This window comes from Xiphophorus couchianus, chromosome 7 (assembly GCF_001444195.1).
Source record: "Xiphophorus couchianus chromosome 7, X_couchianus-1.0, whole genome shotgun sequence".
NCBI lineage: Eukaryota > Metazoa > Chordata > Actinopteri > Cyprinodontiformes > Poeciliidae > Xiphophorus > Xiphophorus couchianus.
In genome coordinates, this window is record NC_040234.1 from 1,490,682 (window position 1) to 1,634,860 (window position 144,179).

The following is a 144,179-nucleotide window of genomic DNA, read 5'->3' on the forward strand; positions in this document are numbered from 1 at the left end:
CATTTAGCTCCTCTTCATTATTTCATGCCAATCTCATGTGAAAGATCAACACAAAATACTGCACTGTTCTCGGAGGTTTGTTAGCAAACAATAATCAACAGACCAAGAAACCCAACAGAGACACCATTGTGACTTTTTCCTTCCAATTTAGTTCTATATTAATGAGCTTATTTAATCAAGCTTGTTGCGTAAACTCAAGTAAAACACATTCCTTGTTGCTTCAAACAAAACAAGCCAAACAGTCCTAATCCCAGGCCTCCATCTGAAAGCATCCTTAGTTCACTGTTGCCTTTGTCTTCCTAACCAATAATGTTGACTTAGTGCTTCCAGTGCAGTTCCAGCTCTGGAGTTACAGCTTCATTCTATAAGTAATTTTCCACTGCCTGCTCTCACAACTGATAAGACCTCAGCGGTGCATTATAGCGGACAGCACAGCGAGGCAAACACTCCTCTCCAGAGTTCATGTTCTCCACCCTCCATTAGTTCAGTGTGACTGCTCCGGGCTGCTGTGCTGTCAGTTATTCCCTCTGCTTTTGTCTGAGTGGCCTGATGTTCAGCCACAGGGCAGCAAGTAAACAAGCTGCTCTCAGCCACAGCCGGCAGTCTGCTGACCACGGGGGTCAAAACACTCGTCATTTCTTTCTCTACCACTTCTCTACTAGGATAACTAATTCTTTGGTTCTGTTTGCCCATGTGTCCTGAAAGGTACATTAACCAGATGCAAGCTGCTCATCCCCCTTAAGGAGAGGCTGCTTATCTATTGGCATTTAGTAATTTAATCCAGTGGTTCTCAAACTTTTTTCAGTGATGTACCCCCTTAAAAATATATTTTTAGTCAAGTACCCCCTGACACAGGCAAAACATTTTTGGAATAAAAAAGAGGTACAGTGCTGTAAAATCACTGTCTGGTTTATTAAAGCCAAACAACTTATATCAGTGAACCTGACAAATACATCCATATTGCAAACATTGCATGGTTAAACAAAAAAGAAAAACAGAAGACGGTGACCACCAGGAAGGTATAAAACCAGTCAAAACTGAAATATGCAAAACGCTGCTAATTTATATTGGTCTCTGTCATGGTACAAAATTAAATATATACATAAATAACTAAAATGTGTTCACAGAAATAAATCTATAACTTAATTATAAATAAATTATATTTTGTTTACAAAATAAATTAACTTAATAAATAAAGATTTGCTCACAGGAAAAAATAAACGTTACCTCTTTTAGGATAAAAAAAAAGAAGATTGCACTTTAATCACTTTGCATTGAACATTTGATTTGATTTGAACAGTATGTAACAGGCAGTGATTTATGAACAGGAAAAAATTACTTAGTACATTTTAGTGAGAAATATGGGCTTGCACCTCACTGAGGATCTTTGTCATTCTTGGTGGCAGGGAGGCAACTGCAGTGATCAAGCTCTTCTCCAGGCACAGTCTGTTTCTTTGCTTTGTTTTGATCAGCATCATTGCTGAGAAGGAGGCCTCACATAAATATGTGGATGCAAAGGGTAGCAGCTGCTCCAACACAGTAAAAACTGCTGGGTTGAAAATAACCCAATACGTAACCCAGCGCTGGGTCATATATGGACCGACCCAACGCTGGGTTGTTTTAACTCAACTGGGTTGGGTTGAGGGTTTGACCCAGCACATTGGGTCATAGCTGCAACCTAAAGCTTGGGTTAAATTGACCACTGCCCAAAGTTAAAATGACTCAATATTGGGTTGAAATTTATTACCCATTAAAAGGGTCATTTTACCACCATATTTTTATTTTTAATTTTTTTTTCCTTTTCTACTTTAAAATTCACTATAAAAATTTAACTAAAAACATTCAGATTAGCTCAAAATAACTTTTATTTGCAAATGTTATACATTCCAACATACATGAAATTTTTAATACAGACATGTAAAAGTTACATATAAACAATTGATTAAATCTGCACCCTTTTTTACTTTATTGGTGTACACAACAAAATATTTTCATCAGTTTGAAGGAAATGTAAAAAACAATAGTAACATAGTAACAAAGAAGGTTTTTCAATCAGAACATTTAAAACTTATTTAAGGGTTATTGAAGAATTGCATTTATTCTTCCATGGCCTCCAACTGTGCCCTCATTAATTTTATCGGGGGTGACTCGTTTCCTGGGATTTCATATATCACAGTTTGGAGAAAATCCCAAATCTGGATACACGACTTCGGATAACTCACATCAAAAACGAAGAATGATTTGAAACAGCCGTCAACGGCCCCCAAAAGAGATGGATATTCCAAAGCAGTTCCATTTATGACAACAAATGCTTGGGAACAACAATACCTGTCCCCAAGCATGAGAACACGTGAATGCTCTGTTGCTGTACTTCCAAGATATTCCACCATATTTGTCCCAATCTGGTGTGTGGAAAAAGCAGAAAGGAAGCCATTAGTCATTTAAAGGTAAGGAGGAACATTCCCCACTAATAATTTTTGACTAATTCTTATATGATTTTTGTTTGATACATTATCAAAAGACCCTTGCGTTTGAAGTTTACATATACTATATAAAAAGACATATTTTTGGTCAACGCTGTCTCATGTTATATGACGTTAAAATTCTTATTTCACGTCAATTAGGACTTGGTAAATTCCAGATTAATGACAGGGAGAACAGTGAGGGAAAAAAAGCATATTTGTTTTAAACTTCTGGTTTCAACTACATTTAAACAGCAAAAAACTCATTCTGACATGAACTTACTGGCTGGACATCAATGAAGGCTTGCTGGACTTCTAGGTTGCTGGGTCTGACCACCTTTCGCCCAACTCTGTAGGGAACAGCAGGGAGGAGTTTTGGCAGCAGATGCAGTGCCACGTCACCTTGTTTGTCTGTCAACGAAAAACTCAGATTAAAATGCTACACAATCAAAAAAGAGCCACAGGAGAAAAAAATTAGTTCAGAAAATGTTCCTTTTGAGCTTCAATACCTTGTGGAAGCAACTCAATCTCAGGCAGAAGACCGCTCTCCTCCTTCTTCCCCATGCGAATGACCTTTGATGAGAACAAGGTGTTCCAGTTCTCTGTCAGTTTTCCACAAGACTGTGGATATAAAACGGCAAAGTCCTGCAAAATCTAACAATCAGAAAAGACAAAAATACAAATCAAATGTAAAAGTGAAATGAACTATTACATTCAACCTTTCATGGGTGCTACAAATGTATGTTCTGGGTAGTTTGACATTTTGAGTTTGATTGTAATTGTACATTTTCACATGGTATTGCAGTTTATTGTTTAACATTTAACTGATCTCAATATGAGGTATAACCTCACCATCCCTGGTGTGTCCAACAAACGTGGGAACTCTGCAAAAATCTGCTGCATTGGGATTGTCCCACTTGAGCGGATCCATCCTGTGCGATATACTGCAGTTTCCCGCATGTATTGGACAACCTGGTCTGCGGGCCAGAAGTTATTTTTTAGCCATTCTGTCATCTGGATGGCACGCTCAGCACTGATGGTTGGTTCTGTGGGGAAAAAAATATTACAGGAATTAAAAGAATAAAAATGTGAGGTAATTCACAGCAATAAGAGCTTAGATTGCTGCTCAAAACAATAGGGCTTGGAAAAAGTCTATGTGCTAGTACCAGGCAAACTTGATCTTTTTGGTGGAGCTTCTGGGGCTGAAAGCATCTTCTTCCTTGGTTGATGCCTTTTCCTTACATTACGGAAACGCTCCTCCAGAAAGCCAGTTGCTGGCCTGTGTTGTCTTCCGCGGGTAAACCAGGCGTCCTGAACATTTTTAACAAAAGAAATATAAAAGTTAAATGTTAGCCTTTCTGTTTTAATGTCCAAATTTTTTATTAAACCTACAACTCAAAGCTCAAACACCATAGTTACAATGATATTTAATGCTAACCATTGTGCAAGTTGTTGAAGTACTTGTGTGCTAGTTCTCTGAAGTGTGAAAACTTACATATCCTGTGCCATGGCTGTCTCTTAAACATGGAAACTGGTCCACAATCGAAGATGCCAAAATTGCTTTAGTGTCTGAAGATGGGCTGGAAACAAAAAAAATTACACTCAGTAAGACAGGCAAGTAAAATATTTTATTTTAATTAGTTATTGTAAGATGAAAACATAGAGCAGAAACCTTAAAACACAAACAATTTCCAAAAAATCCAGTTTTTATTAGCCCAACATATACTTTAAGACTTCTTACTGGAGAAATTTTACTTAGGTGAGCACTGCACAATGCCGTTAATGTTCTCACCAAGAGCAAAATGTCACAAAAACAACCTAATTGATCCAGTTTTTACAAGAAATACTCACTTTTCTCCATATTGATCCATCAGGTGTGGATGTATGCTGATTTCCATCAAGACTGATAACCACAGGTCTACCTTCAGGGGAGGCACTGAGGATCTCACGGATGTTCTACAGATAAATAGTGAAAAATAAAATAGCTGTTATTTAGCTGCAGTTTAATATTCTTAGAAATTTAAGAAAAGATGAGATGTGTCATTTTTCATTTTAATTAGTAAGAATGGATGTCAATATGTTATGTAGGAAAGGTTGATTGTGCAGCTTAACTTACAAATGCTGCTCTTCCAACAGAAGAAACTCCACTCTCTAATTCAGCATGTGGTGTAGGATCAGCATCTTCAGTTGTTTTAGGGCTAGATGTCCAGACATATCTTGAAGTTGAATATGTGTTATGAATTACTCTTAGGTGAGAAAAAAAATTCCTTATGTTATGTCCTAAAGACATCCCACATTTAAAACACACATATCCCATTTTGTCTTGTCCTATGACTCAAAGCATACCTCAAGAAATTTTGCAAAATGACGTTGAAATTTCAGACGAGGACCAAGGTGAGGAATCAGGGATGTCAGGCAGTTAGCATCCAAAAGAAAGAAGCTTTCTTCATCAATGTTTTCAGCTGAAATATATTAGAAATTACATATTAATATTTTCAATCCAAAGAATTCCTGCCAGTGCATGCTTTTAAGTACACACACACACACGCACGCACGCACACACACACACACGTGTATATACTTAACCTACCTTCAAAAGCAGGGATTAGGTCAGAAAGTTTCCATTCAGTCAGCTTCTGTTTTACAAACTCATCCATCTTTCAGATCTTTCAGGGAAAAAAGTGATACAATTTGAGTCATTTTTTTCCTATGTGGAAAATAACCTGTACAATGTGTGCAAAAATATTTTATTTAGGACAATCACCAAATATTTCACAGCAAATAAGAAAAAATAATAGGACATTGACTATATGTTTAGCAGCTAATAACCCTGAACAAATGTAAAACATCACTTTTTGGGACACCAGGAGAGATCACACTGTTCAGTCTTGTTTTCACCAGCGCAACCTGATACCTGACAACATGAAGCAGATCTGTGTAAACCCAAACGTTAATCCAGCTGTTTTCACTAATAACTGTATGTTTTTAATTCCACCTTGGTGGCTAATAATGTCCAGAATAACATACGTGCGCATTATCTAATTTCTGCGTCATGATGATGTTGCTGCTTACATAAAATCATATGGTAATGACAGATACAGTATAGCCGTCAGTTTGTGTTAAGCATATGCCATCGCAGAGTTGCTGATCTGACAGAACACCGGTGGGGACGACTCCAAACATGTCGGAGCACTTTTAAATTAAGAGATATTTCAATAAATCGAGCAGATATTTTATTGTTATATAGTTAAATCTTCACTAGAAATCTGTAAAAGTTACTTTTATTCGACAGAAAGCATCCAACTTTAGCTTCCCCTCCTCTGCCATTGCTGGTGCATACTTTTTTTTTTCTTCTCCACTGCCTCAATCGGTTTCACCCAGGTTAACCGTATAATAGCATAGCATAGTGTGTTCAGTAAGAAATAAAAGGCTTAATGAAAATGGCATTTAACAGTTATATTACTGATATATTACTAAGAATACCTGTATAGCCTGTATCGCTTCGGACACCGCTACTGCAAAGCCTCCAGTCCCTACTTGTCGCTATAGATCCGTTATTAGCATTCTAGCTAAGCTACCACCTTTTGCGCGCGCTAGTGAACGAGGCCCGCGAAAACCAGGGGGGGGGGGCAAAGCGCTATCTCTCCCTCCCACACCCTCACCTTTTTTTAAACCAAATTGGATAAATTATCTTTGAATTAAATGAATTATTTCAAAAACATTACACTATCAACGAAGATGATAGGTTAAATCAAATAATTAAATTAAAGTTACATAAATTTAATTTAAAAAGTCTGTAGTATTTGAAGAATACAATAACCCTATAAACTTTAAAAATATTATGCCATGATATTGTAACTTACCATGTTTTATTTGAATTGAGAAATCCAGTGTTGTCTGATCAGGTCACAGTCCAGTTGAAAATGGAGGTTTGTGAAGAGGGCAATGGATTTTTACCCAATTGGTTGGGTCAAACTGTATTTGACCCAACCAATTGGGTAAAGTGTTGAGTCAACTGAACCTGAAACCTAACAGAATCAGTTAAGTGGAGTTCATTAAAACAAAAAAAAAAAGTCAACCCAACCGCTGGGTCACTACTTTTGAACCAATATTGGGTCAAAGTAACCCAACATATGACCCAGCATCTCTTACCCAGAAGTTGGGTTATGAAAATAACCCAGCATTTTTTACTGTGAAGACTTATTATGAGGAGCCTACTGATTTTTTAAAGATATTTTGAAAAGCTTCACGTACCCCCTGCAGTACCTCCACGTACCCCCAGGGGTACGCGTACCCCCATTTGAGAACCACTGATTTAATGGATCTAACTGTTTTCAACTGTACTCTGTGGATGTAATTGGGCTGAATGTAAACCTGACCACAACAGACTGAATACCAATGAGCTGACACTGAGTTAGTCATGCATTTAGATTTGAACTTGATGTGTGTGTGTTTTATGTGATAGCCCCCTTCCTTTCCCTTAAATTTAGTTTCTATGTAAAAATTAAATAAGCCAGACTGAAGGGGAGTGAATTAAATTAACTGAATTAAATCAAAATGGACAGTGCTTTGATTCAGAGTACAGGCAGAGCACGTGTTCTACAGCAGAGGAGGGTCCAAAGCGGGCTGGAGGCTTACTGTCATAATTAAGTGCTGCTCACTCACATGTCAGTGCATTGACGTTAATCACCAGTTTTCAATTTTAAAAGTCCGTGAATGCCCTTTGAATCCCTAAAGCCTGTAATCAAAACTAGCTGATCCCTATTACCACATGCTGACACTTCATTTATGCTGAGATAATATTTAAAAATGTGAACTGGAGTTCAGAGGGGGAGCAGCGGCCAACAGGTTTTAGGGGAAAATATCAGTGTAAGCAGAAAGCAAAGAGATGCACCAAACGCACGCTCTTTTCTCCTTCCCATCATCAGGATAAAAGGATGGAATGATTGGAGCTTTTCCACTCCCTCAAGCAAGAGGAAATCTGGAGTTTAATCCATGCAAAATGTCCTTAGCTTTGTTCCTATGGGCCTCCGTCATCAGGATAGATCATAGCTGGCCTTTGAAAGGCTGGCAAAGCCATACACTTGAGCATGGAGAGGTTTAGAAGTAGCGATCTGCTCTGGAAGACTGTCTCACACTAACAGAACATCTGTAGGACAGCTGCCCTCAGAATCTGTTTGTGCAGCTCAAGTAAAAGTAATTGTTATAATTCCACTTCTGGCTCCCAGTGCTGTTCAAACCTATCAGGATCAGCAGTATAGCAGGGGGCTGTGGGTTCTTGAAATGGTAACTAATAATAAGGATGTCTGAAAATCACACATACTCACATAGCTCCACAATATGTCAAACACTTATGGATGGATCTGTGGATTTAATCCCTAAATCCACAGATCTACTCATGATGTTCAATATGATTTTTCTGTTCCTTGTCTTATTCCAGCAGCAGCCACAGGAATGCATCCAGCAAACAGATTCTGTTAGTTTTCGGTCTTTGTGTTTGTCAGTTGATGCCAGCTCCTTCTTTCAATTTTAATCAATCAATCAATCAATCAAATTTTATTTGTATAGCACATTTCAGCAGCAAGACATTTCAAAGTGCTTTACATCATTACAAACACAGAAACACAATGCAATATAGAATCAATCATCAAAACAAAGCATTAAGTCAAGTTCCATCCATAAATTTGTAATTGATTACATTTCAAATACAATTCTAAACAGGTGGGTTTTTAGTTGAGATTTAAAAGAAGTCAGTGTTTCAGCTGTTTTACAGTTTTCTGGAAGTTTGTTCCAAATTTGTGGTGCATGGATGCTGAAAGCTGCTTCTCCTCGTTTGGTTCTGGTTCTGGGGATGCAGAGCAGACCTTGAAATAGAGCAGACCTTTTAACACTTGAAATAGTTAAAAGCTACTCAATCTCTTGTTGAAATAATGCAGAGTTAAACTAATACCAACTCTGTAAAGGATCAGAGTCAGTGCAGTGTTGCTTTAACTCTGCCGCATTTGGCCACAGATTGGCTAGGACAGGTGTTTCCAAAGCCTCCAGGGCCTGCATCCTGCGTGGTTTAGTTCTGTCCCTGGTTCAACACCACACCTGGATCAAATGATGGCTCATTTACAGGCTTCTGCAGAACATTGGACACCACTGAGCTAGTGTGTGGAGACACTGATTGTGTCACAAAAGCAATTCTCTTTCAATAATCTGACCGACCGTTTGAAAAAACACAACAGCGACAAAGTCCAACAAAAAGTCACAGACCGATCAAAAGTTTCAACATGGCTTCCATGTTCTCCGTTCTACGTTGTGTTTGTGACATGTACAGATCACATTTCTGTCTCTCTGGCTGCCCACCAACTGTCACTAAACAACGAACAAACCACCTGAACTATGTAGAGAGGTCAAAACCCCTCTGCAGATCCCACACATCCTGGACACACCGTGCTTAGACTTTTACATTGAGGTCGGTGCTATGGAGCACTACTTGCAAAAACAGTTTCTTCCTTCAGGTTATCATTCTGATGAACACTTGCAGTAACAGACAGATCCATACCATGCATATTTGTGCTAATTTAACCCCATCTTCCACCTTAGTAAAAACACTTTATACTTATATTTACATGAAAGAAAACAATTTCATTTTCTGAAGTGCTAAAGTCTCCAACCATTGATTCCTTTTCTATAGTGTTCCCACCATGTGTAATGTCTTGTAATCTTTTCAATTGTTCCTGCAACATTTGCTCATTTTTGATGCAGCCCTTGTGCATTTCCAGTGGATTGTTGTAGGGGTGTTTGTGTGTGTGTGTGTGTTCTTAAAAACAAAAACTACTCATACCAAAAGAACATTCATGAATAAAACTGACACCAGAGGAAGCAGACAGATGGGACACCATGAGATGGAGAGAGTTGAGGAAGGGGAGGGTGTGAGACATACCACAGTGTTAGACTGAAAGCAACCTCTAACTCACTGGAATAAAAACAGAAAAACATGACTGGACCATTTGGGGAAAAAAAATTATTTTAGCAGCAGATCCAGTTGAAACTAAAATGTCGTGCATAAACTGTATAGAAAAAACATGTTTTTTGTTGTTTTTTCTGCCTGACATTAAAGCTGTTCAAACTTTTTATGTTTTAGATCAGTTAGCATTGCCAATAATGTTTGTATTTGCTGAACACCAGAATTTCTTTCTAAATAACTTTCTTTATGTTCGTCAGCACTACACTCATTTCAGGGCAGTCCAGATGATTGTAAGGATGCAGAACATACATCTAGTGGACCTTGAGTTCACCAGATGACTGAAGGTGGAATATGCATCTATTCACACAGTTATGTACAAGTATGAACATCACGGGAATGTCCAGGCATCAGTGTTCCGGAAGGAGTAACTGGGTTATGTGTCCCAGATATGAATGTGTTTTGGTCTGAAATGTGTAAATAAACCCAAGAACAAAAACTAAACCTCTCAATGTGAAGAAAATGACTATTGTGTTCCTCATCATTCCTTGCATTTAGGAACTAAAAATAATGGTGGTAATTCCAGTTAGTCTAACACAGGAAATGTTATTGTTAGACAATAAAAAAAATATGTTATGTACTTTTCTTTAAACTAACCTTTACTACATTAATATGTCGGATCGGTCTGTCTGAATGATTGGTTTGAATGAACTTTTTCTGGAATTTCAAGTCACAAAGTGTCTGTGATTTCTACTGTTTCAGAGCATCAGACTCTTCAGTTCCAAATTGTAATGCTTCTCCTGCTTCCGTCTCTAAAAATTACAAATCACAAACACTTCTAAAACTCTGTGGTGCTAATTGTTGCCACCAGAAAGCTATGTCCCCTTTAATTTCTCTGAAATTACCTGAAAATGTTCTCACCTTAATGTGACAGATGCATTTGTGTTCCGAGGCAGGGCCTTAATGTTTTCTGACATCTTCCCTTTGCAGATTAACCCAAACTGACAGGGTTCTTATCTTGCTCACCTTAAACACCTGATCAGCCTTATGCTAAAATCTCCAAATGATTTTATGCCTCATGCTGTGTTCAGGTCAGAGATACGATATCTTGTCATTACCAAATGTCTCTGCAATGCCATAAAAGTTGTTTAAAGATGTTCCCACTTTTTGATTATTTGTACTCAATCAAGATTTGTGTAGCACATTTCAGCGACAATGCAGTTCAAATTGCAATACATCTTAAAACTCACACAAATATACAGTCTTAGAAAACACCACAGTCAATTGAGAAAACGAGTAAACATTTTACATTTTGTCTAGTGCCATCATTAAACATCAAACATGTTGGTCATTTATTATGGCTCCAAAGCAACTCTAAACATGTGGGTTTAGCCTTGATTTAATGGAACTCAGTTTTTCAGCTGTTTTGCAGTTTTCTTGAAGCTTGTTCCAGACTTGTGGTGCATAGCTGAATGCTGCTTGTACTGTATATATGTGTATGTACAGTATATGTGCACATATACATAATTTCTCTGAGAGTAACACTGAGTTATGAAGCACACATTCATTTCTCATTAATGCTAATATAAATGTTTGTCAGCAGCAGTTTCCTGCATGTGAGGACATTTTCAGGTCATGTAATGATGGGAGCATCATGCAGTCTTTGTCACATAAAGAATTACTTTAATCACACCTGTCCACTAATTAGCCTGACTTCATCTACACTAACATAAATTTATATTCATATTCGGTACAATTTCAGGAAAGTTCTCATGCTTTCTGAAGCCTACAGAACTACAGAATAAAACAAACTAGAAAATTTCGGAAGAAATTTAGCCGGGGCCTGCCAAGGCGTGCCCGTCAGTTTGGGCCCGGCGTTGTCACGCTACAAATTAGCATCGATGCTAAAGAACGCTGCAACGTAATCAATAGCATGTGGAGAATCACAAGAACGTTAAGTAAGGTGGACGTGCACCATTCAGTAAGATTTAAAATTTTCTCAAGGCTTTTATTTTGGAAGTTTTGTTAAACTTCATTTGAAAGGGCCAAACTAATCCCATGCGTAATAGTCATTGGGTTAAAATAGTTATATAATGCTGAAAACACAAGTAGTTGATGTAAAAATATTAAAGGCTTTTATTTTGAAATGTTTGTTAAGCTTCATTTCAAAGCGCCAAACTAATCCCATGTTTATCAGTGCTTTGGATAAAAAAATCACATAATGCAAAAGAGCAAATACCTGATGTAAAATTGTCAAGGCTTTTAATTTGAAATTTTCAGTATGCTTCATTTCAAAGGGCCAAACTAATACCATGTGTAACAGTGCTTTGGATGAAAAAGTCAAATAAAGCCAAAAAGAGCAATTACATGATGTAAAAATATTCAAGGCTTTTATTTTGAAATTTTCATTAAGCTTAATTTTTATTGCCCCAATAAACCCATGTCTAATAGTCATTGGGTAAATCAGTTATATAATGCTCAAAACACAAGTAGTTGATTTAAAAATATTAAAGGCTTTTATTTTGAAATTTTTGTTAAGCTTCATTTCAAAGGGCCAAACTAATCCCATGTGTAATAGTCATTAGGTTAAATCAGTTATATAATGCTGAAATTATTTGTAGTCCTAATCAGCAGCCAATAGGCTCTTGAGTTCCGTTGCTATGGTAAATAAGTTTCTCACCAAGGTGTGAACTGTTAGTGAGAGAGCCTGAGAGCCTCAGAAAATCCTGTCGCATGACTTTGCTCTGAAGCACCGTGACAGAAAACCGTACGGTCTAGATAAATTTCGAAAACATTTTACCGGAGCAGACATGCGTATCAATGTCAGGACCGATTTTGATACCAATCGTGCGATATTTGTGGGCGTGATGGCGATTTCAAAATTATTTTGGGGTGAAAAAGTTCTCTTGATTTCTCACTCTAATCAGTGAGAGACGCACTCGAATTTTAGGAAAAATGAGAAACTTTGGGTCGCTTAGAGACAAATTGTGGACAAACCGTAATTGGTATCGACAAGCCGTCTTCACTTTCGAAGAGATCACAGACGTATCTACAAAATGAAATTTGAATGGCATTTCTACGTGAATTCGTGACGACACAGAAAATCCTCAAAAATAGGGTATTTGAAGGATTTTTCCCATTGACTTATAATGGGGTTTTTTTCGTAGTTTTTTGCGAATTATGTCGCCATGTTAACCCCGAATCCCACCAAAAGTAATAGCTCCAATGGCGTGAATTTTCTGCACATTTTGATACCTCATTTGTAGGTGTGCACGCAGCGGTATGAGCCGCATTAACGGTTACGGATGAAAAATAAAGAATTGGGAGAATAGTAATAGGTTCCTGCCATTGCTTTGCATGGCAGGCCCCAATCATTCAAATCAACAGACGCCTACTGTTGTCACCACTTGGTGGCACTATTGTGATCTTCTCAAAATGAGTAAAAGAGATGAAAATACTGTCACAAAAACTATGACAAAAAAGTGTGTAAACAGATCAACAACAGGGATCTGAGACCTTCTGCTCATCTCCTGATGGGGCAGTGGCTAACCTCACATGGAAGGAAATAAACTGTAGGGTTTGGTCAGTGATGGAATGACATTGTGTAGTTTTTTGTGCCAAGGTGAGGGCATACATTAATCTAAATGTGAGTGTGTGTGTATTATTGAAGCTGAATGCTGACAGACCTGCTTCACACTGGGAGTTTATAGTAAAAGAAAAAAATTATTGAACACACTTTAGTTTTAATATTTCTTTAATACATAGTTTTTCCTCAGACTGTACAACATTACTGAGTTCAGATCAGATCAGTCAAAATCAAAGATGAAAGAAAAGAAAATTCACTTGAGCCAGATGTACTTGTCTCCAACATCTGCATTGTAGCCACGAGCATAATTCTTCCCAGGCAGCTGCAACAACAAGACAGAGCAGCATTCATTTACAGCCACGTCTCACTGTTATGGACATTTTCCTATTCAAACATGAGACACAATTTCAACTAACAACCCAGAATCAATCATTTTGACATAAGATGTATTTTGTTACTGCATTTTTATTCAAGAAGCTGAAGCAGTATCCTGAAAACTCAGAGAGGACGAGAGCCAGAAAAAAAGAGTACCGGTTCGGACCAGTTTCAGCTGGTTTCATATACCGTACTCTTTACCTATTAGTAGACACAGTATCTTTTTCCTACACAAATCAAAGCACAAAGTTTTCACACCTTAAACTTTAAATGTCAAGTCGTCTTACCTCAATATTACCAAGGCATCTTCAGGGAAAGAGCTGATTTTTAACCAAATCAGAAACCACATAAACATAAATGAGGACATCCTGATTTGACAATAAATTGTTTATGCAAGTATAACTGCACTGAGTTTACATCTTACATAAATCCAACTTTAAGTTGTTTCACAGAAACACCCCAGAGGTGAACTTCAAGAAAATTGAGTTTCTCTACATCATTACTCTAGCTTCTGTTTATTTCAGCCAACAGAACAAGGAGATCAGTAAAACACTTTTTGCCAAATTCCAGTTGGAATCCAGAGACAGACGCTCAGGGTTTCACAGGAAGTTCTAACAGTTGGGAATATGTGGGCCACTGGCTGTGCTCTGCTGGCTGAAATGTGCTGAGGGAGCCATTCTGCTGCTGTGTCGTCGTCCTCATTCCCTCCTCTGAGATTCTGACTCGAAGTGAAATGTCAGGTCACGGCCTGCTGTTGCATTACTTGGCCCGACTCGTGCAGCAGGGGGAGACAAAAACGGCTCCAGTCAATAAACAGGAAAGGTCAGACCTGAATGTTTCCCCACAAGACCGATGATACAAACAGCCGGCTGGAATATTCCACATGTGACATTTGTAACTACGAGGGGTTCGATATTTCGGCACAGGAAAATGACTTTCATCAGGCTGACTTGGTGGCCCAGGGAAGAAAAGAAAAATAAGAAGAGTCAATAAAAAAGGAACAAAGCAGACATTAGAAAGAAAAGGTTCCTCATTATGGATTTTCAGAATTTTACAAAGCTCTGCATCAGATAAAAAAGCCAACTGAATCAAAGAGCTCTGTTGAACTAAAACACCTCAGCTGGCAAACACAACAAATCAGAGCCTAATGTCTTAATTCATCCTTCAACCTGGTGGAGGGGCTATGAACACATCAGTTTATCAGAGCTGTCAGCACTGCTCCTCATTCACATCTCAAAGCATCTCCATGTTTGTTTTACTGCTGGAATTAAACAGATAAAGTGTTTGTGGTGAAGTTCCACTGTGATGCTTAAAGCAGCTTCACCCAGGTGCAGAGAACGCTTAGAAGAAAATAGTGGGTGTAAAAAGATGTCTGGGGACAGATGCATCCTCAAACCTGATTGGATTGTGAAGCAAAGCCATGTTTGTGGAAGATTCACAAGGTAAGAAACTGAACTCAAAGCTGCAAGAGCTACCACACACACACCCACGCCCACACACCCCCACATCTAAAGGGTGTGAGCTGACAGCATCCCATTCTCCATGTCAAGCCACTCTTGAATCAGAGGCCACATCTGAGGCGTCTCACCTGGGCTAAGCACTAAACAACTGGACTGTAGTTCACTGGTTCAAAGTCCTGGTCTCACAGGACAGTAAATACTGCATTTCATTGGAAATCAAGGTCTCAAGTTCTGGACGAAAAGTGAAGAGGCACAGAATCCATGTTGCTTCAAGTTATAGTGTGAAGCTTCCACAGTCAGTGATGGTTTAGGGTTCCATGTCATCTGCTGGTTCTGGTTATTGATAAATGATTCTGTCATCTGCTTACATGCACACTGCTGCTTCTGCTTACATGATCATAACATTTAAGACTGCAGACAGTCTTCTGGGTTACACATAACAAAAACTGATTCAGCAATACCCTTGGTAAGGGTGCAGAATGAGAAGATAAATGCAGAACTCGTGCTACAATCTTGGTGTCACACCTAAAGTGAGCTGAGTGGAGCCCAGCGATGGAAAGTGAATGTCACTCTGTATCTGTTCCATTTGTATGACTTGTAACATATGATAATTTTCAGCATTAAAGTCTGTTTTATACTTAACCAAATCTCATTATTTCTCACGGTGAGGACACTGAGAGGTTTTGGTCAGATTCTGGAACTGGTCAACAGTCGAGGGTGTTGTACAGAAGGAAAAATGGGTGAAATACAACATTCTGCTCCACTGGGTTTTCTGAAGCCATCTACCTGGATATGCTCGAGCATTCCATGCTTCTTTCTGCTGACAATCTGGATGGAGATCAGGGCTCAAACTACTCTCCAGACATTCCACATTCAAACTTCATGTTTTTTTTCTAGGGATTTTTGTAATATTCTGGACATTAAAGTGCAAAATGAACTACTTGAACAATACTTATCCTTAAAACAACATATTGCTGGATTCTTAGCACCTAATTTCTGGTGTGGGTCCAATTTTCTGCTTTTTCTTGGCAATTGAGGTATATTTAGACCGAATCCAATTCATAAACTACAACTAAGTCACATAAGAACACTAGATGCTGACTTATAAAAGCACAAATTGTGAACATTGGTATATTTACTGCTTTTGCAAAAAATAAAACTCAAAAGAACAGTTTTTGAGGTTTGTTTGGCATTTTAAGCAGTCAGTTTAAACCTGAATTTAAAGAAGTCTAAAGTCCAAACATGTAGTCAAACAATCTTCTTATGCTTCAGTCAGTGAGTGAAAAACCTAATAAATACTGATAGATGAAATGGTAAAAATCAATGTATGACATCTCAAATGAGATAATAACCAATGACTGTTATTACACATCATTTGGATTTTGTCCTTTAAAACATAGAAAAAATTTTTTAAAAATATCCATCCTCAATATTATGCTTTTGGAAAATAATGAAGGGACTGGCTTCAATGACCATGGTGCGACTGTGATTGAGCTGCAGCTGTATCAGAACCGGTTCCAGCCCAAGCATGTGCCAACTCACCGCTCTGTAAGCGTAGTACTTCTGGTCGTAGTCGTGGGCACCGATGGTGATCTCCGGCAGGAACACAGGTATGTGGGTGAGCGAGCCGATCCTCTGTTTGTCCTGCACTCTGAAACACAGAAGAGAGGAACTTGCAGACTGAGGAGCTGGTTTGGGAGCATGCTCAGAGAAAAGAGGTGGAGTAACTCACAGTTTTCTCATGTAGTGGTAGCTAATGTCGTCCTGCTCCAGCCACGGCCCCTTATCAAACTTCAGGTACTCTATGTCCTCCACCACCTGGGACAGCATGGAGGTGAACATGTCTTCATCAGATCATGATATTCATATTCTGCTAATGTCTAAGAAACACAATTTTGCAATTGCAATGTTTCCATTAATTAAGAAATCAAATTTAAATAACGAGTGAATAGGGTTCTTCACACGATAAGTCATTAAAAATCATGACAGTGACGGATGTAAACAATCACATGAGCTGATTTTACAGAAGAGTTATGGATTCAACCTGTTGGAATGACACACAGGTTTTATGAAGTGTGTGTTGCTGTGAGAGCTCTGGTGGAGTCAGCTGCACATTGTCCAAAAAAACCCTAAAACGACTACAAATTGAAGAACACTTCCTGTTCTCTTTCTCATGATTTTTCCCAGTAATAACATCTGGCTGGTGATCATATGACTTGTGATGCAAAAAAAAAGAAAAAAAAAGTGGTTACTGGTAATTGGAGATGGTGTCTTACCCTCTCAACGTCCTGAGTTTGGGTCGTATCATAGACCAGCAGTTCAGAGGTTTCTCTGAGGATGACACGGTGTGAGGGTTAATGATCAACAGAGACAGAGACATGTCCAACGCTCTCTGGTCACATACCGGATGCTAGGGAGGAAAGTCTTCTTGTAGGAATCCTCTATGCTCTTCAGATACTGCAGGGAAACGTTCTGCAGGTGGGGCTGAAGGAAAACATTACAGAGTACCATCAGACAGCTGTCACCAAGCTGGTTACCGTCTCACGGATGAGACTGCGAGTAATAACCAGACAGCCCAGTTAGTAACAGATAACTAGGCTAGTAACAGCTTCAACTAGCAGTACCTGGTCTTCATCTGCAGGAACAGAGAGGAGAGAAGATGGTGGCTCCTACCCAACTGTCTCACTTAAGAAGTTGGGCTGAAGATCAGATTTTTGGGGATGTAGAGGATGGTTATTATGGGATGTATGAATGTTCTGATTCTCAAGTTTAATGAAACTGAAATCCTCATCCCTGGCAAAGCATCCTAAATACTCCCTGCTTTATATGATATTCTGAGACATTTGGGTTTCTAAGATTATCCAGAGACATCATCATCATTATTATTATCATCTGTGGAAGAAATGACAGTGAGAAAACAAGAAAGCTAGAAACTATCTGCTGATGTTTACCGTGATGGTTACGTTTCCTGTTTGAACTATTGGTTCCAGAGAGCATCAGTAATTAGTAACATTAGTTCATTTAACTGAACGGGTTTATTATGTGCCCTTAAGCTGCCCTGTGTAACGTGTTGTGAATGATCAGTGTGACATCCATGCACATCCAACACACCTAGGTTTATCTCAGCTCACTGACATCACTGTACAGGAGCACTGTCAGTACAAACAACAGAGGACACAGAATCTCTAGACTAGTACCAGTAAACTGTCTCCTGTCCTAACCAGTCTGTTATAGAACCCATCTGGAGGTGTTGTTGCTGGGCTTTGACTGGTCCCTCAGCAGACTCCATATGGACTCAGCCCCTCCAAGCACAAACTGACCTGTTTACCATCCATGCCGACTGCTCCTATCCAGCAGCTGAACCTGAACAGATGCTTCCATTGTCTTTATGGAACAGTTAACCTTTTGTTATTCAGACATACTAGTTTTATGATTGTTTGCTTTTAATTAAATGTCTTCATAATCTTAATATGTGTTCATACACATTCCATTATCCCACTAGGTTAATCCTCAATCCCATAATAAAGGAAAACATACCAGTAAATAAACTTGAGGTTAGAATTGGAAATGTTAAAGTCAGTGGAGTAGCGCTCCACTGACTTTAAGCTAGCAGCGCTAGTAGAATCTCTAGATTAGTACCTTCCCGCTCTGCTTGAGCTTCTTCTGCACCTCCTCTGCTGGTTGGTCGATGTACAACACAAGGTGAGGAGGGAGGAACTCACAGATGCTGATGGTTTTGATCTCATTGTAGTGATTCACACCTGCAGGTTACACACTGATGAATATATAGTTGGCAGATGAGGTTTTTGTGTGACAAAGGTGCCAAATCCTGTCATGTACATGGAAACAAAAGCTATAAATGGCTGAGCAAAATCAGATTTCATCTATTAAATTGACTAAAGATGAATACATAAACTGGAGGATACACATTTTTATTAGTGTCTTTGTAAGCCTATTGCTTTATTATTAAATTGAATATAATTTATAATTTTTGTCCAGGTTAACTTAGAAAGTGAGCTACTATTGTCACATGTTAATTTTCTAACTAATTTGTACATCTCTAAATGTCAGGGAAGCACAAATATGAAAATGTGGGCCAATTTTGATATCCAATATTAATACTGCTGTTAGGGCAGTATTTACCAATATTTTACTTGATCAAATGTTTTATTCAATTAATCGTCAGAATAACTGACAGTTTACTCAAATACTAAAGCAATTTTTACAACAGCCCTACTGGGCTCAAATAAAACCTTGGTTGAAAAGCCAATGTCTACTCTTCTTTGTTGCCAGATACTTACATTCCTTCCTGATGTAGCCCTGGTTAAACATGGCATCCAGGAAGACCATGTCGCTGAATGGAGAGCGCTCCAGGATTACTCCTTGGCCTTAAAGAACAGCACATCAGGACTGAGGTGATTGGTTTTCTTCATCACCTCTGTCTAGGAGAAGTGTGAGTGTATGGGTGGTACCTGTGGCGAGCAGGTGCTCGATGGCATCCGAGTACTGCAGCAGCCTCATGGTGTACATCCACAGCTGCAGCCTGTAGCTGTTGCCATCAGCAGCTTTAGGGTCTGCGTAGAACTTCTCCAGGCTGCACATGCCATTAAAGTCACGAGGGAGAGGCTCCTTCTCACCAGTCATCCTGTCCACGTAGAAGGTGTCAGCCTCTGGCATGTACAGCATCCCTGTGGATACATTCACCAGAACCAATCAGCTTTCTCCTCCCAGAGGTCAGAACCCGCACCAGTTAGTGTGTGGGGTTTATTACCCAGTTTGTCAGCCAGCTTCTGGGCCAGCGCTCCTTTCCCTGAGGCTAGGTTGCCATCAATTGTGATAATTTTGCTGTACTGCTTGAACCGCGGTGTGGTCCTCTCTCCCAGAATGTATGCCCACCAGCCATACTCCAGGCTCCGCCCTGGGCTCGAATGGATACCTGCCTGCAAAACACACCATCACACTCCATTTCCACACATTTTAACTCATATTCAGGCTACTGGTTAAAGGTTTGTTCGCTTTTACTCACAGTTCAGTCATCTTTAGTTAATTTTCCAACACAGACTTCACTACAAGTTTGTGTAAATTCATAAAGAAATGCTTTCTTTAGCATCAGATCTGACAGACAGTTTCCAGCAAAACCCACATAAGTGTCAAAGAGACACTTGCTTAACCAATAAATAATCATTTATATCACATTCGACAGATTCTAGAGATTTCAAAATAACTTAACTAATAGGTGCAATAACACTGCATTTTCTTAAAAGTTTTGTGCTTTTCTATCACACAATGACAACTATTTCAAAAGAATCTTTCTCCAAAGCCTTCCTAAAAACCCGCTAAATATTGTGATGAAGCAAATTCATGACTTTGTAACATCATAAATTTATGATGAACAATTTTCTGTTGTTACAAAATCATCATAAATTTGCTTCATCACAACAATGGTGGGCTTTTAGAAAGGTTTAAGAGAAACACTCTTTCAAAATAGTTGTCATTGTGTGGCAATTGTTTCAGATAATGGTCATAACAAGGTTTGTAAAGAAGTTCCCACACTTCTACTTTACATGGAAGATATAAATTGAATTCTGATCCATGTGTATTTTGTTTCTCTGAAATAGAAACAATTGTTCATCTATTCTACAGTTACCAACATGTTAATGTTTTCAGGTTTGATATTCCTAGATAAATCCCGATTAAAAGCTCTAATAATATCTTCAGTTCTTTCAAATCTGGGGATGTTCTGTGTTTCATGGACAGTTTGAACTCTGAAGCTTCTGATGTCAATCTTGTAATCATTTTGCGTAAATACTTTTAAATATACATGTAATTGCCAACTATCACTCTACTGTTTAGTGCCTTTCAGAACTGCTTTGTTGAATATTCTAAGTCACTTAAATATGTCTCAAATATAAGAAAACGACCCGAGCTTGTTGAAACATTGCTAAGTCCTTGCTATTTAAAATATGTCACATATGTTTTTGTTAGTTTTTCCACTTTTATTTTTGCTTTGAAAAGTTACTCATTTCAAGATTTCTGTTCTGATAACAGTTATACTGTCAGATTTACTTCCCTGACTTGTTTTGTACATAGCTTTTCTAATAAAGAATAAGTGAAAAAAGAAGGCAGGGTTTACGCAGCTGTGTTTCTCCAGCATGACCTAATGTAAAACAAGCGAACCTGGAGCCTTTAACTCATCAGTATCCAACATTCTGTTTGCTACTTTCTGCTAAAAGAGGTAAACAAGCCTCTGTACGGTGACAACGGCGTGTGAAACTACTTGGTAAGAAGCTAACAGTGTTAGCTTGTCCTTGTGAAACAGAATTGCTGCGAAAATCTGTTCCCCCTGTGTCGGGAGCGCGCATTACAGCCGGAGAGGCGGATCTGACCATTTTCACGGCGCTTCTGATCGATTTCTCGGTAAAAACAACTCAGTTAATCATGTCAAGCTTGTAACATTTAGTTTAATCGGCAGCTATTGTTTACAAAATTGTAAAAATAATTAAATAAACGAGGTCTTTTTACGCTGTTTTGTGTTATTTTAAACGCCAAGAGAATCGGTCTTTTTCTAACTTTTGTCACTTACGCCTGACAGAAATAAAAGTCAGTCAACACTTAGTGTGTATTTATAATTTTTCATTGCTGATATAAGACGATTGCTGAAAGCATGGCATAATTATTAAGACTTCCTGAAAAGACGAAAGCGTGGACTTTCTGGTAAATCCCGTTCTAATGTAAAATATGACAGATTACTGTAGTAAGGGCATTTCTAGTATACTGCAGGCTATCACACATAACAATTTTTGAGAATTTGGCAACAGTTGCCCTTTATTCCCAAACGTTATGGGGGGAGGAGAGTAGAGAATGAATATTTCAGCTGCCTGAAATAATCTGTTCCCCTCCATAACATGGGAACAAATTAATTCACCAACAAGGCCTTAACTCTGTTTATTCCTCTTATCATCAACAATAAATCCTGTGAATTTGGTAACATTTGCTCTTTATTTGACAAAGTTATGAGGGGGGAACCATATATTTCAGCTGCCTGAAATAATCTGTTCCCCTCCATAACATGGGAACAAATTAATTCACCAACAAGGCCTTAACTCTGTTTATTCCTCTTATCATCAACAATAAATCCTGTGAATTTGGTAACATTTGCTCTTTATTTGACAAAGTTATGAGGGGGGAACCATATATTTCAGCTGCCTGAAATAATCTGTTCCCCTCCATAACATGGGAACAAATTAATTCACCAACAAGGCCTTAACTCTGTTTATTCCTCTTATCATCAACAATAAATCCTGTGAATTTGGTAACATTTGCTCTTTATTTGACAAAGTTATGAGGGGCCTTGGGATTTAAACTTTTTTCCATAGCTGCCTTATATCAAAGTCTTGTAAGTATAAATATCAAACAGTTTTCAAAATGTAATTTATTAACCTTTAAACAACATACATAAACAAGCACACCACAGCAATCTCAGGAACAAAGGCAACTAAGGCAAACACGCAAAGCAGTGATATGTTTTTTCAGTTGGTGGGCTTCCCACACATGCATGATGGAACCACCTCAGACACACGTCACACTGGATCTAGGAAAGAAACCAAAAATATCAGGTTTTTTTTAGAAAAATATGTCTTTACAATTACAATATATAATCAATCATTTTAGATTCCTTTATATTCCAACTGTTGGAGGATCATATCATAGCTTGTTTACGCAAGATAAGATTAGATAAAACTTGTCCTCTTCATTTAGTTTACTAACACTAAGTCTTTGAATAATTCTAAAAACTTTCCTACCCAGTTCACATCCGTGTCACTTTCCATCTCTCCACAGAAGTGACACAAGTCTTTTAGGTCCTCTGTTAACAACAAAAGTATAAAAACACACACACACGATTATACATGTACAATCGTGACCGTATATATGTGTGTTTGTGTGTGTATAAAACTATTACACAGGATGTGCTAAGCACCAACACAGTCATTTATGAAAAAAATATAGAAGATGAAATGATTGTACTTATTAATTTGTAGACAAACAATTTCCTTAAATAAATGTTTTCAGAGTCCATGTTAATGTATTAAGTTTTGCTAAGTACAGATGTTTTAGCCAAACATACAAATAATAGTAATCATGATAACAATTGTCATAAACACTCAAAATAAGAATATTAATGTTATCCTCACCACTGTTAAGGATTAGAAATATATGGTTCCCCCCTCATAACTTTGTCAAATAAAGAGCAAATGTTACCAAATTCACAGGATTTATTGTTGATGATAAGAGGAATAAACAGAGTTAAGGCCTTGTTGGTGAATTAATTTGTTCCCATGTTATGGAGGGGAACAGATTATTTCAGGCAGCTGAAATATATGGTTCCCCCCTCATAACTTTGTCAAATAAAGAGCAAATGTTACCAAATTCACAGGATTTATTGTTGATGATAAGAGGAATAAACAGAGTTAAGGCCTTGTTGGTGAATTAATTTGTTCCCATGTTATGGAGGGGAACAGATTATTTCAGGCAGCTGAAATATATGGTTCCCCCCTCATAACTTTGTCAAATAAAGAGCAAATGTTACCAAATTCACAGGATTTATTGTTGATGATAAGAGGAATAAACAGAGTTAAGGCCTTGTTGGTGAATTAATTTGTTCCCATGTTATGGAGGGGAACAGATTATTTCAGGCAGCTGAAATATATGGTTCCCCCCTCATAACTTTGTCAAATAAAGAGCAAATGTTACCAAATTCACAGGATTTATTGTTGATGATAAGAGGAATAAACAGAGTTAAGGCCTTGTTGGTGAATTAATTTGTTCCCATGTTATGGAGGGGAACAGATTATTTCAGGCAGCTGAAATATATGGTTCCCCCCTCATAACTTTGTCAAATAAAGAGCAAATGTTACCAAATTCACAGGATTTATTGTTGATGATAAGAGGAATAAACAGAGTTAAGGCCTTGTTGGTGAATTAATTTGTTCCCATGTTATGGAGGGGAACAGGTTATTTCAGGCAGCTGAAATATTCATTCTCTACTCTCCTCCCCCCATAACGTTTGGGAATAAAGGGCAACTGTTGCCAAATTCTCAAAAATTGTTATGTGTGATAGCCTGCAGTATACTAGAAATGCCCTTACTACAGTAATCTGTCATATTTTACATTAGAACGGGATTTACCAGAAAGTCCACGCTTTCGTCTTTTCAGGAAGTCTTAATAATTATGCCATGCTTTCAGCAATCGTCTTATATCAGCAATGAAAAATTATAAATACACACTAAGTGTTGACTGACTTTTATTTCTGTCAGGCGTAAGTGACAAAAGTTAGAAAAAGACCGATTCTCTTGGCGTTTAAAATAACACAAAACAGCGTAAAAAGACCTCGTTTATTTAATTATTTTTACAATTTTGTAAACAATAGCTGCCGATTAAACTAAATGTTACAAGCTTGACATGATTAACTGAGTTGTTTTTACCGAGAAATCGATCAGAAGCGCCGTGAAAATGGTCAGATCCGCCTCTCCGGCTGTAATGCGCGCTCCCGACACAGGGGGAACAGATTTTCGCAGGGGAACCGAATAGCGCACAAGACCTCTACGGACCCAGAACAACTCAGTTCTGCTGCTCACCTTCTGAACAACGCTCCCCGCTCTGACAGCAGTTGTTCTCGCTGGGAAGAGGAACCGGACCACCGTCAGAGCCATCTTAGCTGTCCTCCAAACAGTGACCCGAAAGCTACTGCTACCGGGCGACTCAAATACACGTCATATACTAAAGAGAGCCTGCACTCGATTTTTTTAATCTTTATTGAGACACAGAATACAGAACAGTACGATAAAATACCGTGTGATATAATGGTAACCGCCAGGGGGTGACAAACATCAAGACAATGCTTCAAGATAACATTACATAAATACATTGAAGAGGGGTACAAGTTTTAATGACTATAGAATTGGTGGAATTTCTAATAGTTTTGATATACTGTTTGACCTTGTTTTCAAAAATTGAAACAAGTGGTTTTTGATTAGTGTAACGGCATTTGTGAATATGCCACTTGGCTTAGTATTTAATAATATTAATAATATAGAATTGTTTTTGTTTTTTTTGTTTGTCTGTTTTTTAGTTATTGTCCTCCAATAACTAGTCAATGACAAGGCATGTTCATAGCAAAGGGAGACATCCAGTTCCATAAAAGTGGAAATCAAAGTACAAATACTGCCTGAATGGAACAGAGAAGGGACAAGACCAAAATAAATTAAATACATCTTCTGGGTTTCCTTCACAGAAAGAGCAAATTATATTTTTATTATTGTTAGAACGTTGTAGAAGGATTTTGGATGGGCAAAATTTGTGAATAATCCCTCTTTACTTTATTAGCACCTATTAGGACTTTTGTTGGTAAAGTCCAAATCCTTTTCCAGTTAAGGTTATCAATAAAGGTGTTCCAATAAGATAGCACATATGGAGCTGACACAACATCTTTCTGAAATAATGAACGTATACAACGATTGCTATTATGACATGAGGAGAAACAAATCTGACCAATTTCATGTTTGGTTGGATCAAAAGGAAATACTGTTAGGATCTGACCTGTTGTACTTTTGAATAAAATATTACAATATCAAATTTGTTAGTAGGATTTAGAGTTGGGTTAGAGTTAGAGCTAGGGTTAGTCAGCAGCTGCAGGAGACAGCAAATGAACTGCGATTACAGCAGGTAGTATTTCATACTTTTAGAAATGTAAATGACAAACTAATTGAAGCATCATATCATGTGGCACTACGCATAGCTAAAGCAGACAGTGAAACTTTTATGAATAGAACCCTAACCCTATAGTGACAGCAAAAAGCTTGCAGCAGAAATCATAGCAATAATCGGGGAAAAAGGCACATTGCCCACACTTTAGGGCATTAAGGTGCCCTAAGGTGCACCTTAGGGCACCTTATAAAGCAACTTCAAATATGCTTTGGATTCAGATCTGAAAAGACATATGTAAAAAAATAGATGATCTTAAATGGGCTTCGTTATTAGGTATATTTCAAGGTGTTTTAATATACTTGAAGTCTAAACTTTAACAACATCATTGCAACACTGACTTTATAATTCTGGTGTTGAACTGCCTTTGGAATCACTGATAGCTGCCTATGGAAAAAACAATGTCCATGGCATTTTATATACTAACTGAGGCCTGCAATTTCTAAGATGGAGTTCTTAGAGTTTTGCAGTTACTCAGATCATAGTGTAACTTTGGGGTGAATTTTCAGAATTGGTTTCCTGTCAAGGAAGACAGGAACTAAGTGCTGTCTTATGGTATGGACAGCAGCAACCAACTCTGCAAATCAGTTGTTAAAACTAAAAATAGTTTTAAGAGCAACTGATGGGAGCATCTTACTAAAACTTGTGCTTTCATAGAAATGGTCACAGTGATAATGATGATCGGTTAATTAAATGCATTTAATTAGCCGGGTTGCTACATTTTCTCTTTATATTGAAACTTTTTCATGGCTGTAATGACAATCATGGAAACTGAAAACAAAGAAGACAAAAGCTCTTTTTAATGTCAAAGCTCATAGCTTCCTCATAAAGTGAACACTGAGGCAGTTTGGTTACCACTGGAATAGTGTGGTGGAGATGTTGCAGATCAGTGCAGATGTTCTGCTTCAAATTGCTGTCACAAGGCTCATCATGATTTGTTTAGGTAATCTCTGTCAAAATTCTGAGCAGAACACATACAAATTCATTACACCTGAACTGTCCAAACTTTACATAACGCCTCACAGCTGTCAGTGTCCTTGTATGATTCATAGGCTGTTTCCTCTGTAGCTACGGTAACCACTAATATAAACACAGCTACAGTCTGCTGCAGAACTTCAGTTTTGAGTATCAATAAACTGGAACATGATGCATTAACAGTATTTTGCTTGTGACTGCGATGTCTGTTTATTGGTGTTTAAACAGCAATAACACATTACTTAGTGCAGCACAAATTTATGCATTTACGCAGCAGCATCAAATGATGGTAATCTCAGAGCTCACTGAGATAACCTTTACATTTTACTTTTTTCTAATCATGAAACATTTTATTCCAAACACAGCTCCTTTCTCACACCAGAATTCCCACAAAATGTGTCCCAGCAATAAGAGTTTCACTAATTCTGAAAAAGTTGACGTCAGATTTAGTGTAAGAAGTTAGAGTGGGTACAGAGTAACGTTTTTGTCACAGCAGGCTTTCTCTACTCAGCCAAAAGCATCCACAGGAAAAAGAAAAGAGCAAGCTAGAGCCAAACAGTCATTGAAGGCAAATGCACTTTATTACTTTAAAGTCTGCTTTTCTAAAGTAGAAAAGATACACCTGGAGGTAATAAAATATTTTTTGAATAACATCAATGCAGTGTTTTGATGTAGTTGAATTTTCCAAGATTTCAGGCCTGATTTCTGCTTATTCTAAGTTACCGATGGTAAAATCTAACTGAACCATTTATTTTACTGTTGACACTTTTGCCAAAATAAAAGAGGGAAGAAAGACTCATTAATAGTGATATTTGCAGTAAATCCCAATTAGCATTTTCTCACCCAAGGATTCTTGACAGATAGACAATGTCTCTCACAACAGGGAACACAAGCACATGTTTTCCATAATAACTTTGCCAGATTAGACTGGTCTGTCTGTAAGTCTCCACTGACCACCCTCTGCTTTATACAGAATTTTATAACTGAAGATAACATAGTTACTTGACTGTGCTATAAAATGGCACTATGTGCCTGGAAAATACATAACACCTCCTGTTTAAATGCAATATTGGAGCGTCAGATTGTGTAGGAGCATGAAAGCACAGGTGGCTATGTGAGGATGTTGCTGTGGATATCTCTACATGCTGCTCACTGGGTGTTTCAACAGGACAACACTGCAGTCCACAAGATGTCTCTTAAAAAATATTTCCTCCTGGAGAACAACAGCAGTTCTACACAGGCTTCTGTCTTGAAGCTATCATCACATGCAGCAAAGTTTCTACCACTCCCTGGAAACAAGACCATCAAGCCTGTCTAATAAGATAAAGCAGGTTGATGGCCTACTCTTCTCAGAGTGGGTGGTTTGGGCTCAGAAGTTCAGCCTCTGATCAGTTGAATGGAGTTTCATACTTGATCTTGTGCTCTTGTTCAAATTTAAAACACTTCCATAAGTGGATCTTTTGGATGTCCTCCTTCAGTCTTTCCTTTCTTCCAGCTGCAGTTTTAGGAGTGAGACATCCTTCATTGTTTGGAACAGACAGATTTCACAGAGACAGCAGCAGTTAGGAGACAATGAGGTACAAATGAATGGAATTATGCTGATTGTTAATAATACCTGAAGCTAAGATTTGTGTTTAAAATTATGACCTGACTGAGAGAATGATTTCTTTGTATGCCTGACTTTTTTCTTGTAAGGGAATTTTCATAGCAGCCATATGAGGCCAGCTAAAGGGTTTGGTGAATTTAACTCTGCCAAATTTCTGCTGGTTTTATAGCAGGCTGTATTTCTCTCCTCTGTATCGAGGCCTGAGCCAACAGGGAGGAGGTTTACTGTTCGTCATTAAAACAGCATGGCAACCAAAATAGTAGCCGACATTTTTCTGCTTTACCTCATACCTGCCTTAAACACACACCCTTCTATTACTGGCACAGAAATTAAAACACTAATGTCCTTCAGTTTGTTATCTGATCCAGGAACAGATCAAAATCTGAAGTACGTTTTCCTTTTAAATGAAATTAATCATTACCTTAACATTCCTGAATCTCCAAACTTGTATTTTGTGCTGTATAGGTGTGTATTTTTCACTTTTTATGATGACACATTGATTTTATTTGACTCTAAGTGAGATGGAACCTGGAAATCCTAAATTAAAATGCAAAGAAAAACTGGAATTAGGATGTTTACTATGAGCCAGATTCAATAGAATAAAAGGTCTAGAATTGTTTCATCCCAACAAAGTAAAAATATGTGAAATTAAAAAGATAACATCCAGACAGAAAAACATGGTTAAGTAACAATAAGTAAATAAATAGCAAAACTGCACAGGAAGGTTAACCAAGGTCAAGATGGGTCTGCTGAATAACCTTAACGCAACTAAAAATGAGAGCCAGATGTATGTATTAATGACTAGAGCTCCATGATCTATTTAAGATGCTAGACAGGAAGCTTCTATGATGACCTTATTATTATTTTAAAATGAGAGATACTGGATGATCCTCTATGCTATGAAACAAACAGGTTCATTCCACAGCACATTCTTACAGTCAATGTAAGACAATGTACAGTCTTACAGTATGTACATTGTAAGACTGTACAACATACTAGGCTACCTGTTGAATGTTTTGGAACCTGTGTGGTTTCAGTGCTGCACACCCCACTGGAAGGACTTTAGCACAGGGAGATGTGTTCTATCCTCCCGGTTTTAGTGAGAACGTTCTGGATCAACTAGTCAATAACTTAACATTTCTCTAGCTCTCTGAGAGGATATATTGGTGGGTGCAGATCTGTTTAAGCAATTTGTCTATCTAATGATTTAAGTGACCTGAGCATAGTTACATTTGAGACAGACAGCAAAAGTGTGTAACTACTGCTTTATACTTCCTGTGAAAAGGACAGCCTCACAATTATATAACTTTATGCTGTATCTGTGTGAGGTGTGGTCCTAAGTTTCCTGTTAAACACCCAGTAGTAACTTCTATACCCCGGTAATAAGTCAGCTCCAGCTGTCTGACCACGCAAGAGAAAATTAGCAGAAACAATTAAACAATCACTTTATATACTCTCAATGTTCATTTTAATAGACCTGTGGTGGAGGGTGTAGTAAAACCTAGCTTGATGTTGCTGTGTTAAAACCGGCCATCCTGTTCTTCACACGCAACTCTTCCTCCTCCCAGAGGGCAGAGGTCCTGCTTCTTGTCAAGCTGATGCCTGTTTAAAAAGCAATGCTGAGAGCCAACAGAATATCCCAGACATCGTTTCACTCCTCTCACCACCTCAAAACACAGTTATGTAAAAAAGGGGATTAAAAAAAAATTGATGCCAGAAGTATGCCATTCTAGACATGGCTTGAGTTAGTCCACTTTGACATATACCTATTTCGGCTTAGATAGTCCAACTGGCCTGAAGGATTTTATCTAGCAGGTGCTTTTGTTCAGTAAATAGGGCCATTACCTTAGACGTACCCTGGTAATGGCCTCAACGCATCTCACAGTTGCACAATTGTTCCTTAGACTTCGACTTCGACTTAGACTGACTTTGTTGTCATTTTCAATGCACAGGGTGTATACAGAACGAAATTTCGTTGCATACGGCTCAGGATAATGTTTGAGGTTCCAATGTTGTGAGTAAAATAAAATACAGTATAAAATATGAATATAAATCTAAATATAAACTATAAAGTGCAGGACTGACAGTAAAATAGAAGTTATTTAGCTCTGTACATGTGCAAGGTATAAAGTGGAGACCAGTTTTTGAGTGCAGTCCAGTTAAGAGTTCAGTAGTCTGATGGCAAGTGGGACAAAGCTGTTTCTGAACCTGGTGGACCTGCACCGGATGCTGCAGAACCTCTTTCCAGAGGGCAGCAGGGAGAACAGTCCATGGTGGGGGTGTGAGGGGTCACTGATGATGTTTCAGCCTCAGGACACGCATCCTGCATCGATGGTTGATCTGACACTTCGCCCTTTTGCCTGAGCTGGGTGTGGAAGGTTGTTGCAGAAGCAGTTTCTCCTTGTGCGCCTTCTTCTCACTCACATGAGAGTTACCCAACTCTTTTGCAAGCTCAACCAGGAAGTCCACCCGTCTCTCCTGCACCCCAATGCATGCCTGATAAAGAACATGTGCATTCAGTGCTGCCATGTCAATCATGTTTGCCAGGTTTGCTGACCAGCTGTCACATAGTGATGGAACCTTGGTCACCCCCCGCAAGATTATGACTGAAATAAATGCCATTAGTTCTTGTGAACTAAATAGGTGAAGCAGTCACCTATTTATCCTCCACAGCACAAAAGGCTGCATGCAAATTTGCATGTGCAAAGTCTCCCAGATTTCTTTTGCTTACACTTTTTGCATGATTTTTTTGAGGTGGATCAACACAATTAATTTGGTTAGTTTATTTCTAAACTGTCATGTTATACCCTCTTAGCTTTATTTCAAAGAGAAACATTACTCATTTCTTTTAGAAAAACCTTGGCATATTTTTTGAAACAGATTCTATGTTTTGCAAACTCTATGTACATTTGGCAAAATGACCTGGATAATGCAGCACAACATCATGGATCAGCTGCAAAAGGTCACATCTCTCCAAAAACACTTCATGTATGCTTCAAAACTAAACTGAAGAGCACTACCTACAGGAGAGTCTACTGTAGAGCTGCCTCCATCATAGATTGCACCCACCCCCAACATGGACTATTCACATTCCTACCTTCTGGCCTGACGGTCAACGGCCACATTTACAATTGAAGAGGGGATGCTAATTTGAGCCATCAGAGTCGTCAGGGTGGACTCCGGCCTTTTGGCCCTGTTGAGCCGATATGGGAAGGACTCGAAAACCGAGCCATCCTAGTGATATGTCATGGACAACAGTGTCAAATGCTAATCAGAATAAATGAGAAGACAGACGGAGCTTAATACAATGTGATCCTGGAAGAAAAATGTGCTGAACTGCAAAAGAATTGAAGCTAAGATGGAGGTTCAGAAAGACAAGATCAAAATTATACAGCCAGAGATACTCTACAATCTTTAAGTCAGTGGTGTTTAAACTTTCCACTCAAGTTGAAATTACTAGTAGGCCACAAAAAATTAACTTTTTCATGAATATTTCCAGAAATTCACAAGGGTTATAAAAAAATTCAATGAACAGTAGCTTTTATAAAAGAAAGCCAGAATAAAAGTATGATGAATTTAATATCTGCATAAATATAAGCATTTCACTCCCACAGTATACCAGATTTTATTCATTTGTACAGTTGTACTTTAGACACAATACAGCATGAGCATGTCTTTAATAGATTTAACACATTTTTCATTTATATAAAGGTTTGCTCACTAATCCACAGAGGTTTCATTATTTTGACATTTTTCAGATCTCAGAAAAATAAAAACCAGTGATGGAAATCACTTCTCCCACTATAGATCAGAATAAAGAATCTAAAGTTGTTGTTGGTGCCCATCACCTTAGTGTAGCCAAATACACCAACACATACACCCCCACAAGATTATACCCATGTGAACAGGATCTGCCTGTGAAACCACAAGCCAAATGCTGTCATACACAAACCCAGTTTATATGCTGTTGTTGATCTCAGTGTGGGTTGGGAGGCCTCTTGCAGCACTAACATCAGCCTGGAGGAAGAAAGTACTGATGATTTTTACTCTACTGATTCAGTTCTTTAAATGTAGACATGTTTTATTGTTCAAAACAAGATGGCAATGTTACTGTAGCTATTAGAGATAATGCACGTTAATCTGCTGTGTAGTAACAGCTTTTAATAAAATGCTATGCATTTCACACCGTATATTGACAGCTAAAGGGGCAGGATTGTGTCTTTTAACATCAACTAAATGGTATTCCACCAACTCTTAGTGTTAAAAGTCATTTTTCTTCTCAGTCTCAAATAGTGCTGCTCTAGTTTTAGTAATTCTGCTTTTTCTTTCTTATTTATTTTTTTGAAAATCTTTAAGTCCTCCTTTTCTGGCTGAATCTTTGCTTCTTTTTTTGGACGAATATTCCTCTGGTTCTGGATGCTGTACAGCTGAAACAACTTCTACTGATTCTTTTTTCTTTTTGTTTTAAATTTTGGACATTTGTTATGTGTAACCATAACAATAAAGTACCGTAGTTTTTTTATAATCCAGAGCAGCTGATTAACATCTCAAAAGCTCAAATATAGAAAGGACACCTATGCCATGACTGAGTGGATATTACAGTCAGCAAAGACGTTGTACAGGAAGATCAAGCTCCAGCAGAACAATTTCAGAAATGTGGTCAGTGATGAAGCAGATCAGGCTTCAAGCAAATGGAGAATCAGACAGATGGGAGTCTGGACAGAGAAAATGAGCTGAACCAGTATGGATCAGAGATCGGGGTGACAATCCAAGAATTGGCCACAAGGAGGTGGAGCGTTGGACAGCGGTCAGGTGAGTACTGAGACCTGAACGGCTTGGAGTTAATGCTGAGGACACCCACACCACAAGTGACTGACAGGAGGAATTCAGTCAACTTGGACCAGAGGGCAGACCTGAAACACGGAGGAGTAACAGGCAAATGACCAGACACAGGAGGTCATAGGAGAAACCACACAAAACTCACAGGACTCAAGACTACCGATGGAGGATAATCAGGCACCAAACGAATCTTCAGCAGCTTCTTATACCCAGGTAGCGGGCTTGACAAACTCGTGCTCAGCAACAAAAGATCCCAGGAGGAACAGGAGATCTCACACTCACACAAACACTTGCACAGCAGAACCCAAAGGTAGACATGCACATCAATGGTGACATATCTCAAATCTGGATTGTTTCTTTCTAATAAACACTTTCTATTTTTTGAATTGTACAACACTTTGGTAAGCATCTGTTGTTTTTATGTGCTATGCAAATAAACTGACATTGACATTTGAATCTCCTGGGTAGTGACACATTGTGTTGATTTTCAAGCAATATGTTTATATAAATCTTCTGCTCTCTTTGAGCCACAAAGCAACAGTTATTTCCCTGCCAAGTTTGGTTTGTTCACACACCTGTGGTATGGTATGTGAGTTCATACAGGGAGACACAATAAAGTAAACACATTAGTAAACTTTTGGATTTGCTGTATTTATAACAGCAGAGGGTTTGGGGGTTTTTTGCTATCAAGATATCACTAACACAATTCACATTATCTTGCTTTTTCACTTATAGAGTCCCACGGGGTTCAGTACTCGGTCTAATAGGCCACACTTTATATCTTCTTCTAATTAGTAGGATTAGAAAACAACAGGAGTTTCTTTTGCGAATAAATCTGAATTATATCTGATAAATAAACCAATAATATGTGTTTTTTGGTATTATCATTTTATTCTTACTTTAGTTCACATTCAACATGTATTTGTCTTCCAATACCAGTCTGAGGAATTTCTGACTTTTAATTGTACCTGGCCTTTACTTCTCTCGTAACAGGTTTTTCCAAAACCACTTCCATAGCGGGGAATATTCTGTTCCAATAATACTGGACGACTGTGTTACTTCTAGCTTTACTGCTGCAGTTCTTTCAGAACCAGAGCAATTTGTTAATCCAGGGGGGAATCTTGTTGCTAGTGTTCCTCACTCTAAATAAACAGAAATTATGAAAAGGAAATTTAAAATAATTTGCAAAAATGAGCATAGATGTAAAACAGTCAGACTCTGCAGTCTGCTAGTGAAATGAGTGAGGAATTTTAGCTGAATTTAAATGAATTCTGATGAGATCACAGTTTATAAAACTAAAACATCTGGAATAGGAAAATGCACCAAGTGAAAAAAATAAAACTCTATGTGATCCTGTTAAAACATAAATAATCCTGAAAAAAATAAACACCTGTAGTGTAGGTGACATTATGTGATCAGTGTGCTCATAAGAAGAAATAGTCATATTTTGATATTTGATTATATACAAATAAAAACAAATGAAGAACAATATTTCAATGCATATGATTTAGAATGGAATCATCAGTGTTTATCCATATATGTTAACATTTCTAATGCACCTAAACACTTGCTAATAACTTAAGAAACGTCATTTTTTTAAAATGACAACCTCTAGTTTAGGTGTTGGGAAGTTGCTGGGGTTTGGGTTCTTACAGTGGGTTCTTCTACAGTGTTCCACCAGAGGGAGCCAGAGAGTTGCTGCTCACCCGAGGGCGGACCTGCTGAGCAATTACACACCTGAGTCATCTGCTTCACCAGCCAGAGAGGAGCCAGTTGCCAGTCCACTGGCACCTAAGTGTTTGCCTTCTATGGTCGTCTGTGCCTCCCCATTTTTTTTATTTTTAATGTTTTCCTGAGATTTGTGATGTTCCAAGACTTACCTGTTATAATCTCCTTTTACCTATGGCTTCCTGATTCCATTTTCTGTGCCACCTTGGTTCCTCCTTGTGCCTCCAAGTCTATCTAGGAAGATTTCTGGTTTAATTTTCATGTTTGGCAAAGTTACACTCAAAGCTCCCTCTCCATACCTCGCTGTCACCTTACACTAGAACCGGGCCTTGTCCCTCTCTCTCCTTAGTAGACTCATCATCACCATCATCTGCTGTGAGATTCAAGTTCAATCCACCTTAACATTCATGTTCCCGCTGCTCATCTGCTGCCTAATCTGCTTCCAGGTTCCACGGTAAAGACGCACATTCCAAATTTGCTTGTTCAATAAACTTTATTCTTTTTTCTTTTTTTCAATCACCTCCTGAGAGTGCTCTGCATGTGGGTCACAAATGTACCTAAAACATGACATAAAGATGTTGTCCCTAGTAGAATTCAACTAATAGTGTCCCATTAATATTCATAAATACTTAATGAACAAGATTACATTAGATTAGCTTGCGTACCTTGACACATCTTCTTATGTAAATATAATGAAACCCACAGATGTTCAGCAAAAATATTCATTTTACATAATAATTTGAACGTAAAATAGTAAACATTAAACCAGCATCTTCAGAATGTTATTTCTTAAAGTATGGTGTCAAGTGTTTGATAAAAAAAATTCTTCATAACTTAATCTATTTAAATTGAGTCAATGCAAAAAGTTCAGTATGCTGTAGTGAGGATTTTGGAGCGTAAAGGGTTAAAGTCTAAATGACATCCCCAGATGTTACACAATTTCTGCTCAACCAAACATGTAAACTGAAGGGAAGGTTTTGAACATTTGTACTGATTTCAGTGTTAAAAAATCAAATATGCTCTGATCACAACATGTTTCTTTTAATGTCTGAAAGTAAAAAAAAAATAATGCTGTTGTTGGTGATGTCAGCAGAAAAAATACATTTTATAAGAATAACACTTCAGCTTGACAATTTTGTTTACCATTAAGGTTTAGACCAAATACCTTATTAGCATATCACAAGATGTCTTTGTTATCTATTTTTTGCACAGTTAAACAAAATTTATCAAGTTATTTTAGGTTTGAAATATATCATTTGCACAACATAACTTCATTTGTTTTTGTATGTTGCAATAATTGATTCTGTTGAGGCAATTATTTTATATGTGACAGTAGGGATTGGCCAGCAAGTTATCCCACAATGCTTTGGGCCAACAGCAGCAGCAATTAATTAAACCATTTTTTTATTCGCCACAAAAATTAGTTTTGAGACGTTTCAGACAAAAAAGTAGACTTAAAAACTTCATCTCTACAGTCAGTTCATGAAGAATGAGGCTACTTTCAGAGCAGTAGAGTGCTTATTGGCTAGTTTACACATTACAATTGCATGCATGAAACTGCATGAGTGAGATGTATGCACATTTACCCCACTCTGCCTGAAGGCACGTTGCATGGAGTTGTGTTTGTTTTACTGGAAAACAGTGAACTAGCGATCACTGCCTGACCTTTTTCATTTTTGAATTTAAAAAACTTCTGGGTTTGACTTTACTGTTCTTAAATTTGATATTTTAAAATACATTTTAGTGGGTTAGATTTGTTTTATTAATCCAATGAAACATAAACACTATTAATGTTTCAGTTACTTAACTCAGCTATATCAGCTGGTTCCACTAAACTAGGTTATTTAACGTCAACATGAGAATATGAGAATATTCAAGTTAAATCCAGGCAATGAAAGCCAAGAACCTTATTACAAGTCAGTAATGTTGAATAAACTTAATTTAACTGGCATGAGTAAATTCTATTGTCATCTTGTAAATGTAAGTCACAACATTAAGTTAAATAAACTTAAGTCCAAAGTGTTGAATTTACTGAACTGAATATTTTGTCTTTACTTAAATGACTACGTTCAAAGTAAATATGTAACACTCTTCAGATTTGATTAACTAGGTTTAGTGGAACCAGTTAACATAACTTGGTTAAGTAGATTCAACATTTCATTTCTTAGAGTGTGACTACAAATCCATATCATATCTCTTTGATTTTTATCGATAAAAGCCATTGAAAGCCATACTCATTCTCCTTCCACTGCTCAGTTTTGCATAACTCAGCGTTGGTGTATCACATAACTCCTCCCCCACCATAAAATTGTAGTTGTCTATTACCGTACTTTTGTTGCTTTTTCATTTGATTTTTATGTTTTTCTATATTTAATTAATCTCAATTAGAGTATTTATGGTTGTAATAGATTTGTCCCGCTGTGTTTCATTAGAAAACGTTTGGTTTAGTAATGTGGAGTGTAGTCAAAAAAAGATAATAGGTCAAAAATCACGGCCCACCGTGAAGTTTACAAAAGCGTGTACAGAACCAGCACAAAGAATCCAGTCCACCTTAAAACACAGTTACACATTTCCTGAAAACGCCCCGTGTGTGCCGGGGTGCGTGTACGTGTGTGCGAGAAAGAGAGAAAGAACTCAAGTGACTCTGAGTTGTAATAATAAGGTGGCGTTGTTTATCCAAAGAGAAGGGGCTGGACATAGTCTGAATTCAGAGCCAAACTTTTCTTTACTTCCATTTCCTTCTCTTCACCAAACACCCAGGAGTCTAACACGAACCGCAGCGTCGAGCGAGCAAGGTCAACAGCAGTGGCAGCCCCGCGAGCTGTCAGAGGCACCGGGCCGCCGCGGAGAGAACCTATCTTGAGTTGTAGAGGGAGAGCGAACGGGCTGAACGAACGGAAAGCTGGAGGAAAGTTGAGTTGAACCGAGTGGCACCATGTTTAATAATCCGGGGACGTACGCCAACAAGAAGAGGAAGAAGCCTGTCCTCAAGCAGTAAGCACTCTCTCTTCTGTCTTCACATGTCCCGTTCTGCTACCACATTACGTGCGCTAACCGACCAAGACATTTTTTACCAGAGTTAAAAAAAACAACGCTCTTGACTAGTAATTAACTCCTGGTTTAATATGTTTGAAAGACATCTACAATTACCTTTAGTGTGCTCAATAAATTATTTCTAGCTCATTAAATCCAAATTAACTTATGAAATATTTTGCTTTGAAAATTACTGTCAGCTATCATGTGGAGTATGTGAGTTCTGGAGAAAAAAACAATACAATTGCCAGGATAACAGAAACTGACACGACTGAATTTGTGCGTATGTAGAGTTATGTGCTGGTAAGACCACCTTAACAATGTGTCTACTTGGATCTGGCATGAACATCTTGCCCTCGCGCATTAATCACAATCAAGTTTGAGAGTCGGCTGCTGCTCTCACGCGATGCTCGGAGGAGGGCGGGGGGTGGAGGCGGGGGCTCGCAGCCTGTCGCTGGCTTTTTGTAATGTGATCTGTTGTTGCGCAACACCCCCCCCCCTCCTTTCTGTCTCTACTCTCTCACTCTCGTACTTCCTCTTCTGAGAGGGGAGATGTGCTACCAGCTCTCCGTCTAACGGGTCCGTTGAGTTTCCTAAATCTACTGGGATTTACCCTGTCCAGAACTGAAGTAAACTCTGTTTAAGCTGGTTTCGAGAAACGATTCGCCTGGTTATCTGACGGCCTACATCCAGGTGTCCCACCCTTCTTCCCCCTGTGAATTAGCCAGACTGAGCAGCCTACAGCCAACTAGTTTCACAGAGCACACCTGTTAACGGTCGCTCGTTCTCTATTTTACAACGTGCATTTGTTATTGAACCAGGTAGGTTTTAGTAACTCGGGCGAGTCCCAAGGATGTTGTTTTACATATGGGCTACCAGCAACCTAAAAACATTTTCCACTTTTTCCTCTCCAGAATCAAACATCACAGCTATTTTACAACCATCAAAGAACTTTAAGGTGACTCATTAACTGAATGTCCACAACATCTTTAGATTTTCTTTATGCTAAATATTTTATTAGTAAGGCATTTTTGCAAGGGTCAGTACAGCTTAATTCAGTAGCAGAAATAATCAAATAAGTAAAATCAATCATCTAGTCTATCTTTCCCTACTGCTGACACTGAGAACTAAAAAAGGAACCTTAGAGCGAGACGGACGGAGTTTGGCGCCTCGAACCCCAGACCTGGCACGACGACGAAGAAGGTGCGGCAGCAGGAGGAGGAAGTTGATCGACGAAGGCAGGGATCTCTGTAGGTCCGATGAACTTCTTCTCCGCATGGATGGTGAGGTCACACAGGACTTGGTGCTGGCAGGAAAAAAGGCACCAGTTCTTCTTCCTTGTCTTTGTCTTCATCTTTGTCTTTGGGCTCTGAACCCAGCCGATGAGAGAAGTGCGATTCGAAGCCACAGATTGTGGGCCAGACGGGTTGGTCTCCATGTGCAGGACAGTCTCCGGCTCCGTGGCCCCGGCTCTTCTTCAGCTGCAGAGTTCTTTGTCCATCTCGATCTTGGCTCGAAGCTGCCCGGAGGATCCAACGAAAGGTTCCTCTTTTGCACCCACCTTTTATAGGGTTTATCCACCCCCCTGGTGCGCCTGCTGTCTGCTTAGACAGATGATCTCATATCCATCACTGTCTTACAGACATTTCCTGATGTCTGAGCTAATGTCTCAGGGTTGCTCAACCTCCTGTGTCCATTGCCTGCACGACATTTTCTAAATAAAGCATTGATCATCTCTGCTCTCCTGTTAGTTCCCCTTTTTCCCTTCCTTTCACCTTTCACCTACCATCTACCTCCAACATATCAGTGATGTTTAATTGCAGTTACACCTTTTTACACCATTTCAAGTTTAATGTCAAAATCACATTTATCACATTTATTTTCTTTAGCTTCTCTGATTTAGCATTCATTTATGATTTTATAACCATAACTTATTAATTATTCTTATTATAATCTTAATGTGAGTTATTACAGATGTTTTCTGAAAAGAAACCAAGAATAATCCATGATTCTAATTATTTAATACCAAAGTTACAGTTACTTGTTTTTCTTGTAAGTGTTCTCACAAATATAAGTGTAAGTATTATTACAAGTAAACCTGTATTAATATAAGTATTTTACTTTGAATCTTATCCAATTACTAATAATGTTTAGATTTCATTCTTTAAAACTTTACCTTTAAACTAAGGAATAGTCTCAGCTATTTTTATAAATCTGCAGGCTGGAAACTTCCTCTTTTTCCAGGAAACCTGCTTTTCCTGTTTAATGACTCTCTCTGACTGACTATGATTTCTTATGATTAGATAGAAAAAAGTAGAATTAAAGCGAAGTTTGCATGAGACAAAAACAACACACACAACCAGATTTATTTTATTGACACTTAAGTCTACTGTTGGGCCTTGATGTCACTTGAGTGATTCATTTTAAAGATAACTTTATTTATTATTACTGTTAAACTAACTTTATTGACACTTAAGTCTACTGTTGGGCCTTGATGTCACTTGAGTGATTCATTTTAAAGATAACTTTATTTATTATTACTGTTAAACTAACTTTATTGACACTTAAGTCTACTGTTGGGCCCTGATGTCACTTGAGTGATTCATTTTAAAGATAACTTTATTTATTATTACTGTTTAACTAAAATCTCCAGCATGGGGAAGTGGGATGAGCTCGGATTTTCTTGACAGATCCAGCCTCGCGCAGCGCGTAGGGCTTCGGGATCAGCAGCAGCAGGCTGAACGTCTCTGCTCTCCGCTTCTCATCGTGGGACTTTAGCGCTCTCACGGCCCTACAAAGCTGCTGTGGCAACCAGGCTTTTCCAGTTGAGTTTAAATATGGCTCACTGTTTATTCTCTGTACTGCCACCTGTTGACTAGGGTTGAGTCCAGAAAAATGGTCTATAACAGAGGCCATCATGCGCAGACGTTTCTAATGTGTAAAACTGATTAAAAGTCGTGAATCTGTATAGTTTTTGGCTTTGTTGACACTGTTTGTTGTGGGTTGTTCCACTGTCTGAATCAATAAAAAGATGATGATAAACCTAAACAAGTAGTGAACAAACAAGACATAAAGTAAAACAAAACTATAGTCAACAAAATTACTATTTAAATTAATGACCCATAAAATAATGTCTTCATTAACAAAAAATCGAAGGGTTTCAAGTTCATCTAGTCAGGAACCAATATGAAGCATTAAAATTATTTTCGGCTTATTTTACTTTAGTGTCAGGAAGTTATTGCTGCCATTTTTTGAGACATTACTAGACACCAGTACCGTATATTTGTTCTGAAATGTAGTACAGCAGTGTCAACATCCACTCTTTTCTAAGAGCAATTTTAGTCTGGGACTGGGTTTAAGTCTGGAGAAGCAGTGGACATTTTGTTGTTTAATTTTAAAGCCAGTTGTATTGTTGTCAACCGTGAACCATCCATAATGTTTCTTTCAGTGTGATTTCCACTTACACACTGCAGAACAGGGTTAATTGGCAAAGTTTTTCTTAGTTCACCAATTGTGGTGATAGAGAATTGTGTGTCATTTATAGAAAGTTCCCAAAGAAAAATGACCCGTTTCTGGTCATTTTGCTACATCACTGCAGTCTTATGCTGTTTTGGAGATTTATGCTAGATGTTTTTAGCATAGCATAGCATAACAATCAACATAGCATGTTGAACCTCAGATAACAATCTGTTATGCTATGGACAGATTGCATAACAGTCTGGCATATGGCACATGGTTATGCTGTGGACCATGCGCCATTTGATGTTTTGAACCAACAAACTTTAGTGAAAATAACTAACCACAGTAGCTCCTTCATAAGGAGTTTTTGTTTCATCAGGGGTTATCTCTTCTCTTATTTTATAAAGTTGACTGACCATAACAGATATAATATAATGACATATTTTATGACATGTCAGGATGCCATAAAATAAAATCATAAAATGTTCACGGATGAAATGAGGAAATATGAACTTTATTGTACAAACATACACATCGGAATCCCCTGTGTTATTATTCATTAGAGAATAACAAAGGCAAAATGGGAAAGTTGTAAGTGGAATAGTTAAATTAAGTTGCTTCTATTGGGTTTAGCAAGGACAGTAGTTGCAAGGTTCTGTTGATCATTTCATTCTTTCATTTGTGAAACGAAGGTGTTAAGGTAGTTTGCTGGTCTGGAGGAAATGAGTGGGGGGACCGGAAGGTGGGGATAGGGGGATACAACAACACAATGGAGGTAAGATGTCACCAGTCACTTTAGAGAAGCAATTGTTGCTACACATCAATCTGGGAAGGCTTAACATGACATTTCTAAACTATTTGAAATCAGACAGATTAGTTTTACTGACTGGTGCTTTAACTGTGATTATTAGTAGCTGTTCCTCACCCACTGAACTTTAACCTCAGATTCTTAGACAGAGGTTACACTCTGGAAGTGAACTAAAATCCCAAAGTCAGGCAACATTTTGGAAGGCTGTAATTATTTTTATATTTGTACCTCTGAGCATAAATATTATGTGCAGTGTTACAAAGTTTGAAAACCCTAAAATTCAGAATATTCAGCTGTCCCTTGGAAAAGTTTCTGGATTTGACCTACAGTATAAAGTCGACCATGAATGTCTCTGTAGACTGAATTATTCCTGACCCATTCACTCCTTTGCCAGTTCAAACCTGGATGAAAAACCATGTGACATGGATGACTCTCGAAATTCAGATGGAAGTCCGGAATTGGATTTCTATAGTTGAAAACAAAGCAAAATGGATCACAGCGAGTACGCTAATGCCCTAAATGGGCTGGAAGAGACGAGGTATCTTGACAATATACGCATGTATTTAGGATATGATCCATATTATCTCGGTAAAAAAGACTTCTCTTATAATCTTGAGGATTTACCTGGTGTCGAGGCGATCAACATAATTATCTGGAGCTGCAGAGTTCATACTATACGACGAGGCAGAAGAATGTTTTTAAAAGTCTGGAGCATATAATTATTTAGTATCTGGTTGGGTCAAATATTTAGGGTCAAAAGAAGCATTTAATGACTTGCTTATGCTGGGTGAGTAGTGAGTTGTGCTATTTTAAGTTATTATGATAACAATGCTATCGCTAACAACAAACTAACCCATGTTATTTCTATGAAATGAACTTGGATCTCCTGGTAAATAATTTATTTAGCTTCTGTAAATCCAAATTCATGCTGGAGTTTTATGTTAATATTGAGTCGTAGGACGCTGGATTCAGGTCCAATGTAGGTCAACTATTTGTAGCGATCTACAGATTCCCGAAGTTCATGTCACACAAATATAGTTCATGGCCAGACACGAACCATGTGGGGGAATAGTCACAGCTCACTGTCTGGGTAGGTTATATTTAATTTATTTAGCTTTTTTTTTTTTTTTTTGCATGAAAGTCCCACTGAATAAACATTATATTTTCTGTCCATGACTTGGCACTGAATTAGCTGCTAATGACATTAGCACTCTGGGGACTACAAAGCTAGGGTGTAAAAATAATATATCTTACCTTACATATGAATGCTTGTCCTTCAAAGTAACTGTCCAATAAAATATCTGGAAATACGATTTAAGCGACGGGATCATTACCTGTCAGAAAGTGGGCACTGCAAACTCTGGCATTGTTAGTTTCTGCACCTCCTGTTTTGACCAACTACCTTCCAAACATGAAAACAACGTTTATCTTTCTCTCCATTGGAACAGTTGGGACAACCATACATGACACAGACTTTAGGCATTTTGATGCTGGACCAACAGAAGGGCTGCATTTACTTCTTGCCCTACATTAGGTGACGTCGGCGCTACGTCATCTGAAACCCAGCAATACATTCATTTTGTCTTCATAAATAAACCAGTTAGCTGAAATGATTCCATATCATTTTTCCTTGTAATTAAATATTTTTATTAATTGTGGAAAAAATTTGAAATTTCATGTTTTATTAAAGTTTAATGATGTAGTATTTTAAATTTTTTATTTTACTCCAAAAACATGACTGTCAGTTTGATTGGTCTTTCTAGATTCTCCTTGGGTGTGTGTGTGTGTGGGCATGTGTGTGTGTGTGTGATTGTCTGTCTCTGTGTTGCCCTACAATGGACCGCCTGTTGACCGCTGGAGATAGGCACCAGCACCAGCTGGTGACCAAAGTTGGGATAAGCGTGTAAGATAATGGATGGATGGATGGAATTTTACTGTATTTTATTAATGGTCCTTACAAATGGGCTTACAAATTAGCTAGAAAATCTATTCACAATCTATAAAGACTTTCTGTTTGTGTCAAATAAACTTCCTCCATACAGCTGCTCTCCATTCAGTATAAGGCACCTTGTATAGGAGTTGCCTAGTTATGGAAAGACAACTAGTTGTTAAATATGTTAACATTATAGACCCTTAAATTTAATCCTCAAATCATTAAGACTTATAAATATTCTAAATATGCACAAAGCATTGGATCAGCCACTGGTTAAAAAAGGTAGATCCTCTTAAGTTTTTTAAAAAATTTTTTAGAATTATTGTAGCATCTACTGTAAGATACCAATTGTTTTTATAATCATCTTTTATTTAGCTAAACTTTTAGCACAATTTTAATACAAGGCATGCTTTAAATGTTGTTTTACTCTTCCACCATGCAACAGGAATGCTGGACAAAAGAAAAGGAATGAAAACATAGAACTCACTTCCTTCATCTGTTTTAAATGTAACAAATGCTGGAGCCTTGCTTACTTATTTTATTACATAAAGTGCTATAATTGTACATTGAATTAATATACTATGTTTCTAATATTATGTTTAGTGTGTGTAAATGTTTTTGTAATAAATGTTTTTTAGAGTAGCTGTTGTTATGGCAATGGCTAATAGGGATCCAAATAAACAAACAAACCAACAAATATGTTTTTTCCCACAATCAGACACAGATTAGAATATTGCAGGACATGTGTAACTTTAATTAGGTGTCAAGTAAGACTTTAAGACTTGAGCAGGTCAACCTGCTGATTGGAAGGTGACTCTTGTGCAGTTGAGGCCTTGTTTACACAGTACCACATGTTTTCTTCAGCACTAAGGATCATATTTCTGTATGTTATACTGTCAGTTTGTAGCTGCTTTATAAAGTATTAAAGCTCTGCTACAGATGGGTGGAGAAGATCATCTTACTAGTACAACATGGAAATATCACAGCCTGCTAATGCCTAACTTAAAACACAGTTTAACAGTCAATGTGAATTGTCCAAATAATGATGGGCAAGTAAAGCCTGGTGGCCCACCAGACTTGTATTACACTGGGGGAAGCCCTGCATGTGGTAATATTGATGAAAGTGGTGTAATGGTTCTTTCATATAGTGGGGTCTTGAAGGTCAAAGGCCTCTCAGTGGGCCTGTGTTCACAGAGATCTATTCAGTCAGCTTGTGCTCTGAAGGATCCTCCTCTTTTTCAGTTTTGCATTCAGATTCCTTACTGAGCTTATCCTGTATTCATTCACAGACTGTGCACAAAGTGGTGAACCACAAGCCCTCATTGCCTAGAAAGACTACGCCTTTGGTGGATTCTCCTTTTTTCCCCACAGGACACGGGTTTTGATGGGTTGTTTCAGTCATCAGAAGATGAAATTACTCGATCTGTTAGTTAGAGAAGTTGTCTCTGATCATTGACTACAGGTAACACGACCTGGAGGTTCTTCATACAGCAATATCTCCACTTTAAAGGCGGACATTAAAGATGTCCGCCATGTGTTTTAGTGTATAGGTAAATAGAGAACAGAAACCTGCATCCCTGGAGCTTGACGTACCAACGTCCTCTCTGGGTCCAGCATGGATACATGTGCTGTGCTCACACAGAGATCTGGACATTCCCAGGGTAAATTCCAAAGGAAAGAGGTGCCTTGTCTGTAGACGTCTGTGTTTCTGGAGATTTTGGGGCTGAGGTTTCCTGCGCAGCCAGCTGCACAAAGGCAGCATTGAGCCCAAGCATAAAATGCTGTGGTCATTCCTCTGGGGCATTCCATGGCAGAGTGGCCCATTAAGATTGCCTTTTATTACTGGGACACCTGCTATGTATCTTGCCGGTTATTTTTGCTGTTCATCATCCTTATAAACTAATTTGGTGTGGTGCAGATTCTTCTTAAATGTTAGAGCAACACTTTGTGCTTGCTTGTCCATAAAATGCTAAATCAGCTTGAAATGTTACTGTTCTAGACATAGGACCTTGGAGGGAAGTGCAGAAATAAATGGATATAAATAAATTGGGAGGAGAGAACTCTTAGGTGGTATATTGTTTTCAGAATAGTGAAAGTTGTTTTTTCTTGCTTGGTGTTTTGTATTTATTAATTAAAAGTCAAAATATGGCATGTTACCTGTCTTGATTTATACAGGTGAAGAAAGATAATTACAAGACTTGATGTATGTTCTTTGGGTCAAGTCTCTGCCAGCTTTGGACCTGTATAGACTTCTTCCGTCTGGACTCTGGATATTTGGGGCTGTTTTACTGCTGGAGGTGAACCTCCACTCCAGTCTCTCATCGTTTGTAGCCTGAATCAGGTTTTCTTTCAAGATTGTCATGGATTCACCTCCATCCACCAGGGTGTGCAGTATTAGTTTTCCACCACATATAGAGTCTTCATGACTTCTGGCAAGCTACAAACAGGACCAAATCATGGCTTCAATACATGACACATTTTAGAATTTTATTTACAATTCAATATGTACAAAAATAAAAGTCTTTTTTGTGTTTATCTGTCACATACAGTAAAATAGAGGTTTGCTGATGTGACATGATGGAAGGTAAAATACGTTTGAAAGTCAGTGGATTTGATGTAAATACACTACTGGTGGCCATCTCATTGTTCCCAACTAATTAACTGTGTGGGGCACACAGCATGACTGAAAGCTCCAAATATTCACTCTCAATCTGTCTTTGTTGCTTCTGATCTTGCTCACTGTTATGAAGCATCATCTCTCTTACTGGTTGCTGTGTCAAGTTCTCTGTTTGGCAATCTCAGTTAATTATAGTCTGCTGGCTTGATTAAAGCCTCCCATAATGTACACAGCTATTGCACGCATGTGTAAAGGTAGATGTAGATGATCATAATGTAGGCACTTCTTACCTTTAAACACACAATTACACTATTGTGCAATGATGGTCTAATTGAGGATGGAATAAAAAGCTTTGTTATGGAAGAACGGAAGGATGTACAGTAGTTTCTGTTTGGCCACTGATGCTCACGTACTTGCTGTTACCTCTCCACACAGACAGATGAAACTTCCCAGAAAAAAATAAATAAAAAAATACATAATTAACCCAAAGCTTAGCACGGCATCAAGTTTTATAAAACGGAAGAAAACCTTTCTGTACATTTTACTAAGTTGACCACAGGTGCAAGGATACAATGATTACTCAGAAAATGGAGAAGAAGATAGCAAGACAGATGGAAGAAATAAAAATGAACAACTCCTGATCATTAGCTTTTACATACAGGTCATTTTATGAGATAATTATTTTACAATTCAGTTCAACTCCAATGCATTTTTAAAAGGGACATTTTTATGTTAGTTCTATGTTAGACACAAGATATTTAGCTTTGCACATAATATCTGAATTCTTTAAAAAATGAAGGGGAAACACTTCTTTGTAAAATAATGTTCTGTTAAATTTGTAAAATGGAATAAGAATAAAAGTTGCCCTCCAGCTATTCATTTATTAATGTTTTTTGTTTCATTCACACAATGAGATGCTTTCTTGATGAATAAATATGATTAGATGGAATTATTCAGAAAAACAGAAGGGAAAAATGACCATTGTGTACCTCCAGCCGTCCTCTTCACACCCATTGAACTATCTTTTTAAATATATTCATTTATTTACAGATTTAAAATTGATCACCTAGTAAAGAAAATGTTTGTTTTTGTATGCTCTGTATGTAAACATTTAGTTTGTTATTATAGTTTTGAGTTTCTTCATCATAGTTGGGTTCAGTTATTGTTGAACAACCAACTGACTCTGCTGTAATTGACTGACAGCTGATGTAAACTGTACATTTCACATCAGTTTGAAAGACTAATAAATAAATTCATAAACACAAAAACAAAGGATATTATATCTGTAATTTCAGTATATTTTAGTTAGTTTTATAAACACAAAATGTAGTTCCCCATTAATTACTGTCTTTATTTAGTTTAGTTAACAAAAATGTTTTCTCAATTTCACTTTTCGTTATTTTACTTTCAGTTTACTGTAATAACCTTGGCTTGTACTGTATACTTTAATTTGACTGGAAAATACCCAGAATTCTCAGTAACTGAATTGTTGATCTTTTTAAAATCCAGTGATGACTCACAAAGATCAATTCAGGTTCCAGTCCTGGAATCGGTGTAGTACTGTTCACACAAGTAAATGTATTGAACTATAAAAGGTCTTTCTGTGAAATTTGTGTAATCAACTTTTTCCGCTTTTTCTGAGTTTTTTTCTCAGGAAATGTTTTAGTCAGAAGACACTTTTACCTTACAGCTCTCTGGAGTTCTGTTGTCTTTACCCCATTTCACCGAACTGCTGCTCCTGGTTGTGTTTTTACTGAATGTAGCTGAAGTGACTGCAACTGATCTGGTTCTGGCCCTTTCGTCATTTTATTGTAAAGCACATGTTCGTCTCCTTCTCTCTGTAAAGGTCTTTGAGGCAGCTTCTGTAAACCGAAGCTGCATCTGTTTTTATCAGCAGGCGTCCATGTGTAGAGCCAACATGTCATGCTTCAGAACCACAGAGGCAGACGCCCTGCCTGCTTCCAGACCAACGTGTCAATGTCTTCACACACGTTTCATCCTTATTAACCCAGCAGAGCTGTGCTCTGATCTGGAATCCAGATAGAAGTAGATAGACCAGTTATAGTATCATTCCTTCAGACAGAACAGCCCAATGTCTGCTCAGCCATGTGAGCCCCAAACCAAGGAGCAGAAAAAGGTTTTGAATGCCGGCTTTTGTCTCTGCAGAGCATTTCTGCAGAGTGAGATCATTTCTGAGAAGGTAGAGCTGCAGCATGAGGGCAGCGGGCGGTTAGTGGTGGAGGAGGAGGAAATTGAATAGCCTGTCATTAAACAACATTTCTCTAAAGAAAGAACTTCTGGGAAATCAAGGATTTGCTGCCTGGACCGCACATAGGTCTGAAACCTTGTGATCCGATGCGATCAGAACTGGTCAGACTCTGCAGTTTTTCTGAAATCATTGTGTCACATGTAGTCATGAGCCTTGACCCCTACAGACCTCTCCCCCCGCCGCCCTCAATCTTATCTAACATCATGAGGTTTAGTATTCGGTTGATCTTGACTAGCTGCTACTCAGAGCAGCTGACAGTGGTTTTATCATGCCTGCAGTTTCTGGAACTTTCCCCTGCAGCTGCATGAAGGTTCCCACTCTTTCATCAAATTATCACCTGACAATGCTGCCAGTTTGACATCAGCTGACATCCACTGGCTCCCTGTAGTTCAGAGAATAGACTTTAGGATACTGTTGTTAGTTGTTGTTGTTGTTATCACTGAACAGCTTAGCACCACAATACATTAAAGATCTGCTGGTGTTATATCAACCTTCCAGACCAATCAGGTCTCCTGGTTCTGGACTGCTCTGCATCCCCAGAATCAGAACCAAACCAAACAAGCAGCATTCAGCTTCTATGAACAAATCTGGGACAAGCTTCCAGAAAACTGCAAAACAGCTGAAACACTGAGTTTCTTCTAAATCAAGACTAAAACTCACTTGTTCAGAGTTGCTTTTGAACCGCAATAAATTAAACATTGACCAAAATATTTGATGTGTAATGATGATTTTGATGATGGCACTTGACAATACGTACTGTTAGATACTGGTTTCTCAATTGGTGACTGTATGAGGTTTTCATAACCCTTTATCGTTATGTTTTTATGATATAAAGCATTTTCAACGGCCTTGTTGCTCAAATGTGCTATATAAATAAACTTGATTAAAATGTGTATGCTCTAGTTTTCAATTTACATGCAGTCAATTTAATAGATGAACTCTCACTTTGCACAGTATTTTGTGTTCATGTGAGCAACAGATATTGGCACTTCATCAAACACAGACATACAGATATGTATACACCACACTGTGCTCCACCACCCATTTGTTGCAACAGGGAGTATGGCATTTATTTTCTGATTTGTTCGTAAAGCTGCGCTTGCGTTAAGCATCAGCTACAGTGCATGTGTTTCTATTCCACCTGTATACATACACCCGCTGCATACTTTGCTGCCGTTCGCTCTGAACCAGCCACTAGGCAGCAGCTATCGTGTTACATGATGTGCCAGTCAATTTAAGGATGTCTATTGATCCCCCAAAAACAATGAAAACCCACATATTTTTATCAATCAATTTAATTCTGCAGATGTCCCAGAATGTGAAAAGTGGACTTGTCTGGGGAAAAAAGGACCTTTGTTATGCACACTTAGTAGTCGTCAACAACTCACTGGCAGAAGTGAGAGTGTTGTGCAACACAAATAATTATCTGGCCAGAGCACAACAGCAAAACACAATTTAATGAAGCTTCAAGGCAGATAATTTGCCTCAAGGAAATTTAATAATCAAGGTACTCAAATCATTTGATGAATTGTTCCAGACTCGGTTAGTAGGCTCTCAACGAGTGGAATGGAGATCAGCTGAGTGCAGGTACTATGTCTCCAGTGATTATAGTATAAAGACAACTAGATCTGGAATTTCACATTTGCAATCAATAGAGAATGCAACAGCCAAACTTCTCACCAAATTCAGTAAATTCAGTCACATCACTTTGGTCCTACATTCAGGACACTGGCCTCCTTGTGCTGACTAGTCTTGGCTGACTAGAGCTTTATGGCCAGACTCCTGATTGTCTTTGTCAGTTTTTAACTAAATACTCTCCTGCCCATTTCCTTTGTTCTCAAACAGTGAACCTCTTGGTTGTTCCATATACGAGGCTGAAAACTAAACTTAAAACGCTTGTATTTTCCCAGGCTTTTATGTCATGATTTTATTGTGTTTCTTATGGTTGTTTTATTCTTTGTGTAATTTAAGGTAGATTTTTATTGTACAGCGCTTTGTGGATTATGTCTGTGGAAAGCACTTTATAAATAAACTTTACTTACTTTAGGTAAGTAAAGTTTGCTACTTACTCTATTGACAAACATTTAAGTCATGAATTGAGACAAAAATCTCTAAGCCCTGAACATCCCCTGGAGTTCAGATAAATCATCATCAAAACATGAAAGGAGTCTGGTTCATGTGTAAGACAGAGACTCTGCAGACAACAACTGCTGGTTGTTCACCAGTCAAAGCTTTATGAGAGCCGCAATGAGAAAACCACTGCTGAAGTGAACTCAGATAAAGACTCATCTAGAGACTCCATGGTCAAGTGGAAGAAAATGTTTGTCCAAAATGAAGCTGGTAAAACATGCCAATCTTGTCAGGGAGACGGTTGGATAACTGCAGAGCAGCTGCAGCATCTAGCTCCTTTCACCTTGGACCGCTTTAAGAAGCGTGGCCCATTAAACTAATCTGACCTTTGACCTTTCATATTATGAAGGTATACTGTTTAGTAGTAACCTGTTTCTAACTGTGTGGCTTGTGGAGCCAAACTTCTCTTTCAGTGAAAGTGATGCTTCATAAACAACCAGGAGCTGGGTTATGTGTTTAGCTTGCTGCTGCTATGTGAACTGTTCTGTTCTGTTCTGTTCTGTTATGTGAACTGTTTAATGCATCTCTGATGAGTAGAATAAGATGAAACAAATAGCCTGCCCAGTCTGTTCTGTTTGGATCACCATCATTCAGGTTTCAGAGGTTAAGCAAATATTACATGAAACATTGAGGGTTGTTTTGTTTTTTACTCCATGATCATCTGGTTTTCTAAGACTGAGATTTAATACATAAAGAAAAGGGCATGACATATTGTTCTTTGCATAATAAGTGAGTATTATTATAATTCTGTCCTGTTTAGGATATAGTGGCTTGTCTGCTCAGGTTCTGCACAGCTCTACTGGGGTTCCTCATCTGCTGTTCAGTCATTAACATTGTCAGGATTTTATTTTTGTTCTTTTGCGTTTGTTTGATGTACAGCCACTGTGTGATGGATCTGCAGCTGTGTTTCTGATCATTGTATTGCTGCATGACCCTATCTGTGAAACAGAGCAGTTCTCTGACTATATTGGTGAAAATGCCTTGATGAGTGGAAGGCAATCAGAAAACCTCCATCACCCTGCAGACAAACAGTGCAGTGTTGTGCATCATGGTTAATAAGCTTCCCTCTGGATTTAGTTTAGACATACTTCCAGTACCCTTGTGGTTTAATCTGAAGAAAAGCTATTTTGGATTTGACTGTAGTTGTTGTTTTCACTCTGTGATCTAAGCGTTTCCCTGTTCTAGCTCTGTAAAATCACCATGTGTTTCCTGTTTAATATGGCTCAATCTAAATGAGAACTTCCCTTTCTGACAGTGAAAACTAAGCAGTGATAAAATACTGTCCAAAGCACACAGCTTCATGTCAGCTGACTGCAAAGAGAATAGCAGCAGTAATCACCTGAGTCAGACTGCTGGGTCTATCTGTCTGAACTTGCTGTGAACATGGCATTTCTGTGGAGCCACTTTCAGATGTGTGAGAGGAGATTCTGTATTGATAGATACAGTAAGTGATGTCTGTGTTGGTGGCTGATCACCACATGTCGCACAGCAGATGCTATGCTGATGGAAGAGCCGGTTAGTCAGGCTTGAACTCCTCTGTTACTGAACACATATTTTCTGTTCACCCCTCAGGAAGAAGGTCGCTGACAACAATGAAGTTATTAAATCGAACCCTTCAAAGCGCCACCGGGATCGGCTGAACGGGGAGCTGGACCGGCTGATGGAGCTGCTGCCTTTCCCTGATGAAGTTCGCTCCCGCCTGGACAAGCTCTCTGTCCTGCGCCTGAGCGTGGGATATCTCAGGGTCAAGAGCTACTTTAAAGGTAAGCTGTCTGAGACTTCAATTATCCCCAATCTGATGCTGCATGGGGCACTGATCACATGTTGCTATGGACACCTGCCTATTAGTTTAAACCTTCACTAATTTCACTCATATGTTGTTGTTGTTCAAGCTGACGTACCAACTTCAATAATTCCATTCAGTTTATCTATGTAGCACCGACCAGCCATCTAAAAGCATTTTCAAAAAATTTCAATTCAATCATACATACATTCCAATGGAGTTATGAGAGAGTGCAGCAAACTCAGTTTATATTCCAAGTAGTTTAAAAAGTTTGTACCTAAAGGAAACCCATCGTCAACATTCTCTCCTTCTGGACTAAGTTGAAAGTGGAAAGCTTCATAATGTTGAACTGGAACATTACATACGTCACGGATCAAGGGTTGGATAAATTTACAACTTTAACAGAGTCCACACTTCCAGGCAGCAAAGGTTTCTGAACAGCAGAGAATTCAGACCCTTGGACGAAGTGGAGCATACAGAAAAATAATTCTGTTTTTTTATCAGGATATGTTGAGTGTAAACCCCAGGCAGAATTCAAACTGGTCCTAAGTGAAGTGTAGCCATGCTGTCTGACACTGGAGGCTTTAGATTACTGGGAACTTTACTGACTGATGAACTCTTCAGCAAAAAGAAGAGAACAAAACTTAACCTTGTGCTTATCCAGCTGCTGCAGGCCCCCTTCTGCCCCTCCTAGTATGGACTCTGCCTGAAACCTGTTTCAGTGGTTGTGTAGGCTCCTCTACACCGTGTTCCAAATTATTATGCAAATTGGATTTAAGTGTCATAAAGATAAAATTTTTTGTTGTGCTATTAAATTTATAGATGGTATTGTGTGTCAGGGCTCTTTGAATCACTATAATTAATTTCAGAGAACTGGATTGATTAGGGTTAGGGTGCCTCTGGAACCTCAAGGTGGAGGATCCTCCAGAGGCTTGCGGTGCATGAGCCTACTATTGGGCCCCCCTAACCAAAGCTCACAAGCAGAAACGGTCACAGTGGGCCCAGCCGAACATGAAGATTAATTTTCAAACAGGTCCAGCATGGTCCAGATGGACGCAGTAGTAGATGGCCACCGCATCCCAGTACGGCTGTGATGTCAGCAAGGAGGTGGTGGAGTCATTTGTTGGGCTGAAATCATGGGGAGAGAATCATTGGTCGGCCCCTTCAGAGACCCTGAAGGTGTGAAAATGACCTCAGCAAAGTAGATGGACTTTCTGACTGATCACTTTCTTTCATGGATCAAAAAGAAGAGCCGTAGCTTCCATAGCAAAAATCATCTTCATCATGACAATCCACCATCTCATGCTGCAAGGAATACCACTGTGTCATTGGCTGCTATGGGCATAAAAGGGGAGAAACTCATGGTGTGGTCACCATCCTCCTCTGACCTCAACCCTATTGAGAACCTTTGGAGTTTCCTCAAGCAGAAGATCTGAGGGTGGAATGCAGTTCATATCAAAACAGCAGCTCTGGGAAGGTATTCTAACATCCTGCAAAGAAATTCAAGCAGAAACTCCACAAACTCACAAGTTCAATGGATGCAAAAATTGTGCAGGTGATATCAAAGAAGGGGTCCTATGTTAACTCGGTCTGTTAAGATGTTTTTGATTGAAATAGCTTTTGACTTTAGTACATGTGACCACTTAATGCTGCACATTCAAAGAATGACCGTTTGCAGTTCTTTGTAATCCATAAAATGTTTAGAAAATCTGCTGTGCATAATAATTTGGAACACGATGTAATAACTCTAGCAGCAGGTCTGAATGCTGATTAGCGAGCAAGTCCCTTTCTCTTAGCATAGCCGTCTGTCAGGATGTTTCACTTGCTGTGAAATGCAGACTGAAAAGAAACAGTACATAGCTTAGCCATGCAGTGAACAATGTTTTCTTTATGATCCTGTGTGAAGAGTGTGGTTGGGTTCCTGTAGGAGGGGAATGGCTCAGGGTGCACTGTGGGATGCACTGCTGCTCTGTAAATGAGATAAACATGGAGAAGCCAGGTCCGAATTAACAGTGTCACATGAAAATGTTCTGGCAGAAACATTTTCATTTGACAGGCAGGAATGATGAGCATGCAAGAATGTAGTTTTAGGAAGCAACACATCCTCAGTGTTTTTGCCTTCTCCTCACCCTTTGTGTGAACCACACCCACTGACTCCCATGGTGATCTGAGCATTCCAACATTAGCTATGTGCTAAGTGAATGCTCAGACTTAGAAGGCATGATAAGTAATGTGAAGTGTGGATCTCTGTTAGTTTTGCTTTGGGATTCTTGTAGTTGTGTGTGTGTAAATATGGTTGCTGCAGCGACAGAGACCCCCTGTCCAAGTGCTGTATCAACACGATGAGATGGTTTTCATTCTACATGCACATAACGGCGGGCTGCAGAAGTAGAAAACTCTCGTAGGTCCAGTTTACTGACTAGACTGCATGGGGAGTAAAAACAGACATGATACATGCCGTCAGATGAGCCGTGAATTTCCACTGCTGTTTCCTCTCACACCCTTTCACCTACTTCTACTGTTCTGCACGTTAGCAGAACTGGCAGGTTGTTCACTGCTCATATATACTGAGCTAACTGAAGAAAAACTCCTTAAATCTGCCTTGGTGACACTCACCAACACAACCTGTTGCCTTTTCTCTGAGTACTGCTGGAGGCAGAGGACAAGTTATGACCTTATTGACATGAACATGTTGCAGCTTTTCAAGGTGGGACTCAGAACAGGCCAGTTAAATTGATAAAAACTTATAAGTGGCTGCATGAAAGAGCTGCAGCATAGGACTGTGACATGTAACTACTTGACAATACTGTTGTAAGGGGCTTTTATTTAGTGTCATTTTCCTTCAGTGAGATAGTATTGGAGGTTTTTTGGCTTTTTTCTGAATGTAAGTAATTTAATCCTGCAATGGCCACATTAAAGCATTCAAAGTGTAAAGCGGGGTTTTTTCACTATTATTGAATATTGTTTGTACAGTAGACCGTTCAGCCAGGATTTAAAGACTGACAGCATAACAGGAAGTCCTTTGATTGGGGGAATGTGGAAGTTTATTCCAAATGGAGGAGTCATGTTGTACCAAGCCAAAACACGGTCCCTCTTGAAAATGAGATCTGGATCTCAATGGGGTTTTACCTGGTTAAACAAAGGAGAGAAAGAAAATTGCTTATAAGATTGTTTACACCATGTCCACCTTAAAAATCATCCATTTTGACCTGTTTGCAGTTAGTCTGCTGATCCGACCCTGAAATTGCTTATTAGTTGACAAGCTACTCCATCCAAGGTGTAAATATTGCTAATACAAAAACAACCATAAGAGATTAAATTTATGAACTCTTATGAGATTATATACAGTATACAGTATATATATATACACACCAGTGACGTGCGGTCAGGGGAGGCAGGTGAGGCAGTGCCTCACCAGCCATCATGGAAAGGAAGAAAATATATAATCATAAAGTAATTTAAATTGTTATATTCATCCGGTGGTTTGTACTAAAAAATATTTATTTTTCACGTAGCTTCACCAATTTCGATTTTTATTTGTTCAAAATCGCTGAATTTTCTTATTTTCCCATTCAAATGCTTGGAAGCGATGCCGGTGAGGCAGCAGCGAGCTCTGCCTCACCTTGGATTGCGCAACCCCTGGCTCTGCGCTGGCTGCTAAGCGGAGAGAGCATGTTGCTGTACGGCGTCAATAAAATGGTTTAAACAAATTTAATATGTGAACTTATTTCCAATAATTTAGCTTATGTATATAATGTACAGTGCTTTTTGTCACCAACTGTGTTTGTGTAACGTGTTTCGTGTAATGAGCGATTATAAACGGCAGAGAACAGGTTCGAGGTGAGGCAGGCAGTTCTCTTGCCTCATGGCAGGGGGCGCTCAAGATCCCAGACGTTCGTCTTGTTCACTCCTCAACTGCCGAGTAAGTGACAGCGAGCTAGGCTAAACGATTCGGGAAGCAAGTCAAGTGCAGCGATAGATTATAATGGAGATAGTGATTTTTTTCCTCTCGCTTATCCCGACTTTCGACATGGATGACTACATTACAACACTAAAAAAGTTTTCTCAAGTGGACTTTCAATCGAAGCAGGTAAGACAGTAATAACATTTATTTTGTTTTGTTTTTTAAGGAAATGTGTGTTTTGTGAGCTACAGTTTGTATGTGTAAGGATGCAGAAGTGAAACATAACCTGTAAACTGCTGTCAGTCTATGCATCTATTTGCAAATCTGATTCTGATGACGTCAGTGCCTCACCAGCTATGAACCTCACCGCACGTCACTGATACACACACACACACAAGTGCAGAGAAAATGATAATTAAGTTACTCAGATTTGGGGATTGTAAAGTCTGAAATGATTTTCTGTGTCGCTCTGTGTTGCACTTCGGTAATATGAGTCTGTGGCTGAAGCTGCTCCTGTATCCAGCCAACACGTCATGAAGTGGATGAAACTCGATGTGTAAGATGACCTGCATCTTGGACAGGATCCTCCTCTCTGACACCACTGTCAGAGAGTCCATTTCCACTCCAACAACTTTGCTGGCCTTGCAGATCAGTTTGTTTCAGTCTGTTGGTGTCCTCCACTTTCAGCCTGCAGCACACAACAGCATAGCACTGGCAACCATAGATTCATTCTGGTCCTCCTCCTCAGAAGGTGGAGGAAGGTGACTGAATAGAAGAGGAGGTAAGAAGATGTGAAGGTGAAACTCACACTCGGACGAAGGATTCTGAAGAGGGGCAGCGAAGAGTAGTTAGAAAAGCAACAGTGGTATTGATGGGAGTGCGGGCAGGAGATGCAGGGGCTGCAGAGTCAAATCTGTTAAAAAAAGAGGTTGAGTTCATTGGCTCTGTAAATGTAGCCTTCAACCACACTACTGCCTGCTGACCTGAACCCAGTGACAGTCCTCATCCCTCTCCAGGCCTCTCTGGTGTTTTTCTGCTGGAGTTTCTTCTCATCTTATAACCCTTCATTGCTCTTCTGATCTTCATCTTCAGGCACCTCTGTATTACTCTCACATCATGGCCTGTTGCCATTTCTGAAAGGCCTTTTCTTCTCATTCAGGATGGTTTTGATCTGACCAGGGCTTGTTATTTGGGTAACAATAAACAGTTTTAGGGATGATGGATACAACACAGAAGTTGATGTAGAGTGTTATGCACTCAGTGAGCTTATTGATGTCCTCCATGTTTGGCTCACAGAGTGCCTATCAGTCAGTGGCCTCAAAACATCCCTGTAGTGTTTCAGTGACCTCCTGTGACCACCTCCTCACTGTTCTCGTGGTTGCAGGCTGCCTCTTCATCAGAGGGACGTTACATCGGCTGGTGCACCAGGTTATGATTGAACCGGCCAAGCGGAGGAAGAGGAAAGGAACTGCATGCATCTTTTATGTTAGTCCAGAATCCTCTCCTCTCTGATGGGACAGCTCACATACTGGGTGAAGTTGGGCAGGGTTTTGTCCATGATGACATGATTAAAATCACTTGAGATATCCATGAATGTAGTCAGATGTACAGACTGCAAGCGAGCTACAGTGGAGTGGATGACGCCACAGAAAAAAATGACAAAAATGTTGAAAATAATACATCCGTTTCCCTTTCACTAATTTTGCATAATTATGCAATCCTTTGTGTTGGGGTGTGAATACTTAGTTTAAGGTAATAGATTTTTCCTGTCAACAGCCATCACAATCTCCAATAACTCCTTGAAGAATCTAAATTCATGAGTTACAACAACATTTAATTTCCCTTTGGGATTAATAAAGTAGTTTGTAATTGAATTGAATGACTATTTTTGAAAAGCTCTATGAACCTTATATTAAAGGTTAATTTTCCCAAACAAATCAAACGCAGCTGATTTACTGATGATGACCACCATGAGATTATGAGCTCTAAAGTTGTGAGCACCATCTGTATGCTGTTGTAATAGAAGGGTAGGACACAGGGTTTTGGGGACACAAACAAGATGGCAGCTGCTGGAGCCTCTAACAGCTGAAGTTTAAACTTTAATGTGTGTGATCTTGGATCATAAATCATGTTCTGTTCACTTAATTCTTCAAATATGTTTATCTGCTAGATGAAAGCAGAGCGGAACCAAAGTTAGATTCCTTGTTTGTGTTCACAAAGTTTGAGAATAGAGCTGATTATGATCCAATGCAAACACACGTCACCTAAAGATTGAACAGCCAGGTTGGGTTGCATCACATGAGGACTGCAACACAAACAGAAGTTCTGGACAGCTATTGGTGGATTTTTATAGCTGTTATTATGTCTCAACGTATCTATTTAAGCTGAAACTGGCTCCAACTCATAAAGTGGGGAAAAAAAAATCTTCAATTTGTAATCCAGAATCTAAGTTAGCATCTAGTCTGGGGTTCTGATGCTGTAGCCCATCGTCTCATCTGACGATTTTCAGTCAAATGAAACTTGTATAGAGTGTAGTTGCGTCATCCAGTTTTGACATGGAGCTTATAGCGTTCATCTTGATAAACACCATGAAGGAGCCGTTTAAGCTAGAGCTGCCTCAGCTGTCTGCAGGAAGAATTCACAAAGGTGTGGCGCACAAAGCAGGCCTATTGTTTTCTGATACTGAGCCATGTTATTAGTGGTGTTCTTTGGAAAGTTCTGCTTTATTTGAGTTTAGATTAGTTTTAAATGATGGCAACACATAATACAAAATCATCAAAAATGCAGACATATGCAAAATGCAGATTAGAAATACTGATGACAGATAAGAAGGCCAGACAGCTGATGTGTCAATATGTCACTAGTTCTTTAGAGCATTTTACTGCACATTGGGTTTGGCTGCTGCTGTGTGAGCAATTTGCAACTCTGAAATTGCTCAAGCTGCTACGTAATGACACAAGCTGCTACGTAAGGTCAAAGACAGAAAACATTAACTCAACAAATTTGTTTAAAAAAGATTCTTCGGTTTTTATCCAGTTCCTAAAGGACACTCAGCAGTCAGACTACCACTCTGTGCAGCACTGACAAGTGTGTGGTGGAGAAGAAATAGTGCTAGAAGCCCAATGAGCTCATCAGACATGCTAGTATCTTTTTGAATTGTAGAAAATGAAGGAATTTGTCACGACAAATATAGGCAATCGGCATCTCCACTATGAAATCTTTACTGTCTCCAGACAGTACACTTGGAGTCGGCTCGGGCCACAGAATGCCACATTAGTACGCCCGAGTATATGGGAGCCCTAAGGCTTCCTGTTTGCAAATTAAAGCTGCACTCTGTAACTTTTTTAAGAAACTTGTTTTTTACATATTTGTTCAAGCTCTCACTATGTGGTGACAGTGTAAAATGAGAAAATCTGCGGAAAAAAAATGTAGCTCCTTTGCTTTCTCCCTGAGCTAATTGTAGAAATACATTGCTTAGTCAGAAACTGCCAATCAGAGCCAGAAGGAGAGTCTTAGGGCTGTCAGTCACAACCTGCCCCTTGCTCTTCTACGCTAAGGCTTCTCCCCGACAGCAGAGCATGTTGTGAATGCTCAGGCTAGTTAGCATGGTCATTGAATGACCGATGATGGCAGATAAACAGTTTTCCTGGAATGTTAGATTGTTTCTCTGCCATTAGCATATTGAGCAATGAGTACATGAAGTTGATTAACAGCTCTAAGACACTCCTTCTGACTCTGACTGACTGTCAGTCAGAGCGATCAGAATTATTTCTGACCGGCAGTGGTGCATTTCTTCAGACAGCAATAGTAGCACTGAGAGGAGGTGGAGGAGCTTGATTTTTTTTTTTCACAGATTATTTGCCTCATACTGTTAAGAAACGGTGACCGTTTTAACAAATATTTAAAAAACAGATTTTTTTAAAAAAAAAAGTGGCATACTGCAACTTTAAGCCTGAAGTGTGAATTGAGACAATAAATCTGTACAATGAAGTTTGACAGTGTCCTAGTCCAGTCTCTGACAGTTGAGGTTGTAAGGTTTAGATGAAGTATTTTCTGAGATTTTGCTAACAACCAGAAATACCTTACAGATACAGTTGTTGTAGGAAATTATTACTTTCTACTATTTCATTACTAGACCTGAAGTCAAACTTTTCAGCACCCAAACAAATTCATATATTTTAAATAAACCTTCAGTCTGAAGAAAAACAATAACTCCACAAGTGTCAGTGAATGAAATGTGAGTGAGGTTGTGTTCCTCCTCTGCTCTGCTGGCTGTGTAGCTGAATGATTGGCTGGCAGCAGTATTTGGTTAGTTCAGTAAGTATTTTCTTTAAAGGGAAAAAATGACCAAAGTGGCCTGGTAAATGGCTCATCAGCATTCAGAGTGTGGCGCCATGTGTACTGATCCAAATCCCATAACAGCCCACTGGATCGTGTTGTGGGTGGTACAGGCTTTCATTTCTGCTCTCAAAACACTGCACAGCTGCTTCTAAGACCAACTTGCTCTTCATTCACCACACCAGGCCTTTGTGTTGTTCCTGTAAGCATTGAGACATTAGATTTTCTCTGCATACGGTAGCATCATACCATATATATATACTTTTCAGTCAGGCAATTATCTCCAATCAGAAAACAGACTCACCCTCACCCGAGTAGAGTTTATACAAGCTGACTGCAGCTTCAAAGGACATCTGAGAAACCAAGATCAAGACAGATTCTTTTAGCTGAAGTGCAGGGGGGTTTCAACAAGCAGCAACAAGACAGCAGGATCAACTGAGAGTAAAATAAGACGGAAATTTAAAAACAATCTCTCCTAGATTTTTGGAGAAGCTGTGTAGTTAATTTACCTTTTGTTTTGCCATTAAAAATCAACAATTTTATTTTACTTTTTTCAATATTTAATAGCTATGACAAAAGCTAACATGCTGATTAACGTTTTCAGTTTCAACCACTTAATTGGATTGCTTTTCTGTGTGAGAGGTATAAAACCAACTTATTTCTTTAAAGGGATAGTTTGGATTTTATGAGTGTCTTTTTAGTTATCAGTGTTCATTCCCTCTCCTCTAGTAGAACCGTTTCATATCACCATGATTCTGTAAGAAAGTGGCTAAGAGCTAGTCAGACTGACTAACGATCCAGCTCAGAAAACTGTGACAAACCTAACAACCTGTCTGATCTGTTTAAGATCTGCTGATGGTATGGTACATCAAATTTTCTTCTAATGAACATCAGAAAATTATAACTCATAACAGTATGACAAGAGATAAGCTGTTAGAATCCTTAATGGCAGGATGTTTGTTGGATTCAGTTGAAGATGTTATTACATGCATGTTTCTGCATAGTGAAAAGAAGGATCTGCTCTATGAACATGTGCTCAGCTGCAGCCCTGCAAACTTTCTGCTTATGATGCTTTCCTTGATGTAACTCTGGGTTTTCCCAGACTGGAGAGGGGACAGGAGGTGCATTGGCCAGAGGAATGGAGACATAATGGGCCAATGAGCAAGCTGCTTAGAACTAAACACGAGTGGCTAGTTTGCGTCACTGGTGTGTTTAATAGTTTTTTGTTGTGCACACATAAACTTTACTGACCTTTTAATATTCCTCATACAGTAAATGTCAAAGTGTTGATCAATCTCTTTGATGGTTCACTAACGTATATTAGTACAAAATGTAACAACCACTTTGTGGAACAGCTAGCCTCTGGGCTAACAGACTAACTGTTTTTTTCTGTGTGTCTGCATCAGGCAAAAATAGTTCCAGAATCAGCTTAGCTTTTTGGCTTTTAGACTAAAAACAGTTGGAAAGCCTTTTTAGAGATCTTGGTTATCTGAGTTTTAAACCTCCAGCTCTGTTACGATAATCAGCCATCAATGTTCAGGTGAGCTACTGCAGCTGAGCATCTCCATCCGTGTTGCTGCTATCTGAAATTGGGAGTATGTAAAGGTAAATTTTATTGCAAATGAGAACTGTACAGTAGTTTTTTGTTATTGCTAATATCTAATAGATATGAAATTTTTCAGTTGGAGTGGAGTTAAATAGCAGAAATCAGATAAAACCGCAACTTCCACGACTTTCTGTTAACTAAGCTCACTAACATGATGCTGTTTCTACTATTGTTGATAACTTTTTAACAGAAAATCCAAACTATTCTTATTTCACTATAACATTTTTAACTCATAAACCATGGTGGGCCGCTGGTGAACTGCCCTAGCACCTCTGCCACTAGGCTTAACAGGTTTCCTGGGGGAAACCCTCTATATGAAGTGCTGCAAGATTGTTACATAGCCAAAACGGTCACCTGCCGGATAACTACCCAAAACATATCTGTGAGGGAGACACAGCCAGACAGGAAGACTTGTGGATCATGATAAAACTGTTTATGTGAGTAATTTTTACAGAATAAAGCTCTGGTTTTTTCACAGATCACTATTATCCATCAAAACATTAGTCAAGGATGGGCGTTCAAGAGGAGACATGTCTAGGATTTCAGATTCGGATCTTGTAAATCTTAAGGTAAAAGAAAAGGGTTTAGAGAGAACAAACATAAGCTGTTTTGGGGGCGAGATCTGCAGAGTAGATAATGACACATTATCGTGCTGCCTCAGAGGGCAGATCTCTGTAGGAGCGCGCTGATGGCCTCATAGCGTGACTCTCTCAGGCAGCTCTGGGTGTTTTGGAAAGCCTGTGGCTCACTGCTGCTGACATATTTGTGTGACGCTGTTAGAAATCAGAGAAAAATGTGGAGTAGCTTTTCAAGACTGTTAAAAACAACTAGGGTCTGTTAGCAATCATAGTTGCCATAGTAACACCACAGCATGTGCTTCAGTTTGATATGATTTAGTAATTAAGATATCCGATTCATGCCAGCAAACTGCTCTGTACGTGATGGAAGTGAACAGAGATTATGAGGAGATTGGTTTGAGAGTCTGGTCGAATGGACCAGCGGCTGTGTTTTCCCTCAGCATCATCACATGTGAGCAGAGACGGCACTGTGCAAGGATTCTTCTGGACTCGTCTTTCACTATATCGTGAGAGCCCATGGCAACCACTGGGACTCAGATTTAATCAGGTTTTTTTTTTTTTTTTTTTTTCCATTTTCCATTCTTTGGAAGATTTATCCTTAGTCTGTCCAGCTTCAAACCGCAGTGCTACATTTCCTCTCAAATTCACTGTTACAGTTTGACTTTTCCAGAAAAGCTTTGTTTGTTTATGTGCTCAACCAGAATCAGCTGTCGTCCCTACTCGGAGCCTGGCAGTTGAATCAGAACCACAGAAGATGCAGCGCTGCGTTTATTCAAGTGCTGTGATTCAGATGGATCAGGCTTCTGAAGGACTTGTTGTAGTGGTAATTACACCAGGCTTTATCTATCAGCAGCTGCCAACATCTGAGAGCTGGCATGTGGGGAGCTAAACTTAGAAAGCAAAGTTGGGGTTTTTGCCTCAAACTGTTGATGATTTCCTTCCTCTGAGAGCTGGAAGTGCTTCTAGACTGATAAAAATCATTGTAGTGACTTGTGCGGCACGCCCAACGCAGCAGAGTTTTTCTTCCTTTGTCTCTGATTCCATTTCCACATTGCTGACTGTGTTGATGAAGCAGGAAGTGATGATCAAATAGCTGCAAAAGACATAAGAGACTACAGAAAAACATTCTGACAAATGTGGATACTGATCACAAATTTAACTTGAAATGAATGAATATGAAAACAGACAGGAAGCAGAGCATGATTAAAGTTCAGTTGCCTAGGAGCAGATAAGTAGCTGTTTTCACCAGCATGCAATACATTTTATTCAATTTTATTTAGACCTGAGCTGCTTTGGGAGTCAAGGAATATGAGAGAAAAATGCTTGGGTTACAATATCTTGGTAAAGAACCAAAAGTATGAATTAAAATCTATACGTCATGATTACTTTTACATTTAAAACCAAAAAGCAGCAGTGGATGACATGATCTAAATTAAATAAACCAATTTTCCACATAATATAAATTTTGAATTATGATTAAAGCTATGTATACATTTATTTTTTTGTTTTGATAATGATACATAAAGTTTAGAAAGAACTTTATTTTGTTAAACATAAAGTCTAAACATTGCGCTGAATGAATCTACCTGTTTGCTGTCTTGTATTTTATAGAGTAACATTTATGACACATTGATATTAGCTGAGTAATTAGTTGATTTATATGTTCAGGTAGCCTGCAGTCAGTCATCTGCTTAACAGACATGCTGGTCATGGCCTTTAGAAGCGTCACATGGTTTATATGGGTGAAATTATTTCCAAACAACTGAATGTGCCTTTTTTGTGAAAGGAGAAACATTTCAGAGGCCTTCACCCAATCAGCTAAAATAGTGTGCATCATCAGGTGGAATACGGTCAGCCCTGGAACAGTATGACAAATGTTGCTGGTTTTGAAACCTTTTAAAATCTCGGTACCAGGAAGCCGGCGGTACCGACTTCAAATCTTTTTGAGATAAAGATTTTGAAGATCAAAGATTGGACTTTCATTTTTAATCTCAATTCAGGATCAGCTAAAGCAGAGAGGCAGGAGGTAGTTTGATCAAGTCTGGTGAGTTGTTTCTATAAACCTACATTTTAATGAATGGTAATGCTTGGTCATACACAGCTGACTGGTAGCATTCAGGAAGAGAATGTAATTTGTATTTAACAGATAAAAGAACCAGACTATGTATATACGGTAAATTGATTCTGAGTTATACTGGACCCCATCCTCTGCAAGGATTTGCTACACTCCAAAATAAAAACCTTCTTGCCAATGAAAAGCTGGCTCAGAGGACATGAATGAATTTTTACTCCTACAAAAGCCTGAGATGAAAGAGAAACACTTTCTAAAAGAGCAAGCAGTATAACAGTTTAGTTCTGCATAGATATGCTAGTTTTACTCCATGTGGACAGATGGTGTCACTGAGGTGAAATATTACAGGCTGGTCTGTTCCTCTGTCCCTTGCAGAGCTTTGAAGTAGTTGGTGAGAGCAGGCAGGACCGTTAGTGGAAGGATGAAGGACCTGCTGCAGTCACTCCTATTGGCTGTTAGCACTGCGTGAGAACACAGATCTCTGCTCAGAATCTACTGGAACTAAATGTTTTCAAATCAAGATAATATTCCCCTATGCATCACTGACATGCTTTCTACTACTTCCCTGCTCAGTTTCTTTTATTCAGGACTGGAGAGGTTAGCTGTTTCTATCCGGTTTGCTCTGCTGCCCAGGCTGAGTGGCTTCTAGAAGTGGGCGATATGGACTTAAAGTTTTACCACAATATTTTGTGATAATATGGTGACAATGATAAAATTGACAATAGTAACTATTTATTACTTCTTTTTTATGTAACGCTATGACTGATACAGTAATCATATTCCCACAAACACAAATAGTGCTCTTGAAAAACATTTACATTTGTAATACGTGTGTTTAGGACACCAGTCACATAAAAAAGTGTCATTTGTATCACTAAACTGCGCACAGTACCTGCTTTGAATTATATTTTCAGTTGTATTGACATTTATGGATTTTATTTATTTGGTAGAAACAATGCACATTAACATTTTTGTGAATGTGCCAGAATTTGCCAAAAGGTTATTTTTCATCTGTTAACGTTGGACACTGTCAAGGTTAAAATGACTTAACCTCACAAATTTTTTCAACAAAAACAAACCCTTATTGAACAAACAGTGGAGTAAAATTGTAAAAGTAATCCAAACAATATGGGCAGTCTTAGGGTTTTTTAAACCCCATTCATTGGAATTCATTGTGACAATGATTAATCAAAATTCTTATCATGATAAGAAATTTATTGTGATAAATGGTAAATCATATGATAGATGCTCACTCTTATTTTTTCTGTCTGTCTGACCGTCAGCAGCACCAACTTGGCTGATTTTTGTTTTTTTAATTTACGGTAATTTCTTTTAAAGGTCTGGATCCTTGAACTGTGTCTTCCTTCTCTGAGCAGCAGACATGTTTTTCTGCTTCAGAAATCTGCTCTGCAATTTCATCAATCACACATTGAGCTGTTTTGTGAAACAGGAAGTTAGAGCTTGGTGGTGGTGTCAGATTACTCTGAAACCTGATGGAGTCGGAGGATCAGGCTGCAGGACTGTAAAATGCCTTTGTTTAGTTCAGTTTTCCTGGTAATGAGACTATGAACTACCTCTTGTTCTTAGGCTCTCAGGTTTCTGATGATGCCAACCAGATCACAGCACCTTTGTCTTAGTCATGCTTTAAACAAACACAGATGTGGGTGTTTGCACGAGAAGTTGCAGTAGTGACTCCTTCTGGTTTAGTCAGAGCAGAAAACAGTTTCCTTTTTAAATCCAGACCGGGTGGTCAGCCATGCCGACATGTTGGTAAGCACATAAGATAGATCATCAGCTGTTTCTCTCTCCATCTGTGTTGAAAGGTCCAGATGTGCAAGTCTGATCTCATGCTAAAAGTGCTTTTCTCTCAACCTGGGCAAAAACATTCCCACTGCAGACACAGCAGGAGATAAAACATAGTAACATTGTGGCTTGGATAAGCTTTGGTGGGTTGAAGAAAATGAAAGGAATGACTGCTGCTTTGGCTTGAGCTCCGTGTTTTTTACTGAGGGATGTCTGCTCTCACAGTATCATTACCCAGCCCTTTGTCCCACTACAGCGCCTCTGCACACAGCAGCAACATATGCTGCAAGACTGCTTGCAATGGAAAATGTGGAGGAAGAGCACAGAGCAGAAAGAAAACTAGCTGTGCTACACGGAGGCCCAGTTACTCACAGAAACCCTGAACTGAACAAGACACAGCAATGGGCAGTTGTTTTGAAGAGTTGCAGGTTTCCATCAGGAAGGAGGTGTTGCTTGTTGTCAGTGTGGAGTAAGGAAGTGTGTGTGTATTGGAGGAGGAGCTGTGACAGGCCTTTCCCTCCTCTACAAAGTTGTGTGACTGGCCTGGTCAGCCATTCAGGGAGAGGCTGGATCCTGGGATCTTCCTGTAGTGGTAATCCAGATAAGGAAACATTCTCATTGACTAAACTCCCTACGGACAGATGCAGAAAAGTGTGTGTGTGTGTCTGGATAGACATGGTGGCAGATCAGTTTTTCTTCTGTTAGAGAAGAAGAAATGAAAACAACAATAATAATAATAATAATAATATAGACCTTTGGGCACTTAAATAACTTAAAAACAACATAATATGTAGGAGAAAACATAAGATACAGAAACCCTTCAGCTGAGCTGAGCTGCACACTGCAAAAACACTAAATCTTACTAAGTATTTTTGTTTAGTTTCTAGTGCAAATGACTTAGTACACTTAAGATAAGACAAAACAATAACTTTTGAGCATTGGAGCTCGTTTTCAGTCAGTAATTCCTTAAAATTGATTTAGAAAAGGACTAGTCCACTGTCAGATTATTTCACTTATAACAAGACATTTTCTCCATGTTATAAGTGGAACTAGTCCTTTTTCAATCAGTGCTTCCCAAAGCCGGTCCTCCAGTTTCCCTGTCCTGTTTCCAAACCCTTGACTTAACAGGCTGATGCAGCGTTTGGTGGCTGCAGAGGAGGTCATTTAATCATTTCAGTCAGTTGTACTGGAACAGAGACTCATCTAAGACATGCAGGACAGGTTAGGGCATCACTGTCTTAAAACAAGCTCCCATGTCTTGCTAAAAGTTTTGTCTTTTTTTCATGTGTATTCAGGTATTTGAACTAGAAACTAGACCAAAACACTTAAAGTGTTTTTACAGTACAGAGGAGCCTATTTCATTGTCTTTGCTTCATAATCCAACCTCTACAGTCATGGCCAAATGTTTTGAGAATGATTCAGATGTTAATATTTACAGTCTACTGCTTCAGTTTTTATAACGGCAATTTGCATATACTCCAGAATGTTATAAAGAGTGATCAGCGTAACAGCAATTAATTGCAAAGTCAATATTTACCTAGACAATGAACTTTATCCCCCAAAACACATTTCAACTTCATTGCAGCCCTGCCTTAAAAGGACCAGCTAACATTGCTTCAGTGATTGCTCCATTAACACAGGTGTGGGTGGTGATGAGGACAGGGCTGGAGATCAATCTGTCATGATTAAGTAAGAATGACACCACTGGACACTTTAAAAAGAGGCTGGTGCTTGGCATCATTGTTTCTCTTCTGTGAACCATGGTTATCTCAAAAGAAACACGTGCAGTCATCATTGCACTGCACAAAAATGGCCTAACAGGAAAGAAAATCGCAGCTAGAAAGATTGCACCTCAGTCAACAATCTATCACATCATCAAGAACTTCAAGGAGAGAGGTTCCATTGTTGCCAAAAAGGCTCCAGGGCGCCCAAGAAAGACCAGCAAGTGCCAGGACCGTCTCTTAAAAGTGTTTCAGCTGCGGGATCGGGCTTCCAGCAGTGCAGAGCTTGCTCAGGAATGGCAGCAGGCAGGTGTGAGTGCATCTGCACGCACTGTGAGGCGGAGACTCTTGGAGCAAGGCCTGGTCTCAAGGAGGGCAGCAAAGAAACCACTTCTCTCCAGGAAAAACATCAGGGACAGACTTGATATTCTGCAAAAGGTACAGGGAGTGGACTGCTGAGGACTGGGGTAAAGTCATTTTCTCTGATGAATCCCCTTTCCGATTGTTTGGGACATCTGGAAAACAGCTTGTTCGGAGAAGACAAGGTGAGCGCTACCACCAGTCTTGTCTCATGCCAACCTTAAAGCATCCTGAAACCATTCATGTGTGGGGTTGCCAAGGGAGTCGGCTCTCTCACAGTCTTACCTAAAAACACAGCCATGAATAAAGAATGGTACCAGAATGTCCTCCGAGAGCTACTTCTCCCAACCATCCAAGAGCAGTTTGGTGATGAACAATGCCTTTTCCAGCATGATGGAGCACCTTGCCATAAAGCAAAGGTGATATCTAACTGGCTCAGGGAACAAAACATAGAGATTTTGGGTCCATGGCCTGGAAACTCCCCTGATCTTAATCCCATTGAAAACTTGTGGTCAATCATCAAGAGACGGGTGGACAAACGAAAACCTAGGATTCTGACAAAATGCAAGCATTGATTGTGCAAGAATGGACTGCTATCAGTCAGGATTTGGTCCAGAAATTGATTGAGAGCATGCCAGGGAGAATTGCAGAGGTCCTGAAGAAGAGGGGTCAACACTGCAAATATTGACTTGCTGCATTAACTCATTCTGTCATTAAAAGCTTTTGTTACTCATAATATGATTGCAATTGTATTTCTGTATGTGATGACAACATCTGACATGCACACATGAAAACCAGAGGGCAGCAGATCATGTGAAAATATAATATTTGTGTCATTCTCAATACTTTTGGCCATGACTGTAGACTTTCCAGGGGATGCAGGAACAACTGTTGCTTTCAAAGACATAAACAGTCTGCAACGCTATACCATGACTTTATTGGAGGACTCAGAAGAACAACACCATTGTAACATGGAAGAATCCATGTTACAATGGAAGAATCTGGTGGACATGCTTATTACAGCAGGGTGTGCATGTGTTGGAGCAACAGGAAGACTCTACTGTGAACATGATGCAACATGCAGGGCTGCTAGTGGAAAATGATCCACACTGAGAGGGGACTAGCATGGAGAAGACGCCAAGGCAAGCCTAAAGCAAACACTGAGCTAGTAGTTCTGTATGCAGCCTGGGCAGGTTATGAGTGAACCTCAAACAAGCTTTCTGATAGCGCAGCCACCAATCACTCGCCTTGGTTTTGTAATGGCAACAGTGGTCCATGATGGCTTTGTTCACTGGCAGCTAATGAATGTGCTCCTCTGTTGACTGTTCTCTGTCAACTTGCTTTAGTCTCGGAAATCTTTAAAAGGTAATGTAGTCCAGTTGGAAGCAGGGCCCATAAAACACATAGAGCCATGATAAACTGGAATACACAACACATTTTAGCACAGAGCTTGAGATAATCATATGTAATCATTTTGTTAAGATTGTGCTCAGTTCACACAGCAGGTCTTGATGCTCAATTTAGATTTTTTACTGGAATCAATTTTTATTTTTTATTTTTTTTGGCATGATTGTTCATGCTACTAATTAAACCAGACCACAATGAGACTTCTGTGCAGTTGGTTTATGACCGCATGCACAGAAGAAGAACATAGACGTCTCAAAGCAGAGCTTCGTTTACGGAAGCAATTATGGATGGAGATATTTATGGATCAGTTTTAAAGTTATTCTGCAATGAGAGCTGATAGGATTGTCACAAGATTATAACAAGCTTCTACAGTAAACCTGAACCTGAAGCTCACTTTACTGTCTGCATGAAAAGTTATTCCAAAGGGTGAATGCAGCTTTTGGTAAAACAAAGTTTCAGTTTCTGTTTTGATCACTTAGATGATGTCTATGCTCACCACTTCTGTGTTTCTCCTCCTGCACAGCTTCCATGAAGAACGGTAATGGCAGCCGGGTGCCTCTGGGGGTCAATGGGCAGAACATGGACTCCACCGGCTTCTCTGAAGGAGAGCTGCTGCTGCAGGTGAGAGGATGAGTTAACCCTGTGGAGAAACAGTTAAGCTTTCAGCGCTACACTCATCTGACACCAGCTGGGTCACCAAGGTTCCAGCTGCTGGACTATACATCAGCAGTTGTGCTTATTTGAAGTAGCAACTCAAAGTAATGTGTAATTAGGATGTGGAGATTCATGGTAATATTTTTTTTACCAATAAAAATTTGACATATGTGACTGAGGGCCTCTGCAGGTTGCTTTGCATATCAACAAACTACAGTTTTTGCTCATTCATCTTTCCAATTAGTTCAAACTCAGTCAGACTGGATGAATAAAATACATTTTCCATAGACCTTTCATTTGAATGTTGCTGGTCTAAACTTTGACTGTGCCATTCAAACACATGACAGTTCCAGTGCAGTTCTGGCTCTATGTTCAGGTGAGTTGTCCTGTTGGATGCTGAACCTCTGCCAGCACCACCTCTAACAGTGTTTCTCCCAGGATTAACTGATGTTAAATTATCCTGTAGACTTAAGTGATACAGATTTTTTACAAACTATATGAGAGTTTGTGGTTGTGATGAAAATATGAAAAAGTTCTATGGAGATGAATACATTTGCGAAGCCCTGCATGTATAAACCGACACATAAATCCAAATAACTAATTATTCAAGGTAATTAAACAGCCAACATGGGTCATGTTCAACTGATTCCATTCAGTTCTATCACATACAGTTCCAGTGAAGGTCACAGCTGTTCCGTCCTAGCACCCAGTGCAGTGATCCATTTCTGTTTATGGAGGATTTTCTTGAAGGTTTTCTCCATTATTAGACTCTCTGCTTGCTGCCAGTGTTTCCATTCAGAATGCTCCACTACAGATTCCTCTTGGAAGAGAAACAATCTGCTAATCCTGCCGATACAGGATTTAGTTCCACTCTTGTCAAGCAGTAAGCAACACTTTTTGTAAAATATCAAACTCATAATGAACTTGTATTTCCATGATTCATAATGCAGAGAGGGAGCCAGAGGCTAGCAGGGAAGCTAACCTTTAGAACACGCACCTTTAGAACTTGTGTGTTAGTGTAATGATGTTGATCTAAACCACGTCTGTTCATTCTTCAGTTAGAATCAGCGGTGGATAGAAAATAGCTACATTTACTCAGTCACATGTATTTTCATTGTTTTAATGGGCAGCTTAGATTTCAGAGCCAGCCACACACCCCAACTATTTTGTTCTGGTTGAGTTTCTTTATCAGTTGTGGTGATTCTGGCTATTCACACCATGTTTTTGTGTTCCCTGTGCAGGCGCTGAACGGCTTTGTGTTGGTGGTGACGTCTGAAGGAATGGTGTTTTACACCTCTCCTACCATCAAAGACTACCTGGGCTTCCATCAGGTGAGACAGAGGCCCGCTTGTCCTGCTTAGGTTGTGTTTATCGCACATTTCTGAGAAACCAGACCCATTCATGATATGTTTGATTATTATTTAGCATAATTCACAAATATAAACACAAATTGCTGCACAATTAAAAAAAACTGAAGAATTACTAAATTATTCCCGCTTTTAAAGATAATTTAAATTAAAATGTGATGAAAAAGGCATTCTGGCACTCTGTACATCACTACTGGTGCACAGTAGACTCTGTTACACAAAAAATGTTTTACATATAGGGATTTAATAAACATCGTGAGTCATCACCTGACTAAAGATGGCAATATCAATGCAATATCATCTTTGAGAAGAAGCTACTAGTTAACGATTAAAAAATATCATTACATTCAAACCCTACATTGTTTTTATTTTAATAAAATTAAATTTACCTGGAAAAATATCCTCACAAAAGATGATAAAGTATCCATCAGTGTCAACCATCTTTGTTTGCAGGCCAGACTTTCTAAAATTCAGGTCAGGGGCATTCAAATTCATTCGGAGGGCCAGAAATGGCCCCCAAACCACACATTGGCACCCCTGGCTAATTTAGTCCATGTGATCACAGGGTGGAGTTTGGTTTTTAGACGTTACCTCTGCATTTAAAAAAAAAATCTTTTGTTAAATATAACCCAAGCTGCCAGAGTGTAGTCATATCTAGGCCTGTCATAATAATAACAGATTTTCCTTGACAATTAATTGTTTATTGTGTTAAACTATAATATTGTTGTTTTGAGATGATTTTCAAATAGTATAATGCTTATGGCCAAATTACCCAAGTTCATCGTCTTAAAGCTCAATAAACTTTAATTTCTAAAGAACATTTAACAGTGGAGACATTTTAGATATCCAAAATAAATAAAACAAAAAAAACAAAAAGTAAGACACTGAAGTCCCTGTAAACAAAATTATTCTTCAAAAAATGGGTTAGTTGAGATCAAAGCAACAAACTGAAAACTTTTGTCATCTAGTCTTTGGCAGAAAGACAGGAGAAAAACAATCATGCACATGGACATTTTTAAGTTTGTTTTAATCTAGCATGAGATTATTGATTTATTGCAACAGGTTTAATCATATAATTTTCCAACTGCTGTTTGTTCCCTTCATCTCCAGACCAAACAAGCTGGATATAATCAAGAATTATAATTTTAACTTCACTGTAACTCAAAAACCCTAAAAGTTAAACAGCTATGTCTGAACTCCCATTTTGCTTCAGTTCTGAATGTTGCCAGTTTGACCTGATGCAGTTGACCTTCTCCCCACAGTCAGACGTGGTCCACCAGAGTGTGTTTGAGCTCATCCACACTGACGACCGAGCCATGTTCAGAGAGCAGCTCCACTTTGCCTTAAACCCTCCTCCAGTTGCCTCAGATGCAGACTGTAAGTGGTGATGGAATGAACAAGAACAGTATGAAATACAAATCACTGTCTATTTGATTTGCTCTCAGTGGAAGAGTTTCATGCTTGGCAGAATATTCCAGATATGTTTGGTCTGTGTTTCTGTCTTAGTCTCCCAGAACTGTGGAAATGCAGTGATGTACAACCCAGAGCAGCTCCCTCCTGACAACTCCTCCTTCCTGGAGAGGAGCTTTTTCTGTCGCTTCCGTTGTCTCTTGGACAACTCCTCCGGCTTCCTGGTTTGTCCATGCTTAATTCAGTAATAAAAATAAAATCCTAAAACCAGCATGTAATTCTAATCCTTTTTTGAAACAGGCCCTGAAGTTCCATGGGCGATTGAAGTACCTCCATGATCAAAACTTTTCCAGGGACAGTGAGAACTGTAAAAGTATCCAGCTAGCTCTGTTTGCCATCGCTGTGCCTGTCCAGTCTCCGTCAATTGTGGAGATCAGAGCCAAACTGCTCCTCTTCCAGACAAGGCACAAGCTGGACTTCACACCCACTGGCGTTGACAGCAGGTCTATGGTTTTCATTATTTCATTACAGAATAGTCAAGTACTTCCTAAGAGCCCAGTACCTTCTGCAAACAAGGAGTTTGATTAGGAAGTCAAGTCAAATTCAGTTGAGGTGTTTTTAGTTCCTGTGCTGTCAGTGAAAGGTGAAAGTTTGGTTAGCATGGAGACCAGTTGAACCAGTACTCTAACATTACTCTGCTTGATTGTTTCTGCAGGGGGAAGATAATCCTGGGTTATTCTGAGACAGAGCTGTGTATGAAAGGCTCAGGCTACCAGTTCATCCATGCCGCTGACATGATGTACTGTGCTGACAACCACATCCGCAGTATGTTCGCTGCTCACTTGTCTTCTCTGCATTACAAACAAACGCTAAATGGAGACCCAGTAACACTGATGTTTATTTAACAAGGAGATACAGTGTCTTGCAAATATATTCACATCTTTAATTTGTTTTGATGGGGTCTTTACTCTGATACCTCAAAGTAAAATAAAGTGCAACCAGCTGCCTTCCAGTAGTCAAGTAATTAGTTAATAAAGTTCCTTCGGACAAAGAGAGTACAGTTAGGGTAATGGACAGAAAAACATCACTGCTTGCAACAAGCATAAGATATACAATGTTTCTCTTTGCATTAGTATGATGTTACATTAGGCCTTTGGGTTTAATCCTGCCTTCCCACCGGTGGTCGAAATGCTCTCCTGAATACACCAAACCATGAGCTAATACACTTAACTGTATCAACTTGTACCATAATGCTCAGTGGAAACAAGAGGTTAGTGAATAACCAGCATCATGAAGACCAAGGAACACAGATCGTGGAGGAAGTTGTAGACAAGTTTAAATCAGGGTTAGATTTTAAAACATCTCAAACAGCACTATTCAGTTTACTATCTTAAAATAGTAAGAGTACACTTCCCACATTAAAACTATCTACTACACCAAACTAATATGTATTGGTCTGTCACATAAAATTGTAATAAAATAAAACAAGAATTGTGTTTTGCCACAGTTGATGTTGTAATCTGTCTTAAATTTAACTTTATAGTTTATTTCTTTTTGGAGAGTTATTTGATCAAATGTTGGTGTCACTTCTGGAGCCATTATTTACCAACAGTATTTACCATATTTGAGAACACTTTCAAAATACCATTTTTCTAACTTAAAGTGTGTGTTTATTGTGACAGTGATTAAAACAGGAGAGAGCGGTCTGACTGTGTTCAGACTGCTCAGCAAATCCAACGGCTGGATATGGGTGAACTCTAACGCCAAACTCATCTACAAAGGAGGGAGACCTGAGTTCATCATTGCATACCAGAAAGCTATAACGTGAGTAGCTGGGTGCACCGACAGCAGGCGGAATGTTAAATCTTATCAGAACCAGGTCCAAAACAGCCGGGAGCCAGTCCTCATGTGTTCTGCCTTCTTTGTTTCAGCAACGCTGAGGGAGAGGAGTACCTGAGACAGCGGCGGCTGCAGCTGCCCTTCAGCTGCGCCACGGGAGAGGCCATTCTCTACAGCACTGGGCCCACCATGGACATCCCGCAGTTGCAGTTTGACAAAATGTTTGACAGCAGAAATACCAAGAGGGACGTGCCCCCCACCTCCCTACTGGACTGCTTCATGAGTCAGGATGAAAGCATGTACAGCCAGGCGGTGGACACCCCCTTACCTGTGGACCAGGTGTTCATGGACACCCACGCTCTGGTCGCTGTAGCCAGCAACGAGTGGCAGGAGAAGAACTCGTCAGAGGTGCCAGCTGAACCCTTGCTGGTGAAGGAGGAGGCCAAGCAGTCAGTGCTGGCTGTAGTAAACAGCCTGGAGAAGCTGACTCACAGCGGAGACTTTGAGGACATTCTGGGGAACCTGGAGGTAGACGATTCTGAGCTGATGGAGTTGGAAAACTGCTTTAAGAGGTTCCACCAGGAGGAGGATCCTCAGAGAAGTTCTGGCTCGGATCTGGACAACTTCATCACCGATGAGATCATAGACTTTATTGACTCAGTGTTCAAAGAGAAGGGGGGGGAGTGCTTGAACAGCCTTACCTCGAGCTGCCTTACAGAAGTCAACAATTTCTCATCCTCTGAACTGTGTGAGCCACAGCTCTTCCACACTCCAGACCCCGGTTGTTCTTACTCCCTGGTGAGCAGCTGCTATGAACACCTAGATGACTCTGTGCTTTCAGGCCAGAGTCTGGCTGAGTCCGCTCCGGACTCAGTGAGACGCAGCAGGAGCCACAAGCAGTCCCAACAGGGTCACACTGACAGCAGCCTGCCGTCGCTGCAGCAGCTGCAGCTGCATGACATCTTCAGCCCGGCTATAGAACTCCCAGCGCTCGCTGCACCCAACAACTCAGTGTCAGAGGCCTTCCCTTCTACCCAACCCTGCCAGAAGCAGCAGGCATCCATCATGCCAGCCGGATGTTCTCAGGGCAGTTCAGCTCAGGCTCAGCAGCTCCTGCAGCTGGGAAGCAGCATGGAGGGACCAGAACTAGCAACTGGCCAGATCCTGCACAATTCTGCTCAACATCTGAGCAACAGAGTACCTGGTGTAAAAACTGTCCTGCCACCCACGATTCCTTATAGCAACTTCACCTCCACACCTCCTGGTGGCTGTGATCCAAAGTTTCTGCAGAAGGGTCTGGTGTGTGAGAACCACAGCGCTCATGTGCAGCAGTGGCCTCAGAGCCAGCAGCAGACGCTGCCGCATGCTGGCATCATCCAGAACGGACATGAGTCCATGTCCACATTCCAGAGCCAACATCCAGGGAGCCAAGTATTCCCTAGTTCCGGCTTCTGTCCAGAAAGCGTCAGCAGACTGAGACACCTGGAGCAAGGGGGTCTGGGGACAGCCGGCAGCCAGGACCTCCACAGCAGCTGCATGTTCCAGCAGCACTTCTCCTCCAACCCAGCAGGGGTAAAACGTCTATCTCACTATGGTCCCCCAGACCTCAACGGGGCCAATGTGACTCTGGATCAGAGTTCCAGCTACCTACAGTGGAGCCACAGTGAGCTTCCAGTGGGCCCGTCAGCCATCAACCAGGAGATGGCCAACATCGGCCCTCTGGCCCCTGGCATGGCCCCTGCAGAGAACTCCTGTAACGTGCAGCACTACCTGGACAGCAACACACAGACACAGGTAAACAGCCCTGAAAACACACCACCACCAGAAGAGAATGAGCTTCAGAAAGAGATGGCACACTGAACAACTTAAACAGTTAAATGTCTCACTGTCACCCAATTAGCATGTGATACACACTGGTTTAGAGGAGTCAGAGGGAACTCCTCTAATTCCTCAGACCTCATGATCAAATGTACCACTGATCATAAATTAGAGCATCATGAGTTCTGATAGACGTCAGTAAGGCTCCAGGTGAACATGATTTTACTGTGTGGCAAGAATAATCACAGTTACAACATGAATTAGTTCAATTAAACAAATAAACACAATTGTATTTCTAAAAAAAATTAATTGAAAAAATTAATGGCCATATTATAATTAAAGCCATATGTTTTTTCTAATCAAGCAGAGAAAAAATAAAATAAAATCACTCAATTTTGATTCATCCAGCCATTATCTTACACCCTCATCCGTAAGGGGGTCGCGAGGGGAGCTGGTGCCTATCTCCATCGGTCAACAGGCGAGAGGCGGTGTCACCCTGGACAGGTCACCAGTCCATCACAGCAAATTAGATTCATTTTAAATCTAATTTAGTCTGGTTCTTTAAAATGTGCTGGTGGATCAAAATGAGCTTGCTGATTACAGAAATATGAACTAAACATGACAGCTGTAATCTGAGACGATAGCACTGGAACAAAGGCTGGTCCAGACCAGCACACAGGGCATTGCCAAAGTCCAAGTATGATGTAAAATATGCATGAATCATTCCTAGTTATTCCTCAGGATAAGTACAGCTTTAGCTTAGCAAGCTTGAGCAGAAAAAAATCTGTATTGAACAACTTCAGAGGAATTTGATTGACCAATCTAAAAGAATGATCAAAGATAAAGGCCAAGTGAACATTTAGAACCTAGGGGCATCAGAGATACTGCACCCTAAAAACTAACAGTTTCTGCTTCATGTTGACAAAGATTAAGAAAATTCAAATTTGAACTGAACTTGCATTCAGGAGCAGTTGCATTGGACTGGTCCTCTCTGGTTTAACTGGTGGGTAACTCTGAATATCATCAACAATGCAATAGAAAGAGGGTAGAACCCAGAGGGAACATAACCAAATATAACAGCTGTGGACTCACAACAAATCCTTGTGGTACCCCTAAGTAACTAAGAGGGACTGAAAAATTTCTGCTTGTTTAAACCAGAATGGAACCGAGAATTCATCAACTGTTCAGATGATGAAAGTACAAAATTATGACCCATGTCAAGAAGATCAACATTCTGGACAAATTTCAAACTAGACTGGAATTTTTCATTGAGGCTCTCCGATAATTCTGAAGTTGACTCATATGTCTTTTGCAAAAATTTTAGAATGAAAGACTAGTTCAGGTACAGGTTTGTTGTTAGACATCACTGCTGGGTCAAGAGAATAAGATAGCTGTCTGTGGGTGGAAAAAAAGAAGAATGGGTAGAATAAAGCAGTTGACATCACAAACATTGCAAGAACAAAGCTGAAACAACTGGCAGGTAGAAGGAAATTATTACAGTCACATTCATAGAAGACTTCATGATGAATTGTAGAGTCTTCAAGGACTCATGAAGATTAAGTTTAGGAAAGCAGAATGAAAATTAAGAGTAAAGGTCTTACAGAGTAAGGAGACAAAGGTGAAGTTTGGGGAAAGCAAAGAAAGACCCTAGACAGTGTTCCACTATTAAACAGAGGAAGTAATTATGTCATGGTTTGGACTTGCATGGCTCTTTCTGGAACACACTCAATCATCTCTATGGATGAAGTAGCAGAGCAAAGTCCTGCCATCATTTTGCTTCCATCAAAAACACAAGAAGCAACTTAATGTGAAATCCACAAAAAAGTTTAAAAACCTGCAAAAAATAATTATAAAATTGAATATTTAACTTTAGCAGAATGTTCACATGTGATGTTATGTTTGGATGTATTTGTTGCTCTGCTCCTTTGCTGACATGTTTTTCGTTCATTCAACAGAACAGCAGAGTCTCCGCTCAGGCTCAAGGACTTTTCATCAATCCTGCTCTCATGGAGTAGAATGCAGCCTCGTCCATCGACCGCACGGCGACACAAACTCAATATAGCTTGCCTGTATCAGTGCTTATCCACATCACATATGTTCTAATATTATATATGTGTTTTATACTTTGTGCAATTACACAAATGCTCTTCTCTCTGCTTGTCTGCTTTCGTGACGATATACAGTAATAACAATGAAGTATGAATTTACAAGTGTGTTTACCAGAATGCAGATGGAGCCAACCAAAGATGTTTTATAAGGGAAACCTGAGCTCCTTCCACCACATCTGAACTTGATGTTTTATTGCAATCACTAAAGTTTAAAGGACTTAGTAATCTGGGTAAAAATATTGAACTGTGCCATCAAATGAGTAGGATATCAGATGAAATCTGTAGATTTTAAATGAAACTGTCAAACTGGTTGATGTAATTGTATATTTATTTGTTGAATTTTTTATGTGCCTTTTTTAAGGTTTGTTTGTTACATCAGAATGCTTTGGCTCTTGAAACCCAACACATGCAGAATGCATCAGCATATATTCATTTATGTGCAGTCTATAGAAAAGCACTTCTTGGGAAAATGATTCTAGAGATTTTGTGTTGGAACAAGCGAGCACTCCTCTGCACCTTTGCACCCAAACCATTAGATTCCATCTGGACTTCACTTTAAGTGCCTTCCTCAGTCTCACTAGGTATATAAAAGCCATTCACATTCATCTCTAGAACATGCTAACAACCAAAGCTTCCCAGACATTGTCCCCTCACACAAGTGTTCAATTTCAAGCCATTCAGCTGCTTCTGTAAAACCAGAAAAGACTGAGAAAACATGCAGCAGCCTCCAGATTCCAACACAGCCATTGAAATGTAAAATTTTATTTCTAACGAAAAAATACCTGTTAGTTGATAAAGTATATGCAGTAGATGATTCAGCCCAAAATAAATTTCTAACACCATATAATGATCTGTTTGTATCTGATCCTAATGCCTTCTGCAGCCACTATTTACTGTCAGACCTGAACTGATCTTGGTGGTTCTGAAATGCAATACCAAACACAAGCACTAGGTGTCAGTCACAAACTAGCACACATTTTTGAAATTGATGAGATTGTTGTGCTCAACATATTTGAGGAAATAATTGCAGTAAAAAAAAGAATTATCTTGAAGCTTATATGAAGCTGTTGTCAGGCCAGTAGGGGGTCCCAGAATATTTTCACAAGCATTTCTAAAGATTAATTTCTAAAATTTTTATAAAAAGTCATTGTAAAAACTAAATACATCTTATTTTAATTCTAAGGCTTTCATAAATCAGAACATGATAAAAGAGATGTGGTTATCAAGTCCTGAGAATTTTAAATCTAACTTCAGGTAAAAACACAGTTTCTACATTCTGCTGTAATTTATTAAATAAATGCAAAATGGAGGAGCTGTTTATGAAAAACTAAGAGCACCCTATTATTCAGTAGCCTCAACATCCTCCTTTAGCAGAAATGATGTAATTTACACAAAGGATAAAATCTCACTTTATTGTTAGCATGACATGGTTTTAGCCTAGCTTCAGGCAGCTTACCTCATGAGGAACACTTTGGAACGTAGAGGAGATCATAGGCAGTCTAATGCCTGTTAGACTGCAAGGTGCCCAGCTCCTGTGACTGCAAAGGAGGCCTGGATCATCAGTCCTCCACCACTGTGCTTTGCAGGTCAAAGAAGGTGTTGAACTGCTGGGAATAATGGTCAAACACTTCTTCTGTGGCCATATGTGTTTAATGGACAGCTCTGAAAGTTTGGTGCATCATTTAGATGAAATTTTGGAGTTATGTTTAGGAAGAAGAGCCAATCTTCTTCAGCTCTGTTGTACAAGTCATGCTTTCTCAATATTTTTCTCATTGCTCTCTCTTGTAGTTGATCATGCTGTCACTAAAGCATAAAAAGTATGAGGAAGCTCAGACATTGTCCCAATGCTTTTGCATTGAGACAATGCAAGGGCATTGTCCCAACATTTGAAATTACTTGGACTCCTGGGAGAAAGGCAACTGTCCTCAGCGGTTTCCAGAATCATCTGAAAAAGCATTGCTTTTCATCCTGTTCCTGGAAACTGTTGCTTTAAAACCAGGTTGGACCTTTGGATCAGTGGACTCTGTCAGATCTGAAGTGGTGCTGTGACCCAAACTGGACATGTGTGAGTCCATTTTAAAACACACATCTACTCTTCGAAGTTCCCCCTGCTGAGTTCCCTGCACATGGACTAGAGTAGAAAATGTTGTGATCACACTACAGAGTTCCAGCCCAGGTTGAAAAAAATAGTAACAAGGTCCTTTGTTCATTGGAATGCAAGCTTCCTAAATGCCCTGTGTGGCTATGTGGCGTCAGGTTGTTGACAATAGCTTAAGAGGTATTGAAACAAAAAGCAGATGAATGTGAGACTGGCTCAGACTTGTGATTCAAACACTGAACTCCCAACACAAAGACACACCCAAACTTGTGCCCTGTGCCTTCAAATAAATCCCAACTTTCAGCAAAAATTCTATGTTGTTGTAGAGAACGTTTTGCTTTGTGTCTACATGGTTCTCTGTTTCAGAAAGTACATAATTTGCATCTAACCAGGACAAATGACAATGACAATGGAACAGTGGTGTGACCTGATGAAAGAAAGTGAGAATGTGACAATGCTTTTAGATCTCAACTTTCTTTGTTTCTCCAGCTTTTTCTGCTCTTTTTGTAAAATTCTTCACACTACAGAACGATGTGGGGGGTCTCAAAAAGCCGAGCTAGATCTGCAGTAACATGGCAGCTTCTTGGATTCCTGCTCTTTTCTAGGAAAGCACTCAGTATTTAAATTACCTTCACAACTGTCATGTATGTTCATGTGTATATTTTAATGAAAACATTAGAATATACAAATGAGAATTTGTATTCAGTGATAACCTAAAGATCTGATTGTTGAGGCCTTCTTCATGGCTGTTGTTGGAGATGTTTCTGCTCCACCAGTAGGGGGAGCTCAGCTGTTGAACTCTGATGACTGTAGCCACTATGAAAAACTTGGAGCAGAACTTTTGAGTCAGAGCCATGTTGGTGAGCTAACATGAGCTTTGACAGCTGCCATATGTCTACTCTTGTATTAAAAAGAGGAAAGAAAAATGTAATTGAATTTTATCTAACCAAGTACTTAAACTATATCTTTATCATTATATTACATGTCTTTGTATACTGTTATATGCTTTTTTCATAAACATGTATAATCATTCTGCTGCTGTTTGGCTCCTTTTGCTTTGTGTGTTCTTTTCCAAGTTTACCAGAACCTCCTAATGAGGATTTTTCTATAGTTGTGGTTCTCAACTGGGTTGTCTTTTGTGGTACTCAGATGAAAAACATATAATTAAAAAAAAATTATATAAATACAAATTAACCATGAGGAAAGTTCTAACAAGTTGATTTTGCGGCTTCCTGTGAGCTGGTTTTAACTTGCATCTAGAAATGGAATCAAACCCAACTTAACTGTGTTTCAGTTTGAAAAGCTTGTAAATTAAAAGATTTGGGTTAAAAAAAATACTAATGTTATTACCAACATATGAAAGATAGTTGTGTTGGGCCTTGAAACTCCAGGTTTTTCTACTCTGTTCTCCCACAAAGCCAACTTTCTGTTATATTTTTCCAAATTCACACTTGGAAATGTAATTTAGTGACAATCTGAGGCTTAATCAAACTGAATCTTGTAACAAGTCTTGATGCAATAAAACAAATTGTCACAGTGGGGAAGCCATGTACAGTACAGACCAAAAGTTTGGACACACCTTTTAATTCAATGAGTTTCCTTTATTTTCATGACTATTGACATTGTAGATTCACACTGAAGGCATCAAAACTATGAATAACACATGTGGAAATATGCACTAAACAAAAAAGTGTAAAACAACTGAAAATAGCCCTTATATTCTAGTTTCTTCAAAGTAGCAACCTTTTGCTGTGATTACTACTTTGCACACACTCTGCATTTTCTTGATGAGTTTCAAGAGGTCGTCACCTGAAATGGTTTTCACTTCATAGGTGTGCCCTGTCAGGTTAATAAGTGGGATTTCCTGCCTTATAAGTAGTCATGAAAATAAAGAAAACCCATTGAATTAGAAGGTGTGTCCAAACTTTTGGTCTGTACTGTATGTTAGGTAATAAAATGTTTGGGGATCAAGAACACTGCCATGAAAAAAGTGAAATTAAAATGTCTTCTAAGGGGGTGGGAGGTGTCCAAAGTCAGTCCTCTAGGACAAATATCCTGTGTTAAAGACGTGTGGTTCATAACAGCTGAAATAACGGGTTTACAGTAGTTTTCTGCAGGTTCTGTTAACCAGCTGTGGTAGAGCTAGGACATAAGACATGCATGACACCGTGTCTATGACCAACTTATTCCAACAATCCAGGTATAGATGTTCCAAATTATAAAAGTTCTAAGAAAGTAAAAAAAAAATTTTTTTTTTCCTCTTAAAGAAATAGTTTGTAGTTGAAATTGTTTCTGAGGCTGCAGCCCCCCAGCGTCCATCATAATGTTGAACAGGTGGAGATTTTTCTGACATAAACAGAACCTGAACCATCTCTTAGAACCACAGATTCACTCACTGTAGGAATTTTCAGTAATAAATGATGGCTTGTTTTGTTTTCTAGAGATTGAAAGCTTTTAGGCTAAAGGTTTTAAAGTGTTTCTTTAAATAAATGACAGATTATTTCCACCAGAGAGTTCCCTTGGACTTCACCTGTACTGTAAGCTGTTACTGAACAAGCAGCAGGGTGCACCATGGAATATGGGTTACTGGTTCATCACAGGGCCAACACAAAAACAGGTCAGATAATCAACCATGCACCATACCAATCATTTTTAATCAACTTAGAATCAGCAGTTAACCTGGCATGCAGTTGGGACGTCTATGGGACGAGGTAAAGCTCTGGGATGTGTACTGCAGGGGTTCTTATATCGAGGCCTCAATGGCCTATATCCTGCAACTTTTATCTGTGTCCCTGGTTCAATACACCTTAATCAATTAATCAAGATCTGGAGATGGATCTCTCTTCGTTCTGTAGTTTCAGGTTTGCTCTAATTCTAACCAAATATTTTTTTGCCTGAAGGTGAAATATGTAAATGTGTTAAAGAAATTTGTAGAAAGTGTTCAGTAATGGTTAAATATCAATAGACAAGACTAAAATACACCAAACTTCTCAGCATGCTGGCTGATTTTGCTTAGTGTATTATGGGGGTCTTCAGGATCTGAGGGCTTTCCACTGATCATGATACTCATACATGCTGCACAAGCAGATATACAGTGTCTTCGTATGTCCGTTGTCAAAACACAGCTGTGTCCAGAATCCCACTTTTTGCCCACAGCAGGACTGTATAAAGGTTTTACTCTAAGCGGCACCATGATGTATTTTTGATGAGTGACAATGGGAACAAATACAGGCAAACTTTACATGACTGACATCGTATTTGCTTACATCATGAAGCAAGATCTCAGGCTGTTCAGCCAGGCCTCTTTTTGTGGGGCTTATAGAAAGTAGTGATGGCAAAGTCAGCAGCTGAAATTTTAAATCATAAAGTGAAGATTTGTAATTGCAGAGTGGAGGAAGAAGTCAGGACAACTGAGAAATGTGAGGATAGGAGGTATTGACTGAGAGCAGCAGCTCTGAAACGTGACAGTGATTTAGAACTGCTTTCTGCCAAGTCCAGCCTGCAGTGGTGAATGACCACTTGAAGAGAAGTGCAGCTTGAAAAATAAAAGATCAGGCCACATGGCAGATTCTACTCCAGTTCTGAGCAGCATTGTTGCTCTATTACTGGCTGGTGTCTGCACTTACATTTCTCCAAACATCTCAGTCATCAGCACTGTAAAACTCAAAACTTTACCTTGTAATTTTAGTCTAGTTTCTAGTGAAAATATATCTGTACACTTTAAATAAAACTTATCTTTACCCATCCCTTATATAATACATATACCCCAGTTTTTTAAAACAAACAATGTGTGTTTGGGTTAGATTTCTATGATCAGGTATCAGAATAAAGATAAACGTCTAACTTTTACAAAAAGAGAATAAATATGGTTGCTTGAGGGAACAAGTCAGTTTAGATCAAATGATAAATAAACTCACTACATAAAAACACAGAGAAAATATCATATCTTGTTCTTACTATCTTTGTATTAAACACTTAAGTGTTTATCATGCTTGGTTAGAGAACAATTGAAGAGTTTAAGAGCCATCTTGGGTAAATATCTTTGGTTTATTTATAGCAGTTCTCAGCTATATCTCATACAGTGAAAAGTAGCCATGCATTTTTTCTACTAATCTTTTTTTCAAATGTTTATATGAATTTATTTACAAAATAACATTATTATATAGAATATACACCTGAATCTTAGTGGATAGTTTCTGGACTAATGTACTGAATGTTTTTCCCCTCTCTCTCATTCCACATGTTAGATAGATAGATAGATAAGATTTATTTGTCATTGTCATCAACAGATTACAACGAGATTGAGATTTGCTCGACTCGAGTTAAGATGCAGGTTATGTGTATATACATAATATACAAAGATAAAGAAATAAATAGTACAAAATGAGAAATAAACTTAGACATCAGAAGATGGTTGCAGCGCCTGGAGGTGTTGCAACAGAATTTACATTTATAACAAAGTGGTGTCAAGAGCAGAAGTTCTTATGCCTTTGAATTTAGTGCCATGATTGCCATCGGGTAAAAACTGTTTTTTAGGCGATTTGTCCTGGTTTTTATTGCTCTGTATCTCTTGCCTGATGGCAGCAGCTGGAAGAGACCATGACCAGGGTGTGAAGAGTCATTTAAAATGTCCAAAACTTTCTTGTGTTTCTTTCTGATGTTGTCACATCAGTTCATGACCATTTGAAGTGTTTGTGTGTGTTTTGTGTTTTCTTGTTGGATTTAGTCTCTTTTGGAGTCTTTCTGTAACTGAAGCTTCACTGCTCATCATCTGAGGTCTGTTCCAGTTTCCCTACATTCGACACCCAAGCTGAGTGAAGCTGACACCCAGCTCTGATGTCCAAACCTTCAGTGTGATGTGAGCCCATCAGAGGCATGTCGCCTCCTGGTAGAGAAGCTTTAAGCTGCTGCAGCTGCTTCTCTCAGCCTGATCATGAAGCAGGTCAGAGTTTTCAGTTTCTCCTACACTTTGGAAGAAACTCAGCATCTTCACCCAAGTCCTGTCTGGCTGATTCCGCTCCATTATTTGACAGTTGACCTCTGACCCACATACACCACTCTGAACCGCCGGCGTCTGTCTGCAAGTACCCTGATTGGATGGTGAGATTGGGAGCGCGCACACGTGAACACGCTCGTTCCGTGTTTCTAGGAGACTCTTCCACGTGCTCGCGCACATGAGCCGTGACCAATAGGAGGCTCGCATCGCGCGTTCCTGACAGAAGAGGGTGTAGTAGTAGCTGAGTGAAGCTGAGACCCATCCACGTGAAAGTTTCAGCAAATAGACTGAGTCGTTGAGCTCCGTTGGTGCCGCTAAAATTTTTGTTTGTGCTGCTTTGGTTTCTGAGATATTAAAAATATTTTTTTTAGGTCATCAAGAGGTCACCATCCCTCTGTCTTTCAGCTGAGGCTACTTTAATGCAGGTTTGGCCCGTTAAATCTGTCATTTGTACGGCTTTCCTTTATGAGACATCATGGACCCCCTGCATGTTATTGTTTACATCCGGAAACTTCGCACATGCGAGGGCAAACATTATTCTGTTAGTTGCCATCCATAGCAGCGCTGCCGGTAGAACAATTTCATAACAAAATGAAACCTGGAGATGTAGGTATTATTAATTTAGTGCAGTGCAAAGGGAAAAATAACGCAAAAACCCCCAACTGTTTAACAACTCAAAGCCATCGTAATGTCATAAAGGAAAGCTGCACTAATGATGGTTCTAACGGCACAAACTTGCACAAACGAAACACCAAAGAAGGAGAGAGTAGCCCACTTTAGTTTAATATGGAGCAAGACGGGGGGATGGTGACCTAAAAAATCATTTTTAATATTTCAGAAACCAAGATAGCACAAACGAACATTTTAACGGAACAAACCTGCACAGGAGCACCGAAAAACTGAAATCTTATCTCTAATGCTGAAAACTTTCAAGTGGGTGGGGTGTCTGCTTCACGCAACTGTGAAGTGCGTGGAATGCGCGGCCCCGCTGCAGGTTGGAGTGGAAGAGGCTCTGCTGCTGTCTGCAAGCTGTCTGACCCGCAGGAGAGATGCGCTAGATTCTGGTGCAAACTGCGCCAACGCTCTGAGGAGCTGCTGCTCAGAGACATAACTCTGCTGCGTTACTTTCCTGTCCAGTTCATTCGTTGATGCCTTTGGATTTGTTATTCCTATTATCGAACATGATGTATGCGGGCGGAAGATTCTAGCGGAACGTTGGCCGGTGGGTTCCGCGTGTCCTTCTAGAAAAGGAGCAGACATGTATGCAGGACGCAAGAGGAGAAAACCCGTCCAGAGAGCGTGAGTTCCGACGAGTTTCTCATCTTTATTGTAAAATGTGTTTTAAAGGAGCGCAGACCAGTTGAGATGCACCTGCTGAGCAGAACTGTGCGTCAGAAGGCGCAAAGCTGCGGCCAGACAAGTAGGAAAAGTAATGGTTGAGATTTTGTTTTTTTCTTAGTTCGCACTAATTTTGAAAGCCCCGATTATTCTGGGAAAATGTGGTTTTAGAAAAAGAAAAACGCTGGGAAAAATGTTTTCGTTGTAAAAAGAGATGGATCAGATCTCAGGCCTGCAGAGGCCTCAGCGTCCGACCTGCAGCTTCAGCTTCTTCAACAGAAATAATACATTAATCCATAAAAAGATGGAGGAGCAAAAATGCCTAAACATTCCATTCGTTTTAATAACTTTGTATTGGCTGTTTAGCAACATTTAGTTTGGACATCGGGATCCTTACGACGCCATTTTCCTCATGAACGTCCTTCAGAGGATCAGCTGCATCGCCCCTTTAGCTCCCATCCACTCAGCGCGCAGTGGCCTGGACAATATTACACACCTTTTATTATACTTTCTTTCAATATTTTCAGATGCATAAATGAAAACAATAAAATCTAAACTAACAGCAAATTGTAGCTCGATCAGTCAGAAATGTTCTTTATTTTAAAAGCTGCCTGTCGCAGCTTTTTTATGAAGCGAAAGGAATCCCTGACAGCGTCGCTTCACTGTCAGGGATTCAGCTGATTCAAAAATAAATTACACAAAAGATTTTATTGCAGCGGAATACAAAAAATGTCCAAGTTGCAAATGAAATTTAATTATTTCTTACTGTGAAAATGAGATTTTAGTCTGTGATGTTGTGAAAGCTCGGCTGTTATCTACCAAAAGCCCTGCAGTTCTTCTTCAACTCCTATTTATAACAAAACAATTTGATTCTGAACTGCATTGAAATAAGACATCTTGATATGGAAACAAAATATATCTGAAGGTGCAATTTAATTTCCAAACATGATAATCTTTTCCCCAGAAACCAATAATACCAATGACAAAATACTATTAACATATAATTAATATATTATTTAAAATATGCTTAAAATATGATACTTTAGATCAGTGGTTTTCATGCATATTTCACTATATGTTATAATTTTACTTTGAAAAAGTACGGAAAGAAAATGGGGACATATCATTATGCAGCTTTGCTCAGTTTCTGACAAATGAATGATGTATAGACATTAGGAGCTGACATTGCAATTGCTCATTCATAAGAAATTATAACAATGAGACAAAGATCAGTTACAGAATACAGCAACTTTCTATGCCTTTTAAAGAATCCATAAAAAGTGAACATTCTGGAATCTTTACAACAGCTCATGGTAAAAATAAAAAAAAAATTCCCACCCTTACAGATTTGGCTTTGATTGTCCCACCTAAATGTTTCAGATCAAACTGATTTTAATACCTGATAAAGATAATCTGAAATATAAAAATCTTTTTTCTAAAGATGTCATTAATTAGATGGCGGGGGGATCCATAGCAAATAATATGTCTCTCCTAAACCTGCTAACTAGTTGTTCCACCAATAACTCACATCCAGATTTTGTGTTAACTAGAAATGACTTAACATCCCCAATAAAGGATTTTGGCCTTCTCTCCTTTACAGCATTGTTTTCATTTAGAGGGGCTCTCCAGTAATAAGATAAGATAAGATTTATTTGTCATTGTCATCAACAGATTACAACGACCCTTATGACGTCCTTAAGAAGGACCCTTATAAGGGTCCTTCTTAAGGACCCTTATGACCCTTAATAAGGCATTATTAGGCATACTACACTGTCTGACTTACCATACTTTGGCTAGGTCACTCCAAAACTTCACTTAGTTTTTCTTATCCATTTAGTGGTGGTCTTGCTACTGGGCTTTCTATCATTGTCCTGCTACAGAATCAAAGTGTTATTGGCCTCCAGGTTCTGTTCTGATGGCTGGATGTTCTCCTGCATGATGTTCTGGTGGAAAGGAAACTTCATCACACAAACATCACCATGTTTGACTGTCAGTGTGATGGTCTGTTTCTGAAAATCCAGCTCTGTGAGCTCTGTCTTGCTTGGTGCAAGGTGAGGACCTAAATGCAGACACTCAGGCGAATTCATATGATGGTTGGTTTAATGAGGGGAGAGAACAGGTTAGAAAGATCAGCACACAGGGGACCATAAGGACAGTAGAATCCAGCAGCCACTGACAGCCAACGAGGAGTTTAAGTACTGGTGACTGGATGGAGAACCAGTGGCTGAGAAATGAGGCCAGACAGGTAGACTGAAGAGAGAGAGAGAGAGAGAGAGAGGGGGTGAGGGAGAACAGGGGAACTAGGGAAATGAAACTGAAGCAAATAACTAAACACAGGATATAAAATAAGATATTAAATAAGATTAAAAAATCTTGAATAAACTAGGCTGGGGTAAATAATGACAATTAGATTAACAAAAGCAGAAATGTACAACTTGAAGGGACAAGCTCAGGTGTAACATGAGACATCCTCCTAAAGGGCCTGCTTTCATCTCATTAGTCCACACATCTTTGGCAGCATCAGAATGTTTTTTGGTAAATGTGAGACAGGCCTTTGTGTTCTCTGGGTCACCAGTGGTTCTGGCCTTGGAGGCCATTTTGCCCAGTCTCTCTTACTTACTTCTTGACTTCTGACCTCCACCCAGTAAGTGAGGCCTGCAGAGTGCTAGACGATTTTCTGGGCAGTTTTGTGACCTGCTGGTTGAACCATCAATGTGTTCCTAGAATAACTGACTGGTATCTCCTGGAAAGGGTCATCACTGCTGTGTGTTTCCTCTGGCTGTGGATGACGATGCTCACTTTGATTCGCTGGCATCCCAGAGTCTTACAAATGGCTTTGTAATCCTTTCTACACTGATAGATGTCAGTGTCTCTGTATTTTTGCTGTTTTTATGTTTTATTTACTATATCTGTAGGTCAGTTAATAATCAAGCCTTGGTTTGGCTTGTGAAATCACCCCAACTTGAAAAAATGGAGTTTAATCACAGTTCATTTAGGATTTAATAAGGAATCAATCATTTCTTGTCAGACTGCCATGTTTGGATATAGCTTTTTCTCCTTGAATGAATGAATTTATTGCTTAAAAATGTTTGTTTTTGTTTGCTGTGACTATGTATGTTGTATGTTGGACCGTAGCAATATAATAAATAAAGCTAAGCTCAAATGGGGGAATCACAATCAGATTATTTCACAAAATAATCAGATTTTTTATGTCTCATTCTTGTAGAGACAATAGCATTACTGAAATCTGAATAAAATAGTAAAGAACATTATTTTTTGACCCAATTTAAATATAAAAAATAACTGCAGATGAAATGATTGGACTTTGCTGTTGTGCTGGTGAGGATCAGAGATGCTCTGACTGTTTGGTAGGAACACAGTTTTAATGCTGAATGGATGCAGAACATCCATTATTGTATGAAGATGACAGTCAGTTAGCTTAATTAAAATAAATTAAATTATTCTAATATTGCTACTGTAGACACAGCAGCTGCTGTGTAACAATATACATGGGTCAATTTCTTTTATTACTTTGTTTTTTGATTATTTGGAGACAAAATTGGAATGAATTTGAACTGAACTCTTTAGTTGCCATCCTAAGAGTGAGAATGGTTACATTCGAACAGGTAAATGCAACTTGAAGCAGATGTTTTTTTGTAGCAGTCTGAAAGGCTCAATATGAAACTTTCCCTTTCAAAAAATCTGATTTGTGCATCTTCCATATGAGGTACGATATCAGAATCAAATAGTTTGCAAAGCATCTGCAGTTTGAATGGCCATGTCATATTCCACCCGGCTTGACGTGAGACATGCTTCATATTCCTGCACCACAAGTAGCCAGCGCTGGAACTCCTGGAAACTTGTGACATCACTGAGTCAAAAGTTGCTCGTAAGTTTTAGAATTAATCAAAACTTAAAATGACTAAAAACTAGCAGTTTGTGTTCCTTGGTGAAAAAAAAATACATGTGATATTTGTCCAGTGTAGGTGATAAAAGAAAAAAAAGGATTCCTGGTGAGTGACTTTAATTTACGTGACCTGTAAGTCTATTTTATGATTCTATTCTATTCATTGTAAATCTCAAATTGTACACAGGACTTATGTATTTTCCAGTTTATTTGCAGATCTTGCTGTGGAGCTTTTTGATCGGGAGCCATTTCCTGTCTATGAACTTTAGAGAAGAAACACATACACTTTTTTGGTGGGGAAGGGATTTATGTTTATTTGCTTATCGACATTTAAAATACAAAACTATTGGTTGGATGGTCTTTTGTGCAAAAAATAGGTTTTTGTCAGTTATTATAATTATTTGTCTACACCTTGTAGTCTATGATCCTGTAGTGTGGACTGGTTATATATATATATATATATATAAACTAACTTTAAAATCTTATTTATCAGCAGGGATATCTGGCTGCAACCCTTAAAAAAAATAAACACTGTAAAACTGTCACCGCTTGATGAAGAGACATGTGAACCACATGGTAACATGGAAGGGCCTGGGGGCCCGGAGGCTTGGGAGGCTGGGTGCTGTGACCAGACTTCTGGCCTGTTCTCTCACTTTGCAGCGATGATGAGTCATGGACGTCACCATGAATGAACTTGGAGTCACCATGACAGCTGCACCAAATGTACTGCCTTCTTGTCTTTGCTGGTATAATCCTCCATGCGTGATGCAGTCAGATCTCTGATCTAAGCAGCAGGAAGTCCTGCCCTCTGCTGAATTGGGAGCATGTGATTATCAGCTATTAGAGGCGTTCCTTTCTGAACCGGCTGCAGTAGCCTTCATCTTGGATCATGTCTACCCGGGTTAATAAGGACTGAACCCTCACTCAGTGCTGTTTAGTTGTTGGCATGCATGCATCCTCTTTGTGACTGAAATAAATATTCTCTTAATATTTAACATTTAAAAGCAGAATTTATTACCTTATGTGACTGTAGTCACATGTGGGGTACTCCAAGGTTCAATCATAGGGCCGCTCTTATTCAATATGTGCTGCCACCAGCTAAGGTTGTACCAGGAAATAAGATTAGTTACCAAAGCTACGCAGATGATACACAGTTCTACATTACGATGTCCACAGGTGACTCTGAACACATACATGCACCGACCAGATGCTTAGAACAGATAAATGTGTGGATGTGCTAAAACTTTCTAAAGCTGAACAGAATAAAAACTGAAGTTATTATCTTTGGACCTATAGAGGAACAATCTAGAGTTACAGATCTAGAGTCAGCAGACAGCTTCAGTTATTACAGCTGGAAACTACAGATCAGCCTGAAAACTGGGTGTAGTGATGAACTGAACCTGAACCTGCAAAGTCATATAAAGACAGTTACAAAGTTGGCCTTCTGTCTTGGAGAACATTTCCAGGATTAAAGGACTAATACATTAGCAAGATCTAGAGAAACTCACCTATGTGTTTATCTTCAGTTGCATAGTGAAGACTTTGATTGATAAAGCAAGTAATATAAATATTTCTCCTAATTATTCCTTTCTCTAGCTTTTCTTCTATTCAGCAAGTCATCAGATGAAAACCTTAAGGCCTATTACATTATTTCGTATGAATAAATGTATCTCTTTTTTTCTTCTTTTTTTTCTATTCAAAGAGAACGAGTCATATAAACTGGACTATAAACATGAGTTATGATCCCACTTGTTTTATTATTATTATTTGCAGTTTTTTGTGTTTTGTCTTTTGTAAGTATGAGTGTGAATGTGTGTTCCTATGGTTCTTTAACTGCCTGTCCTTGGTACACACTGTTTTCTCTGGTGATGAATTGTATCCATAATTACATTTTTGCTTTGATTTCACAATGTAAAAATGAATTCTATTAAAGGCATGCATATTATCCATTTGAACGTTAAGATTTTGATGCCTAAAATTAACTTCTTGAGATGGGGTCTTACTTATAAGGTAAATACTCTTTCTGAAACTTGGTTAAACAGTAATATTTCAGATGATGGAATTATGAATGATAATATAATATTTAGAAAAGATGCAGCAGTAAAGAGGAGGAGGTCTTCTATCCTCAAATTTGACTGGAGAACTTATTTCTCAAACTGTCTATCCTTTGTTTGTTGAATGCCTTTTTATTAAAATTACTCTACATCAGAATAAACATTTTCTCATAGGAAATAAAAGTACATTAACTCTAGACTGCATTATTGAAAAATATCATCTATCTATTTTCCAACATGATTATCTTTAGTGGGGTTGTGAGGTGTGCTGGTGGCTATCTCCAGAGATCAATCAAACTGACAGCCATGATTTTGGACTGTGGGAGGAAGCTGGATTACCAGAGAGAACCCACACACGTAATTTTTATACGGCTGAAAAACCACCTCATCCTACCACAAAAACCTTTTATTGAAAAACATTTTCTTAAATCTGGTATGTTTCCATTAAGTACATTTATTTTTGTTATTCCAGTTTGCGCAATTTCATGGTCAGTGGAAACACAGCTTATGACATCAAAATCTTCCCATACATAATGATGGCCAGACGACATAGGAAATTTCACTGCTGTACGGTGGTGCCCAAGTCCCGTCTTCACAATCTACTATCCTGCAACCTGCTCAAACACGCCTGGATCCAATGGCTGAGTTCCCTTAGTAGTTCATTAGATTCAGCTGTGTTGGAGAAGGGATGCTTCTAAAAGCTGCAGGATGGTAGCACTCAAGGACTGGACCTGGGCACCCTTGCTCTACACACAGTCTATAAAAGGCCCAGGTGGAAAAATTATTAGCTAAATTCAGTAGAACCACCCTTTGTTTGGACTTCAAGTGAATCTTCATTGCTGCAGACAAAGTGTTTGCATTAAGTAATGCTATTATTGAGTCACTGCTGCGGCATTTGAGAAGCACTTGCTTATTTTCCAAAGAACTGGTTTCCATTTGGTGTTAGGGAGGCTCCTTTAGGTCGCCACTACATTGCCTAACAATTTTGACAGTCTTAGTGAATAATCACATTACATATTTTATCAGTATCAAATGTTTAAAAATGTCTTACAGCTATGTATGTGTAACACAAGATCAAACGTCAATATTGATGGGAATCACGATAGATTGGACTATAAACATTTTAAAACATAAATGTTTTAAAAACTGCTGTTTTAGCAGATGTTGGACAAATCTAAACTCTAACTAAGACTTTATCCGTCTGTCTATCAGGGTGAAACAGCCACCTGCTGAGGGAACCAAGTCAAATCCGTCCAAACGGCACAGAGACCGGCTGAACGGCGAACTGGAGCAACTGGCCAGCCTGCTGCCATTTCCTGAGGAGGTCACTGCTAGTTTGGACAAACTATCCATCCTACGGCTGAGCGTCAGCTACCTACGAGCCAAGAACTTCTTTTCTGGTGAGCTTACACACCAAATTGGGTTTCTGACATAATTTGATGTTTTCTTAGTTGTTTGTACTTCTGCCCTGAAACAGTGTCTTTAGTAAGAAACAAAAACTCTCATGTGGTGTAAACATGGGGATAGTCTTGATGCTCTTTGCATTACTTTTCACTTTCTGTGGTGAACCTTTAACTTAGTCAATGTTTGTCTTATTTTTTTTGTGTGGACAAACATGACAGCAGCTTTTAAGTGATGTGTAATTTAGAGTGGTTTTTTTGCAGATGAAGCTGTTTTTGTGTTATATCTTGTGGAATATGAACATATATCTCATATCAGAGCTTTATGGAGGTAACCATGTATGCTGATGTTTAAACTGGTTTCAGTGAGCATTCAGATGACACCTTTTAGAGATGCCATCTGACAGGATTGTTATTTACGGAGATGAGGAGTTTTAGGTAGGTTTCTTTTCCTTAAGAAGCGAACGGAGTAGCCTCAGAGGAGCTGCTTGTGTTTTCTCCACTGAAGACGTTGTAACTTTATGTGAAAATACTGCAATGCGGTCACTGGATGCTCTGGGAACATGAATAATGGAGAGAAACCGTGAAGTTTAAAGAATTTATGAAATGAAGGCAGAGCCATGTTTGTTTAAGGAAGCAGCTCTTTGAAATGGCTGTTTGGACTGAAGCAGACAGGATGCAGCTGCACTGATGCGAGCAGTGCTTCTTCTCTGCTGTGTGGCTGCTACTTCTATGAAAACAGATAGCTACATGTCTGCAGTTTTTCAACCTTTGACAGAGTAATGCAAAACCATTCCACATCTATTTGGCTGCTGAAGATGTTGCATAGAAATATTGACATTGGAGTCCAAACTGAATAATCAAAGTGTAAACTATGAAACGAGCTCTTGTCTATCAACGGTAGCGTACTTCCTGCTGTCTTTAAGTAACTAACAAGCTCAGGGCTGTTAGATTAGGGCAGCAGATTTGCTGTGCAGCACTCAGGACCATGTGGCTGTTGCTCCAGGCTTTCTGACAAACCCAATGTAATTAGTTGTGTGTAAACAGCACTAATTCTGTGTTTCAGTTGTTTCCAGACGCGGACAGTCTGATCAGCTAAGGCTTAGCTGGGATGCACTCTGGAATTGGTGCAAGAGCCTCAAAGCATGGCTCTGTTTGGTGTTTACAGGAGCTGTGGAGCACCAGGAGCATTCATCAACTTTTAAAACATGGCCATAGGCTTAGGTGGTTTGTTGTGTTTGCATTAAAATGTGGTGCCAGAGGTGGACAGAGCTGTGGTGTATATTCTGGCAAATAGAATTATCCCACCAGGTGGCCATGTTTGTTACAGTTTGGTGCTGCAGAGGCAGAAAGGATCAACCCATGTTTAAAATAAAAGTAGCATTAAAACCCTAAGTGATAACCAGAATGATAAAGTAGTTTTTATTGTCTACCAAATATAAACATCACAGAAAAATCGACTAGCAAGGAGCACATTGTTATTGTAGCCTAATGCTAAGTCAGGTAACCTTTTGGTGAATGTTATAGAGCGTATTATCTGGCTTGTCTGTTTTAAGTTGTTAATCATTACTTGAACTATAAATATTGCTGCAAAAGGCCTAAAAGCATCAATGTAGTAGATAAACATCCTGGAAACCTTCACAATAAGAGCCAAAAATTATATGAACTCCAAGCAACGCTGTGGACACTATAGTCATCATAACAATAGAAAAAAAGCAGTAGTCAATAGTTTTTTTCACTGTTGATGTCAAAAAATTGGTTGATTGACAATAGTTGTTGCTTATGCATATTTTGATGACTATACCTTTTTATTTCTTAATTATTTTAGCAGAACTTACAAGTGATGTTCTTCAAATGAGAGTGAATATGTACATGTACTGTAACTCTCTACATGTTGCATACAGCATGTCAGCTGTCATAGCAGCAGGTATTAGTGGCCTCAGTGTACTCTGAGTGTAAAAGGAGCAAAGCCAAATGATTTAGGAATTGACAAATGGACTGAAAGGTTTCGCTTAGCCTTCCTGCAGTCTTAGCGCAACAATTAGGAAGAGCATGGAAAATGTCATGGTGGGACAGAAGGGAAGAGTTTAGGTTTGACCATTACTTTCCGAAACCACACACAAAAAAACATTGTAAAAGCTCACATGGGGTCAGTGCGACCCTGGTGCCCCACGCACAAAGTAAAAATCTCATGGGCCTAAATGACCACGTCACTTCCCTACTCTACAGCTGGATCACCACTACAAAGCCTGCCACAAACGCTAAGGCTAGTTAGCATGGCCACCCATGATGGTGGATAAACAGTTTCCCTGGAATGGTATATTGTTTTATTGGAAAATAGTGTTATGCAGCATTTTCTAATAGTCTGTGGGTTAGGCTTTTGCACTCACTGAAAGTATGGAAAAGTTGAAGGGGACAAATACTTTTGCAAGCCACTGTATGTTCATCATAAACTCAGTGCAATGAGAGGTTTTATCACTGCCATTCTTAATTAAGCAGAGCAGAATAATTCACACTAACACAATCATTTATGTTTGCACAGCAATGATCAATGCTCACTGACACAGATGAACAGAATTATGTTGTAGAAACTTATAAAATGAGCATCAACATATTTAAAAACACAGACACAAAGAGAATATGTCACTTGTCATTTCTGTTAGACTGCCAATGTTGGTTCTTATCTGGACAGTAGTTCCTGATTAGCTGCAAATAGGTGCAGATTAACACCTGAACTGAGCCTAACCTGACATAAGCCTTTAAGGCAGCATGCCGTCTAATGTCTCTTCTCTCTGTGATCTTTATTACAGCGATTCTTTGGTGATGCTGCAGCTTTAGGTACAAACAAATTTTTTTCACTGTGAAACATTAATGTGCAAATGTTATTAATTGAAACAAATCAATAAATGTACTTATAGAAAATCATTGAGTTATTTTAAACAGTATGTTTGTATTGGAGACATGTTGATGAACACCCCCCCCCCCCCACCAATATATGTATGTAGGTGATGTATATGTATATATGGTTGTGGGTAATTTTCACCATGCTGATTTGAAAGTAGTGCTCCCTAAATTCCACCAGCACATTAAAAGTTGAAGGGTACAACTTTTAATGTGCCCTTGCACCCTTCAATAGTTCCCCTTGCTTGTTAGCTATTTATAATCTACTCCTAGTTTCTTACACTTTGAATTACTTTTTATGGTAACAAAAATGAACAACTTAAAACTCAAGAATTATTAGTTTTCAATGATTGCAGAATTGAAAGTTTAGGCACTAACTTGAGCCAGAGTGATGTAAACCTGCCAGCAGACAGCCATGGTTGCTTTGTCAGTGGAAGTTGAAGCGTCTGTCTGGACGTCAGGAGGGATGCAAAGTTTGCTCTGTGACTTTTCCCGTCTGATTGCAGATATAAAGGTGATTCTTAAAGCAATCTGTTAGACCTCATGGCATCTTCATCCCCCTGCTTTGTGATGTAACCTGACTGTGGGTGAAGGATCTGATCTAATCATCAGCATCACTCTGCAGCTGAGCAGTCAGTGCCAGGGAACCCTTCCTCTTCATAGGCTTAACATGTTGGCCTAATGCTGTCTGCACATGTAGCACCGTTTCATAATTCATCTGATCTGACAGTGCTGTACAAACAGACTGCTGATAAAGAAATATTTCTTATATGGTTAATCTGAAAATAAAGTATTTTCTTCTACCCTATCAATGCATCTGTGTGTGCTGTTTTTCAGTTATGGACTAGGTTTAGGACTGATGTGTGAATTGAGTTCAGGTCAGGGTTAGGCTGTAGAAATGAATGAAAACTGAATGTTAGGCAATGCAAAGTCCTTGTGAAGGTAGCAAGACATACTATATATATATATATATATATATATATATATACTGCTCAAAAAAATGAAGGGAACACTTAAACAACACAATATAACTCCAAGTAAATCAAACTTCTGTGAAATCAAACTGTCCACTTAGGAAGCAACACTGATTGACAATCAATTTCACCTGCTGTTGTGCAAATGGAACTTTGTACAGAACAAAGTATTCAATGAGAATATTTCTTTCATTCAGATCTAGGATGTGTTATTTGAGTGTTCCCTTTATTTTTTTGAGCAGTATATATATATATATATATATATATATATATATATATATATATATATATATAGATATATAATATGCACTTGTGTGTGTATGCTGAGCTGTGACAGCCCTTTGGAGGAATTCCAGGACAACGTGTAGGGATTGGGCTGGAAATGTAAGCAGCACCAGCTCAAAATGTTCCAGTTAATCCTGTTGTAGTTTGTATGATGAACAAATTGAAAGTGGTGAAATATTTGCTAATATTTGCAGTGTTTTCTGGATCATTGAAAACTGCAGGACAGCCTTGAGTTGATATTTTTCATTTATGTGCTGATTAAAACTAGTGACCAGAATTTCAGTTGGTTCAGTATTCTGAGTGCATCATCTCCAGATTCATCTCCACACAGCGAATAAGACCTGTCGCTAAAAATCTTTTCTTGCTAAACTTGTGAAAACTTTTTGCAGCATCCTTCACTCTGAGGTCCAGCTCTACTTCTATCCTTTCTACTCCTCCACCATGAAACTCAAATCTTTCAGTTACCATGGCTACCGGCTCTGAATTGCCCTATGGACCTGCACCCAGATTTATTCATTCTAATCTCAAAACCACTTGTTGAGAAGGTCTTACCCTAAATGATTTCTATATTTTCTCTCCTACCACAATGCCTTCAAAGCATTTCTGCATGGACATGTATTTTCAGTTTGTAGTCTTATGGTGACTTTGAGTCTTCTGTGTTTTATTACTTCAATGTTGCTTTTATTTTTTGCTTCTATTTGTTGCTCCCAATGTAAGATTACCTTAGAAAACCTATCAGCATTTTAATTCTTATCTTGGTTGTGTTTCAATGTATTAAAACATGAGCCCAGATATTCAGGCTCAGCCTTCTGCCTTCCAAGACAATCTGCTGGTTTGACTGTAATAATCTGCAGAAAATTTCCACTTCCACCAAAAGGACCCCGACTATCTGTTATCTTTGTATCAGACTATCAAGTACCTTCTACTATCTTTGTACTTTTACTTAATAAATGGTTTAATTCAGATTTGGAAAAAAAAAATCATTAATGGAGATGACGATTGTTTAATAGTTTTATGAGAAAAGGCGAGTTTGTGTGTCTGCTACCTACAGACAAAAGCTTAGAACAAGAAGTCTCACCAGAACCTGATGAAATGTGGCAAGCTGTGTTTTTTTGGGGTCACTGCTTACATGTCAAACAGGGCGCAATGGCAACCATCCGCTAACATGTCCTGACACCAGTCTATATTCACCACAGGAGGTGACTGGGCAGGTCAGAAAAAAGGAGTTTGTTGAAGTCCTAAAGAAGAATGATGAAGTTGCACCAAAACCTGGGCAGCAATGCATAACTCATTATTCATGCAAGCAGTGCAGCTCAAATTTGAGCTCATTAGGAGTAATGTAACCTCTTTTACTGACTTCCTAATCAACCAGGATGGCTTAATTTCAGAGACTGAACAAACACAATTAATGTGTAAATAAATAAATAAGTGTGTATGCAGTTTTTTGAAAATCCAAAAGCTACTCAAACAGCTCTACCAAATTCATGAAAAACTTATGTGTGAATAAGCTTAAAGATTAGGCTGGTTACACTTCCAACTCAAATCCTATAGTATGTTTTCTGGTATCTGCTTGGACTCTTAACATTGCACCATTCCTGACATAGATTTCTTGTTAACCTTATGTTCTTAAAATAAAAGATCTGACCCAGAATTAGTTATCCCATCACGTCATACTTCAGCCAGTTGGTCAGGGGTCTTCACGGGTCATAACTTGGTGGTCTTGGGGGATCAGAGATCAATTAGTCCTGCAACCTTTCTCATCCCTCCATCCTGTCACTTGAGCAGAGAGGCAACTAACCATTAGTCATAAGTAAGAGTTATCAGATTTGTGGTGCATAGAAGCTGAATGCTACTTCTCCATGTTTGGTTCTGGTTCTGGATGAAGAGCTGACCAGAACCAGAACCTGAGAGGTCTGGAAGGTTGATACAACAACAGCAGATCTTTAATGTATTGTGGTGCTAAGCTGTTCAGTGATAAACTGACAGTATTTTAAAGTCTATTCTCTGAGCTGCAGGGAGCCAATGTAAGGACTTTAGAACTGGGTGATATGCTCTATCTTCCTGGTTTTAGTGAGAACACCAGCAGCAGCGTTTTGGATTGGCTGCAGCTGAAGGATTGATTTTTTTTAGATACACTGTGAAGACACTGTTGGAGAAATCAATGCTACTAAAGATAGAGACACATACACATTCTGGCAGTCACTGCAGAGCTTGACACACATGCTGGCATGTGTGTTTGTCCCTACAGTTGCCCTGAGCAGTCAGAAGGGAGCCGCTGGAGCCAGAGGGAACAACGAGAAACCAGGAGGTGGAGAGAAGCAGGTGTGTGAAGGAGAGCTGCTGCTGCAGGTCAGTACTTCACCTCATACAGAATGGATCTGTTTGTACCATTCTGTACATCTACTTTTACAGTTTGTGAGTTGTTAGGTTTTTTGAAGGGTGTGTATAGTGATGATTGGTTCTAGCTCTCATGTTCCCTTGTGACCTTGCCTGCCTTGCTCTGAGAATTTAAAATGTTACACTTTACTCAAACAGATCAGATCTTAAGCACAAAAACTGGATAAACTTAACTTCACAATAATGAACGTCAGATGTATTCAACTGAAATGAAACAGGTTATCATTTAAAATATTTTATCCAATTTGAACTGAGTTGAGTGCTGCTGTCGACGGTTTTCTGTCGTTTTATAAATGAGTATTTTTTGCACATTTCCATTGCTCCATCCCGATTGGTCCTTTTCAGGGCCAGCTCCAGAAGAAAGACTCAGTGGCTGGTTGCTAACGTGTGTTGGGAAGATAACATTGTGTCACCTCCCAGCTGTGTTACTGTTGAAGTGTTTAAAACTGTTGGTCTTATTAAACTTGAACATGTTTTGAAGAAAACCCACAAGAAGGTGGTTCAGAGAGCTAATCTCATGGGGCTTCTGTGTTTCTCTTTAGTGCCTGTGTCACTGAGTAGAACAAGCTCACTGGCACAGAGGTCTTTTGGGTTTTGGTGCAGTCATTTAATCGATTTTCCACTCCAGTTCCTTCAAATGTGCATCAGCCTGGCATTCCAGGGAAATGGAGGGAGAAGGCTGCCAAATATTCTCCAACTGGAGCAGGAAGGTTTAGTTGTACCATTCCTCATATTGGTAATAATGAGAATACAAAGCTCATTTAGAGAAACAATATTCCAATCAAGTTATGGCTGGACATTAAGAATTTTCCTGGCTGAACCTGTGTTGAACCGGTTTGCTTTGACATCAGATGAGAGGAACTGTGAGCCATCCAGGCAGTCAACTCAGCCTGTAGGAAATCTTTCAGATTTCTCCTCTGTGTGCCTGGCTTAACAACCAGGGGAGGCAAACAGAAACACATATGAACAACACTTGAACCAAAATGCTCTCATGAAACCTGATGACCTCTTTGTTGACTTTTCAATTGGAGTGTTGCAAGTCACCTCTTCATCTGCAGACTGAGTCCCATGATAAGCAGCTGGGAGATGAGTGGGTACTGTATCGGTGTGAGGACATGTAGCCTCAGTCATATCAGTGCTGCCAGCCCTCTCTGTGAGCTGAAGGACTGAGCTACTCTATGTGGCTGATTGACATTTGCAGTCTTCTGTTTGATTTGGATGAGATGTGGTAGATCACAAGATGAGTGTTTACTGTCTAACCCTACGCTGCAGGACAGTGGTGAGCACAAATTGCTTTAGTGAGGTGAAAAAATCTGAGCATCTGTTTTTGTGTGATAAACAGCATACATTGATTCAACATTGATTCAATTTGATTGCATTGATTGGATTTCAATCATTCGAATTCAACCACAAAACAACATTGATTCAATGACATCTTTTCAACATTAGCTAATTGGCTACAATTGAATGATAGTCTGATGGTTAATCCATCATCAATCGTCAACCTTAACCAGAACAAATCTTTTTGACCATAATTCAACATTGAATTATCATCGCTTGCTATTTGGGAAGTCTCTCTCTCAGGTTTTAATTGAATTTGTGAGTAGATCATCTGAATATGTGTTTGTGTACAACAGGGGTGTCAAACTCTAGTCCTCAAAGGCCGCTGTCCTCCAGTTTTTAGATGTGCCACAGGTACAAAACACTGGAATGAAATGGCTTAATAACCTTCTTGTGTAGATCAGTTCTCCAGAGCCTTGCTAATGACCTAATTATTCTATTCAGGTGTGGTGAAGCAGAAGCACGTCTAAAAGTTGCAAGACAGCGGCCCTTGAGGACTGGAGTTTGACACCTGTGGTGTACGTGCTTAGAAATGTGATGTTCTAGTATGGCCTCGTTTCTGACATGTTGATCCAATTCCACTAGTGTCATATAAACCAAGGGTGTGTGGCTTTTTGTCCTGCAGGCTCTCAATGGGTTTGTCCTGGTCACTACTGCAGATGGGACCATTTTCTATTCCTCTCACACCATCCAGGACTACTTGGGCTTCCATCAGGTATTCTTCACCTTGAATCTGCTCTATTTGGTGGTGAATGTCAGAACCAGAGTATGGAGGCAGGGGGAGCAGAGAGCAGAGGGTAGGTTACAACCCTCAGAAGTGTTTAAGAATTATTCTACTGGTGGAAGATGAAGGTATAAGCAGGCAGAATAAAACAATCACTTATAAGCGATTCTGTGTAGACACACATGAAAAAAGTCTGTTATGCAGTTTATTTGCCACCAGTCATTGGTTTAGCGTTGTAAGGCTGATACTTAAATCCAGGTAAGGAGTTTATGTTCAATATGTGGGTGGAATAAGCTAAAGGTTGTTCCTTTTAGATGTCTATCACTGCATTTTCTATTTATATATTTATTTTTCTTATTAGAGCCACAGGAACAGCTGTGCTCTGCAGAAAACAGCATGGTGGTGCATCCTAAGATCCCAACATAAACTGGCCAGAGCATCAAATTGAGCATGCATAGCTGCTTTTCTCTTTAGCTGGAGCCTCTGGGGGTTATGTGACTATGACGTTGTCTTTGCTATAACTAGTAATTGTTCCATCACTGGAGCCCACATCCCAAACTCAGCAATAATCTATCTAAAGCAGGGATCTCAAACTCCAGTCCTCGAGGGCCGCAGTCCTGCAACTTTTAGATGTGCCTCTGCTGCACCACCTGAACAGAATAATTAGGTCATTAAGGCTCTGGAGAACTGATCTACACAAGGAGGAGGTCATTAAGTCATTTCATTCCAGTGTTTTGTACCTGTGGCACATCTAAAAACTGCAGGACTGCGGCCCTCCAGGCCTGGAGTTTGAGACCCCTGCTTTAGATAGACTGTTATGCAACAACCATAACAAACACTTATTATTATTATACTTATTATTATTAGAAAACTGTTATGTTTTCTCTGACTGTTCCCCTGATCTAAAGTAATTCTGCGTGTTCATGTTAATGTATCCTGGTTTTCTTTAGAGATTTGGGAACCCACATTTTCTAAAACAACATGCTACATTTCCACTGGAGGCAGGAAGGACCTCATGGTTTGAAGTTCCTGCACAGATGTAGAAAACCTTGCCCCAAGCCAATCTCAAACCACTTTACACTCCTTCATACCCCATGTCACATTGTTGTGCATCTGTGGGGCATTTCAGTGGTGCAGGAAGACACGCTGTGTCTTTTATGATTGTGTATCGTCTTTCTACTTGTCTCATGTACTTGGTTAATTCCTTCACATATTTATTTCTTTCCTCGTTAGACTGATGTCATTCACCAGAGTGTGTATGAGCTTGTCCATACAGAGGACCAGCAGGAACTGAGAAGAAACCTGCACTGGGCTTTGAATCCTTCCCAGGCTGCAGGATCTGCCATGTCCCAGGACTCCCCCCAAGGTGACCACTCTCCTCTCATCATGAGTTTATGATCTGCAGAGTCTTGATAAGTCTTTGCACTGTACAAACAGAAACAAGCTCGATCATCTACTCTTATTATTTTTGTTTTCCTTTCTTAAGACATTTGGGTTTTTATACTTCCTAAGACTTGATTGAGGGTGACGCATTCTTACATGTGTTGTTTGATACTTTACATAGTTTTACAAAACCGTTAAATCAGTTTCTGTGTACCCAATGCTCTGGAGGTGCATTTTGGTTCTAGCTTTTTACCTCTGAGAACAAACAGCCAGACATCATTATGAGATGGTTAAGCACACAGCGTTAAGCTGTGAGGCCAGCCCCGGCTCCAATCACATGACTCCGTAATCTTCACTGTGGCTTATGAGTTGAAGTGGTCCTAGATCTGTATGTAGGTTTTAAGATGCTTATGTTTGTGTGGGCGTGTCTGTATGTGTGTGTGTGTGTCCCTTTTGGTGGGGAGCTTTGTATTTAGGCTCAGATCGACAGTTCTAACACAACCAGGGTGCAGCTTGTCTGAGGAACACCTGGTTGCTCAATATATTCAGAGAGATGCAACTTATACAGAACAAAGTCCAGCTCAATATGAATATGAAGTCCATCACCTCAACACATGAAACATCTCAGAACTGTGAGCTAAAACTGAATTCAGGAATGCCTTTGTCATAAAAAAACTACCAATAACGGAACATTCCAAAAATGAGAAACTAAAATCAAGAAAGTTGTTATTTCAGGGGATTTTCAAAAATAAAACATAAGAATTGGATGTGTTTCTGTTGCCATAGAGATGGAACCTGACAGCAGCTCTTCTTTGGTCACCTACAACCCCAAGCAGCTTCCACCAGAGAATTCCTCCTTCTTAGAGAGGAATTTTGTGTGTCGCTTTCGCTGCCTGCTAGATAACTCCTCTGGCTTCCTGGTGAGTTACACAGACTGGAGACCACAGGCCAGTGTTGCTTCAGGAGTATCTGCCTGCTTTAGCAAAGGTTTGGATAGTATATTTCAATTAAAGATGCACAGAAATATACCAGGAGGTACCTTTCTTGTATTGAAAATGGATGAATATCCCTCCAATTTAAAATTTTTTTTAGCTAAATAATTTGTTTAAAGAGTAAAATATGACATCTTGAAAATCAAAGTGTTTTAACTTCATACTTCACTCTATTCAGAATTCTTCTATTTATACAGAAATCACTGCTTATATTGACAATCTGAGACTACCTGATGTAAAATGGCAACATTTTCTCTTTATGGTTGAGAATGTATGGAGTATATGCATGTGCAGAGGAATTAATAAAGATGAAGAGTTATTGTATGGGTTTTTTAAAGAAAGCCACATTAGTTTATAGTCACACAAAAAAGGATGGGCCTGTGTGTTTGAGAGGATGTTCTTCTCGTGTAAATTTGCTTCCTCTGCAGGCTCTGAACATCCAGGGCAGGCTCAAGTTTCTGCATGGACAAAACCAGCAGCAGGAAAATGGAGGGAAGGGCACAACTCAACTTGCCCTTTTTGCCATTGCAACTCCTCTGCAGCCTCCGTCCATCCTGGAGATCAGGACCAAAAACATGATTTTCAGGACTAAACACAAGCTGGATTTTACACCCTTGGCCTGTGATGTGAAGTAATGTCACCTTTTACTGCCTTTATTGGTCTCATGCCCATTAGCTGCTTTCTATCTACTAGTGTAAATTGTTGCAGCATACATTAGCATAGCACACATTTTAGCACGTGTGTGCTGAATTGTGCTAAAATGTGTGCTATGTTTCATAGCACACATTTTTGACTATCAATTATTAATGGTTCAAATGGCTTTCTTGCTTGGAAGATTTGAATCATATTGTTCAATTTCCCTGGAACAAAGTTTTGTTAATTGAGTGTTTTTTTGGGGGGGGGGGTTGTCTTTCAGAGGGAAAATTGTTCTTGGGTACACTGAGGCTGAGCTACGAGTTCGAGGATCTGGCTATCAATTCATCCATGCAGCCGATATGTTGTACTGTGCTGAGAACCATGTCAGAAGTAAGGACATATTAATGTCAGGTCCACCAATACGAGAGTTTTGTCTACCAATGCATTATATGGTTTTCCTACAAGCAGTCAAATGCAAGCACACTGTATACACGCATTCTGTGATTACAGTCAGCAGGGGGAGGTTGCTTTGGGTTTTGATCAGTTTCTGACCTTTCAGCTTCAGTCTGGTTCCACCCCATGTTACCGTTTAGGGACAGATACAGGAAATCCTTCCTGCCACATGCCATCTCACTGTACAATAAAAGCTAACTCATTGTTCTGCACTAATCAATCCAATTTTACACAACTGCACTGTGGCACACTTGCTGTACATACAGTATATTTAAATATACATATCTGCATTTTTTTAAATCTTTGCAAGGACTGCTCTAAGTTGCTTTTTATATTAACAGCATTTTATATTTTCACAATTCATAGCATTTTATATTTTATTTTATCTACAACTACTACTCAGTGGTAGTTGTTATTGTGTCTTGTCTCTATGCTGTAACTACGAAGTAATTTCCCTGCTGGGATGAATAAAGTACTTCTATTCTATTTACTTGGTTTGTCATTTGCCACATTAACTGCTTGTTCATTTACTATTGAACAGCAGAGTAATAAAGAAGGGGACACACTGGTCATGTTGCTGCTTCAGTCTTTTATAACCAACTGAGCTGTTTACTTCTGGAACCTGTTGCACGTTGGACTGAGTCCAACATGTAAGGACAGAGTCATTGCATGTTGGGAAAACATCTCTAGGAGGTGCTCAGACTAGCTCTGTCAATAAGTAGCTAATAAATGAACAGAATGTTTGCTCCTTCTATGTTTACTGCAGATAGAGATTTGCTGACCTTTTTAATACCTCTCAAACATTAGAACATCTGTCTGATGTTTCATCACAGTTTAATTCAGTTTTGTTGCCCCTTCTCTGTAGCTGATAGTTGCTTATCATCAGAGTTTTTCACTTTTGTTTTTGTTTAAACAGGTCCCTGAAGACTCTACCCTGGATGTACTTACCATGTTAAAATAATATAGTCATAGTTTCAGTCTTCTAGCAGCAGCTCATTGTTTTGATTCTTATACATGGTTGTTAAGTTGTGTGTCTGCAATTCTGGTGTGAAAACTTGTGTAACATCTTGTGGTTGTTTACACAAGTAGTTAATTTTAGCTAATTTTGTACCAATTTATACAGGAATGATCATCTTTAACAACTTTTATTATTGAATTGAAATATGGATAGTTTTGGAGTTCTATACCAGGGCAGTGAAAACCTTTTTCCTTCTCCTTCAACCAGGAACAAGGTCTCTAATCAAATGTAGTTTTAAGTTTAATTTGTCAGGGTATACTCAATGTCACATGTCCAATATCAACTTTTGGTACAGACAGAAGCATATTGCTCTTTTACCCTTTGCCCTATTACAAAAGTTGGGATGGTCAGGTCCAGTGTGTTCAGACAGCTTTCATAAGTAATCCTGCTAGATTAGAGAACAGATTGAGTGAAGCTGTGGAGCTGCCAGACTAAAGGATACATCCCATAAATCCACAACATGGGCAAAGTATTAGAGATGATACATTCAGCAGCAATGACAACAAGACAAATACACTTGGGTTGAGACACTGTCTGACAGATGTGAGGTCCAAAGATCTGTGCAGAACAACAACACTACTGAGAAACACTAATTCCCTGCAGCTTCTATCCTCAAAAGGTTTATGTGGAAGATCTCTGTTCTATCGTCCACATAAAGATAGAACAGAACAGGCCCTTCTAATCCTGTTCTATAGTAGAAGGGCCATCTTTAAACTCCAATGATAAAACAGACTTGAATGCAGTTTCACGTGTTGCCTCATTTCTATCTAGGATCACCAGCAGATTTAGAACACCACAGCACTGGTCACATGAAGAATCAGAAAGTTGTGGCCAAAACCAAGGTTCTAAGAACCTGAAACATTTGAAAACATGAAAAGTCCTAAAGCTAGAAGACTGGACCTTTGTTATTCTAATAGAATATTTCAGTGAGCTTATTTAGATGTTTTTTGTGTTGACTCATTATGGTTGTGCTTGTGTGTTTAGTGATAAAAACAGGAGAGAGCGGACTGACTGTGTTCAGGCTCCTCACCAAAGAGAATAGCTGGAAATGGGTCCAGGCCAATGCCCGGCTGGTGTACAAGAACGGCAAACCAGACTACATCATCGCCACCCAGAGGCCACTTCTGTATGTTTCTGACTCTATATGTTGCTAGTTGTACACAGAATGTGGATTCAAGAAATAATATGCATAAAAAACTTATTTAACATATTTGCTCTGACTGTTCCTTTTAAATGTATGAGCGTTATTTGAACACACTGGTTGGAAAAGCCACAGAATTATCCCTAACATGTAGTGTTGCTTGCTGTTTTCACAGAGATGAAGAGGGAGGAGAACATCTGCGTAAGCGCTCCATGCATCTCCCCTTTACCTTTGCCACAGGTGAGGCCTTACTGTACCAGTCCAACCACCCCATCGCGGACTTCATCGATGGAAGCCAGGAGAAAAACAGCAGCAAGTCCAAGAAAAGCCGAGCTGAAAGGCTGGCAAGGGATGGCTTGGATCCTGGTTCTCTTCTTGGGGCTCTCATGAGTCAGGACCAGTCTGTATATGTTTACCAACCCAACACAACCTTTCACAGCAGTTTCATTGGAGAGCAGACAAACTTCTCTGTCTCTGAACCTTCAAGGCAGAGCCAGAGCTGGGATGTGCCTCATAATGGTGTTTTACAGCCAGGCATTTCAGAACCCAGCGCCAGCTTCGACCCACTGCTAGCTACCCTGGATTCTCTTACCCTGGAAGGTCAGGGTGTGGTGGATGCAGAGGATGGGAGCTGTTCCAACAGTGAGCTGTTTGGAGCTTTGGAAGGGCTGGGTCTTAGTGCCGAGGACCTGGAGCTGCTGCTCCTGGATGAGCGAATGATCAGTGTGGAGATGGATTCTGACCGTGTGCCTACGTTGGATGACCTGTTGACAAATGACGAAATCCTCTCATATATCTACAACTGTATTGAAGGTAGGGCTGTTTCCATAGAGCATGGGAGACAGGTCCTTCCTAGAACAACAGCAACGATCCCTACCACAGTGTCGGCATCTGAAAGTAATCCCAGATCTGGTGCAGATGTGCAGATACATTTTCCTCACTGTAAGCCTTGCCTGGTGGGGCAGGCTCCTATTGTGCAGCTGTCACAGCAGATGCAGCAGCACCTCAACATGCAAAAAGGCAGACTTGGCCATGATTGGAGCCAGCATAGAGACCAGCTGACTAATGGAGAGCTGCTGGGGCATAATCCAGGCCTCCACAATGGACACTGGACAGCTCAGGACACTCTCATCTGTGCAGGATTGCATCTCCAACACACAAACACTCAGCACATGGTTTTCAGCAACAAGGCCACAGAGCTGGATGGGCAGTTTCTCCAGCAACAAATGCACCAACAGTTCCAACATTATCAGCAGTCAATAACACAGAAGCAGCTCTCCGAGCACTGCCATGTCCAACAAAGGTCAACCACTCTCAATGGAATGTGTGACGCCTTCTCCAACTGGTCCACAACTAAACCTCAGTGGCAGGATTTTGATTTCACTGAAAGTCCCGGTAACGACCCCTGTCCAGACAGCAGCCAGAAACCTAATGCAATTACTTCTTTAGACTTGTGCACTAATTACAGAATGGCAGAAATGCCAAACGTGGATTCCACTGTCAGTGGAAGTGCTTTGTATGGGAAGGTTGGACAGCAGGACAGAAGTGAGTTCACAGTTTCATCTTTCCAGCAGCAGCAAGAAGAGATCGCCCTCCCCTCCATTCAGTGCCCTCTCCCCAAAACATCCCTGGAGCAGATTGTGGGAGTTGGAAAACCCTGCAGTCAGCCAGACCGCAGTGACATGATGAGCTCCGAAGATGGCAACGACCCAAGTAACAGTAAGGTGAGGCTGCTGATATTTTGATACTATTGTCAAAATGTTAACCAACTAAATTTTTTGTCTATGATTTTCAAAGTAGTTGCATCTGTGCAGAGGCTCAAAAAGTATGTTTTAACTACACTCCAGTCAGCAATGAAATATTTTGGTTAGGCTTAAGTAAGTGATCGATCTTCACTTCTGACATCTTTACTCCACTCAGAATAAATAGTGTAGATGCCCTGATCTGGACTTTTTGTCTGCTGTATGCAGTTTTGTAGCTCACCTGTCACTGCATATTAAGCAGAGTGGGCTTGGTATGTGGGAATCCAAGATAAATAAATTCTCCTGTCTCTTCTCTGGGCCTTTCCAAAGACATCTGATCTTACTCATTTTGCTCGCTTTTGAGTTCAATGTTGGCACGCAAGACGTAACCGAGAGAACCTGGTTAAAGGATTTTCAAAATAAAAGATCCTCTAGACTCAGATAATACATAAAATGGAAATATTTACTTATTTCTTGTGCGGCCTGGTACCAATTGGTCCACGGACCGGTACCTGTCTGCGGCCCAGGGGTTGGACGATGGCTCTACATCACTTCAGGCTTTCTTTTCCCCATTACTTTTATTCTTGCTGGCTGGATACATCTGCATGCCAAAAAAGTTTAGATTGTAAGAACATGAAAAAAACATGTATCATTTAGATTTTAGTTCACAAAACTTCTTAATGTTGGGATCCCACATAAAATCAAATTAACATACATTGTTTGTGGTTGTAATGTAACCAAAATCTGTAGGGTGTGAGTACCATCGCAAGACATTGTGGGTGTTTTCTAGTATTCTACAAAAGCAAGGAAACAAAAAAACAAAACACAGCTAACAAAGATTAAGCCTTGAGCATAACAGGACCTGTAGGTCAATTGCTGATTGGTTTACAGAAAGCTTAAATTAGATTGATAGCAGAGTTACGTTGGCGGTGGATAGTCAAAGTACTAAGATGAACACATGAAAAGCACAGACAGTGTTTCTGCTGAGCATTGTCATTTTCAACAAAGCAGGAAAAGTCCAACACCAGTACCAACACAAGCATACACAGAATTAGCATCAAGACAGCCAGACTCTTTCACCTAGTCTGTTCTTTTTTTTTTTCTTTTTTTTTTGCAAAGCTGTCAGCAGTCTGAAAACATGGACGACTCTGTCACTGTTTGCAACTCTGGTCATATTTTATTGTACAGTGTTTTTCTGGACTTTAGAAATAATTCCCATTAAATGTCATAATTACCAGTTGGGGAAAAAAGCAGCAATCCCTTAGCGCAGCACATTCAGTTTTTTAGATTGAGCTTTCAGCACAGTGAAAATGTTTTTGTTTCCTTCTAATTTTGCTCTTTTTGTCACAACTTCAATTAATTTGAGACATTGTGTAAAACAAAAATAAAAACAGAATACAATAATTTGCAAATCTTATTCAACCTATATTAAATTTAATTGTATGCAAAGACAATATATTTAATATTCAAATAGAGAAACTTTATCACGGTTTTGCAAATATTCACTTTTTTATTTTGATGAATAAAACTGTTCCAAATAAGTTGGGACCACTGTGTTACATCACTTTTCTCGTTAACAACACTCAATAAGTGTTTGGGAACAGATACTACTTGTAGAAGTAGGTGGAATTCTTTCCCATTCTTGCTCAAGGTTCAACTTCAGTTGCTCAACATCTTCTTAATGTTCTACACTTTCTCAATGACAGGTCTGGACTGCATCCAGGCCAGTCTATTCCCACCACTCTCATGCATGGCATGATGATGGCAGCATATGTAGTTTCAAAACCTGGATGTACCCTTCAGCATTAATGCTGCCTTCACAGATGCAAGTTCCCCATGCTACGGGTACAAACACTCCCCCATACATCACAGGTGCTGCCTTTTGAACTTTGCTCTGATAATAATCCAAATGGTCCTTTAGCTATTTGGCCTGGAGAATAATAGCTAAATTATAGAAAATAATTTAAAATGTGGTCTCATAAGACCACAGACATTTTTCCACTTTGGCTCAGTCCATCTTGGATGTTGATATAAAGTTGTTGTTTTGCATTGTAGAGTTCTAACTTGTAGATGTAGCAATTAACTGTTTTCACTGACGATGGTTTTCTAAAGTGTTCCTGAGCCCATGTGGTTATATGGTAACAGAATGATTTTTGATGCAGGGATCAAAGGTCATGGCCATTTAATGTTGGTTTTTGGCCTTGATGCTTACTTGCAGAAATATCTCCAGATACACTGAGGAACATTACTCCTAAACAGTTGGACTATTTGCTCATGCAGTTCACAAAGTGGCCATCCTCTCTTCATATCCAACCATGACACTCACCTGGTTCACCTGTAAAATGTTCCTAACAAGTGTTTCTTTGACCATTCCTTAACTTCCCTGGTCTTGCCTTATCTCAACTTTTTTGGAACATCTTCCAGATATCAAATTCCAAATGAGTGAATATTTGTAAAAACATAAAGATTTTCATTTGAACAGTAAATATCTGATCTTTCTCTTGAATTCATTTGAATACAACTTTAAAAGGATTTGCAAATCATTGTATTCTGTTTTTATTTATGTTTACACATCATCCCAACTACATTGGACTTTAAATGTTTCAACTAATTTTATGATCAACCAAATATATTTTAAATTAAGTACAACTGATTTTTTTAAAAATAAAAGCAAAACATCTCCAACTCTGCCTGCCTCTATGTGAAAAAGTATTCCTGTCCTACTCTCAAAAACTGTTTGTGACAACCTGGCAGCAACAAAGTACTTCAAGAATTTGTACTAACATTTAGATCTTTTAGCCTGCTTCATGTTGTCAGACAGGTTCTATTAAAATGATTTTTTAAAATTCTACAGCTCTGCCAGGAACCAAAAAAATGTAACTAATAAAACCATTGTTTGAAATCTCCTTTTTTTATTGGGACTATGCTTAGCTGATGATGCCATTTGTTTTGATGTTTTAAAACAAAATGTATCAGAGAGAAAAATATACAAAAATCTAAAAAAATACTTTCTCCCAACTCTCTAGTCCCACTTTACAGGCAATGTCCAGATTTTAAACATCTGTTGTTGAAGACAGAAATCATAGTTATTTCGTAGAACTGACATTGATGAATGAATAAGGCTCATTGGGTCTCTTTGCCTTACTGCAATGTTCTCATGTAACAGTAGAAAATAGAGAATATGCAGGTATCCTTTATCTCATCTTATCTTTATCTTAAACTAAACTGTTTGATTAGAAAGGCTGAATGTAAGTGTGATATTGTAAGTAATTACTTCCAACTGTACTTAGATACACTGCACAGCTTAATAAGCTAAGCATATTACTTCGGACTGGTTCTATAAACTTAGTCAGACATTATAAATTAACACACGACATACAGCTTTACAGCGAAGGCACTTTCACTCTATTACACAGAGCACAGAAACAACAATAATAAACATTTCTGCTACACAGAAGTTATCAATAAACAATTTTATGCTAGTGAATGCCACTTATACAGTTAACATAATTTAAACAGAAGCATGATAAACTGACAGAATCCACTCATTACTGCAACACAACATCAAACTTACAGTTTTATGAACACACACTGTCAGTTGCTATTTTCTTCTGAAGAACAATACAAGTCTGTGACTTATTTAGAACCTGCATTATTTTTAAAGCAGTTTTTCACTAATAATTCCTTCTACTATTATGTGCAGTCTAGTTCTTTTGAGTAAAGAATTAACAAGCAAAAAAAATCGCAAAAATATACTGCTCAAAAAAATAAAGGGAACACTTGAACAGGTGTTTTACACTTAAAGTGTTCCCTTTATTTTTTTGAGCAGTGTACTTATTTGTAAATACTGTATATTAGTAGTGGTAACAGCAGAAGAAATATTATAAAATACATTGACCTTCTGCCAGTGTCTTGGTCAGTATGGGTGTGACAATGAAAAACAGAGCTACTCTGGACTAATATGATTGCACAGGTGGGGGCTGGGCCCCAGTATGTCTTTACATATAGCAGCACCTCTGGCATGAACTGAACAGACTACCTCAGTTGGCATCAGCACTTTCTATTCAACAGAGGTAGAGTACTCCCTGGGGCAGGAGCACAACGTAAGGCTCATTTTACTGAGTGTAAATATGATCAAAGGAAATATGAAAGGTAAACAATGTGACATGGCGTGAAGAGTGAACACATTTCTCTACAATCACTAAAGTTTAACCTGAAGGTTCATGTCAATTTAACTCAAACAGATGAAAGGCTGCATCCTGGACACTTCCTATCCTGGAGACTGTGTCAACGAGAATGGAGCAGCGCCCCCTGCTGTCAAGGTGGTCAGTTCTGAGACTATACCTCAAGTACCTGAATCACAAGCCAGCGGCTTCTACCTCTGACCAAGTCATTATCATGTAGCAGGACAGTGTGAAGAAGCAGAAACACAGTGACTGTAGCAGCCTTATGCATACAAAGAACATGTTTTTTTTCTGTTCTTCTATTTGCTTTTTGTGTGTACCGTAATCTAACTCATATTATCACAAGTTTGTTGTTTACAGTCTTTAAGTGTGAAGAGTCTAAGTTATGTTGATGAGTCGAAATGAGAATGATGTCAAGGTGAATTTAGGAATGTGTTCATTAACATGATTAACTAGTGGAAGCTGAATATCAGCCGACATGTGACAACTGAACAAGTTCAAATGAACAGAGGGAAATCTGTTGTCATATTTTAATTTCAGCAGATCTTTTGTGTGTATTTTCTTTGACAATACACAAACCTGAGATTTGGTCAATTCAGATGATAGTTGAATATCAAGAATGTACAGTGATATCTAGAAAGACTCAATTTAAAGTAACACCACTTCAATAAGCTCCAGCCATCCCCAAACTGTGCAGTATTTCTTTTTCTACAACAGGAAAATGCCTCCAGAGCCGCTGTGGACTTGTGTTCACTTCTTCCTGTCCATGTGGGATGTGCAGACTGTCACTTATTTCTTATTCCTCCTGGTAAAGATGTTTAAATCCAGCTATTATTGAAAGAGCAAGATCTCAACCTGGACGTTTTAGGAAAAAAATAGTCTACTTTTAATTTAAATACATTTATTTGGTGGGAAAAAACTGCTGTTAAAAATAACTTTTTAACATAATAATGGGTGGCACAATTACTGGTACTAAAAATAGTCTCTTTAGAGTAAATTTAACTGAAGTGTTTGATCCTAACATCACAAATATAAACATGTACAGTCTTGTGAACTCTACTGAGACTTTAACTAGGACTGTGTGCTTTAATCAGTCTAAGTTGGTTTAAATTGAAGCAAATGATAGATATGTGGAAGAACTCCTGAGGCCCACTGTGAAGCATGGTGGAAGATCCATGTTGCTGTGGGCTGGTTTCTCTGGTGGACTCTACTAGTAAACTGGTAGTACCTCATCACTGGATTTTTGATCCACCTTTTCTGAGTCGAGCATCACAGAAAAGGTTAACCAAAGCTAAACCTTGATCTGAAGAGAAGAAAGCATCAGGGAGGGTCAAAGGTCACTCTCTAAACGCTCCAGCCTTGTGAAGCATTAAAGGTGAAGATCTTGTTCTACAAGATCTAGCAAACAGTATTAATAGCAGGACATTGATAGTGAATTTAAAACAATCATTTCTTGACTCGCTGTTTATTTCTCCACTGAATAAATGAACTCACACTGGAGATTTTAAAGTATTTTCTTATTGTGAGATGATGCTGCTGAATATAACTCCAATTATACACATCTTTACTAGCATTACAACTAACTTTATAAATCCCTGCTAGCAGTGAAATTTTTGTACCATGATGATGGAACTTGGATCTGTAAACCTAGACGCTGCTCAGATACCGAGGATTCATATCAGCTGCTTAAGGTTTTCTATGTATTTGCAGGGTAACAGTGAGACGTTGTTCCCTAGAAATGCTGCTGAATTTCTAGAAACTAACATCTGACAAATTCAGATAAGTTTCTGCACGCATTTGTCATCTTCAGTCTAAACAAACCATTCAAAATATTTCTTTGGTAAATCCTCCCATCACACTGTGAGAATGTCATGTTTTAGCAGTAATATTCTCTACATGTTTGGCATTTAGAAATATGGATGGAGAAAATGATGAATAGAAATACTGAGCACTTTATTTCAAGCAAACACTAAATGCAGATGTTATAATGCTGAGTTTCTTTTGGAAAACAAAGTATACTTGTTTTGAGGACCACTCTGGAGGATTTCTTTTCATCACAAACTCAAGTGCTTCAATAGAGTTTATTCTGTTAGATTTTCTTTTTTGTGTTTACTTATTATTGCAAACAGTTGGATGTGTTTTCCTCCTGTCCCTGTAATTCCTACCACTGCTGGACGTTGTGGACTTGATTTGAGGAAATTATCTGTACAAGGAAAGCAGAAAATGATCCTTCTCTTCTAACATGGAGTAGCTCTTGCTCTGCAGAAACACTTAAGTCCAGACACATGCATAAAAATTCCGTTAACCCTTTTAGAAGAACAGTCCATAATTTTTCCAAGTCATCTTATTGTGAAGAGATGAAAACGGACGTAAACACACCAAATGTCTGATTCTAAATATCTGCTCCAATGTCTTACTTTTCTTCTTCAGAGGTTGTAATTAAATCAGGTGAAAACGTTCAGGTCCACAGTACTGAAGAGCCCTTAGAAAACTGTAAGATGTAATAAACCAAATGGTGGACATAGAGTTGATACTACATATTTACATCCACAGTATAAAAAAGACAGAACCTTTTTTTTTCCCTGTGTCTGACATCAAATCAGATTAAACGTTACTGTTTAGGTCAGTACAGGTTACCAAAATTATTTATATTTGCTAAATGCCAGAATTCGGAGATCACTTTTCTTTTATTTTCTAAAATTTCCTGCAGTTTGAATTGCCCTTTAAACCCTAGCTTGGGTCAAAGGTGTTGTGTTTCCTTCCAGAAACTTCTCACAACAGTTTGCTGGAGTTCTGGTTCATTCCTCCTGATAGAACTGGTGGAACTGGGTCAGGTTTGTTAGCTGCTTTACTCTCACACACCTGTTTAGATGTACCCACAACTTTCACCCCATGAGTCTACAAGACTCATTTCATTGTGGATAATTTTGTGGTTTTCAGCTTTAGCCAACATGTTCACAAAGTCTTTCCTCTTCTGCTGTGGAGCTGATCCACACATTTTACATCTAAACATGGACTTCTCTAGAACACAGAACCTGCTTCATGACAGAACATTCGCATGGTGTTTATTGTGTATATTTGTGTTAAGAGAAGAAATGAAACCCTAACCCAAATGAACCAGACTTAATGAGATCCGCAATTCTCTTCTGTTGGTTTCGCTGGGTGTTTGAAGTATGAATTACTTCAGTTTAACTTAAATGTTGTAAATTAAACTATGAGAATCATATGAAGCTATAGCATCATTGTCTGGACTTTCCAATTCCCAGGCAAAGTAAATTCAGTATAAGTAAAGTTCTGACTTTAAAGAAAGGTAATATATTTCTATACTTTCTCACTGTTCTGGTATTTTATGCATTGAAACATTCTTGGTGACCTTAACTGACCCAAAACAGGAAAGGTTTAAATGTCACACTGTGAGGAAAAAAGAACATTCTTCATCTTTTTGTACAGTCTGTCAGGATCAGATTTGTAGATGGATGCTGGAGGGAAGCAGCTCTGAATGTCTAGGAAAACCCAGGAAAACGACTGAAACGTGTAGCTGAGGAGAATTATTCAGATTAGCGAAAGATGCTAAAAGAGATTTTCACTTAGTAATTCAGTTAATAATATTGACATGCATTAACAGCATTATTGTTTCTAATGAGATGGTACACACACGGAGATGTTAGCGAGTCAGTTTGCTATACTTAATAAACTTCTGTGAAATTCTAACAATGTGAAAAAAATGTGTATATTAAGAAGTTACTGGTATGTACATAATTTTATGTTGAGTATCATTTGGAGCACAATTCTTTTGACTATATCAAAGTTATCATTTGTTTTGTATTTGTAAAAGTTCTCATGATAAAACGGATTCTGTGACAGCCTGAAAACAGTGCCATACAGCAGAGCTTTGTGTCAGTAGGCTGAGTTGTTATAGAGTCTGAATCTTTTGTAGCCACAGGAAGTTTCAAATGGGGCTGCTGTGGATTGTTACTGTGATCACTGTGCTCTCTTTTTCATTTTTCCTCTTGGACTAAAACCATTTGTGCAGCTGTGGGACTGCTCACTCATACTTCACCATCTCTGAATGCTCCTGTTTATTGTTCACATGACAGGAAGCAGCAGGAGTCTCCATCCACTGTCAGACTCCTTGCTGTGGATCCCTGAAATGAAAAGGTGCTATGTGTCCCAGCATTAATAAATCATTACCACATGAACTGAATAAAGTCTCTGCTATGTATCTGAAATCAACAGCTTGTGAACAGAATTTGCTTGACTTTGTTCTGTGATCAACGGCTGGAAGAGGGAAGAAGCTGCCACACAGAAGGACATGCAGTCATAACATGAGGTTTGCACTAACATGGGCATTTTACACTGACACAGAGTGAACACAAACACTGCTTCTCCATTCTGGAGCTTATCTGTAGAAGATATTTTGAAAAGAACATGCTCCAGACTCCGTAATGTGGGAACAAAAAGCCTTCAGTTCTTTAGACCCAAATGTGAAGTCATAAAAGAACGAAAATAGAATTTCCTGTTAATATCAGCAGAAGGTTAGATGCAGGTACAGTACATTGTAATCTCTGTATTTAAACATTAACATTTTAAAGAAGATGTAACTCAGTCATATTAATGAACATTCAGAAGAATGTGGAGAGCTTTTCAATCTACTGACTTATTAACATACTTTCTTCATGACTTGTAGGTTTACAACTGTGCCAGACTTTCCATTTCCAGATGATATATTGAACAGTGAGATGTTCAAAACCTGTGAAATCTTTTTATAGCCTAAGTCTGTTTTAAATTTTTCCACAGCTCCTCTCTGACCTGTCAGCTGTGTTCCTGGGACATCATGATACTGTTTTGTCCCCAATATTCTCTGAACCTCTGAGGCATCAAATAGCAGCTGGATTTTTACTGACATTAGATCACACACAGCTGGACTCTGTTTAGTCATTACCAGTTACCAGGAAACTTCTGAAGGAAAATGATTGCACTCAGAGAAATGGTGGCTGACTTTACTTTTCAGTTTTTTATTTTAAAAAAATGTTTTGAGTCATGTATAATTTTCTTTCTACTTCAGAATTGTATAACACTTTGTGGTGGTATTTCACATGAAATTCTAATGAAACATATTTATGTTTGTGGTTATAATGTGACAAAATGTGGTAAAGTTCAAGGGGTATGGATACTTTTGCAAGCCACTGTATGTTCCACACATGGCTCTCATGGAAGACCTACATTTATCACATTTCTGTCCAATTATGAATTATTGTGATATTTTGTGTACTAAATACCTACCTCTTAATCTAAATGCTATATGAATCATTTAGATTAAAAGACTACATAATTTAGAATTTGCTTGACAGCAAAAACATTATATCATTCAATAAATTATATAAATAAAAATACAGTAAGATATTAAAAACATACTACTTGAGAAAAATGATTTACTTTTACATGTAACATTGTAAATATCAAGGATGACAAGTATTGTGGATTATGATGTCTCCTTCATGGAACCGTTTTACATTAAAACCATTCTTAGTGGTCCAGGGCGCCCCCTTTTGGTGATTCACGTGATTGGCGAAAAACATCCGGACTTTCTTGTGTACACTATACAATATGGTACTGACGTTGCAGACGGCAAGCAAACCTGCTATTAGCTGCTCCGGATTTATATGATACAAACATATTCACATAGATGAAATAATCATGCTTTGTTATGTTTTTTGTTTGTTTGTTTGTCTGTTTTAAAGAAAGATGATCATAAATGAAATGAGGCTGAAGATTGGGAGTGTTATATAAGAACAAATGAAGGAGAGCAGACTGGACATCCTAAGGAAAGAGGAGCACATTTCCAGGACAGCAGTGTTTGGGATGGGTACACAGCTCAGCCTGTTTTAATATAAAACATGAGATAATACAGAGACTGTGTGCCTGAGGGATGTAATTGCATATACAACACTCAGCATGGAGACATGAGCTGTAGACTGCAGACATAATTAGATAATAAGTCACCAATAGGATCCCGTCTGAAGCAGCAGGCAGAGGGGCTACAGCCAGGAACGGATGAATCATAACCTTCATAGACATTAACCACGTCATCTAAAGAAAGTTTCTGGAAATCTTCTTGACTGACTGACGCCTCATGTCTTCAGGGAGCAGCGATTTACTGACACCCAGTGGGCAAGTTGAAGACAGCAACCTTCTCAAAGGATCTGCAGCGCCCCCTAACGTGAGATAGGACAAACGATGCATCATAGAGATCTGAAATTCTGTATTTAAGTAGACACCCCCCAACCGAAATCAAGGAAAAAGTCTCTTAGAGGTATGCCCTAAAATGTACTGGGGGGTGGCCATTCTGGGTCAAAGGGCAAATTTGGGCTATTTTTCACATTTGAAATGATCAAAATCATGAGTTTTTGAGCATGTTTAGGGGGTGTAGCAAAGTGGCAAACTTGGCATACTTCCCAAAGCAAACAAAACACTATAACTTTCACATATCCATCTTGGATGTTGATATATGGCTTTTGCTTTGCATTGTAGAGTTCTAAGTTGTAGATGCAGCGATATTTTGGTGTAGTGCCACCTGAAGGGTCAAAGGTAAGGAAATAATTAATAATTAATAGTATAATTAGTTAATAGTAAATTAAATTAAATAATTAATTAATAGTAATCAATTAAGGAATTTTTCCTCATTTTTTCCTAAACTGTTGGACTATTTGCTCATGCAGTTGTTCACAAAGTGGTGAACCTCGCCCCCTCCTTGCCCCATTGCCCTTTGGGAACACCTCCTCAGGTTGGAGAAGCATGTGAAGAGCATGTGAGATGATAAGAAAGATTTATTCTGAAGTTGTGTCTAGGTCACAGTGCTTTGAAAAACATAGTTGAACCCTCACAAAATGAATCTGTTCTCTCTTTGTTGGTTACACTTAAATGTTTTAACTCATCAAGCTACAGATTTTAATGTCAGACAAAAATCCATCTATCCATCGTCTTACACACTTATCCCTAGTGAGGTCTCGAGAGGTCCTGGTGCCTATCTCCAGGGGTCAATGCGTGAAAGGCGGGGTCACCCTGGACAGGTCGCCCGTCCGTCACAGTTCAGACAAAAATAAATACAAAAGTAAAACACAAAGATCAACTTTCAAATGTTATTTTCATTTACTAGGAGAATGAAGCTATGCAAACCCACCCAGCCCTATGTGAAAGTATAAGAGTCCACTTTTTTCATTTTGGTTCAGTTTCACAAGGTGCACCCAGGTCTCATTGCTGCCTCATTCTGTAGAACCAAGAAACCACTTGCTGTCAATAAAACCTGTCTGAGAAGACAACACAGACTAGTAGACCTCAAAGCAACACATCAAACCCCAGTGAAACAATGAGAAACAATGATTTGCATTTACTGAAGAACATCTAGATAATCCTAAAGACCCTGGGGAAATTACTATATGGACTGATCAGACAAAAGTGGAACTTTCTGTGAGTTTCATTTTATCTTATGTAAAATGATCAGAATACTTCATAGTGGCAGTGTGATGATCTAAGGATGCTTTTGTCTTTCAGGAGCTGGACAACAAGACTGAAATGAATTCTGCTTCCTAGCAGAAAATTCAGAAGGAGGATGTCCAGCCAATATTCATAACTCTAAACTCAAGTTTATGTGGGCTATGTAACAAGAAAATAATCCAAAAACACACAAATGGATCCATCTCTCAATGGCTCATTAAGGATTTAGAGAAGCCTAGTCAAAGTTTAGTGTTAAATCTTGTTGAGATGCTGTGCTGTGACCTTAAATAGGCTGTACAACTTTCTAGTATGGTTGGATAAAGAATAATTCTGCAAATCAGAGAAGTTTAAAATTCCCCCTCAGTGATGTGAAACACTCATTACCAGTTTTCACAAACTCTTGATGATGGTTGTTCCCAGCAAGGGCAACACAACCAATAATTACCTCACTACTTTCTTTGGGAGCTGCATGTTAATGATGGCAAACATTTCATTTGGCTAAAATGATTAATGGTCCACCAGTTTGCTTTCTTCTGTATGGATATTCCAGCTCCCCTTCAAAGCCCAAAAATATGAATGTTGCCTTCAGCTTAAGTATGGTTGATGATTATTTCCCCCATTGTCTCTGTGTTCCCTTGTAAGGGCCTGATGCAGTGTCCAGGTGGCACCCTGCCTCTTGCAAACCAACCACCGGAGTTAGTGATCAGACATTCCTCCTCCCCAAACCCTCAAACCTCCAAGGGAACCAAGTCAAATCCGTCCAAACGGCATAGAGACCGGCTGAACAGCGAACTGGAGCAACTGGCCAGCCTGCTGCCATTTCCTCAAACCTCACCAACCACATAAAACCTGTACAGATTAAACAAACTCAGGTTTACTCAGTAAGGTAAACCGTACATGCCTGATTCCATGATGAGAGACAGACAAAGTTTGGTCTTCTAAGGGTGATAAGGCTCACTAAACATACCCAACTACTATGGGTTGGGTATGTTGTCCACTAGGTGGCAGCACCACACAGTCAGAGCACGGTTGTTATATGAAGAAAATACTAATTTTCACGATGCAGACGCCTCTCTCTGTTTTTGTACTGACGTTGATAAGGTTGAATATATAAATGAACTCGCTCTCTCCACACACAGCTGACCTGAGGGATTCAGACTTGGCTACCGTAACGTGAAGCACAAGGGCGTAGGTTTGGTCTAAGTTTTGGTGGGACCTTACAACTTACTGCGCCCCCCCCCCAAAGCCCCCTCCGCACCGACCATTTTTGACCAGTGGGGGGGCACAACATTGGCTTAATAACCCCCTCCCCCCAACCATAACCATAACTTGATCATGCTCAGCAGATCAGTTCAAGAACACTTTACTTTTTCCTTTTCAAAATTCAGCAAACATTACAAGTCAGATCAAAAGAAATATCCTCTGGATCTACTGATCATACAACAAACACAATTGCAGATAAGAACAAAAAATGACTTCTTACACTTCAGGAAAAAGATCCAATTGTTGAGATATTATTGCGTGATAGATATCTAACTTATGGGTCCACTCACTCCGAGGTAGCGAAATAACTTCTAATGTCTGTCGTCCTTTTCTTTTTTGGTGGCGACATGGTCTCGGAGACTCATAATAAATGTCAAACTCAGAAGGAGACGCGTTCACTTTCAGCACCATGGACCAAGCTTCCGTTCCGCGTGTGGTCAGCTGGCCGCCGCCTGGTGCAGCTAATCAAAGAACGTAGATCCACCTTCTTTGAGCCAATAGCGGGTCGTCATAGTTCAGTACAGCGAATTTTAAAATGAATGCTACCACTGCGTAGTATATTGAAATATTAAACTAATCAATGTAGATTTTTGTTTATTTATTTTGTTTTTGTTAAAAAATACATATGTTTTTTTTTTTTTTTTTATTAATATGGCAAAGATTGGTCGGGACTATTTTATATCCCTTGAATATTGGTCGTGACATGTGACGACAGTCCATACCCAAACCTACGCCCATGGTGAAGCATCATTTATATCACAGAGTCAGAGAGGTTACAGAAACGTATTAGTCCTGCTCATCCCCTTTTTAGTTTAGTTTTATTTTCTATGCGATCATATGATGCACAGGCCATGACAATTTAAATTATGGTTGGAATGCAGCAGTGTGTGACCAGCATGAGGAGGAGGTGCCAAACGGTTCCTCTGCATGGTTATGTATGGTTCTACCATGCACTACTGTTAAATTGTTAAACTGCAAATATGTCTTGTTTGTTCACAGTTTGGGGATCCAGGCCAACAAGTGATAGTAGCAGAAAATGATATTTGGTCATAGCAGAGAGGATTTGGCTAATGTTTCATAGGCAAACCCACACAGTCAACTCTGCTGCTAAAACACATTTTTCTTACAAATGTAGCACAATTTATAAACAGAGAAATGGGCTTCCCAACAAAATGCTTTATTTATTTTTTTTTGCTAAAAAGCTTTGTTGAAAAAAACCCCCAATATGTATTATATATATACAGTACAGACCAAAAGTTTGGACACACCTTTTAATTCAATGAGTTTCCTTTATTTTCATGACTATTGACATTGTAGATTCACACTGAAGGCATCAAAACTATGAATAACACATGTGGAAATATGCACTAAACAAAAAAGTGTAAAACAACTGAAATTAGCCCTTATATTCTAGTTTCTTCAAAGTAGCAACCTTTTGCTGTGATTACTGCTTTACACACACTCTGCATTTTCTTGATGAGCTTCAAGAGGTCGTCACCTGAAATGGTTTTCACTTCATAGGTGTGCCCTGTCAGGTTAATAAGTGGGATTTCTTGCCTTATAAATAGTCATGAAAATAAAGACAACCCATTGAATTAGAAGGTGTGTCCAAACTTTTGGTCTGTACTGTATACAGTATATATATATATATATATATATATATATATATATATATATTATAATAAATGGTAAAATGGTAAATGGCTTGTACTTGTAGCGCTTCACACTATATTCAGTCATCCACGCACTGATGGTGGATAGTAGCAGCTGCCCTGGGGTCAGTCTGAAAGAAGCAAGGCTGCCATGCAGCGGTGGCACCAGCAGTAGCAGGGGGGTGAAGTGTCTTGCCCAAGAACACAACAACAGAGTTAGACAGAGAGGGAATGGAACTGAATGGGACGAACTCCTTCCACTCTCGCCACCATCGTCCAACCAAAACCAAAACATATACCAAACACAAACTTGTTTATTTCTAACTGCACCAAATTAACATGAAGATTAAATCGGGAGAAGATCAAATTGAAATAATATTTTCATGTTTACTATGCTTGTAATGCATGGAATAATGACATAAGATGCAGAGGAGCCCACAGTGGAACATTAGAAACAGGGAGCACATTTTGTGTGGGAGAATCTGATGGGAACACAGACAAACCCTTCAATTTTATAAAGAAATTATTGTATCTGTCAATATGGCGTATCGGCAGACTTTCCTAATATCTTTTTATAAAATATTGTGAAACTTTGGAAGCATCACTTTTTAAAAATTTACCAGACTGCAGATTCACTGCTCTTTTCTTGTGGTACCATTTGAATAATGACCTGTTTCTTTAGCTAACATTTGGGGTTAAAAATTTCTTATATAAAATATTCTTTTTTGGCTCTAGGGGCCTTAGTTTGATAGGGAATTGACAGAAAGGTGGATTATGAGAGAGGGGTAAGACATGCGGTAAAGGCCAGCTGGCCGGGACTCGAAGTGGTCACAGTCGTGTCGAGGACTGTGGACAGATGGGTGGCCACTGCCACGCCCCTATAAAGTACTTTTTGACAGGAATTTATTTAATTAATGTAGGGGAGATGGCAAAACATGTTTAGGGTAATCAATTAACTTTATCTGTAGAAATGACTGACTTCAGTCTGAAAGAATTAGTCCAACCAGTTACGTTTTCCATGATGTTTTTTTTTTTATATTTGAACATGGTATTCAATCTTTTGGATCTTTTGAGGTTCAGACCCAAAGACTAAATAGGTGAAGCTTCTTAAGTGTCAAACTAATGGATGAACCAGTTTTAGGGTACATTTTTTGGTTTCTGGTCTAAACATAATGGCTTATTTGATCATGTTTTTAATGTGCAGAACTTTAGTCTGAGCTTCTGCTAACTTAATCTCAGCACAAGCTAGCTGCCCGGACATTTTTGAAAATCCCTTGTTCCCCTAATAATGCATGAGTTAGCTAAACACCCAAACAGGTGTTTAGCTAATTTGCTTGCATGTACATAATGCATGTACATTATGCTATACACATGCAGACCAGTGTGTAAATGAAAGGATTTGCAAGGAGCTGGCATTTGTAGGCTAGGAATGAGCAGTGGGTTAACAGTGGCAAAACATCAGCCAACTCAGAGGATGCCTCATAGAGGCATTAGACAGCACATGATAGAGTTTGACAGGAACTATATCGTGTGCTTAAATGAAGTGCAGTGGTAGGGTGCTATAAATGCATGGAATGTGGAGCATACAGATGCCGCAGTGGCCAGCTGTGAGAACCACTGAGTAAATGAGAGTGTCCACACCAGTCATTCTGCACTGTGTTGTAAAGATGCAGGACAATTACACTTTCCAGCTGCCAGGCTTAATGCAAAGCAAAAATAGTCCTGGTAATACTATTTTACTTTCACTCACTGTAGCTGGCCTGTAGCTGGCCTGAATGAGCACATGACCATTCCTGGTGCTTTACCTGGTTCCTAACTGGTAAACGTCAACTTTCACTGTCTACTTTATTGTTGTACATCTGTTACTGGGACTACCCTATGTTAGCTGATACAAAACATTTCTGGAATTATTATTTTGACAGGGCAAAAGTGAGAGTATTTGAGACCTTTCATGAATTAATGTCCCCTTTTCTACAAAAATCTGACTGATTTGTTTCTTTCATTAAAATATTCTATGTTTATGTTAACATGTAAAAGTAAGAAAATAAAAACTCACAATGAAAGTAGTGTTTGTGTTTTTATTTTTAAAATCAAGTTCATGAGTACTTTACACTTTAGAATTTTGGCCCATATGGCAAAATTTGCACATCTCTGATAGAAGCTAATTCTGACTTGTTCCCTGCTTGTGTTTTGTCACAGGGGTGGAATAAAAAGGTCTGAATTACCAGACTAAATGCATCTCTTACAGACGTGCCATACTGCATACTTTGGCATCTGATACCAAGTGGGTCCGTATTGCTGATACTAATACTGTTATTTAAGTTCAATAAAGGTCATCAAATTTCTGACCTTTAGATGTTTTTTGTGATAGGTTTATTAAATTTGAACACATAAATTTGGACAATTTATGTGTACAAAATATTTTGATAACATATTAACAAGATTTCTGTGCATTTTTCCTAAATAAAGAGCAACAAATTATCAAAATATAATTTGAGAGTAAATTTAAATAAACTTTTTTGAGGTAGAGTTGAGAAACTACAATACATAAGTAAACACAATTTAAATCTGAAACTGAAGTCTCAATCCAGCCAAGATAACATCGATCCCATATTGATAACAACTTGGTATCGATATTATCATTTGTTTGTCCAGGAGAGCTGGAGTCCTAATTCAAGTCAAAAACGGAGAAGCATCAGTTAATATAACCCGCCATCATACGCCAGTTTAGCGATGGTTAATGGTTATGAATATTTATTGTTAATAGATAGATGCTTTCGTGTTAGTCAGAGATTAAAACCTTTGTTAAATAGCACAGATGATGCGTTGCCAATAAAGGTCAATGAATTGAAAAGGGAGCGACAGAAGAGAGTGAGCAGGATGGGAGGGGAGGTTCGGGAGGAGGGAGGGGAGGCACAGAGACCCTGGCGGACAGCAGAGGGAGGTTGGACCGGGAACAATAGAGAGGAACGAAGCCAGCCTTGAAACAGCAAACAAACCGAGAGGGCGACGGAAAGAAAGGAGCCCAGAGGGGCTGATGGAGGGAGAGGTGCACACGGAGGACATGTGAAGAACACAGAGGTCGGGGCTTCGCTTTCTCTCTTTATTATCGGTGGATTGGATTAAACCGGATTCCGGCATGAACCCCGCAGAAGCGGCCGAGGAGGCGCCCAGCGACCCCGACACCGATGCCTTCTACAAAACAGGTAAGGAGAACGGCTGCGGATCATCCGCAATCTGCAACAACAAAAGCATCAGAATTGGGCTGGTTTTACCAGAAGCTCCTGGAGGAGCGACTGGAGCCGGAGCCGGGGCAGGGGCAGGGGCAGGGGCACGGGGATGCAGAGGGGAGCGGAGAGCCACTCCGGGCACCGGTGGAGGAGATCAGCCCTCCCCACACGAACACACAATCCTGATTCACAACGCTAACACACATGTAAACCTGGAGGTGTGTGTTTGGTTCTGTGTTGGTGAGAGCTGATGCTGCTGATGGTCTCTGCTGGAGGAGCTGGAATCATGGAGGAGTGACATCAGAGAAGCAGCTGAAAATGTCAGGAAATACTGTCCAACATGCAGCTTCAATCTTCTCTCTGTGGGGAGGGGTGCGCCTGTGTGTGTGTGTAGGGGTGAGAGGGTTGTGTGTGTTTATATTCTGTTCTTTCATAAAAACACACATGATGTCTGATTTAACGGATCTGAAATCAGACTGTTCCAGGGAGGAGGAGGAGGAGGAGGAGGAGGAAGAGAAAGAGGAAGAGGGTGTGTGATGATGGAGACAGTGAGATGAATCCTCTCTGGTCCTGATAAGTTGGGTCGTCAGTAGGTTTCCCCTTCCTCCTTGCTTTTTTTGTCCAAAGGTGTAGAAAAGGAGAGAAGCTGGGGGTGAGGGGTGGTCCTGCAGGAGAAGCTGCTACCACATGATGTCTTGTGGCTCCGCAGCCGCTGACTCAGATAAATCATTTAGCAGAGAATCCATTTCATTGATTGAGTCCGTCAGAAAGCAGATTCTCAGAGTTCCCTCTGTTCCACCTGCTTCCACAAAAGCTGCTCGTTTTCACGTGAGGTTCTGATGGAACATCTTTTCCCACCTTCAAATTCAGTGATAAATAATTAATGATGAGGGAACAAAGTTGTAAATGACTAATTTTAGTGAAACAGGCTGAGTGGTTTTGTTGATGAGTTCAGGTGATTGGATTATTCATAGCTGTGAGGGAGCGTGACACACCCTGAACCTGATGAGCAGAGGCCTTCTGAGAGCTGACTGTGTGAAGACAGCAGAGATGTAAGCCTGCTTCTTCTGTTGACTGACAGCTGGCCCGCTTTCATACGGACAGAATGAAATCTGTTGGTTGACTCACATGTTGAAACAAGTAGGCTGAGAAAATTGATTCGTGCTCAAAGGTGAACTCAGTGAGATTTTGAAGAACTGATGCTGTTTGGTATTCACAGTTTTATATCTAGATAATAATAATAATACATAAAATTTCTATAGCTCTTTTTCAGACACTCAGAGATGTTGTACAAGATTTTTTTTTCTATGTACATGCACTATACAGATAAAAAGAAGATAATCAGTTTGATTTCAAGCAGAACTTGTCTCTCATCCAGCAGAACATCTTGAACTGGGTTTAGTTACAAACACAGGCGACGCTGTGCTTGTAACACAGCATCTAGTTTGAGTTATTTTTTCTCTTGATTTGTTTGTTTTTCTTATATCTTGTCATTGTATCCTAGCTTCCTTCAGCTAGTTCCTTTATTCTAGTAGTTTGTGTTTTGGATTTATTCAGTTAGATTAGTATTTATTTATTTATTTATTTATTTATTTATTTATTTATGTTGCCACTCAGGTTTTCTTTCCCCTTCATTCTATTCTGCTCCACATCTCAGCTGTTAATAATCTCATTTTCTTCTACCTGCTCATTCCCCAGCTGCATACCTGAACTTAGTTTTCCTGGTTTCTTGGTCATCTCCACTTCATCCTCAGTATACTAAGATCTCCAGTCTCAGTGTTTCCCATTAGCTCCTTGCATTGATCTCAGATTTTCTCTGCTTCAGCTTCTCCATTCTGTATGTTTATAGAATACAAAGTTTCAACCAGCAGCTGGGTGCTCATGTTTTGTCTTCTGATACACTTCAGTAAACACTCCACATGGGGTTCTGATTATCTAGTACTTTATATCTATGCAAGCAGTGATCAAACTTGCATCTAAACATAAACTGTTGGACACCACAGCTAATGTGGATATTCCTCTGAAATGTCTCCAGTACCAGATCCAGGTGTCCTTTATGCCCCACAGTCAGCTGACAGTTCTTGAAATAAAAATGGGAGCATAAAGGGGGGAGATGAGGTAATGTTTATCCACCAGCATTACATCTATTATCTGGAAGCGAAAAGGACTTAGCGATTTAACACAAAGCAAAGACAGAAGCAGCAGCCCAGTCTGAAGGTGCAAACAGAGCAGAACCACCAGATGATCCTCCTGTAACGACCTAATCCATGAAATGCATTAATCAGCAGAATCTGATGCAGGGAGAAGCATGCTGAGGATGGCACACAAAGGCTTTTTCTGAAGTTAAAGCACTAAAGACATTTGGACAGTCTGCCTGAGAAGCATGACACAGAAATTGGCTAGAAATAGAAGAAACTACTAACACATCTTATCAAGGTGCCATTGAATCAATTCTTTTTATTTGTTTTGTTTTTTTCCCCAAATTCCTCCTTTTCTTTTATTTTTCTTAGTTCCACTTTTTTCATTCTAACTGTATTTATTATCCCCAAAAATGTGTTATTATCCACATAACAAAGTGGATAATAACACTTTTCATTTCAAAAAGTCTATTCATTGTGTGTAAAACATAGAAACTCACACATTTCACATTTAAAAAGAAGAAAATCTTCCTCTCATAACACAAAAATGTTTTATGTTTTGTTGGGATGGTGGCGATGGTGGTAGGTGTCGGTCCCACCGGTTCGATTCCCGCTCTTTGGGCAGGGCACTTCACTGACCCCGCCTGCTCATGGTTGTCAGAGCAGTAGTAGTTACCATCAGTGAGTGAATGGATGAATAACTGAATGTAGTGTGAAGTGGTTTGGAGTCATCTGGACTTGATAAAGTGCTGTACAAGTACAGACCATTTACCATTCATAAGCACCTGAATGCTGCTGCTGCTCCCTATTTAATAACAGTAGCAGCTAGCTTGTGTTTTTGCTCTCCCATTTGTATGACTTTGTAATGTGTATTTCCATGCCATGTATCTTATTATCCATTGTAATTAAATATTACAAGTATTTGCTAAATATTAGTTACCTCTGAATTGGTTCAGCCAAACTCATCTTGTGTGTCACAGTTTGACCTGGAAATAAAAGTCCCTCCACTGCGTCTGTCCATTCAGTATAAAACCATGAGGAGATAAAGTAAATGAATCTGAACCTCAGTTAGATCTTAATATTGTTATAATAGAGTATCTCTCTCACTTATCGTAAATCAGCTGAAAATACAAGAAAACATTGAACAGCACTGCACTACTCAGGTGATGTGTGTTAGTCTATTAGTCTGTCTGTTGTAAGAAGCTTCCATTTACAGAAACATCACCCTATTGATTATCTCCTCTCTCACCTTAGCTGTAAACTCAAACTCCTTTATTAAACTGTGTATGTCCCAAATGGTGTAAGAACTTAAGTCCTGAATATTTTTTTAAATCACAGTATGTGTGTGACTAGTCAGAAAATTTCTTGCATTGACATTTTGCAGAAAATAAAATAAAAACCTGAATTCAGAAAATTCATACTGTCATCAGCAACTTATCCAGTGAAACAGTAACCAGTGAAAAACAGGCTCTATGTCGAAGGAAGGTCATGATGGTATTTAGTGAAACTACTGAACAAATAACAGCAGGAAAACGCCATCACTGCAATCTGAAAACCCAGCCTTTTCCCAGGAAGCGCTCAGTCTCATGCTAATCAGTTGCATGTAAATAGTGTTCCAAATAATCAGGAGGAAACAGGAAGTGACATCAATACATGGATACGTCTATGTGAGCAATCAGAGTATTAATCAGAGTGGCTGTCTGTCAGGAGCTGCTGCTGTTGTTACGCTCCCAGGAACCTGAATTCTTATTCTGTGAACAAAACAGCAGAAATCAGTAGAGCTATTGTGCTGCTTGTTAGAAGCAGGTGGGCATGCTGGGAGATTCAGACTACTTTTTCAGCAAGTGGTGTTATAGCTGCAGTGCTAAACATGTCAGGGTCCTGCTGACTGCTGTCAACCTCCTCTCTGTAGGATCCAGCTGGAGAAACCGTCATCGCTGTTTCCCGCTTCGCTTGGTCTGTGCACCATGTTTGTTTCTTTTATTCCAACAGTAAATGATGAATTGACACTAGCTGTGCATACAAGTGGGTAATTAGGCATCATTTTCACAACTAATCTGCAAAATGTCATGAGTAATGTCTGTTGCCATGGGGATGTTTAGTAGAGACAAATGGTGGCAGCTCCAGCAGCTACTCAGTCAGTTTTACTCTACTGAACGTCGAAGATATCATCTTGATGTTTGGAGCTGCTTGCAGAGACAGAGGACTGGACTGAAAGTTTCCCAACGCAAACTGAGCATCTCGATTGTAACTTGAATACGTACCATGCAGATGGCTTTTTAAATGCTTTTTAAAAACTTTAACAAACTTCTGTAGTTAAAATGCTGACTTGATTACACAGCTGTACAAAGTACAGACTGTGTTTAGAACTGGTAATTAAAAGAAAATGTCAATACTTCCACTAACTGCAGGCGACTGAGGATGGCAAGCTAGTGAAGATGGTTTGGAGGGGCAGAAAATTACAGCTGCTTCAGAAAATTGCTCTGTTGACTGCAGGAGGCATAACGGGTGGTGTGGTGTGGGTTTCTTATGCAATGCAAGCTTTTATTTTGTTGCTTGATTATAGTTACTTACTCAGCTCCAAAACTACTAGATTTAGGAAAACATCAGATTTGGTCTTTCCAAACAACCTCACTTATCAGTAAAGCCTTAATAAAGATAACCATCATAAAGATAAGATAACCATCAGGCTCTTTTAATTGACCTGTGTATGGCTTCTCTTTATTAAAACTGCTCACTAATGACTTATTAATAATGACATATTACTTGAAATATATTGTAATATGTTACAATATATTAATTCCCAAACATATTTTCTAATATATTATATACTGTAAATAAATAAAATTATATGTACATATATTAAACAATATATTATATATTAATGTAATATATTGAAACATATTGCAAAATATACATATGATTGCCAATTTATATAGCAATATATTACAAAAATATATATATGCAATTTTATATTTATATATATCCTCCATCTTATATTACGATTTATATGGAAAAATGAATTGGTAATATATGTAAATAGTGTCACATGTACGTATGTTAGATGATATATGGTGAATAGGGGTGGGCGATATTTACAATTACATCACAATATGTATTTTTTAAAATGAGATTTCTTTGTGTGTGTGTGGTGGTGGGGGGAGGAGGGCTGGCTGGTAAATGGCAGTGTATGTCGAATGGGTGTTTTTCTCAGTAAACAAACTGTTGAGTCAAATTAAAATTTAAATGTTTAGATATTAGTTTGGTTCAGTGTCACAAATCTAATTCTTAAAAAACAGAATTTAAGGCTCTTCATAGAAACATGTTTTAATGAGTAACTCTACTTAAAATTCCCCATGAATATTGATTTATTGTAGTGTCTCTCACAAGTTATGCATTATTTAAATTCTAACTTGTTAACTTGCTTTATTTTTAAACTTTGTTTGGTTTTCCATGTCCTGGATAGAAGACAACAGACAAGTAGATAGAATTAATGAACTTAAACGTAATGCTCATAGCCTCAGGGTTTTAATAGAAAAATACTCATTTTTTATTTCATGACTTCAAAAACTGTACATTGAAAATGGCAAGTAATAAAGGCAAAAAACATATTTTCAGCATGTTGAGGCATTGACTTATAGCATCTTTACAGCATAGTTATATACCAACATTGTGAAGCTGACTGAAAAAACAACAACAAAAACCAGCGCAATCTGATCCTGACTGGCCTGTGCTGCCAAAATCCTCTCACCCGGCCCGGACACGGAAAGGATTGACAGATTGATAGCTGACAGATTGATAGCTGTTAGAAGTTCTTCCCTTCTAACAGCGGTTTCTGATTAGCTCTCTCATTAGAAAACCTACACAGTATGAAAAAAGTTAGATAAGCTAAGAAAATTACAATCAGTTGTTATTTCGGGCCAATTTAGTTACATCAAGAAACTCTGGCTCTGCTTGTCATTATTTTCTTTCATTCTTACCTGTCAAAGGTAATGCCAGTGGATCCAGTCTGTACTGTAAAATTATTAAATCAAGTCCATAAAGCACATGAATTATCACCTTCCTATCACTCCACTGTCACATTCAAGATGGTGGCGACGTAACGTAAGACTCGATGTTCAATGAGCCATCTACATATTCATGTCCATGGGCTATCCCACTTACTCATACATTGTTGAGTAAGCATTTGTTGCTGAGAAGCTCAGTACCGGTTTCATCTGATCAAAGGTCACAGTTCCAGTTAAACTCTCAGTAGAATTCAGCATGCTAGCTCCTCATGTTTCTGTTTGTGATGGGAGGAAAATAATTTTGTATTCTGTTTCAATATGAGTGTATTTTATTTTATGAGATACAAACCATCAAACGTACAACTTAACAGTTTTATTGGTACAGCGATTACAACATTTTCTACCTACTCATGGCAGCCATATTGGATTTTGAGGAGGTGGTAGATAAGAGACGTTTTACCTTTGGAGCTGGATGTCAATTTCTGCACTGTAAAACAAAAGGTCTCTAATTTATAATAAAATACAGACAGCTGTGGTTGCTACAATTTTTGATTCTCTGTGTTTATTCTTGGAACATGTGCTGTGGTGAGTTGTTGTAGGTAACCAGGAGTGGAGTTTCAGCAGCTTTCTCCAATCAAGTGGAAATATTTTTCATATGTGAACAGGACACAGACAAACATTGAGATGCCCAAGAACTCAGTCTTAAGATGTTTAGTAACCTTTCTTCCAGAGACCTGACAGAAAGAAAATAAAATTTTTGAATAAGGTGCTTTAAGACATTTCTCTATACCAAGGGTGTTCAAAGTGCAGTCCTGGGGCCTTCGGAATGACTTTTGGTGGCTCTGGGTTTCAATTCAAGAATGGCCTAAAATGGGTTTGCTAGCTCAGGCAGTTGATGCAGGTACAGATAAATGTTGACATTCATTTCTCACTGATGAGAGGGATTTAAAAAATGATACAGACAAATTACAATCTTCCTAAAATGCAAAGTATACGGTACAACACAGTATTCACCTTTTATCAGTCATGTTTTTGCTATTAATTGAACTTAACAGTGAATAGGACTAGAAACATCCAGTGACTAAAAAAATGGTATCAGTCAAAATCGGAATTGGCAGGTCAAACTTTTTAAAGATCGGTAATCGACCAGAAAACTGGAATTGGTGCAGCCCTACTTGGTAGTACCGTTGCCTCACAGCAAGAGAATCCTGGATTCAAATCCCAGCTTGGGGTCTTTCTGCATGCTGTTTGCACGTTCTCCCTGTCAGGTACCTCAGGGTTGGGCTAACTGGGCTGTCTAAATTGTCTTTAGGTGTAAGTGTGTCTCTGTGTTGGACTTGTGACCTGTCCAGGGAGTGACCTGCTTCTCTCCAACCACTTCTGGAAATAATCCCCAGCTCCATCATGACTCTGCAAGGATAAGCATGTATAGACAATGGATGGGTAGATGTAAGGTTTGATTGTTTTGATTTTGGCTTATTCTGAGTTTTCTTTCTAGGGAATATAACACATTGAAACTAATTTTTGTGTAAACTGGAATTCAGAGGTTGAAATGTCACAAACATTGACCAGAAAAGAAGACCATCAAAGATCATCAGGCTTGTCGTTTAGTTTTTATTTATTGTGCTTTAAAGCAATAAAAGAACAGGAAGATAATTGTTTTTTATAGTATTTGGAGTGCATATCAGAGATAATAAATGCAAAGATCGATTAAACCAGATACGAAACCTGGTTAGTGGAAGCAAAATATCAGCATTGCTGTTGAAGCTCATTTCTGCAAAAAGCATGGCAGAGTCTTTTGACCAACCACACATTTTGCAGAGATCTGTGCAAAATAGTTTGACCCGAGCCTGGTGTCGAGAAGCAGAGGAGGCGCTTCCCTGCGAACAAGATAATGCAATTTTCATCACACGGCCCTTCAATGAGGGCCGGTTTTTAAGCTTCGGATGTGATTCCAGTTCTTAAACCTCCACAGAACCCTCTACTGGATTATTGGGATGTCCATCTCATTGTTTGGCCAAGTCCTCTGGTATGAAACACAGTGTCTTATCCTGGACTCAGATAAAGTGCTGTTTGTTGAGGTTTGGCTTCTAGGGTTTGCCACAGCCACGCTGTTTCACTGCGAAAAGTAAGGAAGTAAAACTTGATCTATAAATCATCTTTCAGGACAGATCTCCAAGTGAAGCACAGAAGAAAACTGAAAACATTAAACTTCAGTGCACTTCCTGCAGCCCGGAAAGCACAACCTGGCTTTTTTATCTAAACGCAGCAGACAGACAGGGTGGAAGGAAAACGCCACATGCAGAGGTTTGATCAGAGCCTTGTCCTGATCAGGATCTCCTCTGCAGCCTCTCCGGCTCATCAGGAGAACCACAGAGCTGCTGACATGAGCTGGGCTTCCCCGGTATTTTGAGAGCGAGTACTGCTCCTTTAAATGAAACATCAGGCCTGAGTCATGCTGAAGAAAGTTGGAGGGAGGAGCTCTACATCTAATATAGAAGGGTGTGTGTAGGCGTCTGTGTGTGCGTTATAAGAAATAATAGGTTGCTGATGCTGCAGGGGGAGGCAGGGATTCCCTCTTTCCTTCCTTCCCCCTCTTTGTCTCTCATTCTGACTGAAGGCCAGTCGCAGATGGGTGTGAAGAATACACCCATCACACTCACACACACGTGCGTGTGTGTGTGCTACCACCAGAAAGAGGTAGAGAGAAGCATCTTAAGTGGATTAGGTCTCATTACCCACCAGGGGACAGACAAGAGCGACAGCTAGAGATGGAGAGAGTGTTAAATAGATAAATACAAAGGATTTCCTCTCCTCCTCTGTTTTGTGTCCTCTTTCTCTCTCAAAGTGATCAAGTCCTCAAGCAGCTGGGTGGTGTTTTACAGTGTGTGTTAGTTCATGCACGTTTATTTCACGTTAATCAATTCCAGACATTAAAGATGTGTATGTGTGCGGGGGGGGGGCGTGTGTGTGTGTGATACCAGCTGATTGGTGTGAGGTAATAAGCCTTGATGTTATTAATGACTAAATGCAGGTGTTGGCAGTTTGTCAGAGTGTCTGCTTCAGTGAGGAGGAAGCAGGAAGCTTTTAGTCAGCCTGACAGCAGCACTGACTGGCCACCGATTACACACATCAGTTTTCAGTCCAGCAGCAGCTGGAAATGAGAAATACACAATCTTTTAGAAGACAAAAAAGAAATTAAAAATTCCTGAGAACTTTAAATGATACCTTTAAATGATACCTGTCAAGTTTTGGATTTGAGTTTAGGGGTAAAATACGGTCGATGGGAGACTTGACAGGTTTGGTTAAATGCCGAAATAAACGAAAACAGAAATGGTTGAAACCCACATGAATAAAAAACTCACTGCCAATAACAAACTGCTTATATAGACCCTTACAACCACAACAGCCTGGCTCCTCCTCCTCATGCTGCTCACCAGCTGGGTCACGCACTGCTGTGGGACGGCGTCTCATTCTTTATCAGCCAGTATTCTTTATAAACTCCCAAATCCTGGACGTGTGGAGTCAGGTGGTATACTCGGTTCGCAATGCAGCCAACAGAATTGAATCATGACATTTTGTCATTATACAATAGATTATGAATAAAGTGTATTTACTATCCATTAATATGAAGATTCATACATAAAACTTAAATAGAGAAATGGCTGGGTGTCATCAATATCAAAATGAAAAGAAATCCTGTAGATTTAGGTAACATTTCTAAGTGGAAGTATATAAAAGGACAAGAGGACTGAGCTCAAAGGATTGAGGATGAGAAATGAAGCTGTAAGATGTTCAGTTAGGGGAGATGAGGTGGACAGAGCTGCTGCGCAGGAGAACTTTAAGGTGTTTTTTTGGACGACTTTAGAATGAATGATGTTGAAGCAGAAATCACATTTGCTCAAATCAGTTCTGAATTGAAATCAGAGTTTAGAGGAAACAACAACTCATTTCCAGTTTCAGCAAGGTACCCAAAAAAACAACAAAAAAACTGGCTAAAAATGTTTCAGGAACATGTTGGGAGTGTAAAAATAGATGCAGTAACCTTCTGTCTATCAAGGTTGGACTCTGAGGAGCAGCTGGATGGCTGCAGGCATGAAGCATAAGAATTTGTGATGATTTGAATCATGGTACCAACTATTTCAAATGCATCTTTGATGAGGAAGAGCATGGTCCTGGAGAGAAGATGGAAGGTATTTAAAACTGAAGAAGGAACAGAGCAAACTGGACTTCTTGAAGAAGTTAAGATCCTTCAATAGAATAGAATAGAACAGAATAGAATAGAATAGAAGTACTTTATTCATCCCAGCAGGGAAATTACTTCGCAGTTACAGCATAGAGACAAGACAAGACAAGAGACAAGACACAATAACAACGTCCGGGTGTTGAGTCTGGAGTTTGGCTGTGGTAGAGCTGATGACGTCACAGGCCACCGCTGCATCAGCTGATGGGGGAATGTAAACAGCGTTCAAAATGGCGGACGTAAACTCCCTCGGTAAATAACACGGCCGCATTCCCACAGCCAGAAGTTCAATGTCCGGGCTACAAATCTGTTCCTTCACGTTAACATGACCGGCATTACACCACCTCTCACCCACATAAAGTGCAATCCCGTCGCCCTTCTTCTTCCGACTCTTGGAAAAGTCCCTGTCCCGCGCACCAAGGGAAATCCAGGGAACCTCCACGCTGTATTCCGGAATAAGCGAGTGCAGCCAGGTTTCCATGAAGCAGAGATACTGCACTCCCAGTACTCCTTCTGGGTCCTAACCAGCGCCGTGAGTTCGTCTGTCCTATTTCCCAAAGACCTCACGTTCCCCACAATGATCGCCGGTACCGTTGGCCTGCGCCGTCTCCTCTTCTCCCTCCGTTTAACTCCAGACCCGCAGCCCCGTCGTCTCCTCTGTAACTCCTCCGGAACCACAGGCCCGTCTCCGGGCAGCAGCAGAGGCCCACACAGCGCAATCAGCCGTTCACGCGAGCAAACAATGCTGCTACTCCACTCGGCGAGGTTCTCCGCAACCAAGAGTATAAAAAGTAGCAGAAGAATGCGGAGAACATCGACAGAACCACATCCAGCCATTGTAGAAAGCCCAACTGATGATCCATGGGTTCTTCAAGCACGGATCCTTAATCGGTTACAGCAAATATACACAGACAAACACACACGACGGGAGCTGCGTCTGCAGGCAGCCAGCTGCGCCGGCGCCATCTTGAATGTATAAGCAAGATGATGCAGAACTTCTATCAGTCTGTTGCTGAGCATCTTCAGTCACAGGTTTCTTCAAATTCACTGTAATACAGACTGCTACAGGAGATCTTTCCAGCCATCATCGTCTACAATAACTCTTTGAAGAATTTGAACTAAATGAGTTACAGCAACTTAGAATTTTCCTCTGACATCAAACAAATGATTTTGAATGTAAATTTGAAGCTTAATTTAACAACTAAAGAACTCTACTGGATGGTGATATCACGTTTTTTCTTGATTTAGAGATGAGAGTAAAGAACATTTGTTACAACATGAAATCTTTTTGTCCAGATTTAAATGACTTTTGCCTGAGATATTTTTAAGGGGTCCATAAAGTATAGCAAACAGAAGCAGGCTAAAACCTTGCTGAGATCTTCTCGAGAATGGAGATGAGGCTACATGTTTGCTCTTGATGTTTGTCAGTGTACTTACAGCTGCTAGCTCATATTCCAGAATACTGACTGCAGCTGCTACAAAATATGAGAGAATATTAGAAATTTGGCAGTGAATACCAGCCAAGTAAAGAGAAAAAAAGAAAGTGTACCCTCGTTCAGTTCAACAGTGTTTTATATGTATGTTTTATACTGGGACATAATAAAAATAGTCTCGTCTTTAAGAATTTGTAAGATTATTTTAAATAAAATTAAAAAGTTATTTCAAAAAATGAATTGATTCAAAATTTATGACAAATTGGACAAGCTCTGTTGTCCAATTTGCTTAGGGAGAAAACCTAATCAGATAGCAAGAGATGTTTATTAAATGTTGAATTATGGTCAAAAAGGTTAATTTATGGTTAAGGTCGATTGATGGTGGATCAACCATAAAACAATCATAAATTCTAGCCAGTTAACTAATGTTAAAAGATGTCATTGAATCAATGTTGTTTTATGGTTGAATTCTAATTATTGAACACATAATCCAGTTTTTTTCAGCCCTGGTCCTCCGGGCACACTGCCCTGCAAGTTTTAGGCATTCTCCTGCTTCAGCACACATGATTTAAAATGATGGCTGATTTACTGGGTTTTGCTGAATTGCAGTCATTTGAATGGGGTATGTTGAAGCAGGGGACCATCTGAAATGCAGGTCAGTATGCGTTGAGGACCAGGGTTGGAAAAACTGGTAATCAATGTTGAATCAATGTGTGCTGTTTGTCACACCCTTTCCCCTCCTCTCCTCTTATTTGAACTCAGTATCGGACTCCGATTTATTAAGTCTTAGATGATGTGTTTAGGTCTAGATCTAGAGTTTTGAGGTTGTGTAGATGATTAAAAACCTTTTGGGACTTTTATTGTGAAATCAATAAAAAATTAATGTGGCATTCGTGCTCATGATGCGTGTATGTAAACTTCTGGATGCACATAGGTGAATTTGATTTTCTGAGCAATCCTCTTTAAAAATGAGTTGTGGTGTATATCCTAACTCTGTCTTAGAAAGGGAAACAGAAATCAGGATTCTGAGAAACATGATGCCTGTTAGGGGGGTCACTCAAGCCAGCTCTCTCTCTTACATTTACATACATTACTGTGCAAACGTTATGACTGTTTACACAGTTCTGCTGATGATATGTAACTGGACATTAATAATAAGTAGTATGCTTTAACTGTCATTAGTTTGGTTTTCATGTTTGCTTTCTTAGTTCAACTCAAGCCATAGTTAAATGGATAAAATCTTCATGTCACATTCCTATGGTCCATGCTTGACATATTTACTAGTGTCCTACTGGAAATCAACAGTGTGCTTGGCTCTCAGCAATTATTCATCATTCTCACAGGCAGGGTGTGAGTGTTTGCAGTGAAGAGGTGGCTCCCCTGTGGCTGGCTGAGCTGTCAGAGAGCCGATAATGATGCTGAGAGCCACTCAGAGCCACTCAGAGCCACTCAGAGCCGTACCTCCTTCATCTCTGATTGATTCTTTTTGTCTCAGTGTCTTTAAAGCAGGACAATGTCTCAATAACTTGATGTTATCACACCTGCGGTTTGCTGTTGCTGCTGCTAATTGATCAGATGATTGGAAGATAATGACCAGTTGGATTATTGATTAATCATGTATTTTGGATAATGGTCTTAACTGTGACAATGTCTTGTCTTTATTCCCTGTTTTTGTTTGAGTCAGAGAGTCTTGTGCTGTGGAGCAGCATGAAGGATGCCTGGACGAGCTTTGTGCTAATGGTTTGATCTGAAAACAGCAGACTGTACAGAGGTTGTGGCTCCTCAGCTATGACCTACTGATGGCTTCAGTTGGATAATTTGTAAATTGAGTTTGGTCTGATTTACGCACTTCTCTTGCTAACATGTGAGTTGTCAGTAATTAGCCTCTTATTCTGTACTACACAGCAGTAAAACACTTTATTGCCTTCTCTTAGTAAACAAGGAAACCGCTTTGTGTTTATGTGCATGTCTGCCAAAAGCACAGAACATATGAGGTTTAAGAAAAGCATGTGTTCTCAGCCAAATGTGATCACAACAGAAAGAAGCAGACTTGTTTGTTAGACCAGTTCAGATTTGGTTTTACTGGAGCAGCTATAGACTATTTAACAGATGTGAGATCTCTAATGACTGGTCCTGTGACATATTTGTGGCTAGCTCCTAGAGTTTATGTTCCTTATAAAAAATAAACAAAAAACTATCACTATGTTAGTTTGTCATATGTTTATAATGACGAGCAGCTGCTAGGTTTAAAACCCTGAAATATCTGAGCAGTTTCAGCCTTTAGCTGCCTCATGTGTTAACACAGGGCTGTACATGTGACTGTACTGTGACTCTGATGTAGGAAGTATCTCAACAGAATACTTGAGGCCACATGGCTTTCCCTCTCTCTATATATTTTATGTTTCTTTCATTTTAAAAAGCAAAACAATTAAAGGATAATTTTAATTCTTAAGTGGTTCTACAATAGGGTTATGATTAGTTACATAGATTTGTAATTAAAACTCTTTACGATAGAACCCCCAAGCATGTATCCTAAAGTTTGTACAAAAATAGTTTGATGAAATGTCATAAATCAGAAGCCTGATTTCAATTTCATTATATTGCAATCAAAAGTGATATCTTTGATGCAACACATAAGCCATTACACATAATTCAAGAATGATGCAGTCTCATCATTCTTATTACTTTCAGAATTACTAAAATTCTTGAAGTCTTTGGTCATTTTCACACCTGGTAGTCGGTTGACTCATTTCGATCGACCATTTTCAGCTGCTGCGCTTCTGTTTCTCACTGCACTGAGCCAAACCAACCAAACCCTTTGAGAAGCCTGTTCCCCTCCTCACTTGTGGGAGCGCTGCACCTGGAACTACTAAAGGAAACCACATGAAAACCTCTGAAGAAGACACTGAGTGTAACCTCTTTCTTCAGTTTTAGCAGTTATAAGATTTCTCTTTTGTCTTTGGCAAATGTACCAAACAAATCCTCTTCAACACTG

At 39.1% G+C, this 144,179-nt stretch overlaps 5 protein-coding genes and 2 long non-coding RNA genes across 8 annotated transcripts in view; 3 read left to right on the top strand and 4 right to left on the bottom strand.

The window, feature by feature from the left end:
* Positions 1-2,050: 2,050 nt before the first annotated feature.
* LOC114147569 (uncharacterized) lies at positions 2,051-3,753 on the bottom strand. Its single transcript, XM_028022052.1, has 5 exons — positions 3,629-3,753; positions 3,315-3,508; positions 2,972-3,035; positions 2,746-2,873; positions 2,051-2,402 (listed from the first exon to the last, which is right to left on the bottom strand). Exons 1-5 carry the CDS (start codon positions 3,672-3,674, stop codon positions 2,097-2,099), a joined length of 738 nt encoding a protein of 245 aa, XP_027877853.1. The 5' UTR covers positions 3,675-3,753; the 3' UTR covers positions 2,051-2,096.
* Positions 3,754-4,326: 573 nt separating this feature from the next.
* On the bottom strand, positions 4,327-6,652 carry LOC114147570 (uncharacterized). Its single transcript, XR_003596075.1, has 4 exons — positions 6,326-6,652; positions 5,053-5,128; positions 4,809-4,924; positions 4,327-4,418 (listed from the first exon to the last, which is right to left on the bottom strand). It is a non-coding gene; the product is annotated as an uncharacterized LOC114147570 (long non-coding RNA).
* Positions 6,653-13,155: 6,503 nt separating this feature from the next.
* Positions 13,156-24,642, bottom strand: ndufa10 (NADH:ubiquinone oxidoreductase subunit A10). The gene is made up of 10 exons (XM_028023583.1): positions 24,471-24,642; positions 19,607-19,775; positions 19,308-19,523; positions 19,137-19,223; positions 18,475-18,596; positions 17,240-17,319; positions 17,112-17,166; positions 16,568-16,653; positions 16,378-16,486; positions 13,156-13,322 (listed from the first exon to the last, which is right to left on the bottom strand). The coding sequence occupies exons 1-10, from the start codon at positions 24,543-24,545 to the stop codon at positions 13,254-13,256; spliced, it is 1,068 nt and encodes a 355-aa protein (XP_027879384.1). The 5' UTR covers positions 24,546-24,642; the 3' UTR covers positions 13,156-13,253.
* LOC114148356 (uncharacterized) lies at positions 22,366-23,037 on the bottom strand. Its single transcript, XR_003596259.1, has 2 exons — positions 22,638-23,037; positions 22,366-22,426 (listed from the first exon to the last, which is right to left on the bottom strand). It is a non-coding gene; the product is annotated as an uncharacterized LOC114148356 (long non-coding RNA).
* A 12,680-nt stretch (positions 24,643-37,322) lies between the features above and the next one.
* Positions 37,323-82,891, top strand: LOC114148001 (aryl hydrocarbon receptor-like). Of its 2 annotated transcripts, none has more exons than XM_028022876.1 (11): positions 37,323-37,738; positions 52,566-52,756; positions 71,088-71,185; positions 72,460-72,549; positions 73,848-73,962; positions 74,092-74,219; positions 74,296-74,498; positions 74,711-74,820; positions 75,678-75,819; positions 75,927-77,628; positions 79,605-82,891. In XM_028022876.1, the coding sequence occupies exons 1-11, from the start codon at positions 37,680-37,682 to the stop codon at positions 79,665-79,667; spliced, it is 2,901 nt and encodes a 966-aa protein (XP_027878677.1). In that variant the 5' UTR covers positions 37,323-37,679; the 3' UTR covers positions 79,668-82,891. The 2 variants fall into 2 exon arrangements, with proteins under 2 accessions (XP_027878677.1, XP_027878678.1); XM_028022877.1 differs by having other exon boundaries at positions 37,324-37,738; positions 79,608-82,891.
* A 4,941-nt stretch (positions 82,892-87,832) lies between these two features.
* LOC114148976 (aryl hydrocarbon receptor-like) lies at positions 87,833-119,928 on the top strand. Its single transcript, XM_028024507.1, has 11 exons — positions 87,833-88,153; positions 95,366-95,553; positions 101,962-102,062; positions 104,077-104,166; positions 105,409-105,541; positions 106,345-106,478; positions 106,979-107,181; positions 107,467-107,576; positions 109,642-109,783; positions 109,974-111,522; positions 115,785-119,928. The coding sequence occupies exons 1-11, from the start codon at positions 88,113-88,115 to the stop codon at positions 115,923-115,925; spliced, it is 2,832 nt and encodes a 943-aa protein (XP_027880308.1). The 5' UTR covers positions 87,833-88,112; the 3' UTR covers positions 115,926-119,928.
* Positions 119,929-129,053: 9,125 nt separating this feature from the next.
* Positions 129,054-144,179, top strand: part of LOC114148444 (kalirin-like) — a 42,987-nt gene continuing 27,861 nt past the window's right edge. Inside the window, exon 1 of the mRNA XM_028023760.1 lies at positions 129,054-129,339. Coding sequence (XP_027879561.1) covers positions 129,273-129,339 — 67 coding nt within the window. The 5' untranslated portion in view covers positions 129,054-129,272. The remainder of the gene's footprint in view (positions 129,340-144,179) is intronic.

Bases quoted from the DNA above. Each gene is read 5' to 3' on its own strand.
- LOC114147569 (XM_028022052.1), bottom strand. From the start codon at position 3,674: ATGCTTTCAGCCCCAGAAGCTCCACCAAAAAGATCAAGTTTGCCTG. The intron at 3,509-3,628 runs GTACTAGCACAT...TTTTCCCCACAG, and splicing joins AAAAAGATCAAGTTTGCCTG to AACCAACCATCAGTGCTGAG. The intron at 2,403-2,745 runs GTAAGTTCATGT...TCCACACACCAG, and splicing joins CCTTCATTGATGTCCAGCCA to ATTGGGACAAATATGGTGGA.
- ndufa10 (XM_028023583.1), bottom strand. From the start codon at position 24,545: ATGGCTCTGACGGTGGTCCGGTTCCTCTTCCCAGCGAGAACAACTGCT. The intron at 19,224-19,307 runs GTACCACCCATA...CTGTTCTTTAAG, and splicing joins CGAGCACCTGCTCGCCACAG to GCCAAGGAGTAATCCTGGAG. The intron at 17,320-18,474 runs GTACTAATCTAG...GTTTTCCTTCAG, and splicing joins AGCTCAAGCAGAGCGGGAAG to CCCCACCTGCAGAACGTTTC.
- LOC114148001 (XM_028022876.1), top strand. From the start codon at position 37,680: ATGTTTAATAATCCGGGGACGTACGCCAACAAGAAGAGGAAGAAGCCT. The intron at 74,821-75,677 runs GTATGTTCGCTG...TTATTGTGACAG, and splicing joins TGCTGACAACCACATCCGCA to TGATTAAAACAGGAGAGAGC. The intron at 77,629-79,604 runs GTAAACAGCCCT...TCGTTCATTCAA, and splicing joins ACAGCAACACACAGACACAG to CAGAACAGCAGAGTCTCCGC.
- LOC114148976 (XM_028024507.1), top strand. From the start codon at position 88,113: ATGTATGCAGGACGCAAGAGGAGAAAACCCGTCCAGAGAGC. The intron at 104,167-105,408 runs GTATTCTTCACC...TTTCCTCGTTAG, and splicing joins ACTACTTGGGCTTCCATCAG to ACTGATGTCATTCACCAGAG. The intron at 106,479-106,978 runs GTGAGTTACACA...CTTCCTCTGCAG, and splicing joins ATAACTCCTCTGGCTTCCTG to GCTCTGAACATCCAGGGCAG.